The sequence below is a fragment of the Salvelinus namaycush genome, chromosome 2 (genome assembly GCF_016432855.1).
Source record: "Salvelinus namaycush isolate Seneca chromosome 2, SaNama_1.0, whole genome shotgun sequence".
In the NCBI taxonomy this organism is placed as follows: domain Eukaryota; kingdom Metazoa; phylum Chordata; class Actinopteri; order Salmoniformes; family Salmonidae; genus Salvelinus; species Salvelinus namaycush.
This window is the reverse complement of record NC_052308.1, coordinates 65,735,804-65,861,303: the sequence shown is the minus strand read 5'-3', so window position 1 is coordinate 65,861,303 and position 125,500 is coordinate 65,735,804. Positions and strand designations below refer to the sequence as shown.

At 42.7% G+C, this 125,500-nt stretch overlaps 9 protein-coding genes across 9 annotated transcripts; 3 read left to right on the top strand and 6 right to left on the bottom strand.

Moving 5' to 3' along the window:
* Positions 1-6,907: 6,907 nt before the first annotated feature.
* On the bottom strand, positions 6,908-8,792 carry LOC120022949 (rho-related GTP-binding protein RhoU-like). The gene is made up of 3 exons (XM_038966915.1): positions 8,540-8,792; positions 8,171-8,229; positions 6,908-7,405 (listed from the first exon to the last, which is right to left on the bottom strand). Exons 1-3 carry the CDS (start codon positions 8,790-8,792, stop codon positions 6,908-6,910), a joined length of 810 nt encoding a protein of 269 aa, XP_038822843.1.
* Positions 8,793-17,080: 8,288 nt separating this feature from the next.
* LOC120022933 (delta-like protein A) lies at positions 17,081-21,214 on the top strand. Its single transcript, XM_038966914.1, has 9 exons — positions 17,081-17,179; positions 17,293-17,595; positions 17,875-17,935; positions 18,049-18,306; positions 19,110-19,170; positions 19,307-19,437; positions 19,696-19,865; positions 20,029-20,245; positions 20,394-21,214. Exons 1-9 carry the CDS (start codon positions 17,126-17,128, stop codon positions 21,212-21,214), a joined length of 2,076 nt encoding a protein of 691 aa, XP_038822842.1. The 5' UTR covers positions 17,081-17,125.
* Positions 21,215-23,685: 2,471 nt separating this feature from the next.
* On the bottom strand, positions 23,686-29,342 carry LOC120022917 (zinc finger and BTB domain-containing protein 45-like). The gene is made up of 6 exons (XM_038966913.1): positions 29,250-29,342; positions 27,961-29,031; positions 26,924-27,058; positions 26,529-26,678; positions 26,161-26,419; positions 23,686-25,999 (listed from the first exon to the last, which is right to left on the bottom strand). Exons 1-6 carry the CDS (start codon positions 29,313-29,315, stop codon positions 25,593-25,595), a joined length of 2,088 nt encoding a protein of 695 aa, XP_038822841.1. The 5' UTR covers positions 29,316-29,342; the 3' UTR covers positions 23,686-25,592.
* A 1,984-nt stretch (positions 29,343-31,326) lies between these two features.
* On the bottom strand, positions 31,327-46,043 carry LOC120066359 (hexokinase-1-like). The gene is made up of 18 exons (XM_039017678.1): positions 45,714-46,043; positions 43,920-44,082; positions 41,526-41,674; positions 40,790-40,909; positions 40,310-40,405; positions 40,127-40,226; positions 39,703-39,886; positions 39,149-39,304; positions 38,742-38,975; positions 38,198-38,502; positions 37,684-37,832; positions 37,297-37,416; positions 36,662-36,757; positions 34,377-34,476; positions 33,936-34,119; positions 33,472-33,627; positions 32,909-33,142; positions 31,327-32,588 (listed from the first exon to the last, which is right to left on the bottom strand). Exons 1-18 carry the CDS (start codon positions 45,774-45,776, stop codon positions 32,426-32,428), a joined length of 2,772 nt encoding a protein of 923 aa, XP_038873606.1. The 5' UTR covers positions 45,777-46,043; the 3' UTR covers positions 31,327-32,425.
* Positions 46,044-46,466: 423 nt separating this feature from the next.
* LOC120022901 lies at positions 46,467-66,348 on the bottom strand. The gene is given in 8 exon segments (XM_038966912.1): positions 46,467-46,553; positions 52,071-52,241; positions 52,589-53,402; positions 53,547-53,679; positions 60,983-62,061; positions 62,208-62,321; positions 62,487-63,102; positions 66,312-66,348. Coding segments are annotated over 8 exon segments (3,051 nt in total).
* A 550-nt stretch (positions 66,349-66,898) lies between these two features.
* On the top strand, positions 66,899-88,693 carry LOC120022885 (myomesin-2-like). Its single transcript, XM_038966911.1, has 38 exons — positions 66,899-67,002; positions 68,258-68,353; positions 68,979-69,114; positions 69,343-69,497; positions 70,650-70,742; positions 71,967-72,055; positions 72,251-72,325; positions 72,797-72,961; positions 73,225-73,386; positions 74,040-74,181; positions 74,578-74,777; positions 74,918-74,971; positions 77,301-77,428; positions 77,680-77,863; positions 77,997-78,008; positions 78,718-78,898; positions 80,607-80,728; positions 80,951-80,968; positions 81,300-81,487; positions 81,745-81,871; positions 82,028-82,203; positions 82,445-82,559; positions 82,812-82,971; positions 83,063-83,169; positions 83,269-83,313; positions 83,437-83,573; positions 83,900-84,044; positions 84,371-84,430; positions 84,809-84,876; positions 85,162-85,275; positions 85,506-85,593; positions 85,709-85,747; positions 86,304-86,409; positions 86,682-86,845; positions 87,005-87,041; positions 87,257-87,279; positions 87,380-87,435; positions 87,648-88,693. Exons 1-38 carry the CDS (start codon positions 66,899-66,901, stop codon positions 88,137-88,139), a joined length of 4,563 nt encoding a protein of 1,520 aa, XP_038822839.1. The 3' UTR covers positions 88,140-88,693.
* Positions 88,694-96,334: 7,641 nt separating this feature from the next.
* LOC120022869 (lengsin-like) lies at positions 96,335-99,104 on the bottom strand. Its single transcript, XM_038966910.1, has 4 exons — positions 99,075-99,104; positions 98,033-98,705; positions 97,725-97,891; positions 96,335-97,561 (listed from the first exon to the last, which is right to left on the bottom strand). Exons 1-4 carry the CDS (start codon positions 99,102-99,104, stop codon positions 96,347-96,349), a joined length of 2,085 nt encoding a protein of 694 aa, XP_038822838.1. The 3' UTR covers positions 96,335-96,346.
* A 10,471-nt stretch (positions 99,105-109,575) lies between these two features.
* On the top strand, positions 109,576-113,732 carry LOC120027624 (protein tyrosine phosphatase type IVA 1-like). The gene is made up of 6 exons (XM_038972630.1): positions 109,576-109,714; positions 110,853-111,454; positions 111,666-111,758; positions 111,882-112,012; positions 112,268-112,342; positions 112,635-113,732. The coding sequence occupies exons 2-6, from the start codon at positions 111,350-111,352 to the stop codon at positions 112,750-112,752; spliced, it is 522 nt and encodes a 173-aa protein (XP_038828558.1). The 5' UTR covers positions 109,576-109,714; positions 110,853-111,349; the 3' UTR covers positions 112,753-113,732.
* A 1,751-nt stretch (positions 113,733-115,483) lies between these two features.
* Positions 115,484-122,075, bottom strand: LOC120022861 (collagen alpha-1(IX) chain-like). The gene is made up of 15 exons (XM_038966906.1): positions 122,055-122,075; positions 121,576-121,629; positions 121,309-121,362; positions 121,062-121,115; positions 120,903-120,956; positions 120,746-120,790; positions 120,590-120,643; positions 120,388-120,441; positions 119,948-120,001; positions 117,774-117,806; positions 117,230-117,376; positions 116,495-116,549; positions 116,175-116,363; positions 115,879-115,956; positions 115,484-115,689 (listed from the first exon to the last, which is right to left on the bottom strand). The coding sequence occupies exons 1-15, from the start codon at positions 122,073-122,075 to the stop codon at positions 115,484-115,486; spliced, it is 1,152 nt and encodes a 383-aa protein (XP_038822834.1).
* Positions 122,076-125,500: the final 3,425 nt, after the last annotated feature.

The following is a 125,500-nucleotide window of genomic DNA, read 5'->3' as shown; positions in this document are numbered from 1 at the left end:
GATTAATTCTCCTTGCCATTCACCTGATGATAAGACAAGACATGCAGGGGAAAAGCAAGCGTATGATAGGGGTCCCTGGTTTACCTGGGTGGGGGTTCCTGGGGAAGAATTTAAATGTTTTATTTAACTAGGCAAGTCAGTTAAGAACAAATTCTTATTTACAATGACGGCCTACCCCGCCAAACCCGGACGACGCTGGGCCGATTGTGCGCCGCCCTATGGGACTCCCAATCACGGCCCAGATGTGATACAGCCTGGATTCAAACCAGGGACTGTAGTGACGCCTCTTACACTGAGATGCAGTGCCTTAGACCGCTGCGCCACTCGGGAGCAAGGTTGAAAACCCCTGAGTTAGATGAAAGGACCAAACAATTATTGTTTTAGATATTACAGTATGTTCAAACTACTAAAAGCCATATCCAAGGGGTTGTGGCATAGAGCTGCAGAGAAATAAACTGTTAGCGGGCTAATATCCTGCATTAGCTTTATTGTATTTTGTTGCAAGTTTCAATCTAAATCTAGAATGCATTCCAGAGGATTGTTTTATTAATATTTACATTAAAGCTCTTATCAACAGTACCATGGAAATTGTTGTAAAGTTGGAGAAAGATACTGTTAAACATTGTATGACATAGTTATTGCGCTCACACCTGTATGTTTTTTCATCTTTACATCTTGGCTAGCCTCGTACAGACCATCCTGATCTCGCGAGCTCACATTCTGTTTCGCTACAAGGATACAGAATGTGAGCTCGCGAGATCAGGATGGTTCGTACGAGGCCACATCTTGGCAGCTTCGCCCTCTAATTTAGGGTTGTCTTATATTTTACAATCACAAACACTCACCGCCTCAGTATTGTAGTGGACAGAATGAAATGGCAATGTAATGTGGTAAAGAAATGCCCTTATGTGCTACATTACCAAATACGCTTTTTCGAGTATGTCACTCACCATCACCATTGTCTTTGACAGGGTTTCGTAGGTTTACTTATTTGATGGTTATTCATACTGAATTGTGATGTCAGTACCAAGTTCTGTATCTGTAATTTAAATGGAGGGCTATTTTGACAGAAATGAAGTGTTGTATTTGAAATCTTGGTTGTTGTGGGTTGTGAATAATGCTCAGTTTACATACTTTTCCTATTTTTTTTTACAATGCTTATTCATAGTGCTATTCACGCAGAATGTTTTACTCATAATGTATACTTTTACATTTCACTTTCACCAAATCATTCACTTTCACCTCTATCTTAGCGTAGGAATGGTTCCTTGAGAGAACGTTGGAATGACGTTTCCAGACCGTCTCACGGGGAACATTGTAGGACACCAGCAGTTTTTTGGAGTGTTGAAATGGGTGTGGCTTTAATTGACTAATGCGTGTGCAATCTGATGAGACTTCCCTTGTGTCTGCCAGAGGGGAGTCTTTAGTGTGTGTGATTGGTTGTGGTTGTATGGGCAGAGAGAGCTCACTGTTAAGAAGATTAGACTGGCATTATCTTACGGTCATCTTTATTCAGAGTGGTCAAAGATCCATTGCTGGTCATGTGACACTTCCCTCCTATGTCATCATGGATTGGCAAAACAACCGAGTCATTCTTTACTTGAACATTGCATTATTTATAAGAAGTTATAGGATTTAATGTCAGGTTATGACCAAGTCATGAAAACTGAAGTGGCTGCTTATATCACAGACAGGTTTGACTAGTGTCTGTGTATTCATTGTTCTCGACAACATTCCTATATGTTCATTCAAGAACCATCTCTCAGGAAGGAATAAGAGACACTAATGATTTGTCTATAGTCTTACTGTAACTACAATGTGAGGAAGTGTGATGTACTGTTTCAGGGGTTTGGAACACACTGATTCAAAACTAAACTGATTGTTTTATATAGGACATTAATTGTTTGCGCTCTCTGAACAAAGCTTTGAGTTATTTTGATGTGTGGATTTGATTTGCATAAGATATTATTTGACCAAAGTGATATGTGTATCATACCATAGTACATGTTTGTGTTTTATTTCAACAGATGTTTACATTTTTGATCACTGTATTTGTATTTGAAAACATGCACAATGATATATATTTTCATCCACTTTGAAACATTGCTGTGAATTAAAATCATATTTGCATAGTTGAGTTGTTTGCTTTTGTTTATGTTTATATGGGCATTTTAATAAACAACAACACTGTGATGTTTTTGCATGACCCCTATGACCCATAAGGACACCATTTGATAAATGAATACCAGTAATATTATACATGATTGGTTTTAATTAGATTTCACTCCTAACTTAGGATATTTAAACCTACAGCCCTTTCTACACTGCTGCTCTGAGGTCTATCTGATGTCACTGTCCAGCATTGGCACCAGGGTTAAGAGTAGAGTACAGTAATCTATGGATAGTGTCCTGCTACTGTCACGTTCCTGACCTGTTTTCTGTTGTTTTGTATGTGTTTGACGGTCAGGGCGTGAGTTTGGGTGGGTAGTCTATGTTATGTGTTTCTGTGTTGGTTTAAGGGTGACCTGATATGGCTCTCAATTAGAGGCAGGTGGTTTTCATTTCCTCTGATTGAGAGCCATATTAAGGTAGGTGTTTTCACTTTGATTGTTGTGGGTGGTTGTTTCCTGTGTCAGTGTTTGTTGCACCATACGGGACTGTATCGTGAGTTCGTTTTGTTTGTAGTCAGTACTTGTTCGTTCGTTCTTCGTTACGTGTAAGTTCGTAGTCCAGGTCTGTCTACTTCGTTTGTTGTTTTGTAATTTGTTCAAGAGTTTTCCGTCTTCGTCTGGTTCTTGTGAATAAATATTATGTCTAACTCCAACGCTGCATTTTGGTCCTCAAATCCCTACTCCTCCTCTTCGTCTGAAGAGGAGGAGGACACCCGTTACAGAACCACCCACCAAACCCGGATCAAGCAGCGGGACCACGAACAGTGGTCCACGAAAAAAGGATTGCAGGATTTCTGGAGTTGGGAGGAAATCATAGAGGGAAAAGGACCCTGGGCTAAGGTGGGAGTGAATCGCCGCTTTGAGGAGGAGAAGGAGGCAGCCACAGCCCAAAACCGCAGATATGAAGGTACGCGGCTAGCAAGGAAGCCCGAGGACACCCGTTACAGCTACTATGGATAATATATGGATAGTATCCTGCTACTATGGATAATCTATGGATAGTATCCTGCTACTATGGATAATCTATGGATAGTATCCTGCTTCTATGGATAGTCCCACCAACCTCCATCAATGTGAATAATATATAACTACTTGTTTTAGTCAAAACAAGTACTCCAATTTGCTACCATATTGATTCGTTAGTGAGGTATTGTGATACTCGGAGACACTCCTTTATGTCACTTTTCTCTTTTAGTTAAATGACATCTTGTTCGGGAAGGTCATCTGCGCTCTATGGTAACGGAAAGGTTCGGTGAAACTTTAGAATCACATACCAGATCATATTCTCCCTCTAGAATACTTCTGACGTTATCGTCCTCCATGACCCATGTGTCCCAGTGTAAGATACGGAGTACTGTATGATCCCAGTGAGGTGACCACCGCAGCGCTTACAAGGCTGTTGTATTAAGTCGTCAGCCTGACACAATGACAGACTAGACAGGACATTTCAGGTGTTATGTATGATGAGTGAATTCCGGTACATAATACATCATTAGGTTCAGACAAAGGGCCTCTTAGAATGCGGATCTCCTGACAAAGGGTTTAGCACTGGCTATAAATATCAACCTGTCACATACCCACCTCCGGCAGCTGATGGAGAGCGACAGAGTGTGTGTGTGCTCGCACATGGGTGTTTAAAATAGACAAACAAATTGTATTTGCGGGTTTTGGGAGAGCGTGATGGTTCTCTTCTGATTGTTTAAAAGAGACAAACACTTCCTTAAATCTTTATGAGTGTGGCTATCTTTTCCTGTATGTGCATGTGAGTGTCCCAAGTCAATAAAATCCAATCCCCGTTAACACAGTAATATATGAACTACAAAGTAATAGTGACAAGCAACTGCATACAGTGAGTTCTTCAATCAGAGCCAAGCACATTCTACTTGAGAATTCCACCCTCCAGACATCTTCTCGCTCTATTTAAAGCCACCTGGCATTTCAAAACGCAATAGGGCCAAAATAGGTGCCTTCAGGAACACCACCAGCCGCCTGGGACTGAAAGGGAGGGGGCTTTGTGCGTTAAATATAGCCCCCCCCCCACGTATTCCTTTGCCAGCAGAGAAGGACCCGTCCCTAATTGACAGTGTTTGAAAAACGTGTCTTGGGAAAAGGGGTGGGCTCTGGGATATTGCATGGGGGAGTGGGAGTGGTGCAGCAGTATAAAATAGCTTGAATGGTCGAAGCTGGGTAAAATATAGGGAGAATTGCTGCGTCAACAACAGTGAGTTGTGTCTGTCCATAAATGCAGTGGTTGCTTTGAGTGGAGCCGCTGAGCCGCAGGAGGGCAGAACAGAGCCAGAGCTGTGGTCTTTGACTTAGGTCTTTAATGTTAGTCAGAGCTAATATGCCAAGTTGAAGAGCACAGCTAAGAGGGGGGATGAAAATATCCCCCTTCGCCAGAGCAGCCAGGTCCTCTAAAAACAGCCTGTTGCTTCTAGGCAGAGGCACTCAATAGTACATCTAGAATACTATTAAGTCTGCTGTTTGGAGCAACTATGTAGTTGTGCTACATAGTTGAGGAATAGGTGTGTGCAGTAAATATCTATATTATATGGATTAGGCAACTGAATGATGAATTGATGTCTTGAAAATCAGATAGTATGAAGATCTGAGATACTGTGTAATGTCTTCTATAAACGCAGACCTGTAAACAGAATGAAGAGATCTCTGCCACTAATAAGATATGTGAGGTGATAGAGATGTGCTGATCTTAGTCAACTTGAGGCTTTGTGGAGCATGAGCTGCAGCTCAGCATTTGTAATGCTTTAGGGACCTCTAGTGGCAGCGAATGTCGGTCACGACAACAGAAGATGGCAGGGTTTTCTCTCCACAAACTCCCTCAAAATTGAACAGGTTTTACATTATGGACATATACGATTTTCTTATAACATAGAAAACAAAGAATATTTGATATATTTGGAACAGAGTACACGTTGGAACAGACAACTAATGGACGAGTGAATAGGAATTTGAAGCTGCCAGCTGTCCCTGCCAAATGCCTCACAAGTTAACCACACCAGCATGTCAACTTTCTCAAGTTGTTAAACTCTTGGTGACAGGATTAAGTGAGTTCATGCACCTGTCCTCTCCTCCCCTAGTAAATCAATAGGGACAGTACAAAAATAAAACATCAAGAGTACTACAGAATATTGGAGGCATTAACTATGTAAAACATTAGAAATAAACATTTAATTTATAACAAAAAAATAAGATAGCAATCACTAGGGCCAGACAAAATCAGTGTTCTTATCATTAACTTTATATCAATAATCAGTAAAACCTTTCATGTTTTCTATCATTATCATACTTTATTTTAAATCCTTTAAATTCTTTCAGCGTGCTTCAGAAATATCTCCACTTGCAGATAGTATTTGCCGATTAACAATAATAAATAACTTATCTCGCATCTTTGGAATGCATCTCTAGTGACATAAACCCCGTTCCCCAGTGATCTTTGTTCTCTTTATGGTAAAGCTCCAGCAGCAGGGGGACAGGGTCTGAGTCTTGCTTAGTCTTCCTAGGCAGACGGTCTTGGTTGACATCAGAGCAGGGCTAAGGTGTGATGGCATTCAGGGGACTGGGTCAGCCACCATATGCCCAGCTAATCCAATCCAGGTGGTCCTGTCTCGTCCTATTAGAAAGCTGCGTACGGCCTCCACCGGAGAACCACTACGATTCATCACCACGACAGACCTGACCAGGGATCAGGGGGAAAAGCCATACCAACTGATCTGCAGATTAGAGTCAGATTAGAGTCAATCTGACTGGGAAACTACAGTATCCTTTAGCTGTGTTTGGTTGGGATGTCCAGCAATGTCAACAACTGATACAGGAACAGTGGTTTGGGTTACCTGTGTTTGGTTGGGATGTCCAGCAATGTCAACAACTGATACAGGAACAGTGGTTTGGGTTACCTGTGTTTGGTTGGGATGTCCAGCAATGTCAACAACTGATACAGGAACAATGGTTTGGGTTACCTGTGTTTGGTTGGGATGTCCAGCAATGTCAACAACTGATACAGGAACAGTGGTTTGGGTTACCTGTGTTTGGTTGGGATGTCCAGCAATGTCAACAACTGATACAGGAACAGTGGTTTGGGTTACCTGTGTTTGGTTGGGATGTCCAGAAATGTCAACAACTGATACAGGAACTACTTGAACTTGAAAGAGCGATCATTGTACATGATCTGATATAGGTTAGTAAATAACATTGAGAGACTTTGTCAAAATGGCGGACACAAAGTAAGTTTATGGTTTGGCGTTACAGTTTCTACTGGCTGGTTTCTCGTAATCCTCCACAACATTCACCAATGGTGACCTTTGACCCTTGATGGGGGTTACACAGAATGACACAGAGGTCATTGTGAAGTCAGTCATTTCATTAGTAGTCTCCCCAGCTATTGGATTTGGTAATTCAAATCAATTCAGACTTGTTGTGCCCTCGTCAAGGCCTTGGAACACAAAACCTTGTCCTACCCGTAGTTAATATAAGGTATCACTAATGCTGAAACTCTGCATTTCATTCATTATCTTGCCAGCAATGATAATTCTTTCTAGTGCTTCTCCTTTTTAGATATTAAATAACTCCATGAGTCTTTGGATAATACATTTACATTCTCCAACATATTATTGATCCAGGTCTGTTTTCCTGAGTGATATTATATATGGAGTGAAAAAAACTAAAGACTAAAACACAAGCTTAGAAAAATATCAAATCCTAAACAGCTGCTTGGGGGTTCAATCAAACTCTCCTCCCACACACTCTCCTGCCACAACAACACAGCTCAGCTTCTTCCACCAAGTCTCAGAGAGACTCTTGATCTTATCCGGGGTCTTCTTCCTCAGGCTCTGCCTCTGCTGGAGCTGCTGAACGTTCTCCGCTGGCTGGATGCTGGCCAAGATGGCCTGGTCAAACACCTCCTTCAGGTTCTTCTGGGTCAGACCCGAGCACTCTACGAAGGACACGGCCCCGATATCGTTCGCCAGCTGCTGGGCCTCCTCGGTGCCCACGGGCCGCTCCTGATTCCTGGCCAGCTGGACCAGCACCTGGACATCTTCCCTCAGGTCCAGCTGGGTCCCCACCAGGACCATGGGCGCCCCGGGGCAGTGATGGCGGATCTCGGGCGCCCAGCGCTCGGTGGCGTTGCGGAAGGAGGAGGGGCGCACCACGCTGTAGCAGAGCAGGAAGACATCGGCATTGTGGTAGCATAGAGGGCGGATCCGGTCCAGCTCGTCCTATAGGAGACAGGAAGGGAAAAGTCTCAAGTTGAGGAAGTGGAAGGGTCAGAGATACCCAATCCCAAATTGATTCTTAGCCCTGACCTTACGGCATACCATGTCGATCTGATTCTGAAAAGACTACTGGATGGTTAGCAATGTGGTCCGCTAATACTTCCATTTCCCTCTCTGAGTTCAGGGCATATTGATTATTACACCTATCCAGTCCTTTCAGATCTACAAAGGTGCCTATTAAGGAGTAGGGGAAGAGTTGCTTTGGAATTGGGCATGAGTCAGGAAGAGCAAGGTCTGTGAGAGTCGTCCAAAAGGGGGCGATAAAGCACAGAGAGCCAGAGGGGACAAAAGAATGTATCGATTCTGGGGGCACGGACAGGAACCTCCTACAGGGGGCGATATAAGTCTGAGGATCAAGGGGTAGGCAACGACTATGAGAGATATTCTGCCAGGGGGTGATAACTACTGACACAGGATCAGAGAGGGGAGGGTGTGCAGGGGAATACCAAGACACGGGGTAGAATGTGGAGGCAACCTATGTTGGGATAAGTGAAGCTGTGGAATCTAAACAAACTACTGACCACTGATAGAGAACGGCTTACATTAATAGTGTCATCCTCCATCCCCCATTTCTCTCATTTTGAGCAGAGCATGAGAAGAAAGAATAATGTGTTAGCTCTACCACTACAATAGAATATCCTTGTTAATGTGTCTATAGGTTACTAACACTCATTTAGTGTTGGATTCAAAAACAAAACTTTGACTCACCTGGCCAGCCATATCACAGAGTTGCAGTCTCACAGGTTTTCCGTCCACCACAACCATAGCTGAGAAGAAGAGTGTACACAGATTTGTTATTGATGGTGACAGCATTTAGACACCTGTTCAATGCCTACCTGTCATAGCACTATGCATTGGTGACGTTTACTTTGCACCATCAAATTATATCAAATAGTAACCTATTATTGATTCAGAGAGATCTAAAATAATACACACAAAAGCAACAAACAAAAACAAGAAAACATTTATAAAATGCAACATGTGGATAAATCAATTCATGAGTAAAACCTGTGACAAAAGCGGTCAAATTAACAATAAATCACGTTATCGAGTTTTCTGATTTCTCTCACAAATTACCTGCAAAGTTATCGAAAGCTGTTGGAATGTATTCTGTCGGATATCCATTTGTGGTGTAGCTGACGATAAGACTTGTCTTCCCCACTGCTCCATCTCCGACGAGGACGCAGTTCACCTTGCGCTCAGGTACGGAGCCGGACCGCCCACGCGTTGAAAGAGGAACGTCTCTGTTCTTGCCACGCCGTGGTGGTACGGGTGGAGCCGAATCCGAGATCCGACGGGGTTTCTGCACTCTTATATCTTGAGGAAGCATTTTGCCGTCGAATAACTGGCCTAATCCACGGGGAATAACGCTTCAATAATGCCAGAGCCGTCTGGGTCTCTGCACCTTGATATCCCATATGTTGGTTCCAATCCCAAAGTTGATAGAACCAGCACGCACCTGACTGTCCGTTTCTGTCAGTAAGTCATAGAAATTTAGATAAATAATAATTCAGGTAAACTACAGCTGAACTCGTGCAGCATACTGTAAACGCAAGACTGCCGTTAAATTTCTCCACGCCGCATGGTCTATTGATTGGCATCCTCTGCATCTGTTGTGTTAATGGTTGTAAGAGGATTACTGCGCGCCACATGAGGTGCGGTGCGTGTCACAGGGCTTTCAAAGTGAAACAAACTAAGATCCTTTGAAACTCTGATCCCCTGTAGTAAATAATGTGATCCACTTTGTCATTTACACAAGTGAATATGGTGAATATCTAGACCAATGTAGGTCTACACATTTTTGTTTATCTATTTTTTAAGGATAGGGTCCACTGAATATTAATTTGTTTTATTTTTTCGTTCAATTTTAGCAACAACATAAGAAGAATTTGTAGCCCATCAAACCAAACACGTTTTTATCTCTAACAAAGTTGCATTATCCTTACATGAAGTAAATGAGAACTCCCACATCAGTTTTAACCCTGACACAGGCATACTACAACATAGTGCCTCTTGGTAGACCTTAGGCCTAGCAGAATGGCAGGGATGTGAAATCATGACTGGAGTATTAGCTGTAGAATTGAAAGAAACATTGGATTTCTATCACTAGACTATTTATATGCTATTCAAAGTTTAACATATTTCTCAATGAACAGAAAACTGCATGTAGAGCCACAGCAGAAGTGAGTGAGAGTGAGAGTATGCACAGAGCAACAGTGAAACAGAGGGTACAGTGAGGAGTGAGACCAAGTGGGAGTACAGGGAATGATATACTGCTTTACAAAATCCTGTAACGTAAGAACTATAGTAGATAGAAAATCCATTCTCAATCTATTATATTATAGTTGTAGAGGAAGCCCTTGTTATTCATTTCCACAATATATGTATATGGTGATGGGCATCTCAGGGCTTCATTGTCTATCAGTGACAGTGATATTTAAACTTTTTATTCAAAGAAGATTCCTAAAATATGCAAATCAGAGACGTGGGATCTTTAACCAGGCGATGACTTCGTTTCATTAATAGGATTAACGAAGAGTCATGGTGAAAAGACAAAAGGTAGCATCACACAATGAGGACTGAAGACCAGCCAGCACCCCAGTTCTACTAGATGGTACTATAAACCTATCCTCTGTGAACACCATCATCATACAAAGCCACTATTCCACCCGTGGACAAACAATCTTCCCAAAGACCCATAAGCTGATAGACTAGACACCTAATCAGAACCTTTAGGGAGCGCCAGGCGCCCTTTTAAGGTTTGCAGAGCTGGCAAATATATTTACTCAATTTTAGGGATTGGGATTAAGGGGCTCTGGGGCTCTTCCCCCCACCCCCCCCTCCCTCCTTCCTGCCTTCCTTCCCTATCTTTATCCCTCCCTCGTGCTCTACCCTCTCACTCTCTTTTTGATGGGATCAGCTGAACGACGCATTCTCTCCCTCTCTCCTTTTCGCTCCATCTCTCCATCTCTCTCTGTATCCCTCGGGGACCGGGAGCTCGGACTCTATAGTTATGGGCCGCGGCCATCTGTCAGCGTGAGGCATTCACGCAGCCACCAGAAGGCCACAACATGTGCTGATTTAAATGGAAAATCCAACTTTCCCAGGACAGGCCTGACCCCGGCAGCCGTAAAACCCTCTGTACCCCCCCACCAGCACCATCTCCATCCCCATCAAACCAACCTGCCCCATCTCCATCCTCAGCCAGCTATCCCAGCCCCGGCCCCACCCTCCCAAGAAATACTGTCTGCATGCGAATCAGTGAATTAAAGCCCCACCCCTCCTCCTCCCCTGTATGGTGTATGGTAATGACTGTGCAATGTGCAGAGGGGGAACCTTCTTACACACAATGATGGATTTCCACCTTAGCAGCTGATGTTCCCAGGGTCGGTCGGGTAGGGTGGGGTCCGGTGGGGTGGGCTATTAGAATGGGTGGAGGGGGGGGAGAGAAAAGGAGGAGGAGGTTGGAGGGTGTGTCTTAAAATTCCTGCTGGTGTGAGAGCTAGGGATCAGCTGATTGGTAAAATTGATTTTAAAGGAAGAGGGGGTATGGGTTTAGGATAGAGGGTAAGGTGGGGGGTTGGTTGTCTGTGCCTGTGCTGCGGGACCCTGGGGGACAATGGGGCCAGGGCGGGGGTTGGGGAGAGGGTTGGGGCGGTGAGTGTCACACGCTTTTGCTTTGTGGCTCGGTCAACAGGCGTGTGCCACGGTGTTGTACCGACTCCCGCGCCTGCTGTCCACCCAGCTCCGGGGACGGGGGAGAGGGCCATGAGAACCAGCCCTGGGTCTTTAATGAGGGGCGTGCTGTTTTTTATCAAAGATGGACAAGGCATCATTAGAATCACCATTAGAGCTCCATACAATGGGGGGACAAACTCACTGAGCTATGGATGGGAATATCATACACAAATGCCTAAATGCTTATATGAGCATGATTGGAGATCTGCTGTACTTTATATTACATTCACTTTTAGGCTATATAACCTCTAATATTGTAGTGAGGAAGACTTATGGTACACTCAATGTCATTTTATAATTTAGTGGATGCGATAAGCTTTATTACTTTTGTTTTCAGTGTTTCTTCACCAGCTGTTAGTCTCAAAGTCTCAAATCAGAGGATGCTTTTTGGGATACACACCAGCCTTCCAAAATATAGTTTTGACTGTAAGTAAATGTTCTGTGCTTTTCTCATGTGTTGTAATGGTTACTTTACAAACTTAAATGTTTTCCTTTATCATTTAACTCCATTCAATTCAATGAAAGAAATAAGACAACAGTCAATACAGCCCTAGTTCAGTACAGCTTCCAGAAACCACTGTATAGCATTGTTTTATTGATTATCTCATGATGTAATAACATCCAAATCATGACTCGTCTGTCTTTACAGACACTCCATTTTATTCACCACAGAGAGAGAATCGATATCACTAGAGGTTATTATGTCATACACCATAACCCACATGGTAGTTTGTCATCATTAACGTTTAGCCAAAAAAAACATGTTGTGGCCCTGCAGCCCTTCTAGGAGTCCCTACAAGTCCTTTATTTAATGGGCTCTACTGGCCTGGCCAGTGTGACCAGAGAGAGAAGCATTGTCATAGTGGAGACTGTGACGCTACAGAGGTGGCAGCTGGCATCCCAGCTTGCAGGCCCATCTCCTCACAAAGGAGGGCCTTCCCCCTAGGGGCAGTGATTTAGGACAGGGGTCTCTGGACAGACCCTGGAGGGAACCCCTTATGAAGAGGACACTGCTTCTAAACCGGCCCCCCTCACCATACACCCTTCTATAACCCCCCTGCTGGTTTCCGCACCACGTAGCCTAGCTTACCCTCACCCCCCTCCACCTTCCACCCAAGCTCCCCTGCTCCCTCTTGGGACAGAGGCTAATGGTCGTGGTGCAGCAGGGAAGGGGCTGGAGCATTCCTGAGGTGTAGTGCTAACGCTAGCTAGCTATCCACACACAATGGGGATGACAAGACAACAGGTGTGTTTGGATCCTCTGTCCAGTAGCAGCTGAGGGATAGGGACAGGGCTATTATCGCTATTATCTAGGGCTGCCAGTGGGCTTTCAGGCTACTTTTCCCGCTCATCCTCATAGAACAAAACCCTCCTCTGTCTTTAACCTTCTCCCGCCCTGTTCCTTGTTGTTCCCCTCAGCCTCCTCTACTGAACCACAACTAACACCTGCCTGCTGCTGCCACTGGCTTGGCCACTCCAGAATTACCCAAACTGCCACTTAGGAGATCAGCATGATAAACTAGGCTGAATACAGCTCCATTGCTTCTCTATGCTTTTCTATTCAAGTCTCTAAAACATGAGAAAATCAAACGCCTTGGTGTTACTACTTCAACTTCCAACGACAACAAGAGACTCTATATAGCCCCTTTATTACATAGCTACAAACCCCATCTCTCAAATGAACAGTCTTAGAACAGATTGCTTGGCCTGGCCACATGATATTGCTTGTGACAATGCCTCTAACAGAGCGTGTGTCCTGGGGGGATCGGGAGTATTTGGTTACCACACCCTTGGTCTATCCCATTGTGATTGATCCGGGTCCCAGAGAGGTTGAAAGGGACATGTGTGCATATGTGGGCCGACAACGCAGGTGCCTACATCTGTTCATGGCTGGGCAGATGTCGTGGAGAGAGATAGAGAGCGACGGGAGAAATAGAGAGAGAGAGAGGTGTCACTTTCCCATTCACAAGGTATCTCTATTCATAGATTGTGGCAGACAATTGCATCCAGATTGCACCGGTTCAGAAATGAGAAAGACTGAAAAAATTTCGGAGGTACTACAAATGATCATCTTTACAAAACTACAGCCATACTTTCCACATAGTTTTTTCATAAGCAATAAAGTTCATGCCTGGGGTAATTCCTATTAGAACTAAACTAGAATGATACAATAATTAATCAGCCCCTATTTCCATGCCATGGTTGGAGTTATCAACACTAAAGAGTTGGGGGGTATCAAAAACTACTTTCTACTCCATGTACTTCACTTCACTATATCTGCATTGATTATGCACTGATTCTATCACATATCACCATGAGTATTTGTTGTGTGTGGAAATGTGTCATACAAATGATCAGATGTTGAATTATCGATTTATGCATAGGGACCGCATATGCTCAGATGCGCCAACGCATGGGCGTTACCCGGGGGAACGTGGCAGATGTGTTTTTATAAACATTGGCACGCGACAGGCCACTGCTCCTTGAAAAACTTCGACGCCTTCTCCTCCTCCCCCCTCTCTCCTGTCCCACACAGTCCCACACATCTTACTCGCGCCACACACACGCGCGGGTGCGTCTTCAGGGGCCACCGCGTAATTATTGCGGCACTCTTCACCGAACTTAAGCCCAGCACCGTCCTCAGCCACAACATATGCAAATGTGACAGCAGCACGACTAGGGGGTACCCATGGATTGGCCTGTGCCCCCCTTCAAGCAGCTGGCCATAGTAATCTGATCTGGACACAAAGGCCGCGCTGCTCCTGCAGAGTCCAAGGATTTCAGCAGGTAAACAGGCGGGTCAGAAATGATGGAAATGGAGAGAACCCCGATCAGAGAAGATGAGTTGCTGGTATTAGGCCTTTCTCAGCCCTGATAAGACAAATATAAAGTTGCCCTTCAGTCGCCAATCTTCTCTGTGCTGAAGAATGACCATACAACGTTTATATTTCATGAGACAGAAGCTATAGCCTGGATGAGAGTTTGGAAAAGAAAATAGACGATTTTGGTCGAACCAATAAGTAGCCGAAGTGAATCGTGCCAACAGTCTGAATGCTCAGAAAGAATCAATAGTACGTCGATTGATCACTTGGTAACAGGCACCAATCCCCCCATTCAAGCTAATCATATTCTCCACACCACTTCATATGATCGATATCGTGTGATGCGCGCCGTGTTTACGTTCCCATGAGCTACCATGTGGTGTCTACTCTTCGGGGACGAAAACTTCTGGCTTCCCCTCGCCATATGGCCCAGCATAGCCATACCGTTACAGGTTCTTTAACATGCTTCCAGTTCAATGTAGGCAGAGCCAGCCAGTGGACACTGGCGTATAGACCCGTGCGCTTGAGGGAAGATGGGGAGGAGGGAGGGGGAAGAGGAAAAAACGACGTTTGGGTAGTGGCAGATGGCTTGTAAGGGTCTGGCCGCGTCTGAAGGCGTGTGGTGGCCCTTCACGGAGAATCCCCAAGGGCTACCCGTGCATTCAGAATCAATGAAAATTGAAGCACAGAGAATGGATGAATAGTCAGACCTCGAGGCACCCTTTTTGTTAGCAGCAGCTACTGGTGGGCAGGAGTTAAACTACAACAGCCCCCTACAGTAGCACTTTAGTTAAACAGTCACCCCCGTAGCCATCATTTTTGGAAAATAATTAAGGTAGGAAAGTAGAGAAGGGGGCATTTTGCCAAACTCAAGGCAACCGAATACAAATATGTATGCGGAGGGAAGTTCTTATGGGTGCCTATAGGGGTGGGTTTTGTGCAATGGAGAAAGCAGTTTCTCATGTATAACTACTGCGCAGTTTATTTGCCCAAAGTGTTCCATATGTAAAAATGTTGGGCAATGGTTAGACGCATCATGCTGTTTCTGGGTCATGGCCACCGAGAAGAAATGACAAACCCAAACGGAATGAACACTACTATAAAAGTTATTCAGAGACTTTAACGCAAAAACAACGCCCTTTCTACTCTGAATGATTTGCGTAATCACAGCACAGCTCATCACAAACAACACCGATGTATTCGTTCTGTCTGTAGGCTGTTTGTGTTGTCAATAGGGATAGAAAACAGGTACAACAACAACAACAACTCTGTCTGTTCGATAAAAGGGAATTTAAACCACCCCGACTTGCATATCTTAGCAGTGACGCAATGTATCTGTGTATGGTAACTATGGACCTCAGGCCATGGCTATTATCCAAAAGAAAATCACACTTATAATGAACGACCTAATTAAGAGAGACCCCTATACCCCACCCCCACTCTGCCTCCCGTTACACAAAAGTAGGCCTACTTGAATAATAGTCTGCCTTAAGTTTGGTTCAATAAAAAACACATCGTGGACACAGAAAGAGAGTATTCATTGCATATGCGAGCAAAGAGGGAAAACCCAAATATATATTTGACCTACTGTTTGAGTTTTGTTCAGGAGGGGGCTCGTTCTTCTAAATGTTGGGTACATTGTAATTGTGTGCGGATAGCGCCGCGCGCCCAAGGAAGCTCACTCACTGTATATTAAGGGGAGAGCAGGTGCTGCGGAATTACCATACAGCTGAGCGCACAGAGAGAGGGAGAGCAAACTTATTCCTTCAGCACACAATAACAAAGTGCCCTCAGGACGGCCACGCGGATGTCTCTCTCCTTCTCTCTCTCTCGCATACACACACACGTGCACGCGCGCACACACACACACACACACACACACACACACACACACACACACACACACACACCTTTTATTCACTCCACAGAATGAAAAAGGAAAAGCGGATGAAAAACTCTGTGCCCATACAAATGTTTTTTTTCTACTTTACCTCACCACACACCCTTGCCAGAGAATGTTTTCATTACTCAAGCCTTAATTCAAAGTATTCGATTTTCCCACAACTAGAAATGCCAAAATGTTTGAAGAGGGTGGAGTTATGCTGCACAATCAACCGAGTCAGGGTTTGACAAATACACTACGCATGGCACGCCACATATTTTGGCTTTTTCAGAGCTCTCCCTGAAAATGTTTCTTAACATAAATGTTGTTTTCTTTCCTAACATAAAAATATACAAGTTAACTACCTCATCTACATGTGTAAATAAGCTTAAACACCAAGTGTAGGCAGACTTGTACAATACATTACTGTGAAATACTGATATATAGTTAGAACTGAAATCTGGTTTAAACTGGAATAAATAAATTGGCCATTATGTTTTGTTATTATGTGCTACATTTTTCAATCTCTAATGTTGTGGAAAGTGAGTCATTCCAGGACAGGTTGCTGAGACAGTCCCATACAGTTTGCTGGAATACTTAGACATTCCTCCATTTTCAATTTTCTGACCCAATACTAGCTTGTGATTTGAGACGATGGGGCTTGGAGAGGTATCCATTGTGATCCCCTGAGCCAGATTGGGGGGGTAGCTCATTTGCATCTTATTACCCTAGCATGCGCCGGCCCATATAAAACTGGCGGCAGGCGGCCTTCACTCAAGACAGACGCACAATTCATGTTGAGGAAAGAAGGAAGAAGGTGTCGGGGAAGTATGTTGGATCAGTGACAACTCTTTCCTTGGGATAGATCACGTCACACAAAAGCAATTTCCTACATTTGTTGCCCTCTTTGTTTCAACAGGGAACGAACAGTGTCAATTGTTTTTTTTTAAACATTTTTGGAGTGGGATTATCGCATTGTAACGGAATTTTGAGGACAGTTCAGGGCAGTTCCAATATCTATTTTGGATTAACTTTTTGTTTCTTGGACATGAATGAAATCGGCGTGGCTGACACCAGAAACGGATGAGAAGACCTCTTAAGAGAAGAAGCGTGCTCAATGATTCATTCACAGAACATGATTTGAAAGGAGGCATATTGAGCTTAAATTGAGCTGAGTCGCTCCAAGACTTTTTCCTATTTATTTATTTGTATTTATTTAATATGGGGCGCGCTATTCTTCTGACAGTTGCGGTTATGCTCGTCTTGATATGCAAGGTAAGACAACTACATAACACAGTTACCGTACTATTCAATTGATAACCATTTCAAGATTTTACATCACATAACCTATGTTAATGATTGTGTAATAAATACAATTATTTCAACAGGGTTTTTGTTCAGGAGTTTTCGAACTGAAGTTGCAGGAGTTTTTGAACAAGAAAGGGGTTCAGGGCAACATGAACTGCTGCAAGGGAGGGTTGACGTCAGTTTATCAGCAACAGTGTGAATGTAAAACGTTTTTCAGAATCTGTCTGAAACATTATCAGCCAAACGCATCACCAGAGCCACCTTGTAACTACGGCGGCGCTATAACGCCTGTTCTTGGGTCAAACTCTTTCCAAGTTCCGGAAGCCATGTCTGACAGTTCATTCACCAATCCCATCAGAATTAACTTCGGTTTCACATGGCCGGTGAGTACTCTGCCTTGGGTTAATTCATAAACAAGTAATTCATATAAACCTCTAGTCACGAGGTCTTTAAAAATCCGTGAGTACAAGTTGGTTCATTTATATAGAGTGGTCTATTAAAGACTAAACGTATACATAAACATGTTCGTCTTGTATATGTTTGTATTATCGTCTCGAAATGTTATTTTATCTTCTAGTATAGAGAACATGTTAGATGGGCCTATCTCGTTCCCCATCTCCGTTGGCCACCTGTTTTATGATGCTATTTGTTTATGTCCTCAGGGGACGTTCTCGCTGATCATTGAAGCTCTGCACACCGACTCCAAAGACGATCTTTCAATAGGTAGGATCAATATACACTGTCCTACAGTTGTTTGGCTTTACGTGGTGTGAGGTCAAGGATAACTTACATTTACACACATTTTGATAAAGTTCCGTTCTCATTTCCATCTGTAGAAAACCCAGACCGTGTTATCAGCACAATGACCACCCAGAGACATCTGACGGTGGGAGATGACTGGTCTCAGGACCTGCATACTGGAGGAAGAACCGAGTTGAAGTACTCCTACCGCTTTGTCTGTGATGAGCACTACTATGGCGATGGCTGCTCGGTCTTCTGTCGCCCACGAGACGATGCCTTCGGCCACTTTACCTGTGGAGAGCGCGGAGAGATTGTCTGTGACGCCGGGTGGAAAGGCCATTACTGCACAGAACGTAAGTGAAACTTGATGTTCAGGTGTTTTGGGGGAAATATTTGACTAAATATGATATAACATTGTTATTCATGTTTTACATATAGGCACTTTTTCATGTCAAATAACATTATTATGGTAGCTAAATAGACGTAACTTTTTATGTTAGGTGGCGTGGCTATAGACCTTTTAAAATTGAGGCAACATGTACGAAAACACCACGCGCCCACACACTCGACCACTTTATTTATTCAAATCGGGCGGAGGAAAGTTTTCGGAATAATCTCACGCGTGCCATAAATTTACATGCTACGTCCGATTCGTTACTCTTGGAGTGGGTTGGCCGCTGATTGGTTTAGGCGGGTGAGCTATTGTTTGAAGTGGGCAGCTGCGGGGAGAGAGTAGACAATGGAGCAGCTGTCGCGCACTGGCAACATACTCACCAGCTGTCCACTCTTATCTGCCCCAATCCGAGACATTAGGGGGAGTTGTGTGCACAGAATGAATAAAAGAGTTTTGACCCACAGCGATGAAAAAGGGGCCTATACTGAAAGAGGGATAGCGAGAGAGAGAGTTTGCTGTGTGCACCCTCCCATTGTCTCTATGCACTATGTTAAACGGAATATTCTTCCACCGTGATAAGGAGATTGTGTTTTTTTTTGGTAAAAAAGCTAATGGGTTTAGTTGTCCCCCTTTTAATGAATTTGTTCAGATTTAAGCAATACGTTTTTTTTGTTGCTCAAAGCCAAACTTAACAAAGAGCATATGTGTAAGAAGTGTTTTTATTTTGCCATGGTTCTTACCCCGTGCTTGTCTCCTTTGTAGCTCTCTGCCTTCCAGGATGTGACGAGGAACACGGCTTTTGTGAGAAGCCTGGGGAGTGCAAGTAAGTTAGAGAAAAGACAACTATGATTTTCTTGTATTAAAACACTTCCTCAGTTAATATTTTCACAAATAATCTGTGAAATAAAGAGAAACTTGAGTGGGTTTCTAACCAATGTGTTGTAATTATTGTGTGACAGGTGCAGAGTGGGTTTCAAAGGGCGGTACTGTGATGAGTGCATCCGTTACCCAGGCTGCCTCCACGGGACCTGCCAGCAGCCATGGCAGTGCAACTGTCAGGAAGGGTGGGGAGGCCTCTTCTGTAACCAAGGTGAGTCCTACTGGAGAGAGAGAGAGGGAGGGGAAAGAGAGGGAGGGAGAGAGAGAGAAGGGGGGTGAGGGGGGGATTTAGAGAGATGACACAAACAGAGACAAAGAGATAGTGTTGTGAGAGAAAATGTGAAAAAGTGTAAGAAAAAAGTGTGAGAGTGGCAGAAAGACATTAGCTGGGCTGCTGCTGTTGTTGTTCTGCCATATGTTCCAATGGGACTAATGGACTAATCCACATGTGCTGCTTGTCCTCCTCCAGATCTGAACTACTGCACTCACCACAAGCCCTGTATGAATGGAGCCACTTGTAGCAACACTGGCCAGGGGAGCTACACCTGTTCCTGCAGACCGGGCTTCACTGGGGATGCTTGTGAGATTGAGGTCAACGAATGCACCCTGAACCCCTGTCGAAATGGAGGAAGCTGCACTGTAAGTACTGTACAATTACATCATTGTGTTAAAATGTACACTCAATTACAACTAGGATTAGGAAGATGTGGGCAATCATGAATAGCACTGTTGTTGTGATGGTGATCTAGTGCATTTTGGAGGAATGTATTTGTTAAGCTTATGTTTCAATATTTTCTCAAAGGATATGGAGAACACGCATGCCTGTGCTTGCCCTCCTGGTTTCTACGGCAACACCTGCGAGCTGAGCGCCATGACTTGCGCCGATGGTCCCTGCTTCAACGGAGGCCGCTGTGCCGACAACCCTGATGGCGGATACTTCTGCCAGTGCCCCACCGGCTACGCTGGCTTCAACTGCGAGAAGAAGATTGACCACTGCACCTCCAGCCCATGCTCCAATGGTAAGGGCTAATTGAACAACTTACACAGATGTGTTTTCAGATCTCAATTTATGTACTTTTTAAATTTAAACAGGTACCTTTCAGACTACAGCCTGCCCCCACATTATTGACCACCCATTAATTCCCAATCGCTCTGCTCTCACACTAGGTGCCCACTGTGTGGATCTCGTCAACTCCTACCTGTGCCAGTGTCCCGATGGCTTCACAGGCATGAACTGCGACCACACTGGCAACGAGTGCTCCATCTACCCCTGCCAAAATGGTGGTACATGCCAGGAGGGTCTTGACGGCTACACCTGCACCTGCCCCCCGGGCTACACGGGCCGCAACTGCAGTTCTCCCATAAGCCGCTGCGAGCACAACCCTTGCCACAACAGCGCCACCTGCCACGAGAGGAACAACCGCTATGTGTGTGCTTGCGTGCCTGGTTACGGTGGCCGCAACTGCCAGTTCCTGCTCCCAGACCATGCAGCTATCCGAGGCTCGGAGATCCCCTGGATGGCGGTGGGGTCTGGGACAGCTCTGGTGCTGCTTCTGCTAGCAGGGTGTGCAGTGCTGGTTGGCTGCATCCGCAACAAGGTGCTGCGTGGTAGCCAGGGCGATGCCACCGTCGGCGAAGGTGAGACCATAAACAACCTGACCAATAAATGTCACCGGAGTGATAAGGACCTGTCGGTAAGCGTCGTAGGGCTCGGGCCACAGCCAGGTGTCAAGAACATCAACAAGAAAATGGACTTCGGAAGCGATGCCGACATGGACGGACCATCGCCGTCGTGTCGGAGCAGCTACAAGAGCCGCCACCCGCCGGCGGACTATAACCTTGTGCATGAGGTGAAGTACGAGCAGGTGGCCAAAGAGTCGATGCTGAGCTTGGAGGCCTCAGCTTGCGAAGAGAAATGCCAAGCTCTGGACTCGAGTTTTGAGTATGAGGAGTGCAGAAATAAACGCAGCAAACATTTAAAAAGGTAAAGAACACTCAATAAGATAATATATGTAATCATATAACATGAAAAAATTAAATATATAATTTGAATGTCAGATGACTAATATGGATCGTTGTCTCTCTTCCAACAGTGACACATCAGAAACTTCAAGAAATGAAATTAAACTTCCAGAAATGTCTGCATTTGCAGACACCAAGTACAAATCCGTGTTTGTCATGTCGGAGGAGAAGGACGAATGTATAATTGCAACTGAGGTGAGTTTGGATACTTCTCTTCACGTTTCCTCATTTATAATTGTTTGATAAAGTCACTGCATTTGTAAACAACAAGTAATGTCCATTTTGTTTCTCTCTTGTCTACATAGGTGTAACGCAAGCCACCAATTTGCTCTATGGGAGAGTTTTTATACTCCTTTAAATGCTGCTCTAAACCTAGGTGGAGGTGTCCCGCCTTGAGACTGCTGCTGATACTGAGACGTTTAACTGATATTCAGAGTGAGCTGGTTCTCTACTGGAAAATAAGTGCAGGCCTGTGGGTTAGGAATCGGTGGGGCAAAACTTTTTTTACCTTTCAAAGCGACCTCAAGCAAAGTTTTTATAACGAGATCGAAAAATGGACAAACCGTCATGATAGAGGTGATGTACGATGTCTTCGGTTTCGGTTGTAACAGAAACGTAGGTTTGAAGTTTTTGCAACATTTGCACCCAGCCCTTTTCTTTAGCCCAACAAGCCGTTGCTGACCACATGAACTGCATCAAAAGGTGGATGTTTGGCCATACTGGCCTGTCCTTCACAAGGAGGTTAACATGGATTCTGATCCAATCTCTAGACCTGTGAGGACTGTACTACGTATACTATATCACTGTGTAAAACTGAAGTGTGTTGTTTCAAAGCCCCCCGAACCATTTATGACATTGTATTGATTGTTTTTGGAGATGAACACTTTGTGTTAAAATCTTTTTTTGCTTCGATACGGATTTTGTCCATTTGTAAAAAATAAAAATAAGTTGTATGATTAAAAAAAGACGTATGATTTAAAGTTGTATGATTTAATTTAATTTAATGATTTTGTATTATTCTTTTTTAATTATATTGTATATTTGCTATGTTTGTTATGAATATTTAAATACATTTTTAATGCTGATATTTGCAAAGGCACTTCAGGTCAAGGAATTTGTTTTAAAGAAATGTTATTTAAAGTAAGAGGGATTGTACAACATTTTATTATTGTTACTGCCTCTGCTACTGTTTTTTAATGAATAAATATAATTGAAAGTACAACTTTTTTTGTGTGTGACTGTGGTTTGTCAGCCCATGCCTAGCCGTTCTTTGGGTTCTGTGAGGAAAGTTAATCAGTAACATCTGTTGTCTTCCCCTGTCTACCCCATGGTGGGCTATTCAATGCCGATGCTGTTGGTCACTGCCAGGAGTTGAAAGTGTTTCCGTGGAGACCAACGGGGGCTATTCATAAAAAACAATGTCCCCACGCTAGATGTACTACTCCGATTTGAAAAATGTGATAAATGAAAACTAATGCTTTTTTAAAAACAGCCTTATATGAAGCAAGAAACAATGAAAACTATTGATGAATGTTCAGTTCAGAACACTGACAAACACCCAGTCAATGTAACTTATCCAAATGTTTTGTTGAATATGCTTTATAATACATCTACAATAATATTTGATGATATCTGTAGTCAAATTCTTCAAAAATCATATTTTTTTATTTCCCCATTGATGATTCTTTTAACATTTTTCTATTTTCTACACGTTTGATTCCTTAGCTGCCCAGCGAAAAAATCATATTTGTTTTAAGCCCAAAAAAGTTGGGACACAATAAAGTAACTGTAAATTGTCACCCCTAAGGTTGGCCTCTAAAGGCGGGTATACTACTATAGCCTGCCTCGTGGCATCATGGGAACAGACTTCAGCAGTAGACAATGATGGAATTGACAATGGGGCCACACAAAAGGCCACCCTTGGGAGAGCCTGTGTGTCCCTCGGCATGCTGGGAAAAAAAGAGAGTAACAGGAACAGATGTTGTTGAGTAACAGATGCCTTCTGGCCAGAGTTCCGGCACTACCAGCCAGACCTTCAAATGCTCGATCTGGAAAGAAAAAGATTATCTATAGCGTTTAAGAAAAGCAAGCATTTTATATTGTCTTTCATATAAATTGGTTAGGATCGAGGGTATGTAGACTTAACAGAAAACTGTGAAATTGGTCAACAACAAAATGTATTACTTGTTTTTAGTATGGGATAAAACCAAACCTAAAACAAAAGAAGATATTCAAAAGTATTTTGATAAGAATACATACGCTTGTTTTACCCCCCTATACCTCTTGGTCAAATAATCAACTGTAGGACAACAAGTTGGCTTGTAGCCATACTTTATTTGGAGAAATGTTTGAAATGTTTAAAATCATGTTTTAAAATTCAATAAAGCCATTGAAGTACGTACATGTAATTTTTCATAAAAAGTTATATCATGCCTTTTAGCTTTTCCATACATAAAACATGTGGTATACATTGCATGATTGGTGCGTTATAAAATTACTTATTTTCTTATGACATATTTGACTTGCAGTTATATTCAAATTTGCAAAAAAAAAAAAAAGAGACATTTATCATTCCCTTCACTCAAAGAAAGCTAAATAAAAAAAGGCAAAACACAGTACATCATTACAATAATGGTTGCGTTCTTCTGACATGGCTTTAAGCACACATAATATAGTACTGTACACAGGTCCACCTCAGACAAAATGTACTAGAAACATTTGAGTTGCTGAGGATATAAAAATCTCTGGAATAGCCTAATCACCTGTTTGTTCACAAGGGTTGGCCTGAACTATATGCAGAACAGATTTAACTGATCTATAAATCATGTCAGCTTCCTATTAACAGGGTTTTAACAGATTTCCATTATAGAGATGAGTGAATCAGCAGAACAGTGCTTAGCTCAATGAGATCATCCTGATCAAGCAGAATGTTTCTTCATTGTGGGGGACATTTTATGTAAAAGTTTATAGTGAGGACCAGAAGGGATCTTAAAGGGGTTTTGCCGGTCTCACTGGCTTAGTTGCCCTTTATGTCTAGTAGGGTCTATTTACTGCATATCTAAAATCACCTTTAAGGTGGGAAGTTGGAAACAAAAAACTAAATATTTTAAGTTCTCCATGATATACATTGGTAATCTTAGGGCAAATATATTTTTCTAAGGTCAAATATCTAGGGTAGGGCAACATATAAAGCTGAATTAAATTACACAATGTGCAAAAATGTATTGTGCATAGTAATCATTGTCAAATTGTAATAAATATTAACGTGGTAATCAAATCCACTCTGGGTGATTGTATTTCCTCATGATTTATTTCGTTACAATAAAAACATTTTAAAGTATTAAATGAAGCCGTTGGAGAACATTTTTATAGTTCTCAGCAACAAACCTTCCCATTCATTGACAAGTGCCCCAAAAGCACACATAACCCCACATACACATAGATTAAAAATCCTGATAAAAGTACAGATTTCTCATTTATCCCAAAAAGTGTCACTTATAGTTGAAAGATCCTTTTTCACTTTTTAAATCCATTGCCTTATTGTTTTCGTCATCAATAAATCACAAATGAGCGACAAATAAACTCATATCGACAATGTAAAGGAATATTATGTCAATTTTTTTTAGTAATGTTTTAAAAGGAAGGGATTTCAGGTAGCTTTAGTTCCCACTGTTTTGCTGTTTGATGTAGCTATTAAACATGTGTAGCATAATGCCTGTCTTTGGACCGCCGAGGTATTCTTTGAGGTGTGTAAAACATGCTGAAACGTTTGTCACATTTCAAAATAAAAGTTGTGTCCTTAATACATTTCCTGTCTCTTCCTGTTTAGAGGTATATGATCCTGGGTCATCCCAGTGCCTCCTGCATCTAATAGTGTTCCTATGCCGTCTTGATGTATGATGGTAACTCTCATTGATTAATTCGCTCTCTTCTTCATTGGTTCATCACCCTGCACTCTTTTTCTAGCCGTGGCTTGTTTTGCTTTCTCTCTCCCTTCCCCTTTTCTGTCTCTCTTTCTCACCCCTCCTACATTTCCTCCCTTCAATCGCCAGCAATTAGTCTCCAACAGCTTTCTGCCTCTCTTTCCCTTTTCCTCTCCTTTTCTTCCACAATCCCAAACCAATTATCTCCCCTTTTTTCCATCATTGGCAACTCCCTCTTGCATATCTGTAAGGGCTTCATAGGTGTGAGAAATATGGCACAAACTCCATCCAGCCTCCGATAGGTCTAGATGGAGCATCAACCATGTTGCTCATACCTAGCAATCCTCTCGGATCAGAAAAGGGCTCCAGGATAGGGGTGATGGATCAGTTTGAGATTGGGCCCTCCTCCCTCTCTCTCCCTCTAGGAGGGAGGCCCATGGCTGGGCATGTTGGCCATGGTGCTGCCCATCCCAGCTGGGCCGCACATGCCCGAGGGCCCTGCCAGGGCTGGAGGGCTGTGTTTGGGGGTCTGCTGGAGGCCCTGTCCCTGCCCTTGGCCCTGGGTGGCCCCGTGGTGGGCGTGTTGCAGGGCGTGGCGCTCCAGCAGGGTGCGGTGGGTGAAGGCCCGGTGGCACACGGTGCACTGGAAGGTGCGCTCGGCCCGGTGTGTGCGCATATGCACGTTGAGTGAGCTCTTCTGTGTGAAGCGCTTGCCGCACACAGAGCACTGGAAGGCGCGCACGCCCGTGTGCACCACCATGTGCTTGAGGAGGTAGTCGCGCAGAGAGAAAGAGCGCCAGCAGATGCTGCACTGATGAGGCTTTTGACCTGAGGCACACACAACAGAAAATAGGATCTGTTAGTATGACATGTGTATCAGAGAGACTATCTGTTATGTGGAGTTTTAACATGTGTATACAACAATCATGAACAGTAAATGTTTTAAAGGAAGTGATAGTAACTAGTATATATAGAAAGTGGTGGCCTACCGGAGTGTATGAACATGTGCTTGCTGTAGTTCTTCCTGGAACGTAACGATTTCCCACAGTGAGTGCAGTCGAAGGACGTCTCAGATCCCTGGGAGGAAGGGGAGGGGCCTGCCGTGCCACAGGTTGACAGAGCAGGGGTCATTGGCGCCGGAGCCTGTTGGCTGTGCTCCGTTCCTGCCATGCTATCAATCACCATCGGTCCACCCACAAAGAATGAGGCTGATGGCTGTGATTGGCTGACTGGGTACTGAAAAAGTAGCTGAAAGGGACACAGGAATTGAAATAATGGCCACCAACGACTTTCATGATTAAATTTGACAAATTGTTGCAATGACTATTTTAAAACTATGTTTACATTTGTAACTGACCTGGTTGTTGATGGACTGTGAGGAGGTAGGGGGAGACAGTAGCTTGTTTCCTCTTCCTCTGGGGTTGAAGGACATGGCCTGAGCCTGCTCGTTCTGGGGCCAGAAAGCCTCGGGGGAGAAAACTCCAGCCTCATCATAGAACACACCCTCCTGTAAGACAGAGAGACAAAATTCCCTTATGAGTATTAACTAACTTAATTAACCCTAATACATAACCTTGAAAAGTCTCTAAAACTGTGATAATGATAAAATAATGAGTATAGACACTTTTATCCAAAGCAATTTACAGATTCCGAACATGCAGCCCATACGGGTTTTGAACCCACAACCCTGGTGTTTTTTGCCAGCACCACGTTCCAACAACAAGTTTCTGTCTAGGACAAGACAAGACTCACCTGGCCAAAGGTTGCCATGGATTCCTGTGTGCCCTCCTGCCCTTCAACACGTCTTCCCTCCTCCAAGCCGAAGACACCTCCATCCGGCTCCTGCACTCCTTCATCCTTCACCACCACTTCCTCTCCTACAAGAACCTAAGAGAAGGTAAAGAAAAATATATAGTCAATTAGAGTATAGAGTCTAAAATTGGTGTTTCAAACTGTGGTGTATGGTCAGGATTGTGAAGACAGTAAAAAGACAATTATAAACCGTTTCGTTCGAACCCTGAATGCTGATTGGCTGAAAGCCGTGGTATATCAGACCGTATACCATGGGTATGACAAAAAATACTTGTTTAATGTTCTAATTATGTTGGAAACCAGTTTATAATAGCAATAAGGCACCTTGGGGGTTTGTAGTATATGGCCAATATACCACGGCTAAGGGCTGTCTGTATCCAGGCACTACGCGTTTTACATTGTGCATAAGAACAGCCCTTAGCTGTAGAATGTTGGCCATATACCACACCCCCTTATTGCTTAGATATCAATTTATCAATGGACAAATTAAGAAAAAAGGTGGTATTTAGAACCTAAAAGGGTCTGAAGAACCCTTTTGGGTTACATGTTCTACATTGAACCCAAAAGGGTTCTACCTGGAACCAAAAAAGGCTCTCCTATGTGGACAGCCGAAGAACCCTTTTGGAACCGTTTTTTCTAAGAGTATACACAATTGGCGTAGGTACAATGTAACAACAACTAAAAAGAGGTGCTAGCTGGTACTCCATCCAAGACTTAACATGTTTAATGACCCATAGAAGGGGTGTTCACTGTTTAATCAGTCCATGGAACATTAACTAGGAGGATAGCCTAATATAAGACTTCTGGACAGCAACTTCCTTTCAATTATGTTTATTGTTGACACGTTCAGATCTATAGCTTAATTCCCAGCAATGACACAATGAGGGTAATTGCCGTCTAGAAGTCCTGCTTTATTCACTTTATGATGTCTGGCTGCATATCTGCCTGCCTTACAACTGTAACCATTGGGAACTTACCTGAAGCCTGAGTGGCTGCCTCTGCTTGCGGCTGTGTCCTCCTGCCCCTCTGTCCCTGTCCAAGTCTCTCCCTCTGTGATGTCCATCCATCTCCTCCTCGCAGTATCTGTCCATCCCCACGAGCTCCTCCGAGAGGTCAGCCGTGTTGCTGCGGATACTGTCCCGGCCAATGCTGTCCACGCTGCTGACACCAGAGCTGCAGCCGACCGAGAGATTCCCTGAGCTTCCAGCATTGGCGCCGTTAGCGGTTGCCGCTAGCAGGTCTCTCAGCTTGTACCTCACATCCTGGGTGCAATTTGAGTTCTTCATGAGGACTCCGGCGGCCCCTGAGCTTAGCCCGTCAGCCCCACACAGGGCCCCGTGGATGCCCATGTCAGCTAGAGCCATCAGCCCCGCTGGGTTAGCCTGCTCCAGGGCGCCTCCTGGGCCACTCTCACTAACATTAACGCTCAAGTTTGCTCCGCCCAGGCCTGTGACCATGTTGCTCGCCCCGCAGTCCCCCAAGGTGAAGTTCGAGAAGCTCTGGTAACCCCCACCACCGCTGACTGCGCCACCACCACCAATACAACCACCACCGCTGTCCCTCCCTTTAACCCCTCCCCGCTCCTCCTGCTTGGGCAGGACCCCAGCTGTCATCCCCCCTCCTCCTCCACCGCCACTTGCTGCGGCCGCCGCAGCAGCAGCCACCTTCCTCTGGGAGATGATCTGGGTGCACTCGTCGATGACCGTCTTAATCTGCAGGATGCTGGCGGCGGTGAGGATGCAGAGGGCCTGCGACTGCACCACCACCAGCGAGCCGCTGTACATAAAATCCACCAGCTGCTTCACCGTCTCAGCGGGGACCAGCGGCGGCACCGAGATCTCAGAGTGGCCCAGCAGCAGCTTGTCCTGGAAGAAGGGGCTGCCAGCGGCCAGCACGCAGGCATGGGCACGCAGCGAGGCGTCGTGGATGCGCACCGTCACATCGCAGAAGAGGCCCTCACGCCGTTGCGTCCGTAAAGCCTCCAGAACAGACTGGCTGGAGTTGTGCAGGTGGATGTAGTGCACCGTCTCCGTGCCCGCAGCCATTGCCTAAGGATGAGGGACAGGGTGGGTTGGGAGGTGGTGCTGGCAAAGTGTCTGTCGGCTCTGAATCAGCTTGAAGGGGAGGGAAGGCAGGGAGGGAAGGGGGTACGGAGCATGGGCCACTGCGGGGCCAGGTGCCTCCCCTTAAACACTCATCGGGCTGCTTAGAGGTAATGAAGTTGTATCCACTGTGTCAGCAGGTATAATAGGATGTGTGAGGTTACCTGAGTGATGCACCTGCTTTGGTGGAGTGGGTTTCCTTGGCAGTCTTGCAGGGCACCCCTAACCATGCAGTCTGTCACCTCAAGCTCTCAGTGCAACCCTGCTGGAAGCAAAGATAAAATTGTGTTCAACAAGAGTATTGTATGTGCTGTAACATAATATAACTGATCTAGCTAAATCCTTACAATATTTTGTTTTTATCCCACAGGTACAAAATCACAATTAATAGCAAATAATTAGCAGGTGGCAGTGGCCTGTACTAAATGGGGCAGATAGCCTAGTGGTTAGAGTGTTGGCCCAGTAACCGAAAGGTTGCTAGCTCGAATCCCGAAGGTAAAAATGTGTCATTCTGCCCCTGAACAAGGCACTGTTCCAAGGCCATCATTGTAAATAAGAATTTGTTCTTAACAGACATGCCTAGTTAAATAAAGGTTACACACAAATGACCACAGGTAACATGCCTGATTGGACAAGACAAGTGATTTATAAGGGCGGGAATATGTGGGCGCGTGGAACAGACAACAGCGCATGATAATGTTTTTAAAGAATGACCTGCATAGCAAGCTAAAGCCCTTTTTGTGTGGTTGAGTGACAGTGGAAAGAGCGGTATGTGTGAATTGCAATAATGTCGATGATATGAATGTAATGCATCATGATCTTATATTTCGTAAGACATAGCTATGTCAATAGGCCTATCTCAGACAAAAATATCTATGCAACCAGACAGGCAAATAACTGTCAAATTGTCACAGTAAATGCTACCATATGCTAGCTAGCTATCAAGCGAATGTTATGTAGGTTGACATTCTCCTTTACGAATTCAGTCTCGTGAGCACACAAACATCTTCGGTGTGCATTTGCATGAACAACTACGAGCATGTGGTTTTTAGAAATTTATTGACATTACAATAAATTCTAATAACCAAAGCTGACACCTACCACGGTCCAATTAGCATGGCTAACTTGACTAGCTGGCCACTGGTTGAAAATGGCAAGCTAGCTACAAACTAACGTTAGCTAGCTAGTTAGCTTCCTGGCTAGCACAGCCTTCTTGCATTGGTCTTCGACCTATTTCGTCTATCGACAATTATTCTACCTTATTTACATATCTGCAGTGTGCAGCGATAATAATACGAGTATATTAATATGCATGCATTTATGTAAACAAATATCTAACAGTTAGAATTAGCGCTTATTCCTCCAATATTTCTGCTGCAAACACAGTGCCAGTGACTGCACAGACTTTGTGCAGAATCACACACAGATCTGTATGCATATGGATGGTTAGCTACATGTGGTGCATAATTGTAACGTTAATGCTTTAGCTCAGCGATTCTCAACTGGTTGGTCGCGACCGAGGTTTTGAATGGTTCGCGAGTGTCTAAGTAAAAAATAAATATTATAATTGTATTATTTGTAAATTAAGAATACTGCAGTCTGAACTTAAACTACTAAAACCAGGTAGAACGTGTGTAGAAATTATAATGAACCTATATGTTTTAATAATTTAACATCTGAACTATTTTTCAATCACAGTATTTTCAATATAGTTATTAACAGCGCTATTTAGAGACTTCGCTGATTTAGAGGTCTCAAATCAGTGAGCTTAACATTCTTCATCAAGAATATGGGCAACATGGAATGATTGACAATGAAAAAAGGTGGGACTGTTGTTCCCAGGTTATAATTGGTACATTTACTATCAATATAGCATTACAAATAGTTTTCCAGATTGCATTTTGGCGATGCTAGTATTGGATCGCAACTGAGACAACCTTGTTTAATTTGTGTCCCGAGGCAAAACCATTCGAGAACCACTGCTTTACCTAAACTAAGTTTTATATGGAATTTTAAATATCATGTCTACCTTTAATGAATTCTGATTTTTCTTTGGTGATAGACAACAAGGAAGAACCCTTGAGTTGAAGAATTCTGTCTATTTAGGTTTAAAATAGCCCATCCACCATTGGAGTTGTCTTTTGCCATGTCTTGAAGCTTATTGTAGAATCAGCTCCACCTGTACAGTGAAATTCTAAGAAAGAGACATCTCCACAGTATTTACTGCACAACAAAATATAATTTAATGAATTCACTTGTCACAGTTTGAAACACAAATCTATTTTGATATATAAAATAAAAGGATCCAGTACCCTCCATTTGTCTCAGAATAAGGCATGCAGTCTTCATAGAGCTTTGGACATGTAAAGCTACAGGGCATGTTACAGTAGGACTCACAGAGACATTCAGGTCATGTTACAGTAGGACTCACAGAGACATTCAGGTCATGTTACACTAGGACTCACAGAGACATTCAGCCACAAGTACACACAGAAACGCTCGGAGTAGCCACTCTTGTCTTGGGGCCCAATGAACATTTATTCTTTGTGCACACAATGCGTAAGTATAGGTGGGAATGAACACAAAACACAACACCTAAGGTATAGTAGTAATTCACATTTATGTAGCAACAAGGTAGAACACTTTAACTGGGGGTGGGTCATTCAACTCTCCAAGCTCCTCAGAAAAAGTGGTTAGGTGAAGGCGGAATTCTGTATTATGTGACTTACTTTTGACATACATTTACACAAAAAATTATTAGTAGTAGACTAGTACATTGTTTGAAAATAGTATGTAAGGGGTGTGTAAAATTATGACTTTTTACAGCCGTGACTCTTGCTTTCCACCCTATAAGCACAGAGGCCTTTTTGGAAAAGATATATAAAGAGTGTAATCACTATAAAGGAGTTGTTGTATCATTCATTGGATTAAATGTTCAATTGAGAGTTCCACCAAAATACTACTACTCTTGTAACTCGCATATCCAGTAGAAAGTACAGAGAACTTTTTGTTTGGTGCAAAATCCAACTTTTGTTATACAATACACACATTTTGCACTATATTTATCAGATACTTAAGACAACATGCTATCGAGGAAAATGTACAAACATTTAAATGATAAACCCTTCTGGTGCATTATAAATAAATAAAGGTGAAATATTGTAGTATTTTTACTTCCCTATGCATGCGGACATGTCTCCGGCTGTGAGAGTGGCCAGATGGGGCAGAGGTGGAGTCACGGCTGTCGGGGCTATGGGGAGATGGAGAGAAGAGCTGTGCGGTGGGTGGAAGAAAAGTTGGAGTAGGAGGGCGTTGTCAAGGTGACGGGAGGGGCGGCTCATTACGCTTGCTGAGCCGCTTGCTGCGCCTCTTGCGCTCTCTGGCGACAGCCCACGGCTGTGATGAGGGCTGCACCCTTGCCGCTCCCATCCTCCGACAACAGGAAGTTGACGTTACACTTGGGGGCGAGCTCCTTCACTGTCTGGTGGAAGATCCGGGAAAAGCTGGAGAGACAGAGAGACAGGCACACATAGTCAGACGAGTATAAGGATAATTGTCTCTCATAGGACATATCACTGAATTGATGAAGCGGATTCATTACAGTTGTACTCAGAGTTCTATTTCTATGATATCTAAGTAGACAAGATGTAGCAGGTGTGAAATGTCCATATCCTCTGACACTAATATCACACGTCATTATGGACATGCTTCTAATTTCCACCTTTTAACATTTTAAGGAAGCTTTGGATTTAGTTTACTATGAGCTAACACTGGCTCTCCTTTTTTCCCTCTCCTTTCATCTCTCTATCCCTCCATCACTCACTGTGGGTGCAGTTTGTAGAGTGTTCCGTCCACCCCCACAGTGACGTCTAGGTGGTCCAGCGCTCTGTTCTCACGAATCTTGTCCACCACGCCGGCCATTCCGGCTCCGCAGATCTGAGCCGCACGGCGGGACACGGTGCTGCATACCTCCTTGACGATGATACTGTCGTCACATGTGCTGTCCAGACCCAGCTGCTGTAGGATGGCCCTGACCTGCAGCAAGGCCAGGCGATCGCTGGGGAAAGAAAGGGTTAAAGGTCAATCAAGAGCCACTGGATCACTGGATACTGAATAGTTACTTGTGCATACAGGTAGGCCTAATATTGGTTACAGTCTCATAAAGGTGTCTGTATCATATTCTTATGTGTTTGTAACAATGTAGATGCCACTGTTGTGAACAATTTGTAATTGTATTAAGTGTTGGTTCTCAACAGCGTAGATCATCTCTGTACATCCCAAATTACAACAGGATAGTTATGCACACCCCCAGGCACATATCCTTAGTTAATAGGGTCAAATTTAAGTACAGCGAGAGATTTTTTAGTTTAATCACATGTTCCCTACCTCTCTATCTGGGACAGGAACTTGGTCTCAAAGATGCCTCTGGTCTTCAGCGTCTCAGAGATCTTTCCACGGAACAGGAAGCCGCGCTTGGTCAGGTCAATAAGGATGTTCCTCACAATTTCTCCCAGGTACATGCCGCTACACATCTTCTCATACCTGAGACATGGAGTGAAACATACCCAAAATTTGAGGCATATAACTTAGTTATTTAGTTAGGCCCATCTTTCCTCAGGGAGTATAGTACAGTAGACCATCGATGACTCTTAGTCTAACATACCAACAATCAAAACCAAGCACCATTTTATTATGGATAACATTAAAGTATTTTAGAGTCAATAAAGGATTCTGGTTCAAATACGATAAAGTACAGATGCATACTTAGGCCAAAAAAACAACCAAAAAACACATTTCAACCTATCCTGTGCTCAGAGAGCCATTTACTAGTTTGGCTGTTCAATTGTCACCTCTGTTTGCCCTCGTTGAGTGAGTTCTCGTCCACGGCGCAGTCGTACTGCGTCCTGATATCGTCCAGGCACCCATTGTCCCCGAAGGCACCCCACTCCATGTTGACGCACATGCGTCCCTCGTTCCCCTCCACCGTCTCTATGTTCCTCATCTCCTCCATGTAACACGCGTTACTGCCCGTCCCTGTTAGAATGCACGTGACATCCCAGGTCTTAGGTCTATAATGCACGTGACATCCCAGGTCTATAAATCTGTACAGTATTATATGTATTGCGGATATACTGCTTATTACAATGTACATTACAGTAAATTATATACAATTTGGTATAAAAGTTTTAGCCATTAGCGTTGTATCCAATTTCATCAACTTATTTTGCATTTGATAGAAAAAACAAGGTTGTACTGTAAGTGTTGATTAAATTAAGTAGTGGCCTATATACCTGCAATAAGTCCAACCTCACAGGTGGGCTCTTCATATGCACACGTCATCATTGTTCCAACAGTGTCGTTCACCACAGCTACCACATCCAGATCAAACTCCTACACATATACACAACACACAAACAACATTATGAGTTGAACAGTACATTTGAGTGAGTTGAACTATACATTTTCTGCTTCACCCAATGCTTTAAATAGTAACCTCATTCAAGTCACCTTAATTTACTGTCACAACCAGAAAACAAACCTCCATTTAGAGTCATGCATCATGTCGTAAAGCAAAAAACATGATATTATTTTCAGTGTGAGTTTGGTGTGTACAAATGGTTGTTTTTCAATGAATGAACCACTTTTCCCCCCTTGAAATGTTAGTGAATGGCTGGTTCAACTGAAAGATGATATCAGACATGGCAACCTTTCAAATAGCACTCCAAGAACAATGCAACCCACTGACCCTCCACACACTCATTATTATGCAGAAGCTCAGACAGGAGACAGACAGGCATACACACACATACACACACACAATTGACAAAGAGATATCATATTCCCATTCCCATTTGTAAAGATCCTGATTTTTTTGTTGTTTTTGCTAGAAATATAAACTCGCAATTTGGTCACAACAATGGTCACAAGAAACACTCTCAAGTTCATTTGTCTTATACTTTGCCTGTAACTATTTACAGTCATTTTTGCATTCTTGTTTATTACAATTTTCCCATGTTAATAACATGCTATTTAAACAATTTCTACACCTCTGCATTGCGGTAGTCCTGGAAATCCAACCCTAGGCAACACAGTGACTAGGGACTGGTTTCAGTAATTGACTCTTTATGTTATAGATGAACTACGTCACTACCTACAGTACGTTGATAAAAAAAAAACATTTTTTTTTATCTTGGCTCTCCAACAAATCATGAGGCAGTCATGCCAAAACGTCGCAATTCAAAACCAAAGCTTGCAGGAAAAACCTTTGCAGTGGTTTTAGTTAAAGTAGTTGATGCAAACTAGCAACTTGCGAAATACACTCATTAAAAATAACCAAAGGGATCTCCATCTTGCTAGCCAATATTTAGTATTTTCTTATTTTGCCAATATTTAGTATTTTATTCAAGCCAATAAAGTAGTGGCGTAGGTAGTTACGTACTTCCTCTATGCCAAAATAGTCCATAATTGAAACCAGGCTCTAGTCACTGTGTTGCCTAGGGACAGGTTTTCGAGACTTGCATTGCGGCTCCGTTTTACCTGTTTGTTTTTTCCCGAATCAATTTGCTCATTGACATTCAACTAATACCTACTCCATCCTCCATCTAAAAGGGTGAAATTAATAAAAAACATACTGAGAAATATGTTGGTGTGTGATTTGGGCTGAGAACCCCTCAGAACACCAAGTCCAGAATGACTGAAGCACATTGAGTATAACTGAGTTACTGCAGCACAGCTGAAAGTTGCCAATAGAGACATTGTATATGCTACTAGCATATGCTCCTAATGGTAACTTAGCATGATATGCTATTGTTTTTTTATTTTTATATATTGTGGTCTGGCATTTTGCATTGTTGAATAAATTGAAACATTGTTACTTGGGATGGTATCAGTATTTCCAACCGCATAGAGTGATTTATTGTTGATAAATGGTGTTATGAATGAGATCAACCTTTACGTGGGGCGTTAATATTGATGGTGACTGAGACAATGTAGTGGAAGTTCAGTTATGGCGCATGAGTGTAATGACAGTTCCACACAGTATTGCCAATTTAGCGATTTTGTTACTATATTTAGCGAGTTTTCAGACCCCTCCAGCAACTTTTATTGATAAAAGAGCCTAGCAACAAATTCAGCTACTTTTCAGGCTGCCTTTGGGGAGTTTTGCCACAAAGGATTTCTATGGTTTTGATAGCATTTAGCGACTTTTCCCACTCAAACTTTTCTGCCGCAAAACATGGGAGAAGCTGTCTGTGCAACAAAAGTCACTGCAATGGTGCACAGATAGGCAGAGAAGCACAGGGGGAGGGGGTGTGAGGTGGGAGAGGTGGCGAAAACGCTATGTCGGGGACCGCAGCTGTGCAGGGCAAATTGGTGCTGTGACTTCGTCATGGCAACGGCAAAACGTCACCCAGCGACTTCTAGCGACAAATCAATGAGCCAAAAGTGATTCTCACTGAAAAATTGTTGGCAACTGGTTCCACACCAGTTATTTGATTCTACTCTGTGGAGTTATATTGTGGGGAGGTGTTACATATTATCACAGTGGTGTGACATAAGGCGTGGTGTCCAACCTCACCTCTTTCCTCTTGATGCCTTCCCGGAGAAGCTCCACCACGTCTTCACCCTCACAGTCTGTGCATTTGAAGCCTTTGGTCCAGTTCACAAGGATACCCTGAAAAAAAGAAAAGGCACTTTTTGGTTACGCTACGATCACCTAGCTGGACGATATGGCCATAAATTGCGTGAATTTATGCGATAACGCTAAATAGAACGATACATTTATAACAATGTACACCACCATTTTTTTAATTACACACACACAAAAAAATATGTATTGTTGTAGCGTCAATTGTCCCATTAACAATCACCCATATTAGCAAACTTATAGAATTTCAAACTTCACATTTCTCTAGTATAGGCTACTTATCGCAATGAACGATATCAGCAAAATGCCTTCGGTGTCAATAATTTTAGGTTTATCGTCCCAGCTCTACGATCACTTAGTACATTGACTTGATTTTCAGTGCATCCACATATTTTATAGTTACATTAGACACGACTGTCACTCTGAGAACGATCAATGAAATATACTGTGAAATGTGAATGTTGATCATAATTGTCAGTGATTCCATTTTTGGAGGATCTTGCATGACAGGATATATTTTGGGTTCTCATCCAGGGTAGATGTTAGCCAGCAGATAAACTACTCACTGCATCCAGGCTCTTCTGGTGGCAGGGGAAGGAAAAGGTGAAGCCCAGAGGCAGACGGGCACTCTTCATGCCCATGTAGTCCAGGAAGTCAGAGATGCAGTGCACAATGTGGTCAAAGAGCTGGAGGAAACGGTGGAAAAAAACGTCTTTAATCATACGCTGACTGCATTCATTTAATTCTGAATTTAATGATTAATTGGCTTGATGATGTGCTGACTGTATTTATTTCAGTGCAGACAGAAATAAATTAGACTCAATTTATGGATGGAAAAATTACTAAAGGAAGTATTTGGACATTTGAAAACGGATGAATCATAGTTCATGAATTGAGACCGAATCGAATGGCTTTTGGCTAATGACATTTAGTAATTTCAGCTTTTGCTGTACCTCCTCTCCCGTGCCCTGCATGACCTCGATGGGAATGGCGTAGATTTTGTTGTGCATCTCCACTGTACGCCTTTTCCCACTACGGATCTTAACCAGCAGCACCCGGAAGTTTGTCCCTCCCAGATCCAGAGCCAGAAAATCCCCATTTTCTGTAACATAAGGGCTGGCTTATTAGCTAATGATATTGGGGGATATTGGGTGACAGTTCAGTAAAAACAAAGGGATTCTAACATGCAAAAGACCAAGGATTATACAAAAAGTACAAAATGTAGACCAATTATGAAAGCACTGAAGCTTTTAAACTTTTGCGGGGGTCAGTCCCATTTTATTCCCTAACAGTTGAACAAGGAATTCCTCTATGGAGGAGGTAATTGAATTCCTGAATCGACTACAATTCAGATGGAACTGATTCCCGCCAACTCTGAATAGTGGTGAGAAGATATATTAATTCCTCCTTTAAATCCTTCCTTCTATCCATCCATCCATCCTCCCACAACCCCCTCCTGTTGGTCACCTGTTCCGTCAGGCGTGCTGCGCACGTAGGTGGGCAGCATCTTGACAGTGGCTGAGTCGTGGGTCTTTTTCCCCAGGCCGTTCTCGATCTCTGTCCTCATCCTCTTCTTCACCTCCAGCAGTTGGGCTTTGCTCAGACGGAACTCGGCCAGTGTCTGGGCGATCTGGCGCGTCTGGTCGGCCAGACGGTACGCCACCGCCGTCACCATGGCAGCACCCTTGGCACTTCCGCTCTCGGACAGCAGGAAACGGACGTCAGAGTCGGGCACCAAACGCCGCACCGTCTTGTGGAGACGCCGGGCATATCTGCAGAGAGAGGAGAAGGGCGGATGAATGGAAGAGATTATAAGCTGTTTGGATTTTTGTATCAAAGCCTAGTACTTGTCAGAGAAATGTCAATCTTGATATGTTATTGCATCATCACTTGTGGTAGAGACAAGCATATTCTTTGACACCTGTGGCTATTTTGAAATTCCCTCCTGTTCTCTTATTGTGTTCTTGCACAGAGGAGGTCCTATCGACCTCCAGTAGGATTGAGTACTCACTGAGGGTGCATCTTGTACATCGACCCATCAATGCCCACAGTGGTGCGCAGGCGGGTGACTCCCTTGTTGTCCTTCAGCCGAGTAAGGATACCTCCCAGTGTAGCTGCGATGAGGTTCGCAGAGCGGAAGGATACGATAGTGCACACGTGTTGTACGGCAACACAGTCCTCTTGAGAAGGCTCCACCCCAAGCCTCGTTAGAATCTCTTTGCATTTGGTCAGGCCTTCCTTGCTCCTGTCATGGGGAGAGAGAGGTCAATGGCAAGAATTTATGTAGTGCATGAGCTCTACAGCTCACTTAGCCTCAAATAACTTTTCATTGTATGTAATGGAGGTCATATAGTCCACAAAAACAATGGAGTTGTGTATATTTTCCTTGGAAGAAACTGTCCATGGTTGACCTCTTACTTCTCAATGGCTGAAACGTGCTTCGTTTCGATCTTCCCTTTTGTCAGAAGCTCAGGGGTTATCCGACCCTCGAACAGCAGTCCCTCCTTGGCCATCTTGACCAGGATGAGGCGGACCAGCTCTCCCATAAACATCCCGCTGGACATCTTCTCAAACCTTCCCAGACAAAGACACAACAGAGACACTGTCAGTTTATTTTTAGGGCTTGTAAACAAATACACAGCGTTACGTTCTCTGAGGATTTATTGTTATGTGACATGACTCTTCCCAGAGATTTTGTAAATACCTGCTTGGGTTGAACAATGTCTACACTGTTTTCTGTTTTATCTTGGCGGTGAGGGTGGCAAGCCCCTGGCCTGAAGCCCTATATATTTATCACTTGTAGTGACATTTTGAAGCTTTTGAGGCTGCAAAAAGTGCCTGATTCAATGTACGTTTAACTGACATTGTACTGTAATTAGCTTTAGGGTATAACTCTGTTATAGCAACAACTATCAACACATATTCCACATAGCAGTCCTGAGTACCATGCAGGCCCTGCTGTCTTGACTTACAGCTGTTTCCCAGGGTTGAGGGAGCCTCGGTCGATCTCCCGGTCAAATTCTGTACGGAGGTCCTCCAGGGACCCGTCGTCCCCGAACGCCCCCCACTCTGTGTTGATGCACATCCTGCCCTCGTCTCCCTCCACCAGGTCAATGTGCCGCAGCTCCTCCATGTAGCAGGCATTAGTACCAGTACCTGAAATTACACCCAGCCTAGTAAATAACCTGTCTGGAGCACTACGGCAAGCCACAGGAGAATGCTGTGCCGCAAAATGGGCATCTGCTTAATTTTCACTTAATTTTAGAATTAACATGAGTCTACAATACCACATCATTCTTTGCCATTGGCAAGCTGCACAGTTCTTTTACCACCTTTTATCAATAACCCTTTTGAGTGTATGCGAACATACATGTCTTGAATGCTGTGTATTCTCACCTATGATGATGCCAACTTCACATCGTTGATCGTCGAACCCACAGGTCATCATTGTTCCGGTTGTGTCATTGACCACTGCCATGATGTCAGCTTCATAGTCCTGACAAATACAATATGTTTTCTAATTCTCTTCCAGTGGCACACGTGGTAATTCAATTATGGTTAAGAAATAAGAAAACTCACCCCTCGTTTCTTGATGGCCTTGTTCAGAAGCTTCACAACATCCATGCCTTCTACACCACTCACTTTAAACTTCTTTGTCCAAGTCACTAAGACGGCCTGTAACAGACAGCACTTTCTTTAATAAATCTGTCCTATGACCACCTAGTGTTAGTCTTAGCTAGTGTTAGCTGGTGTTGGCTAGTCTTAGCTAGTGTTAGCTAGTGTTGGCTAGAGTTGGCTAGTCTTAGCTCGTTTTAGCTGGTGTTAACTGGTGTTGGCTAGTCTTAGCTAGTGTTTGCTTTTAAAATGAGGATTTTGTCCCCCAGGCAGGTACCACCCCCGCAGTTATATACTCTACAACAGAACTGTGCAAACTCAAACCCTAAAAGTTGTCTTATACTTAAATATAATTAAAAAAATTATGCCATTTATTATGGTTTCTCAACATCTCAAATAAAGCATTAAAACATTATAAAAGCATACATTATTGGAACCTCTTACCTCGTCCAGTTTGGTTTGTGCACATGGGAAGGAGAATGTGAATCCTACAGGGAGTTTTTTATCCTTGATTTTTTGCTTCTCCATGAAGTCACCAAGGCATTCTGCGACATGGTCAAAGAGCTACAGACATAAAAATAACTTGCATTGAGGAGTTAGACTGAAGCACGTAGAAGCACGTAGTTTAATTAACAATTACACATAATAACAGTACCAGCAACCCAACCCTATTGGCTTATCAAACCCCTAATTAACAATTAAACTGGTTTGAATTGGTGAATCATGATGGTGGCCAGCAGTTCTTCAAGTCAGTCCTCTACTACGACCACTCTGTAGGCCTATAGGTTACAGTGTGGAATGTTTTTTTTGTTTCAACCACTCACAATTGATTACTCTCGTTACAGAATTGTTGTGGGTATCACGTTACTGTTGCCAACTGCCCTCTCTCGGGAGTTTCAAAAGTCAACAGATGTCAACAGTGTAGTGATGGGGGTCTTGATATCACACCCACTTCATAGGACAAACAGATCCATACAACAATATTGAGTGACTGCTTTTATACAGAGTGATCCTTATTGTTTGACCCGGTGAACCTCTGATGTGAGTGAATGAGACTATAGGCAATGGTCTGGGAGTGTTTGGGCAGTTTTGAGTTTTTTTTTTGTGTTTGAGTTTGTTTTGTTGTATTTTTGAGGGTGTTTTGGTTTGTTTTTTGGTGGTGTTTTGTGGTGTTGATGACCTGCGTCCCACTCCCATGGATAATGTCCTCAGGGGTCTCGTAGACCAGGCTTTCCATCTGAACCGGCTGCTTCTTGTCTTGTGTCACCTTCACGCGCAGGATACGGAAGTTGGAGCCACCCAGATCCAGAGCTAAGAAATCCCCCTTTTCTGTCAGATTGGAGAAAATAAAATAAAAACACAGAAGAAAATACATGAACAACATTACCTATTTTCTAGTGTCTTTCAAGCAGCGTGTTACTTTCTACAAAATTCCTTTTAGGTGAACTGAATTGATTGCCTGCCAGGTGCTATATGTCAGGATTATATGTCATTCTAGGAAGGGAGACAAAATCATACTCTGTCCTCAAAAGGTAAAGAAAGGCCTGTTTATATTGATTGTATAGATCAAGCACCAAGCTGTTTGTGTACTCCAGACACTGAGCTGATCTAATTACACTATCTGTCTGGTGTTGACCACAGAGCATTATCACAATCTGTTCCCTTGACCTGTCTGGAATGAAATGTCACTGAGCTGTATTGGATGGAGGTATGTCTGATGGCCTACAGACTAGACGATGGCTCCATTTGTAGCTGCCATTAAAGCAAAGTAGAATTATATCCTCAGGCTAACTAGGTAATGTTCTGTTATAACACTGTTATAGAGTACTGCTGTTCCATGTAGATTGTAGTTTACAATAAAGGGCCTGCAGTTAAAAGAGTTATCCACTGTTGATATTCATCTTTCCTTACACTGTAGAGAATACCACCACAGAAAATATATTTCATGTGTTGCTATCTTGTTGATCATGGCATTGATGGCTTGTGATTGGCCTGTGTAACTAAGTAAATTGTTGATAATACTTTTGCACACATCTCACATACTTGACACATATCAGTTGTCAGCTGTCACCATAGCCTCAACTTTGAACTTTGACTGAATCCCCCTTCCCGGACCCCCTCATGTCCAGTGGCTGAAAACTATGGCTATTTATAACATGCAAGATGACAGGGAACTGCTCACGGCAGGCTGGCTTTATGATACGACCCCTCTGCAAGGCTAGCCTTGTTGGGCCTGGGGATTTACTGTCCACAGGCCGCTCTGTTTACAAACAAAGATAGGCCACCCTGGTCTATGCATAGGTTGGATGTTTGGAGTAAACCTCTTGACAACGCCCTCTACTATCAGCAGTGGCCTCTACAATCAGCAGTGGGCTCTACTATCAGTGGCCTCTACTATCAGCAGTGGCCTCTACAATCAGCAAGTTCAAAAGAGCTTTCTGACATTTTATTATCAGGCAACATTTTACATATAGTATTTTCCATCCTCTTCTCCAAAGTAGTAACTTTATGCTGGGAAGATTGCCTGGAGACATTCAACATTACATTTGTTAATGTAACCCAATACTCTAGTTATTTATTAACGAGGGTTGGGCATTTTAACTGATGTTGACAGGCAATCAGCAGTAAACAAACAGTGAACTCATCTCCTCTTTTTTCATGTCTTAAACTATAAATCTTACCTGTAACTTTAAATTTCAACTACAACATTTACATTTTATATACTATAAACTGAACAAAAATAACCCCAACTGTCCCCAATAAACCCAACTACCCCAACGGTGGACCCCTGCATCATTTTGCATGAGCTCAGTGTCTCTGTATCTAGCAGTTGAATGATCAGCGTCAGCGATATTAAATGTTATCATGCACTGCTATAGCACAGCTAATCATACTGACAGCCCATAGACACTCTAGTGGCCACAGAGAGCAATACTTTGCTCCTGGGCTCACAACAATGGCGCTAGGTGGCCATATGACCTGCCAAGTTCAAATACAGGGGCCACACAGTACACACAAAAAGCCTAATGTCACAGAATGGCACTGGCCATTTAAAACACCTCAGCACATTTTTGCAGCACAGATAAGCTGGGAGTGTAGTGTGCTTTAAAGTGCTTACAGTATAAACACTATTTTCTATGTAGCGTTAAAAGTCCAATAGTGGTAGTTTGGTGCTTTTACTGTATAGAAGTAGCCTGAAAGGACATGCCAGTAGATATGCAAGCTGCAGGTCCAAATGGGATCCATGCCATTATCTTATGATTATGAATGTATAGGTTTTTTTGTTATGCAGAGAGGCAGCTAACATCATCAGTGTGGATTATTTCCAATGTATATATTGCTGTACTTTATTAAAGAGATTGAAGGCGATATTAAGCACTTTCCAATTTGTAACATATCATCCAAATTGCAGGAAAATTATTATTATTATAATTTTTTGCAGGATGTAACATATCATATGAAATGGATGACTTTGTGCACAATTTTCGGGAACACGTTTTGGCTCGTGAACCAACTGAGCCACACAGAACCACTATTGCATTGAAGTTTACTCTGTATTGACTTGACACTTTACCTGATCCATCAGGGATGGACCTGACAAAGGTGGGCAGCATCTTGACGGTCGCGGTGGTGTTGGTGTCGCGGCCCAGCCCGTTCTCCAGCTCCCGCCGGAACCGACACTTGATGTCATGCAGCGTCTCGTCAGAGAAACGCATAGAGTAAAGGTACTTGTCGATCTATAGACCACCACAGGAAAGAATGGATACAATATGTTATGATGATATGTCATCATGATACAGTATATACAAGGATTAGGGTCTTGAGTTTTACTGACCCTAACTATTATGTATCGTTATGATACTGTATATTACTCAACCAATGATGGAGTGCAGGTACTTAGCAATATGAAGACAGACAGACATTACAAGTTGTCATATTATTCCAGAGTGCAATGGAACACAATCCACAGGTAACAACTGGATAGGATCCACAGATTATTATATCATCTCTTGCAGTGGCATTAGTATTCACCAGTCGCTATGGGGCTCCAAAAAGAAGAGCTGAGCTGAACAATATTACTGCTGTAGAGCCGATAGCTGGAGAATGATTGTCCTGATATAAATAGCATTGTGCAGCCTTCACATAGAGACGAGTATGTGTGTGACGCTAGTAATTAAGTAGTAGTAGGCTACAAACGTTATGAAATGCACACTATCAGAGACCATCTGTTTTCATCACAATGGTAAGTATTAGTAAAATTTTGGGGCATCAAAAAAATGTAATGATTAAGATAATTTAATATTTTCATATGAATTGTAATATATAGTATAGTAGTAGTATAATATACTGTCATAATAATTGACATATAATATTTTGCTGAATCAGCCCTCGTACTGGTCTTCATCAGGAATGTGATGGTTAACTGAGCTTATTCCCAGGGGCCTTAACATTTTCACTGCTGTGGTGAATCACACATTAGCTAGCTACAGTACTAGGGGCACGTGCACATGCTGCACTACACGTCACGTATGACATCACAAATCCTATCCCACACTCCGTCAGAGAACGAGCCACTCTGTTTTTACTCAGTCTCTAGGGGATGTCACATAGGTCAAGTCAAAACCAATGGATTTATGAATGTATAATGTGTGTCCTGAGACAACTAGATGCTCTGATGCTTCTCTGACATCTACATGTCGTGCCTTATTTCTGTTCTGATCTGAGGTCAACATCTGTCTATCACTAACGGGCGTGTCCCCTCCTATCCACGGGAATGAACGAGGGAATTGATTTGGTTACAGGCCTAGTGTCAGGGGAGGAGGATGGCGAGGCAAGGTGGGGGTTGGCACTTTAACCGTTTCCATGACGATGGAGAGGGAGAGACCGAGAGAGGAGTCAGAGAGAGAGAGAAGAAGAGGGGGAGGGAGAGAGGAAGTGCTCACGGCTTCCTTCTAAGCAGCCTCTAGCTCAGACACCTGTCTGCTTCAGACGCCCCGGCAACAGACGCCCCGGAAACACTCCTTAGTGATGAGAGGGGGGCTAGCATGCACTGCATCACGACCACCACCAGCTAGCCCACCCAGCTGGTACATCCTAATCTCAAGGACACACAGTGTGTTTATTAAAAACTGCACACTCCTGTTCCAATACTTACTGTAGACAAGACTAACCACTCATCAAAATGAAATCAGATGTCCATCATGGCTACCCTCCCAAAGCTCCATCCTCATCACATGTCCCAGAGGCATATTGATATGCAGATAGCATCAACCATCAACCAGTGTCCATATCTGTCAGCATTGTCTTCTCATGCAAAACTGACCCATTCTAGAGGGAAGAGTACAGTAAAAGTGTTGTAGTCACTCACCTTCTTAACCTGGTCATCCTTCAGCTCAGTGAAGTAATATGCCAGAAGCTGTGCCGCTATCATCCTGCCTGCACGTATGCGAGGGCTGTCAGCGACTGACGGACGGAGGGAGGTGAGAGAAAAGGGAGGAAAGAACGCCCTATATCCAAGCTCTCTCTTGTCCTTCACTGATCCCTTGTTTATCCTAATGAGGAGGAAACGCAGGCCTGAGCTGCCCTAGTCCCCTTTGAAGAGAGTTGTGAGGTAAAAGTGCTAGTAAAACAGTGAAGAAGAAGAAGCTGTGCCTTGGTTGCACACACACAGGCACACACACAGTGTCTTGTCTGTGTCTCAGTGCTGTGGTGCTAGCTCTCCTAGCTGCTCCCTGCTAGCTGCCTGTCTGTTGGTGGATGCAGTGCTGCACTGGAATGGTGGTCAGCTATGCCCTGCCCCCACCGTACACTGATTGGCTGAGCCGGGGCTGCTGGCGGAGGGTATGGCAAGGGGAGGGGGGGCTGAGGGCTTCTCCTTCAGCTCAGGAAAGGAGGAGAGAAGAACGGGGGATAGGAAGAGAGAGAGAGGTGGGAGGGAAAGGGGGATTGCAAGAGAAATGGATAAGGGAGGAAGTGGAGGCTTGGTTGATACAGTATCCCACCCCTCTCCTCGCAGCAGCAGAGAGAGAGACATTGAAAGAGAGGGATAGAGAAAAAGAGAGGGAGAGACACCCGGCCGGCATGTCTGCACCCAGGGGAGGACGTGCAAGTAGGAGGGCAATCACATGATGATGTCATTCCTCTCCTCTTCATCACCATCCTCATGCTGGGGCATCAGCTGGATGATTGTAGGTGACTGAAGGGCATCCTGACAGCTCAAGGGACATATATAGAAATATACTTTAGGTAAGGTCTCTGAGTTGAGTGTTTGTGTTAGTGACACCTAGTCTACTTCTATTGCCCCATCAAAGTTTTATGTGATGTAGTCTGTGACCCTGTGACCTCTCTCCAAAGTGGAACCAGTGGACATCACAAGTTATTTTTCATAATTGTATTGATGAGGTCAACCTCTTGAAATTTAGGATGGGTTTGGATATTTGGTGGGGGCCTTTATAAAACAGACAATGTATCAAGTCAGAGATGATTCAGTGAAGAGTCTGGATGGAAAAATGTATCTAACGACTTGAGTGCTTGATGTACGTGGTCTTGAGGTAGAGAAGAAGTTTGAAAGCATCTCACCACTCTCACCAACTGTTGTATTGAATAGAAGCGGGCAGAAATCTGAGGAGAAGTTCTCTGTCACTGTTTTTGAGTATTATGAATGCCATCCTATCGTTTTTTGTCAAACAATTAATCAATACCGATTTACCAAAACAGCTCATCTGTAATGTGTACCATTTCATCCAGAATTATATTTCTTTCTGTTTTGAAATGTCACTAAAATGTACATTTCTCAAAATATTACAGCTGCTTATGACAGTCACCTTTTGTCTTTTGACCAAGTTTGAACCACAACAAAATGCCCCATCAATGGTATAAAACACAAGGACTGAAACACTGTATCAATTTCTGATGATCTGATGCAACAAAACTCAACATTACTATACCTGGTCTTGAAGGTGTTAAATATCCCCCTTCTCTCCTTCTCCTCTGCAGTCCCCAGTACGTCAACCTCACGCTTTACGTAAACCGAACCATCTCGGCTGACTCAATGACGCGTGACGCTTCTGACGTCTTTTTCCCTCAGCTCTATAGTGAATTAGGACCTCCCCCTCTTTTCTCCCCTCCTCCCTCCCTACTCCTTTCCCTCTATCCCCCTCGAAGAAGGGTTTTCCCTCTCTCTGTTCTGTCCTCCAAAGGAGCAGCTTGAGAGAGAGAAGAGTGTGCTTTGTGTTTGGTTGACCTGCCGCTCTCTCCTCCAAAAGGACTGCCTGGTGCCATCATGGCCGCTCCAAGGTGACCTTGTCTCTGGCTTCACTGTGAGAGGCCACAGAGACAGAATAATAAAGGGATACTATTGACACAGAACTACACTATACAGTCACCTCAAATTATTTGCAGCCTTGATAAAGATGAGCAAAAAATACTGTATATAAAAGGTTATTATAGTTTTGTGTTTTTAAATTGGTTTTTATTTTTATTGGTTTGAATATTATTTGAAATTCAGTTTATTTTCAGTTAGTTTTCAGATTCACTTTACTCGTTTTTATTTAGTTTTAGTGTTAGGGACAGAAAGTAGCCTATATGTGGGAGGCTAGGAGCCATTGATGTGTGGGTTTTTGGGATGTCACTTCTTGTCACTGGGGGCAGTAATGCATAAGGTGATGGGTCAGGTTATAGGTTAGGTTAGGTTAAAAGGTAGACTCCGTGAGATGACGCAAGATGACGTAGATGCACAAAGTTAACAGTAGTAGTGGGTCAATTTCCGCAACAATCAGAAGCGTTGAAGTGCGAGGCTATTGAACGCAAGTGTATCCTGTTCCCACACACAGTGAGGAAGATGGTTTGGGAGGCCCTTGGCCACACCAAGGGCCGAAGTTGGAAAATTACAGAACTTGGTCTCCAAATCTACAATTATTGGGGGCTCCCGAGTGGCACCGTGGTCCAAGGCACTGCATCTTAGTGCTAGATGCATCACTACAGACACTGGTTTGATTCCAGGCTGTATCACAACCGGTCGTGATTGGGAGTCCCATAGGGCGGCGCACAATTGACCCATCGTCGTCCGGGTTAGGGTAGACCGTCATTGTAAATAAGAATTTATTCTTAACTGACTTGCCTAGTTAAATAAAGGTTAAATAAAATAAAATAAAACATTTGACACCATATCCTACAATTCTATAGGTTAGTCCTATTTATAGTCACCACCCCAAAAAATGTGACACCTATTTTTTTGAGAATAAACTGTATTACTTGTTTAAAATGTATTTCTCTGAGCAATTGTATTAGTTTAAAATATGATTAGCCATTTTTTAAGGGTGCCACAAATGTTAGAGTTAACTGTAATTCTGTGCATTTGATGTCCACTCTCTCCAAATTGGAATGATAGGCACATTTCCAATATATAGATATATTGAATATCAATGTCTTGAATCTATTGAGTTGTAATAGAATCGACTCCAACCTTGTATTCAGACTGATCCAAATGTCAACCCCAGTAAGAACTGAACTGAATATAGCAGCATCCCAATGTGGAGGCCCCTGAAACTTCCCTGCTCATCATATTATTATGCTCCAATAATCTCCTTTCTTCCTCATACAAGTGCTCTGTGTGCTGGTGCCCACCAAATAGACAATGGAATCCAGTTGAGAAGGGGTCAATAATCTGACACTCACACGGACGCAGGCACGCACACGAGCACATACACACACACATTCAACAGATAACACCCCAATTCTGAGTTAACGCCATCATACATCCTAGTTCTTTGTTTATTTTATTTGTTTTTAGCCAACACCACATTCCTGTGTGCAATAGATTAAAACCAATCTCAGGGAGACAATTACAGATACGGTATTCACATTTATTTTTACAAAGTAATTGTTAAATCATGCACTTGAACTCAATATGGATATTTACACATTACTTAACTAGAAAATAATGCACTTTTATCGGCACATATCTTCTCTTCCATGAATAACACTCAATAACAGAAAGACCTCTCATGTAAGTATTCAAAAAGACACTAGAGGGCAGTACATACCTAATATAATTCAGGAGATTCAGACATGGAATTACCATGCTGAATTTACTGTGTATTAGATTTGATCAACAATATAATGCGGATGAAACTCTTTTGAAACAATCAAATTGTTACACTTCATCAACATTAGAGTACAGTGACAAGTTCTAGAATCTGGCCTAGAACAGCCACATTCAATTGGTACAACTAGTATTGTCACAGATACAGTGCCTTCAGAAAGTATTCACACCCCTTGACCTATTCCACTTTGTGTTACAGCGTGGATTCAAAATTGATGAAGTATTCTTTTTACCCATCTACACACAATAACCCATAATGACAAAGTGATTTTTTTTTAAAACAAATTATTTACACCTTTATTGAAAATTAAGTACAGAAATATCTCATTTACATAAGTATTCACACACCTGAGTCAATACTTTGTAGAACATCTTTGGTGGCGATTACAACTTTAAGTCGTCTTGGGTATGTATGCATCAGCTTTGCACATCTGGATTTGGGGATGTTGCTCATTCTTCCTTAAATATTTTTTCAAGCTCTGTTAAATTAGATGGGGAGTGACAGTGAACAGCAATCTTCAAGTCTTTCCACAGATGTTCAATGGTATTCAAGTAAGGCCTTTGTCTGGGCCACTCAAGGACTTTCATAAACTTGTTCTGAAGTCATTCCAGCATTGCTTTAGCTGTATGCTTGGGGTCATTGTCCTGTAGGAACATAAATCTTTTCCCTGGTCTACGGTCATTTGCACTCTGAAGCAGGTTCTCATCAAGGATTTTCCTGTATTTGGCTCCATTTGTTGTTCCCTCTATCCTTACCAGTCTACTTGTCCCTGCCACTGAAAAAGCATCCCCATAGCATGATTCTGCCACCACCATGCTTCACGGTAGGGATGGTGTTAGACGGGTGATGAGCTGTGCCTGGTTTTCTCCAGACGTAGCACTTTGCGTATTGGCCAAATAGTTCAATTTTTGTCTCATCAGACCACAGAATCTTTTGCCTCTTTTACATGCCTTTTTGCCAAATCTAGGGGTGCTGTCATGTGCCTTTTTCTCAGGAATGGCTTCCATCTGGCCAATGTCCCATAAAGCCCAGATTGGTAAAATGCTGTAGAGACTGTTGTCCTTCTGGCAGGTTCTCCCATCTCAGCCATAGCACTCTGTAGTTCTGTTAGAGTGGTCATTGGGTTCTTGGTCACCTCTCTGAACTAGGTCCTTCTTGCCCAGTTGCTCAGTTTGTTTGGACGGCCAGCTCTTGGCAGCGTCTGGGTAGTTCCATATTTTTTCTATTTTTTCCAATACTTGTGTAAAGGAGACTTCTGTATTTCAAACATTGAAAACATTCTAAAAACATGTTTTCACTTTGTCATTATGGGGTATTGTGTGTAGATGGGTGAGAAACAGATCTATCCATTTTTAATTATTCAGGCTGTAAATTTGGAATAAGTCAAGAAGTATGAATACTTTCTGAAGGCACTGTAGATAGGCATTTCAGATTCTACATGTTAGAGACGTGTGTTTGTTATACATACTATATTTCTATCAGAATGTTCCACAATGTTGTGCCCTGGTGAACGCAGCCCATAAAAGGTCAGTAAGAATCAAGTTGTAATTATCTTAAATGTGTCACACTCTGATCTGTTTCACCTGTCTTTGTGATTGTCTTCACCCCCCACCAGGTGTCGCTCATCTTCCCCATTATCCACGGTGTATTTATACCTGTGTTCTCTGTTTGTCTGTTGCCAGTTCGTTTTCTTTCATCAAGCCTACCAGCGTTTTTCCCTCTGTTCCTGTCTCTCAATTGTTCCTGTTTTCCCGGTGTTGACCTTTTCTGCCTGCCCTGACCCTGAGCCTGCCTGCCATCCTGTACCTTTGCCCCACCTATCTGGATTACTGACCTCTGCCTACCCTGACACTGAGCCTGTCTGCCGTCCTGTACCTTTGCCCCACCTATCTGGATTACTGACCTCTGCCTGCCCTTGACCTGTCTTTTGCCTGCCCCTGTTGGATTAATAAACTGTTGTTACTTCGACGTTGTCTGCATCTGGGTCTTACCTGAAACGTGATAAAGTGCATATTGATAAAAATGTAGTTCTCTTCAATTCATAAATCTGAGTAACTTCATATCATAATAATTATAAATATTATTAACCAATCCACAGTAATCTTAAAATCCACACAAAGAAAAACTAGGAGAAGCGATGCACAGGCTTCATTTTCTCCATTTCACATGCTAACTGCAACCGCAACACCATGCTCGTATCCAGCTGCAAAAACCTAGAGACAAAGGAAAAGCAATGAATTAACCAATAGCAATGTCAGTTTTGTGAAAGTAGGACTCAATGGAACTAGGTTTCTTGCTAATGCACGCAAATAATATTACTCAACATTGCTGTAAAGCAGGGGTGAAAAACTAATTTTCCTCCTTGGGCCACATTGAGTCTTTAACGAAGTCTGAGGGCCACATTGAAATAGTCCTATGTTTTTGGAATTTTCGATGCTCCCTGACTGTCTAGCTTTTGTTTCTGTGATAGTGAGCTGGACAGAGTGAAGAGACTGTATACATGTAGGTCCATTGTCATTACCCCGCATCTGCTTCCGGGACTTTTTGAAACCCTATATAAGTGGCAGTTTGAGGGCAAAAGCATTTAACTTATTTTTTTAACCTTTTTCTGTCTCCTTTACAGGTGGCTCCAGGAGTCCCATCTTCTCCAAAGGTGGCTCCAGAGTCTCTATCTCCCCCACGAGGTAAAAGGCTTTCTCCAGGATTCTCTGACTCCTTCTGAACCTCCAGATGCCTCGGCACAGTGAGTCATGGATCCTATGACATGAGTTGATTTCTGTGCGTGTCACGCCCTGACCGTAGATTGCTTTGTATGTTTCTATTTTTAGTTTGGTCAGGGTGTGATGTGGGTGGGTATTCTATGTTGTAGGTCTAGGTTTTCATTTTCTATGTGTTTGGCCTGGTATGGTTCTCAATCAGAGGCAGCTGTCTCTGATTGAGAGCCATACTTAGGTAGCCTGTTTTCCCATTTTGAGTTGTGGGTGATTATTTTCTGTTTAGTGTTTTTCGTCACCTTACAGGACTGTTCGTTTGTCGTTTTTTGTTGTTTTGATCAGTGTTCATTTGTGTTATTAAAAATATGAACACTTACCACGCTGCACCTTGGTCCTCCTCTCCTTCTCCCAACGACAATCGTGACAGTGCGCCACAATGCTGCTCTGGCTCGGATGAGCTGGGATCTCTTGCTGCCTTTGGCGAGGCTGACACTGTCTTTACAGATATTGATGATGTCCAGGCCAATGAATAGGGCATTTGAGGCCACGTTACATCGCCTTAATGTCTTAGATAGGGCGAGTGGAGTGCCTTGTGCCAACATCCCAATGTCAGGTAAATCTGCAGCAAGTTTTTTGCCCTCTTGGAGTCCCACCTTGCCTGCACCCATGACCACACCTTTTCCCTTTAAGGTCTCTATTGCAGAGGTATTTTTCACTATGGCATTAATGTTCTTTCCTAAACTCGCACCACCTTTTCCCATAATCACCGCAACCATTAATGCCTGCCTGTTATGCCGCACAACAGGAAGAATTCTGCTGGCCACCTTCTCCATACTCCCCCAGAGTATTTGCATGTCCTCTATGAAATGTTGAAAGACTGTATTGGCTTTCTTACTGTGGTATCTGTTAAACATGATCTCTGTGACACCGGTGGTTAGACTGTTGACACCACTGGTCACACCTATTCCAAGCCCTGCGATGGTGAGTCCCAGTGACAGCCCAGCAGTCACAGGGGCAAGACAAAGGCCTGCTATGGTCAGAGTCCCTCCTGTTGCCCCCACTGCACTGCCTGCCACACTGGAGATATCAGACCCAAACTTAATCTCTTCTAGTTTGACAGCTCTCTTTTCCAGCTCTATTAGAAAGTCCAGCATTCTGGAGTGGCGCTGACTGAACAGACCAATGAAGCGCAGGGCAGACTCCTGGAACAGGAACGTCAGTCTGAGGTGCTGGTCCATCCTAGCAGGGGGAACATATTCCACTTTTTCATGAGAGACATTGAAACATGTAGCTGGAATTGATGAATGATCAGAAATGTGTGCCCTCAGTGTTAGTAAGCTAGTATTTGCAAATGTAACATAAAACAGAACTGGAAAGGTTTACCTGATATCACTCAAATGGCACAAATGGTTAAACATGTTCTGCATGGACCTTTCATTCACGTCAGTGTCAATCATCAAGTTGTCATTCTTCTCTCTGCAAAATGTTTTTCTAATGATGATTTTGTCAGACTTCTCTCCACAAAATGATTTTCTAATGAGAAATAGATATAAAAAGTGTTGTTTATAAAATATTTATTCAGCAACAATAGAGGGAGCATACATGTAACATGGTTCAATCTCTTTCAGAGCACTTACGTTATATATATTTTTATTTTTTTTATTTCACCTTTATTTAACCAGGTAAGCTAGTTGAGAACAAGTTCTCATTTGCAACTGCGACCTGGCCAAGATAAAGCATAGCAATTCGACACATACAACAACACAGAGTTACACATGGAATAAACAAAACATACAGTCAATAATACAGTAGAAAAATATTATCTATATACAATGTGAGCAAATGAGGTGAGATAAGGGAGGTAAAGGCAAAAAAAGGCCATGGTGGCGAGGTAAATACAATATAGCAAGTAAAACACTGGAATGGTAGATTTGCAGTGGAAGAATGTGCAAAGTAGAAATAGAAATAATGGGGTACAAAGGAGCAAAATAAATAAATAAATACAGTAGGGGAAGAGGTAGTTGTTTGGGCTAAATTATACATAGGCTATGTACAGGTGCAGTAATCTGTGAGCTGCTCTGGCAGCTGGTGCTTAAGCTAGTGAGGGAGATAAGTGTTTCCAGCTTCAGAGATTTTTGCAGTTCGTTCCAGTCATTGGCAGCAGAGAACTGGAAGGAGAGGCGGCCAAAGGAGGAATTGGTTTTGGGGGTGACCAGAGAGATATACCTGCTGGAGGTGGGTGCTGCTATGGTGACCAGTCAGCTGAGATAAGGCTTAAGGCTAAGTGCCACAAACAAAGTTAACTTCCCACAAAGACAGGTGGGAAAAAGGGATACCTAAGTATGGTTCTCAATCAGAGACAACGCTAGACAGCTGTCCCTGATTGAGAACCCTACCCGGCCAAAACATAGAAATACAAATAATAGAACATAAAATACCCACCCCAAATCACACCCTGACCAAACCAAATAGAGACATAAAATGATCTCTAAGGTCAGGGCGTGACAGCACTTTAGGACTTTACAAAGTTTGACACCGGTAGTGGTGTAGAGACTTTAGGAATTTGGTATATTAAAAGACAGCTTTGTAGTACCATCATCTGATTAATTCACACAATAAGGGTGATACTTTCCTTTAGCTTTGTCTTTACTCTGATAGATTGTAAATGACTGTTTTATATTACTGTTTAATATCATTAAATCCTTAGTATGAATATATTGTTTTTATGTCCTTAGAGACTGAAAGTAGTGTTAGGTTCAAGCTCTTTGTCTATTTGAAGAGTGTAATTATTTAGTGGACTGTAGGAATGTGTACTCCCAATAACTCAAGGCCTCTCTTGACTGATGAGTGTAACGGTCGTCATATTTTCCCTCCTCCTCGGATGAGGAGAGGCGAGAAGGATTGGACCAAAATGCAGCGTAGGTGGAATACATGATGATTTTAATAATAATAACGAAGACGAAAATATACTTGAACAAACTACAAAACAATAAACGAAGTCAACAGACCTGAACAAACGAACTTACATAATAACACAAAGAACGCACGAACAGGAACAGACTACATACACGAACGAAAATGAAACAGTCCCGTGTGGTGCGACATACACAGACACGGAAGACAATCACCCACAAACAAACAGTGAGAACAGCCTACCTTAATATGGTTCTCAATCAGAGGAAACGTCAAACACCTGCCTCTAATTGAGAACCATATCAGGCAACACATTTAACCCAACATAGAAACACATAACATAGAATGCCCACCCCAACTCACGCCCTGACCAACTAAACACATACAAAAACAATGGAAAACAGGTCAGGAACGTGACAGAACCCCCCCCTCAAGGTGCGAACTCCGGGCGCACAACCAAAGTCTAGGGGAGGGTCTGGGTGGGCATCTGTCCACGGTGGCGGCTCCGGCTCCGGACGTGGTCCCCACCCCACCATAGTCAATCCCCGCTTCCGTAGCCTCCTCCCAATGGCCACCCTCCAAATTAACCCCACTGGATTAAGGGGCAGCACCGGACTAAGGGGCAACACCGGAATGAGGGGCAACACCGGAATGAGGGGCAACACCGGAATGAGGGGCAGCTCCGGACTGAGGGACAGCTCCGGACTGAGTGGCAGCTCCGGACTGAGTGGCAGCTCCGGACTGAGTGGCAGCTCCGGACTGGCTGGCGGATCCTGGCTGGCTGGCTCTGGCGGATCCTGGCTGGCTGGCTCTGGCGGATCCTGGCTGGCTGGCTCTGGCGGATCCTGGCTGGCTGGCTGGCTCTGGCGGATCCTGGCTGGCTGGCTGGCTCTGGCGGATCCTGGCTGGCTGGCTGGCTCTGGCGGATCCTGGCTGGCTGGCTGGCTCTGGCGGATCCTGGCTGGCTGGCTCTGGCGGATCCTGGCTGGCTGGCTCTGGCGGATCCTGGCTGGCTGGCTCTGGCGGATCCTGGCTGGCTGGCTCTGGCGGATCCTGGCTGGCTGGCTCTGGCGGATCCTGGCTGGCTGGCGGCTCTTGCTGCTCATGGCTGGCTGGCGGCTCTTGCTGCTCATGGCTGGCTGGCGGCTCTTGCTGCTCATGGCTGGCTGGCGGCTCTTGCTGCTCATGGCTGGCTGGCGGCTCTGGCTGCTCATGGCTGGCTGGCGGCTCTGGCTGCTCATGGCTGGCTGTCGGCTCTGGCTGCTCATGGCTGGCTGTCGGCTCTGGCTGCTCATGGCTGGCTGTCGGCTCTGGCTGCTCATGGCTGGCGGAAGGCTCTGGCTGCTCATGGCTGGCGGAAGGCTCTGGCTGCTCATGGCTGGCGGAAGGCTCTGGCTGCTCATGGCTGGCGGAAGGCTCTGGCTGCTCCTGTCTGGCGGAGGGCTCTGGCTGCTCCTGTCTGGCGGAAGGCTCTGGCTGCTCCTGTCTGGCGGAAGGCTCTGGCTGCTCCTGTCTGGCGGAAGGCTCTTCTGGCTGCTCCTGTCTGGCGGACGGCTCTAGCGGCTCCTGTCTGGCGGACGGCTCTAGCGGCTCCTGTCTGGCGGACGGCTCTAGCGGCTCCTGTCTGACGGATGGCTCTGAAGGCTCATGACAGACGGGCGGCTTTGAAGGCTCAGTACAGACGGGCGGCTTTGAAGGCTCAGTACAGACGGGCAGTTCATGCGGCGCTTGGCAGACGGACAGTTCAGACGGCGTTGGGCAGACGGGCAGTTCAGACGGCGTTGGGCAGACGGGCAGTTCAGACGGCGTTGGGCAGACGGGCAGTTCAGGCGCCGCTGGGCAGACGGCAGACTCTGGCCGGCTGAGACGCACTGTAGGCCTGGTGCGTGGTGCCGGAACTGGAGGTACCGGGCTAAGGACATGCACCTTCAGGCTAGTGCGGGGAGCAGCAACAGGACGCACAAGACTCTGGAGGCGCACAGGATGCTTGGTGCGTGGTGTAGGCACTGGTGGTAATGGGCTGGAGACACGCACCATAGGGCTAGTGCGTGGAGGAGGAACAGGGCTCTGGAGACGCACAGGAGGCTTGGTGCGTGGTGCCGGCACTGGTGGTAATGGGCTGGAGACACGCACCACAGGGCTAGTGCGTGGAGGAGGAACAGGGCTCTGGAGACGCACAGGAAGCCTGGTGCGTGGTGTAAGCACTGGTGGTACTGGGCTGGGGTGGGGAGGTGGCGCCGGATATACCGGACCATGCAGGCGTACTGGCTCCCCTGAGCACTGAGCCTGCCCAACCTTACCTGGTTGTATGCTCCCCGTAGCCCGACCAGTGCGGGGAGGTGGAATAACCCGCACTGGGCTATGTAGGCGAACCGGGGACACCATGCGTAAGGCTGGTGCCATGTATGCCGGCCCGAGGAGACGCACTGGTGGCCAGATGCGTTGGGCCGGCTTCATGACATCCGGCTCAATACTCAATCTAGCCCTGCCAGTGCGGGGAGGTGGAATAACCCGCACCGGGCTAAGCACACGTACAGGAGACACCGTGCGCTCTACCGCATAACACGGTGTCTGCCCGTACTCTCGCTCTCCACGGTAAGATCGGGAAGTTGGCGCAGGTCTCCTACCTGACTTCGCCACACTACCCTTTAGCCCCCCCCAAGAAATGTTTGGGCTTGACTAACAGGCTTCCTACCGCGTCGTCGTGCTGCCTCCATTCGCCGGTATCCCTCCTCACACTGTGCCAGAGAATCCCAGGCGGGCTCCGGCACTCTCCTTGGGTCGATCGCCCACCTGTCGATCTCCTCCCACGTAGTGTAGCCCAGATCCTTCTCCTGCTTCCGTGCTGCCTCCTCATACCGCCGCCTCTCGGCTTTATCTGCCTCCAGCTCTTCACGAGGGCGGCGATATTCTCCAGGTTGAGCCCATGGACCTTTACCGTCCAGTATTTCCTCCCATGTCCAGAAATCCTGCGATCGCTGCTGTTGCTTTTCACGCTGCTTGGTACTTGTTTGGTGGGTGATTCTGTAACGGTCGTCATATTTTCCCTCCTCCTCGGATGAGGAGAGGCGAGGATTGGACCAAAATGCAGCGTAGGTGGAATACATGATGATTTTAATAATAATAACGAAGACGAAAATATACTTGAACAAACTACAAAACAATAAACGAAGTCAACAGACCTGAACAAACGAACTTACATAATAACACGAAGAACGCACGAACAGGAACAGACTACATACACGAACGAAAACGAAACAGTCCCGTGTGGTGCGACATACACAGACACGGAAGACAATCACCCACAAACAAACAGTGAGAACAGCCTACCTTAATATGGTTCTCAATCAGAGGAAACGTCAAACACCTGCCTCTAATTGAGAACCATATCAGGCAACACATTTAACCCAACATAGAAACACATAACATAGAATGCCCACCCCAACTCACGCCCTGACCAACTAAACACATACAAAAACAATGGAAAACAGGTCAGGAACGTGACAATGAGAAGTCCTGTAATATGCACAGAGTAGCATGGAGAAATCCTGGGTGATGGAAAACTACTGATGTTTATTCAGATGAAACTCACAAAAACAATAAACAGCACACGAAACGTGCAGCAAATGCCGTGCTCACAGGCAACTAAACAAAAACAAGATCCCACAAAAACCAGTGGGGAAATGGCTGCCTAAATATGATCCCCAATCAAAGACAACGATAAACAGCTGCCTCTGATTGGGAACCATACCAGGCCAACATAGAAATACTTAACCTAGATAGGAACACCACCGTAGTCACACCCCGACCTAACCAAAAGAGAGAATAACAAGGCTCTCTATGGTCAGGGCGACACTTATCAATAACTTTAAAATGATGTTCTGGAAAAACTGTGGAAAATAATATAAAATTGGCTTTTAGGATGGGATAATATTATATTAAATCTGGACTTACTACATTTTATTGCCGTTTCTGTCGCCACTGTTGTGATTTAAAAGGGATTAAATTGTTGATTGGTTCAATAATAGGCATTAATGACATTCTCAGAAATAATCATTATTTGTCTTCTTGTCATGCAAATCTATAAGGGGAGGAAGGTTTAATACTGTACTGTAATGTAGGGCCAGTTGTTTTAGACCCAGCTCTGTAATTACACCTGTAACATACACTTACTGGCCAGTTTTTTAGATCCAGCTCTGTAATTACACCTGTAACATACACTTACTGGACAGTTTTTTAGACCCAGCTCTGTAATTACACCTGTAACATACACTTACTGGACAGTTTTTTAGACCCAGCTCTGTAATTACACCTGTAACATACACTTACTGGACAGTTTTTAGGTACACCGAGGTTCAAGAAAAAAAGATTGTGCCTACAGACAGTAACTCATGTGGCCGTGGCTTGCTATATAAAGCAGACAGACAGGCATTGAGGCATTCAGTTACTGTTTGATTGAACGTTAGAAATGGTAAAACAAGTGACCTAAGTGACTTTGAGTGTGGTATGATCGTCAGTGCCAGGCACGCCAGATCGAGTATTTCAGAAATGGCCGCCCTTCTCTGCTTTTCACGCAAGACAGTGTCTAGGGTTTACTGAGAATGGTGCGACAAACAAAAAACATCCAGTCAGCGGCAGTCCTGTGGGCGAAAGCAGCTTGAATCGTGCAAGCTAACAGGCTGGCCACAAACAGGCAAATAACGGCGCAGTGGTGTGCAGAACTGCATCTTGGGACGCACAACTCATCGATCCTTGTCACAAAGCACTTAGGCTATGAAAATGACACCATATTGAAAAGATCGATCTGGTTAATAGATTTCTGCACAAGTTAATCTGCTAAATCATAGCAGGTGTATTGCAGCTATTTTACCGTTTTCATATTATAAAGTTGTGAATCAAAATAGTTGTAGGGCTACATTAATCTTCTGTAAGCGGTGAGGGTATCACTGTTTCTGAAAATCTCTGGAGTTCTGCAGTTCAACTCTGTATGGATATTTAAACATTGCTAAAGTAGAAAATAATGCACTTTTATCTGCACATATCTTAACTGAAGTGAGTAACAATCAATAACAGCAAGACATGTCACATGAGTAAAAGACACTGAAAGACACTAGAGGGCAGTATATGCCTATACAATTCAGAAGTAGAATAACCATGTTGAAATAACTATGTAGGCCTATTAGATTTTCACAACAATGTAATGTGGATGTAACTCTTTTGAAACTATTTTTTAAATTGTTACACTACATCAATGTACAGTGTGACAAGTTCTAGAATCTGACGTAGAACAGCTACGCTCAGTTGGTACAAGTACTAATGTTGCTGAATGTTCATTATTTGACATGTCAGAGAGGCCTGTTTCTTCTATATAATACATTTAGAATATTTAGATCTGACTATTCGACAACATGAACACCGCTCAGATAAAGGGGTGGTTTGAATAAAAATGGTAATAATCATAAATACATTTAAGAAAAAAATATGTTCTCTTCTATTCTCAAGTCCAAGTAACTTTAAAACCATGCACAGTAATCATTTCAAATCTACATGTTAAGCAATTAGGTCGTACAGGAAGTGATGCACAGGAAACAATGCAGTCCAAATGGCAGGTGTCTTGGCTTCGTAATTTTCTCAATTTCTACTTATAAATGTTCTCAGCCCATACATATGCTAACAGCAACAGCAACAACACCATGCCGAAATGCCACATCCAGTCGCAAAAACCTAGAGACAGGGATTTTTAATGGAAAGGCAATTAATTAACCAATGGCAATGCCCGCTTTGTGAAATTCAAAGACTTAGAAGCTTGAGTATTTTTGCTGATACATGCACATAATATCATTCAACATCTGCTGTGTACAGTATGTGACATGTTTAAGGGCAAATAAATGTAACGACTTTTGTACCTTTTTCTATCTCCTCCATAGGCTGCCCCAGGAGTCTCGTCTCCTCCATAGGCTGCCCCAGGAGTCTCGTCTCCTCCATAGGCTTCACCAGAGTTTCTATATCATCTTCAGGCTGCTCCATTAGTCCCATCTGCACAAGCGGCTCTAGACTTTCAAACTCCTTCACAAGGTAAAAGGGTTTCTCCAGGATTCGCTGACTCTTTCTGAACCTCCAGATGCCTCGGCACAGTGAGTCATGGATCCTCTGACATGAGTCGATCTCTGTGCGCCACAGTGCTGCTCTGGCTCGGATGAGCTGGGATCTCTTGCTCTTGCTGCCTTTGGCGAGGCTGACACTGTCTTTACAGATAGTGATGATGTCCAGGCCAATGAATAGGGCATTTGAGGCCACGGCGCATCGCCTTAATGTCCTAGAGAGGGCGAGTGGAGTGCCTTGGGCCAACATCCCAATGTCAGGTAAATCTGCAGCAAATGTTTTGCCCTCTTGGAGTCCCACCTTGCCTGCACCTATAACCACGCCTTTTCCCATTAAGGCCTCTATTGCAGAGGTATTTTTTACTATGCCATTGATCTTCTTTCCTAAACTCGCACCACCTTTGCCTATATTCTTCCCAACCACTAATGCCACCACCTTCGGCTCCAAAGGGCAAATGTTGCTGGCCACCTTCTCCAGACTACCATGGAGTCTTTGCATGTCCTCCATGAAACATTGAAAGATTGTATTGGCTTTATTGTTTTGGTAGCTTTTAAACACCACCTTTGTAACACCGGTGGTTAGACTGTTGACCCCACTGGTCACACCCATTCCAATCCCTGCAATGGTGAGCCCCAGTGACAGCCCAGCAGTAACAGGGGCAAGACAAAGGCCTGCGATGGTCAGAGCCCCTCCTGTTGCCCCCACTGCACTGCCTACCACACTGGAGATATAACCCCCTTTCTTCATCTTATCTAGTTTGCCAGCTCTCCTTTCCAGCTCTTTTATAAAGTCCAGCATTCTGGAGTGGCACTGACTGAACAGACCAATGAAGCGCAGGGCAGACTCCTGGAACAGGAACGTCAGTCTGAGGTGCTGGTCCATCCTAGCAGGGGGAACATATTCCACTTTTTCATGAGAGACATTGAAACATGTAGCTGGAATCGATGAATGATCAGAAATGTGTGCCCTCAGTGTTATAGTAAGCTAGTATTTGCAAATGTAACATAAAACAGAACTGGAAAGGTTTACCTGATATCACTCAAATGCCGCAAATGGTTAAACATGTTCTGCATGGACTTTTCATTCACTTCAGGGCTGGTGTCACTCATCAAGTTGTCATTCTTCTCTCTGCAAAATGTTTTTCTAATAAGGATAATAAAAAACAATATAAAGAACTTTTCAGCTGCAGCAAAAGTTGCTATAATGTTACATAATAATATAAAGTATCTTACTGGTATGTCTGAAACCATACAGAGAGAAAAAAAGGATAGATCATTTGATTTGAATATTGTGTTAAATAATTTCAACTGATAAATGACTTACGTTTTTCCCAATCCCATTCTCTCACACAGCTGCTCAGAGATGTTCATGTAATTTTCCAAGTATACGTGCAGCACCTCCACATTGAGGAGGCATGGGGAAAAGAAGGCCGATGCGTCCCTCTTAAAGTGGATGAGGAGAGGACAGGCCATTCTAGCGGAGGTGATGACAGCTCGGACACTTGCTTGTTCCCTCCCCTGAGGCAGAGGACACAACCGGTTTTCATCAGCAAATACAAACAGAGAGGTGACCACCAGCCTCTCCACAGCATCCATGAAGCAGTCCAGCTCCTCCAGCCCATTGAGAGTGTCCTTCAGTACAGCTTCCAGCTCCTTCTCCAGCTCCTTAAGCCTACGGTTTGCAGTCACCTGGGTCAGATAGTCTTTTGTGAACTCTCCTAATGCCTTGGTCTTGTCTTCTGCATTCAAGACTCGGCTGAATTTAAGATGGATTCTGTCTGACATTTCCTTGATGTTCTTCATCTTGGATTGTTCCTCCTTTCTCTGCAGGATCCACCTTGGATGCCTGTCACAGAATTCCTTCACTGTGTAGACATAGCTGAGGGTGTCTGAGATGTATTGGCCCAATAACTCTCTCATTTCCTCTGAGAAATAAGAAGATGCAGTTTAGGAAGGCTTTCTGTCTCAAAGTACTTTACAGGTTCTCTATTAAGTACAGTAAAACTACTTTACTAATCACCTACTACACAGATCTGGTCCCAGAATATCAATGATCAACTAATATATACCTTAATGCACTGAATCTTGCAGATGGATTTCAGTCAACTTAGGCTAACCATTTAAAATGAAACAGTATAAATGAGTCTGAGATGTGTTCCGCCTTCATTCCTTTTTATATCCCTCAAGCCAATGTTTCTTACTACCAAGACTTTGTGATCTTCAGCCATTTTGATTTTGCTCCCTGCTAAGGGCTAAGGCACTGTTGCTCGGGTCAAATCTCAGCCAATAGGGATGCTGTTGAGATCAGGGGGCGAGGTGCTCAGATGCTCATAGCTACCACAAGCAATAGTAATTGTGTTATCATTGTTATTATGTTAATACAAATATTTCTAGCAGTGTAAGTTAAAGCTAGAATCCTTAGTTGCTACATACATTTTTGGACTTCTAAATTAATGATATATACCCATTGATTCTTCAAGAATACAACTTATACACTGATTATACTAAACATTAAGAACACCTGCTCTTTCCATGACATCGCCTGAACAGGTGAATCAAGGTGAAAGCTATGATCCCTTATTGATGTCACTTGTTAAATCCACTTCGATTAGTGTAGATAAAGGGGAGGAGACAGGTTAAAGAAGGATTTTTAAGCCTTGAGACAATTGAGATATGGATTGTGTATGTGTGCCATTCAGAGAGTGAAAGGGCAAGACAAAAAAATGTAAGTGCATTTGAACTGGGTATGGTAATAGTTGCTAGGCGCACCGTTTTGTGTCAAGAACTGCAACACTGATCGTTTTTTCACGCTCAACAGCTTCCCATGTATATCAAGAATGGTCCACCACCGAAAGGACATCCAGCCAACTTGACACAACTGTGGGAAGTATTGGAGTCAACTCAGTACTAGGTGTTTCTAATGTTTGGTATACTCAGTGTATATGCCTGATGAGCTTTGATTAACTGTTGTACCCCACCAGAACCCCAAATATTATCTTGTTTTATGCCAATGTTTATAAACAACATAAATGTAAACAAACACTGTACAGCCTCAAAAGATGGTTATAACTATTATTTTGATATCATGGATGGTCAGTCCTTGCATCCATAGCTCTATGAATTTGAGTGGTAACATTTCTCCAGGCCCAACCCTCAGCTTTTGCCAAAACATAGGCGAGGCAACCGCTTTGTTATTGTTACAATTAAGGATTCTAGCTTCAAATCATGACAGCCAACATTGTTCAGATAAATTCAAAGTCTCCTATGCAGGTCTCAGCTCAGGTGTCAAATAATGACATTGTATATTATAAAATGTAGCTTTTTAAGGAACATTCTGATCTACAGTTTATTGTATGGAGGTTGATTTACATCATGATCTGGGTAATTGTTCAATGTGCTGCAGACCCAGATTAAGTATATTCATTTACTAATAAAGTACTTTCAAATGAGATCTGCCTTGACAATGCTTTTTAGTCCAGGAGTAGGTTTGTCCCATAATTCACTGCACTTGCACTATAACTTTAACTCTAAAACCCATCAAAAAGTTGGCAACTCCTGGGTTAAAAAAACACTTCTGAAAATCGCACCATATTTAAAATGACTGTAGATTTTGCACATGGGCGCTTGAAAGTTTATCTGCTAAATCATATCAGGTGTAATTCCAGCTATTTTATTTTAGCATTTTCAAAATAGAAAGATGTCGATCAAAATAGTTGTAGGGCTATAGTAGTCCACTTACTGTAAACGGTGAGGGTATCACTGTTTCTGAACTTAATCTCTGGTTAAAAATAGCTGCTGGCAAGTGTTTGGTCCTGGGTGGGAGGCAATCTTGAGAACCCTAAAAAGGTCTCATAAGCGTAACAGTGTTAATATCACACAGGAAATAAATCACGTCAAATTCAACTACTGTTGCAGATAATGACAGTTAAGGGTGTCAGTTTGTAGAGAGAAAATCATTATTAGGAAATTGGTCAAACTAATTGAAGTGGGAGTGAGCAAATCTTAGTGGGAGTGAGAAAATCACCTTCAAGAGACCTCTCCATTCCACTTTTAAATTCGGTAGTCTTCTCGAAAACAAAAAATAGGCTAAAACACATTTTTATATGCCTATTACATTATTGACAAAATAAAAAATCACTAATCTTTTGCTAGGAAAAACAGTCTATCCAACAAATAACCTGTTGAAAAATCCTACAATAATATCGACGAAACTGAAGCAAATATTTGTGTTAAATATTTGACAATTTCAACAGCCACCTGCCCACGTCAACTTTGACTGAAAGTGTTGAATGGGTCAGAAAATGTTGGTAAACGCTATATATAGTCATAAGTGCATCCATACATGGGGTGGTCGTGGAAAGCCATTCCTTGAGTGAGAGTGTAATATTTTTGTTACCATCAGCAAGTGCTTCCCAAGCGGCATCAGGCTCGTCTGCTACCGCTTTGCGCTGTTTTAATCTCAAGGGGTGAGTCGCGTTTCTTTATGTTATTTTTTCATAATTACATTGAGCGGGTCGATATAAATCCGACATTTTTATTTCAGGGGTACCTTATATTTCCAGTACATTGACGTTGATAATGGTCATATATGGGGTCATACATTTAAGCTAAGTGAAAGAGTGACAGATGTACATGTCTGGAGTTGTTTTGGGGATTGATCATTTGTCTCCAGTGAGGGATAAAGGGTTGTGTTGGAATTTATCTGTAGGCTGTTATACTTTCACTGTGCACTAATTGCATGCCTTTGAATGAAGAGGTCGCTGAACCTATTTTCTTGGGTGCGTAATTTTGGTTCATAGTAGATGATGTAGGCTACCTAACTAATGATTGTGCATACCTAAGACACATCCTGGAAATCTGGATAGAGTACTGTATAGGGAGGGTACATAAAAAGTTGAGTATTGAATTTATTTAGGGGCAGTTGAATAATGAATTTATTGATTGATCAGGATGCTTATGTTAGGCCAATTTATTTTCCAATTAGTATTGTCATACATTCAGCCAAAGGTGCAGAGTACTAATTTTCTTCTGTAGCTTTTGACTATATTTCTCCAGTGCATTAGCCTTCAGACTTCTTTCAGCTATTCATAGATGAGCTGTGCTCCCTGTAAGGTGAAACATTTGAGGGGCTGACCCCTGCTGATATGGTGGTATGTGGAGGCAACATTCATGGCCGCTCTTAAACCATAAAGTTATGCCTGAACATGTCATTTGTGGGATACATATTATAGAACTAGTATGCAAGGCAGAAAATGTGAAAGATATATTCTCTAGCAAAGTATTTGGAGTTTATTGGAGAAATAATAACCATTGCATATCAGTCCTTTGACAGCCATTTTGTGAGGCCTTCAAAGAAAGCATGTGTGCCTATAAGTACGCCCACTGCAGTTAGGCTATGTTGTCATTAATTATGTGAAAAGATGATAATAAAAGGGAATATTCATGTCCTGAATTGCCTTCTACATGGATAGGACCAAGGCTTTGCAGATTCTCATCAACTGTAGACAGTTGACAACTATAGTTGACAATAGCAGCGTGAAAGCGCTCAATGGGAAGTCATTATTGTGTCTGATAATGCTAAAACATTGATGTTAATGTTGAAAACCTCATTAACATAGCAAACAATACCAGTTGCATGTGAAGTAAAAGTAAACAAATCCGTTTCCCTCCTCCCCCTCCTACCTGGTATTGTGACCAGGTTTCTATTGAAGTGTTCCAGCCATGGCTACCAAGGTCATGCATTTTAATCAGAAGAAGCATGTGAGCCACGTCAGCCATCACAGCTCTCACACTACTAAGCATGTTGTCAAGGAGCACTCTTCAAGGTAGGGGATTAGTGTTATTGCTCACATGCAGCACTATAGAAAGCAGCTTTTTTGGCAATACAGTAGCTGGAGCACAATAGTGTGGATGTACATAGTGCTGGTGTAGAGGGAATTGGAGTGGACAAGAGATGGTCTCCAGCATCAAATGTCCACCACCCCATGCTGATGCTTTGCGGCTTGCGACAATGGATGTTTCCTTGTTTTAGGGTCGTAGGGTCATAGCAGGCCACTAGATGTTGCTTTAGCGCTCCTTAGTAGCACTGCATCCTTAACCTCAGACCACCACAACCCTTTGGTGGTTGCGCCATCTGCTGTGCTTAAAACTGCAATTCCAAGGATATAGGAGTCTGTGGTGTGCTAAAGTGGGGGCGGGCAAATGGAACTGTACCCAATGAAGCCTCAAACTGCAAGCAGAAGCCAAAGTGTTGGGACCTATTGACCGGGTCATAGCAGGTCGTGACGTTGATGTTGTTATGCAACCCATGTCTAGTGTGCATGCCACTGCTTCACTGTGCCTGAAACATATGCTGAACCCTGTTCTAGAACCCAACCCACCAAGAAAAAACTATCTAGGTTCTGGACTCTTTACTAGTTATATTTGATAAGAAATTAAAGGGCAATTCTGTAACTTTTCAACCTCCTATTCATCATATCCAGCACCAAACTAGTGTCCATATATGTGAAAACAGCACATTTCTATGATCTGTGGTTAAAAAGACAAGAAGAAAGGTACAAAAAACAATGGTTCTCTGTGACACCACATGGTAGGATTCAAAGTAAAAAACAGTGATTTTCTAAACCTGCAACGAGTTTCTAGCCCAAGGGAGGGTATTTTCTTGTTCCTCACATCACCACGAGTATCATATATCATAGTGTTTTAAAATCCCTGTTTTTAAAATGTTTAACTTTGATATCATCGGATAGACATTTTTTTACTTAATATTATTTTCTACAAAACGTAGAAATGCGCCATTTTCACATATGTTAAAACTGGTATTGTGCTGGAGATATTGAAAATGAGGCTAAAAAGTGAACTTTTGTCCAATACCAATGACCTCACTATCTAGGTGAAAACCACTAAATGAATTGCTTTATTAGCTTTTATGTCCCTTTTGGTTTTTGATATGAAATATATTCCGCAATTGTTTTTACATTTTAAAACCACAGTACCACCACAACAGTGCTGGCACTAAGTGTTTGTTTATCTTCCTGTCTACCTGTTCTAATGACTCTAATGACTGCTCTCTCTCCACAGGAAATCAAGCTCCAAGTCAGTGAACCAGGTGCAGCACACCCACGCCACAGAGGCTATGGCTGAACCAGCCTATACAGTGCCTGCGTTCAGGCAGAGGTGGGTCCAATAGGACAGTGTCTCCCAGCTACATTGGCCCAGTACAGAAACAACCCCTAGCCCTTACCCCTAGACACTTGTGTAGATCTGAAAGGATTAGATAGGTGTAAGCAATTTGGCAAAATCTACACCCAACTAAGATGGAACTACTACCATACCTATTAAATTCTTTCAGGTTTACGTAAAGTGCATAGGGGAAGGGGCTAGGGGTTGTTTCTGGACAGGGCCGATATGTCATGCTGTTTTAGGTGTAAGGTAATATGAACCACAGTCAGAGCTGACTGCAGGCAAAAACTACCAGGAGCTACCATGGTGACTGAAAAACACAGCAAATATACCAAATTGTGTCCTGGTGCATGTGTTGTGTTTCATTATACAGCAGGGATCATCAACTAGATTCAGCTGCGGGACGATTTTTATACAATGAAGAAAAAAACAATGAAATAAAACAAGCCCCCAGTTGTGGAACCCTGTTATACAGGATGTGTTGGTTAGATGTTAATAACGGACCTATCTGACCTAACACTGGACAACATGTTGAAGTGTTCATCTGTATATTGTATATTCATGTATATTGTACCGGTAAATCAATTCTTATATTTCCTGCTGTGGAATATGTATGTAGGAGCGCCGATGAGATAGAGGAGTACCAGCGAGTGTCTAGTCATGTTGGGAAAGGACTTGCTTCAATTCAGAAGGAGCTCCACAGGATGAGAGTGGCCACAAAGACCCAAGTGGAGAATATTGCGATTAAGAGAGAGGTAATACACTGGATTGTGGAAGGATCATGTTATATACAGTGCTGCTGACAAAGGGTCATATATCAGATACCCTGTGGTTTGCAAATACCACAGTTAACAGATATGTAATATTTGATAGCTTTTTGCCTATAGTTTCTATTATCCTATTTCTAACTGTACTAACCTTATCACTGCTGGAGGAAAGGTTCCCCCTCATTTGCTAATGCAACCTATACTGTCTCTCCTCAGGTGCAGGAGATGATGCACAAGAAGATGACGTTGAGTACAGAGACGGACAAGGCCCCTGACTTCATGATGGCTCTGAGGCCCCACACCGTCTGGGAGAAGACTCCTGTCAAGCTGTTCTGCACCGTAGGCGGTCACCCCAGGCCTATTGTCAAATGGTTAGAAGTGCTCGCCTCTTATTGAACCACTGTTGTACTTCATTATGTATCAGTTTCCATATTGTGTATGCATCTAGTAACTACTGTGATTAGCCATATAGTCTTTGAGATGTGACATGTTTTGTCAACAGCTTAGCAACTGCTTAATTTATAGAAGGACAGTTTAGCAACATTTACCGACGATGGATTAGAATACACTTTTAATGAGCATTTACCTGCAGTTGTGGTTGTAAACTGGTTATAATTACATTTCAACCAGATTTTCCTCTGGGACAGTACTTGGCTGGCTTTCATTATGGTGTCTATTGGAGCTTTTTAGTGAGGTTTCCTCACTTTATGGCTCATTAGCACCATGTTAATAATCACATTAGCACCAATTACACCGTCCAACAGCCAGCACCTTGGTCTTGTCTAATGCTATAAATGTCTCTGCACATTTAACTTTTTATTGGAGGGACTTCACAGATATTTCGTCTATATTTTGTTTATGTTTATTGTCAACGGCCTCCCGAGTGGCGCAGTGGTCTAAGCTGTGCCATTAGAGATTCTGGGTTCGAGTCCACGCTCTGTCGCAGCCAGCCGTGACCGGGAGACCCATGTGCCGGCGCACAATTGGCCCAGCGTCGTCCAGGTTAAGGGAGGGTTTGGCCACCAGGGATGTCCTTGTCCCATCGTGCATTAGTGACTCCTGTGGCGTGCCGGGGGCAGTGCACGCTGACACGGTCACCAGGTGTACGGTGTTTCTCCGACACATTGGTGCGGCTGGCTTCCGAGTTAAGTGGGCATTGTGTCAAGAAGCAGTGCAGCTTGGTTGGGTTGTGTTTCGGAGGACGACCTTCGCCTCTCCCGAGTCCGTACGGGAGTTGCAGCGATGAGAGAAGACTGTAACTACCAATTGGATACCACGAAAACGGGGAGAAAAATAAATAAAAATGTTTCCTGTCTACACGGTCTCATTAGAAATGTTCAAAATAGTGATGTTTAACCATTGAAGTAAAGTCAAATATGCGACCATATTAGTTATGTCAATATTATGCCATATTAGTTACATGTCACATAGCAGACGTATTACAAACACGTCAGTACAGAGAATTCCATCAATACTGAGGTGTAAAAGAACCCACTTACTAACTTGATGCCTTGTATTTTCAGGTATAAGGGAGGAAAACCTGTTGACCCACTGAGTGCACCAGGAAAGTACAAGATTGAGAGCAAGTATGGAGTACACAGTCTGATTATTAGCAGGTACTGTACCTCACTCTAATTCACTGTCTCTTTTCATGTTAATTGGTTTAATTTGACCAAGGTCAAGTTCGGGTTCATTTCAACTTGATTAAGGACATTAACCGAAATTCAATTCACATACTGTAGTATTTGAAATCATTATTACACACATTAAATTGTGTTTAATTTCTTGAACTTACTGACGTCAAATGAAATTGTCACTTGCCTTGTTCTACTCTATGAAAAGGTGTTGTTTTTCCACTTGTTGTCAGGCAGTACCCATTGTCCCCCTTTGGTTGTTCCCTGTTGCCAGTGGAAGTGAATGGCAACCCAGTGAACCTGAAGGGTGGACAGGGTTGTTGCATTTCCTATTTAGTCTAAAGCCAGCTCCGCCTCTAAAGACAGCCTGCGTGTCGCTGGCCCGCCCGGCCCTCGTCTTCAAGACGCCTCAGCTGTTCACACCGAAGTGCTGACCTCCGTGTCATTCGATCCATTCATTCCTCCTCCCCCCTCTCTCTCGCTCTCTGCACTGAAGCTCTCCTACGTCGTCATTACGTTACTGGGTCAAAAAGGAGACCGCAGTTTAAGTTAGCCCTTCCCCCCTCCTCCGCCCCAACACGCTCTCTTTCATACCCCTTTCTTTTCCTCTGTTAATCAGTTAGTTGTCTTTGATAATATTTGAAGAGAAAGAGAGTAACAGTGGGAATAAAATGGCCGGAGATCCATATCACCCCAGCTGGGAAAATGGAAAACGGATCGTCTTTAAAATAGTACTTCCAGAGGGGAAGGTCACATTTCTCCTCTTCTATTCTCACCCTCGGTTTCTCCTTGGGAATGTCTGTCCTCACGATGTGCCGCCTTCTTAACGCCTTCTGCTGCTTCAGAACGTCGCCTTCTGTTCGACGGCGCTCTCAAGCCATGAGATCACTTTCCAAAATGCAATGTCTCCTTCTCACTCATGTCGTCAAACATTTGACTGGGATTAAAAGTCGTCCTTTAAAAGGCATGAAGGTGAAGGGGAGGATGTTATGAACTACATACATTTCTTGGATGTTACACAGTCCTGAAGTCATTTAACACAATGCCAATAACACCCTATGACATTAACAGTTTTTAACCAATCAGCATTCAGGATTAGACCCACCTGTTGTATAAACAGTGATAATGAACAACACAATACACATGTACCATTTATTTGAACCAATGAAATCATAATATACTAATATCTGATTTCCTTCACTTTAGGTGTGTGGTGAGTGATACTGCTGAGTACAGCGCCGTGGCAACGAACTCCCATGGCTCAACTACCAGCAAGGCCTCTGTCACTGTCAAGAGTGAGTCTCTCTCTCTCTCTCTCTCTCTCTCTCTTTGAAGTATTTGCACTGAAGGATTTGAACTGCTATTAAAAGTTCCCTCAAGTGTCACTCTCCAACACAACAAACACCCATAGCATATGAATCTGAATGAAGTTTTTCATTTTTGAATATAATGTTCCTTCCGTTTCTAAAAATGATTTGTATTCCTCTTAGGACCAGCAGGAGGAGCCTATGGGTCCTGCCAGCTTTTTGGTCAAGGTGAGAGGAAAGAGTGGATTGAGGAGGAGGGTGGGTGGTGAACCAGCCCAGTGCTGCTGGAGTGGTGCCCAGACATGGCAGGCTTTGCTTGAGATCAGAGGCCACAAATAACAGTGTCTATCTAAGTGGCCTGATAAGCACTGGAAACTATTGTGAGCGTGACTTTGTGTTGTTCTGGCCCTGAGACAGTCAGCGAATGAAAACAAGGGGTTACTTATATTCAACACATACTGAAGGACCTTACAATGTCACAATAGAACAAACATTTACTAACACATCAACCATGATAATATTGGATTGTGCTAATATGGTTTGTTTACATATCACACTGACATTTCTTCATCCACAGATACATAATATCTGTATCTATTATATACTGATATCGGTATATGTTGTTTAAGTGTTTGGTTAACACAGATCATAGTAAGTACTATAGGGCATTATTGGTATACTTGAAATTTACTAATACATTAGCATGTGTTGTCCTTGTCTTCTCCTCAGTGCCCCACCTGACTGTGATCCACCACAGTAAGCTGGAGATCACCATGCTGGATAGGTTTGGAGTGTCGTTCGGAACAGAGGGAGGTTCCATTAGTCTGGTGTGTACCATGGTGGTGGTCCCTGATCTGCCCAACGTACCACCACTGGCCCAGTGGTACAGAGACGGTGAGCGAGTGAACATTACTCAATGATACATCATCACAATACAGCACAACACAGGAGAGCCATACAGTACACTGTGTAAAAAGCACATCTTAATTCACAGCACATGTCCGTACAGCACAACCCAGCATATTACAGTATGACATAGAATGAAGGAACAGTTTTTGAAAACATTCTACAGATGCTATCCATGTTCTTACGGTCAACTCTCAACAACCACGAAGTACTAGATAAAGTGTTGTTATTCCGTCTCTGTTGTTGATCAGATAAACTGCTGAAGGCAGGGAAGTTGGCTGAGATTAATGTTGGTGGGGGCGCTGCCACTTTGACTTTGCCCCACCTGGCAAAGGATGATGAGGGTCTGTACACCCTCCGCATGTGGACGAAGGACGGCACCACCGAGCACAGCGCCTACCTCTTTGTGAAAGGTAAAGTCATATGGTCTTATAATAATTAAGTGCTAATATTATAATTTGACAATAAAGTAGCATACACTCTTAGAAAAAAATATGCTATCTAGAGCCTTAAAGGGTTCTTCGGCTGTCTCCATAGGAGAACCCTTTGAAGAGTCCTTTTTGGTTGCAGATAGAACCATTTTGGTTGTAGGTAGAACCCTTTTGGGTTCCATGTAGAGCCCTTTGTACAGAAGGTTCTACATGAAACCCAAAACGAAAATGGTTCTACCTGGAACAAAAAAAACGGTTCTCGTATGGGGAAGAACCCTTTTGGAACCCTTTTTTCTAAGAGTATAGAAACAACATATTTATATTTGAGAAATAAAATTTTATGTTATACATTAGAAAGGAAAGGATGTTTACTAGAATGCTATACATTAGAAACAATACCAGGTTTGAGGTTTATTGTTAAGAAACATTTAGTGATAAATGACAGTTCCTAGGGGCCCTTTAAACTTCAGGCCTGACTCAACACAAAGATATGCTCTAGGCATTTTACATACTGTATTCAGTTTGTAATCCCATACATATTTGCATGTGTTAACCCAAGTGACTTATACAGTATTGCTACTTTGTCTCCTTATTCTCTACATTCCCACCTCCTTATTCTCTTCCTTATTCCCCAGATGCTGCTCCCTCTGTGGCCGGAGCACCCGGTGCACCAATCAGCGTCAAGGCATTTGACATCAACTCAGACTACGTCCTGGTTGCCTGGAAACCCCCCAACACCACCAACGAGGCTGCCATCACCGGATACTTTGTGGACAAGTCAGTTTTAGTCATTTAGGACCTTACGTTAGACTCTCCCATCCAGAATCTCCAACAATAGTCAATAAAAGCAGATTTGATTGTAGTTGTTAGAAGATGTAGAAGACATAAAGGATGGCCATTGAGAGTGTAAGACAGTGGAATGATTGTGAGAAACTTCACGGTCACATGATGTTTCAGACCTAATCTGGTAGAGCAATTGATTTTGTGAAGCTATCGGATCTTACAGAGCCAAACAAAGACTTGTGACGAAGGCATGCGAATTAGATTAGTAGATAAATGACTGATGGAATTACAAACATCTGCAGTATCATTGTTGACGTCCATTCAGACCAGCACTATCACATATCAATGCATTCAATGGTTTATGATGTAATTCCTTCTCCTCCTGTACAGACGTGAGTCTGGTAGTGCTACCTGGTCCCAGTGTAACGACGCCCCAGTGCAGATCTGTAAGTACCCCGTGCACGGCCTGAACGTGGGTCACGCCTACCACTTCCGGGTCAGGGCTGTTAACAGTGCCGGGATCAGCAGACCATCCCGCGAGTCTGACAAGGTGACTGCCCTGGACCCAGCTGAGCGAGAGAGACTGCAAGGTACATAACCACACACACACTCATGATGTCTACTTGAATGCATACTCAAAGGACATATTTGTATTCATATTTTTGGGTGAAATATCAGCCAGCAGATTGTGTCATACATTACTTTTCTGTTTTTTTCTCTTTTGTAACAGTGATTAAACTGGATGGGAAACATGAAGTAGTGATTAAAGATGATGACCTGGAAGGTAGAGTATGCCAACAATAGTAACGGTCCAAAATATTGTGTGTCCTCTCATCTATTAAACAAAAACACTGGATAACAAATTAACCTTCCACACAGCATTAAAATCAACATATCCACAATATTTCCAGAACTGACCAATATCCATCAAAGCAAATACCTGTTGAATATATTGTATCGGCAAAAGCCCTTACAATATACAATACTATACACATGAATATATGGACACATAAATACTTGTGTTCTCAGTACCTTAAAGGAGAAGTTGAAGGATTTCTCCCCTTATTGTCTCATCATTATTAATCAATAAACCCTCGCGCTTCCTGCTCACCTCCTGCTTTTAGATTGGACTTTGGTATTGCCATAGTAACAACTCTAATGATAGTAGTCATATTAATATCAAAACTTCATAATAAGAATGAATAAAAACTTTTCTAAGAAACTTAATTGACAACACTGGACTAACGGTAAGATGAACACCATAATAACTAAGAAACTAACAAGCCAGCTCTTTGAACTTAGATTTAACATGGGTAGATTACATTTACAGTTGAAGTCGGAAATTTAAATACACCTTAGCCAAATACATTTAAACTCAGTTTTTCACAATTCCTGACATTTAATCCTAGTAAAAATTCCCTGTCTTAGGTCAGTTAGGATAACCGCTTTATTTTAAGAATGTGAAATGTCAGAATAATAGTAGAGAGAATGATTTATTTCAGCTTTTATTTCTTTCATCACATTCCTAGTGGGCCAGAAGTTTACTTACACTCAATCAGTATTTGGTAGCATTGTCTTTAAATTGTTTAACTTGGGTCAAACGTTTCAGGTAGCCTTCCACAAGCTTCCCACAATGAGTTGGGTGAATTTTAGCCCATTCCTCCTGACAGAGCTGGTGTAACTGAGTCAGGTTTGTAGGCCTCCTTGCTCGCATATTTTCAGTTCTGCCCACAAATTTTCAGGGTGATGGCCACGCCAATACCTTGACTTTGTTGTCCTTAAGCCATTTTTCCACAACTTCAGAAGAATGCTTTGGGTCATTGTCCATTTGGAAGACCCATTTGCGACCAAGCTTTAACTTCCTGACTGATGTCTTGAAATGTTGCTTCAATATATCCACATAATTTTCCCTCCTCATGATGCCATCTATTTTGTGAAGTGCAACTGTCCCTCCTGCAGCAAAGCACCCCCACAACATGATGCTGCCACCCCCGTGCTTAACGGTTGGGATGGTGTTCTTTGGCTTGCAAGCCTCCCCCTTTTTCCTCCTAACATAACATTTCATCAGACCATGGGACATTTCTCCAAAAAGTACGATCTTTGTCCCCATGTGCAGTTGTAAACCGTAGTCTGGCTTTTTTATGGCTGTTTTGGAGCAGTGGCTTCTTCCTTGCTGAGCGGCCTTTCAGGTTATGTCGATATAGATACTTTTGTACCTGTTTCCTCCAGCATCTTCACAAGGTCCTTTGCTGTTGTTCTGGGATTAATTTGCACTTTTCGCACCAAAGTACGTTCATCTCTAGGAGACAGAACGCATCTCCTTCCTGAGCGGTATGACGGCTGCGTGGTCCCATGGTGTTTATACTTGCGTACTATTGTTTGTACAGATGAACGTGGTACCTTCAGGCATTTGGAAATTGCTCCCAAGGATGGAGGTCTACAATTTTTTTCTGAGGTCTTGGGTGATTTCTTTTGATTTTCCCATGATGTCAAGCAAAGATGCAGTGAATTGGAAGGTAGGCCTTGAAGTACATCCACAGGTACACCTCCAATTGACTCAAATTATGACAATTCGCCTATCAGAAGCTTCTAAAGCCATGACATAATTTTCTGGAATTTTCCAAGCTGTTTAAAGGCACAGTCAACTTAGTGTATGTAATCTTTTGACCCACTGGAATTGTGATACAGTGAATTATAAGTGAAATAATCTTTCTGTAAACAATTGTTGGAAAAATGACTTGTGTCATGCACAAAATAGATGTCCTAACCGACTTGCCAAAACTATAGTTTGTTAACAGGAAATTTGTGGAGTGGTTGAAAATGAGTTTTAATGACTCCAACCTAAGTGTATGTAAACTTCTGACTTCAACTGTATTTTCCTTATAACTTATATCCTTCATTTTTCATATCCAAAAGTCATCCTTTATCTTAACCCATTATCTACCTCTTGATGCTAATATTGTAACTAAAGCGATCTAAACTAACCCCTAATGTAATTCCATAATAATTAATACTAAATGAACCTCAAATATACTTTAAAGTTGATGTAATTATTATTGATCAAATAATAAGTGTTATGAAGTATTGTTCAATGCCATTCAATCCCAATATAGGTTATGTTACATTGCCGGGGGAGCCTACAGATATGCATGCCTCAGAGATATTCAAATCATATATCGTGCTGAGCTGGAAACCCCCCAGCCCTCGTGGACGGGCACCACTGTGGTACATCATTGAGAAGGTGTGTGGCTGCTCCTTTCCCCTTCCCATCTATGTAGATTTCTCAGTACACGAACTGTAATAGATTAGACAGTCCATTAATCTTTTCACAACTTTCAATCTGTCTAAAGTGCAGAAATATTTTAGCAAAATGGCAGAAATAACAGCTGGCAGGTATGTAGCTAAAGGCATTTTACTAATGAGATTAGTGATTCAATGACGTTGTAGAAGGCTTTACCTTTCATTTGCCCTCCCGTCCCAAATATCCACTAGTCCATGTCAGGCACTGGGGCTTGGCAGAGGATCAACACAGCAGTGAAACTGCAGTCCCCTCGCTACCCCGTTTTTGATTTGGAAGCCGGGAAAAAGTACCAGTTCCGTGTGTATTCTGAGAACTTGTACGGCGCCAGCGAGGCCTCTAAGCCTACAGATCCCATCGAAAAGGTGGATGAGCATGGTAAGAGTGGGGTTTAGCACACACATACACACACACACACACACACACACAGACGGGTACACACACACAGACAGGTACACACATACACACACAAAATGTATGATACATGCATTTACAAACAGCGACAGTCAAGGAGTCCTTCCAATTCTACTTTGATAAATGAGACTCTGTTTAACATATGTTTCAGGTAGTGAGCGGCCTGTTGGTATGTACAATATAAAGCCCAACATTTATCTCTTATTTTAAACGCACTGAGATTTATGTCATGTGACTATCACATTCCTGTAATGTCACAATCACAAATCGGTCTTTCACCCCATTAGTATTTTGGAGAAACTAACTACCAATGATGGGCATGATGAAGTCACATCAAATCCTACAGTATCCTCACCCTAACATCACAATCCCAAAATACGTTTCTTCCCCACAATATTCATGATTGATAATAGTACACTCTTGTCTGACACGAACTCCCTAAATGAAAGATGCATGACATCATGTATCATCATAACTGAAAAGAATGCCTCTGTCATCCCTTGCCGAAGGTATGTTTTGTGGAATATAGTCCACAGGTTTACAGAATGGTTATTGTGTTCATTGTTCTTTATATTTCTGTATCTCCTCATAACATTGTACCAAGATATCGCGTCACATCGGGTATGTTTTGCATTATGAGAAATGCCAAATTTATCCCATCTTGAATGAAGGTGTTTATAAATGATGACGATCATTTATTTGAAGATTAAATTGAAGATGTGTGTATTTCTAACTCCTAAGCTCGTATACTCTGTTACTGTGTAGTAATGATACATCAATTCAATATATCCAGTCCCCAACATGCATGTGTTTTGCCTGTGTAGGTGTTCCCTCCGCTCCTGGTCAGGTGGTTGCCACCAGGAACACCAAGTCCTCCGTGTTTGTGCAGTGGGACCCCCCCAAACACCCCAACCACCTCATGGGGTACTACATAGATGCCTCTTTGGTGGGATCAAAGACCTGGGCCCCATGCAACCATAAGCCCTACAAGCACACCAGGTAGCCATTTAAACATATATGTTTGTCTACTAGTTATCTATTCAAACTACTGCAGTGATTTAATATCAGATATGTTATTAAAGGAGACGGGACAGTGAATGTAGTGTGACAGCCCTCTGGCTTGAGAATAATCCAGAAAAAAAATCTTTGCAAACGAGACACTGATTTGGAAAAATCCTGTCACCTACAGTGCCTTCGGAAAGTATTCAGACCCCTTGACTTTTTCCACATTTTGTTACATTACAGCCTTATTCTAAAATGTATTCAATAAAAACAAATCCTCAGCAATCTACACACAATACCCCATAATGACAAAGCAAAAACAGGTTTTTAGAAATTTTTGCAAATGCATTAACAATATAGAAACACATCTTATTTACATAAGTACTCAGACCCTTTGCTATGAGACTGGAAATTGAGCTCAGGTGCATCCTGTTTCCAATGATCATCCTTGAGATGTTTCTACAACTTGATTGGCGTTCACCTGTGGTAAATTCAATTGGGGCAACTGTCTATAAAAGGTCCCACAGTTGACAGTGCATGTCACTGCAAAAAACAAGCCATGAGGTTGAAGGATTGTCCGTAGAGCTCCGAGATAGGATTGTGTCGAGGCACAGATCTGGGGAACGGTACCAAAAATTATCTGCAGCATTGAAGGTCCCCAAGAATACAGTGCCCTCCATCATTCTTAAATGGAAGAAGTTTGGAGCCACCAAGACTCTTCCTAAAGCTGGCTGCCCGGCCAAACTGAGCAATCGGTGGAGAAGGGCCTTGGTCAGGGAGGTGACCAAGAACCAGATGGTCACTCTGACAGACCTCTAGAGTTCCTCTGTGGATATGGGAGAACCTTCCAGAAGGACAACCATCTCTGCAGCACTCCACCAATCAGGCCTTTATGGTAGAGTGGCCAAACAGAAGCCACTCCTCAGTAAAAGGCACATGACAGCCCACTTGGAGTTTGCCAAAAGGCACCTAAATACTCTCAGACCATTCTCTGGTTGGATGAAACCAAGATTGAACACTTTGGCCTGAATGCCAAGCGTCACGTCTGGAGGAAACCTGGCACCATCCCTACAGTGAAGCATGGTGGTGGCAGCATCATGCTGTGGGAATGTTTTTCAGTGGCAGGGACTGGGAGACTAGTCAGGATCGACGGAAAGATGAACGGAGCAAAGTACAGAGAGATCCTAGATGAAAACCTGCTCCAGAGCGCTCAGGACCTCAGACTGGGGCGAAGGTTCACCTTCCAACAGGACAACGACCCAAAGCACACAGCCAAGACAATGCAGGAGTGGCTTCGGGACAAGTCTCTGAATGTCCTTGAGTGTCCCAGCCAGAGCCCGGACTTGAACCCAATCAAACATGTGCAGCGACACTCCCCATCCAACCTGATAGAGCTTTGGGGGATCTGCAGAGAAGAATGTGATAAACTCCCCAAGTACAGGTGTGCCAAGCTTGTAGCGTCATACCCAAGAAGACTCAAGACTGTAATCGCTGCCAAATGTGCTTCAACAAGGTACTGGGTAAAGGGTCTGAATACTTATGCAAATGTAATATTTCAGTTTTGTACTTTTTATATATTTGCAAAATTCTAAAAACCTGTTTTTGCTTTGTCATTATGGGGTAGATTGATAAGGGGGGGAAGGAATTCATCAATTTTAGAATAAGGTTGTAACGTAGATGATCATGTTAAATTTCACTGTTTTAGGTTTGTGGTCCATGGACTGACCCCGGGGGAGACCTATGTGTTCCGTGTCCAGGCTGTCAACATCTATGGCCTCAGTGATGAGTCCCAGGAGTCTTCTCCTATTGCTGTGGAGCCCGCCCTCAGTGAGTATCAATAGAATGTTGCCATATAAGAAATGCAGGATTGCAATCAATTAATACGATTCTATTTATAAAACCCTTTATACACCAACAGTGTAAAGTGCTTCACAGTAACCTTAACTAGACCCCCAAAGAGCAAGCAGTATTGCCTTACTATCAATACTTAACTTTGACTATTTTCCTTTGTCCAATGCTAAATATGAATGATTTTATTGTTTCATCTAGAGAGGGGAGTGGAGTATGGTATGTATTAAGTTGTTCTGTTATCTAGGGGTGTTTTAATGCACAGTTTTGCTCCTGAACAGGTTCACCACCAGACTTATTCACTGTCCCTTCCCCCAACTTTTGCTGTATCTGTGCTCTGAACTCTTGTTAGAGTATCACAGTATTATCGTGTGCTTCCTTTCAAATAACCCACCATATTGTACATACAGTTTAACCACTATCACTGTATAACAAAAAAAACTCATGCAACTGTATGACAAATCCCATATAAACAAATGTCAGTTTGAAATGAAAAATTGGTCAATTTTACACGATGGAAAGGTATTCTGAATTTACCTGTGTGCCACAGCGACGCCCAGTGCACCTCATGGCATCACCATGCTGAGCTGTGACGGAGCCTCTATGATCATTGCCTGGAACAGTCCCAAGCACTGCGGTGGCTCCAAGATCAACGCCTACTACGTCGACAAGCGTGATGCAGACAGCCTGGCCTGGAAGGAGGTCAACTCTGCCCCTACCAAGACCAGGACCTACACGGTACGTCACGTAGTGTCAGAAGTGGCATCTGGTTAGGATAAATAGGTTTGGTTCTTCATACATAATGGTTTAATAACTGCAGTGTTGATAGTGTGAACAGTATGTACTCTTCCCTCTGCATCTAAATAATAGATTAGATCTATAATACAACTTTGCCATTCAAAATCAATAGCAAATATGTAGCTACTTTTAGCAACACTGTTGAAAATACTGGATATATTTGTGTCCCTGTCTCATTATTGTCCCCTTCTCTTCAGGTTGATGGGCTGACGGAGGGAACCTTCTATGAGTTTAAGGTCCAGGCTGGGAACCTGGCAGGTGTGGGCGTGCCCTCTGCTCCCAGCACACCTCTGAAGTGTGAGGCCTGGACTTCCGCAGTACCTGGTAAAGTAACCATCTTAATGAGTATTTTTTATCATTAGTATTGTGGTACTGTATAATGTCCCTGTTACTTATTTAATTTTAAATTAAGTTATTTAATTGGAAATATGTTCCAGCAGTGAGATTGTGCAAGGTTACTGTTTGACCTTTGACCTTTAGGTCCAGCCTATGACTTGGCCTTCAGAGAGGTCAGAGGTGACTCCCTGGTCATCCTGTGGAAGGCCCCTGTCTACACCGGCGCCAGTGCCGTCACTGGATACATCGTGGAGATGGCCAAGAAGGGCCATCACTACCACCCCCTGAATGAAGAGGCTATTGGCCACCGTTACCTGCAGGTAAACAAGCAGCTACAGCATGTAGACCTGCAGACATGATGATTCACATCATCTCTGCAGAGTTTGATTATTGAATCTTGTAATATGTGTGCGTCAAACTCAAAAATGTAGTTTGAATCATGTATTGATATAGAAAGGTTCATTAAACTTCATGTTGTGCTCATGTAACTCAAGTTAGGATTCGGTTTACAATGAACAATGAAATGTTTAATGGATGTAATGATTTGTTGGCGCTGTATAGGTGACTGGTCTGGAGGCAGGAGCAGAGTATACGTTCAAAGTGAAGGCTGTCAATGCTGAGGGAGTAGGAAAGGCCTCCCAGACATCTGAGCCAGTGTTTGCCAAGGCTCTGCCAGGTAATATCAGTTAAAGGACAGCTATATGACAACTGTATTTACTGTTTGACAACTTCAGTCTGATATAGCCTGTTGGATTTGTGTTTGAAAGGTTTTGTTGTAGGAACATATGACACACACACCTCCATTGGTTTTGAGCAGGGTTTTCATTAGCTTTTGGTTTGAACAGTTTTGCTGATGCATAATATGTAACATTTCCTCTCCACCACTCAGCAATAAAGGTTATTTTTTTGTCTGTTTTCATGTGTTAAGGCACCCAGGAGATCCAGTGTGGAGTGGATGAGGACACTGGTGATATTTTCCTGTCATTCGAGGCCTGTGAGATTTCTGAGACCTCCAACTTTGCTTGGTCTAAGAACTACAAAGAAATCAGTGACTCAACAAGAGTCGCCATAGAAACTAAGGGCAAACAGTAAGTGGGTTTTTTACGTCTTTATTGACCACACAACCACACTAAAGATTTTTGTCAACATAATTTGTTTCAACATTCATTTCTTTTCCAGCTCTAAGCTGACTTTCGTCAACCCAGGCGTAAGTGATTTGGGTGCCTTCTCTGTGCATGTGACTGACACTGATGGAGTTTCTGCTAGCCACACCGTGACAGAGGATGGTAGGTTTGGATACACCCCTAGACTCAGATTTAAAAATATAGATATGTTTCTTGTCAAAGTTTATACCGATATTCTTCATTCTTGAATTTATCTTGCAGCCCTGAACACCATGCTGGAACTCAGCTACAACATCAGACATCCAAGTGAGTATTATGCTTCAATATGCATCTTTGTCAGGGGTGAAGTGTCACATAGGAATCTTTTCACAGTACCACAACAAATATCCCTTGAGAATTGATCATTTCTTTGTTGGTTTCTTCATCCAGTTGTCCCACTGAAGCACCAACTGAACTATGAGGTTCTAGAGAAGGGCCACGTGCGTTTCTGGCTGCAGTGCCTCAAGATGTCACCCGCCGTCACCTATAGGTTCATTGTCAATGACAAGGAGGTCACCAGCAGTGATGTAGGTGCCAAACCGACAACCTCAAACATTGCTTATTAATCAAGGAAAATAAAGGTGTACTAGATGGCACAGTTAACAAAGCAACATATATATTTTTTTAAATGCATGTAAACATGATGCCTTTTTCTGTACTCTGAATTTCACTGATGAATTGAATTCAGTAATATTTTATTCATCCCACAAGGGGCAATTATGCAGTGTGAATATAAATAACAAATAACATGAGACATAATCATATGAAACATATAAACAGTGAAACATAAAGGTAATAGTTATTAAGAAACATGCCTGATATAATGATGATATGTGTTTTGTATGTGCCACAGAGCCACAAGATCAGCCATGACGTGAACACCGGGGTGATCCAGATGACTGTGGATCACTTCTCCAAGGCCAGCGAGGCCACCTACACCGTCCAGATCCACGACGGCAGAGCCAAGAACCAGAGCTCTCTGGTCCTGGTGGGAGATGGTGAGAGGGGATTTAATATACAGTACGTTAGACCTGGGTTCAAATACTATTTGAAATGATTTCAAATACTTTATCTGGGCTTGATCCAGTGTCCTGGCGCAATAGAACCAATAGAATAGTCAATAAAAACACAAACTCAGCCCATCTGGCAATCCAGGTAGACTAAAGCAAACACTAAAATGATTTGATAGATTTCAAATAGTGTTTGAACCAAAGTCTGATATACACATATGATAATAGTAAGCATTTTCTTTTTTACTATAAGGCTATGGTGTAAGAGGTTGGGTATTAGGTTAAGTACCGACATTGTTGTGTTCTGTTCTCAGTGTTCAAGGCTGCCTTGAAGGAGGCTGAGTTCCAGAGGTCAGAGCACATCAGGAAACAAGGTATTCTATCCTAGTACACAGATGATTGATGGCACATATTTGATCTATAGTATGAAAGTTTGTGTAATTTTTCAAGACTTTGTTGTCTTGATATCATACATTAGTAATCAGCTGGTCTGTTAGTTTGATTTTCAACATTTCAGATTGCGCTGTAGATTAAGTTTGTACTGGTCCCAGGTGGTTCAGTTGGTAGAGCATGGTGCTTGCAACGCCAGGGTTGTGGGTTCGATTCCCACAGGGGACCAGTATGAAAAATGTATGCACTCAATACTGTAAGTCACTCTGAATAAGAGCATCTGCTAAATTACGTAAATTTAAAAATGTACTGTATATTGTGATAATAGTTGAAAAAAATAAAATATTTTTTATCATGTTTAGGTCCCCACTTTGCTGAGTACCTTTCCTACCATGTGGATGACGATTGTACTGTTCTGCTCGTCTGCAAGGTAACAAACACGTTTTCTAGGACTTGTTATTGTGGTTACAGATATATATTTACTTCAGGTTGAAACTGTGTACACATTTATAATCATTGGGGCTTTGCTGTTTACCCATTCAATTGTTGGGAGCATATATAGTTTCTGGGACTTCATTTTTCTACGGTTTACTCTCTGTTAGTCAGCACCTCTACAGACATGTTTGGGTGTGCTTCAGCTCATGCTTTTTACTAGGCTTTGCAGTGATTTAAAAGTGGCAGGACAGATTGTATTCTGTATGTGTTCGTGTCTCAGGTTGCCAATGTGAAGAAAGAGACTGTGTTCCACTGGTTCAAGGATGAGGAGGAGATTGTTCTGGAGACCCCTCCTAACGTGATGTCTGGATCCGTTGCTCTCCCCATCTCCTTGGTAACTACTGCTGTGAACCTTGAAAGCAATGACCGCACAAGGAATACAACTGCTCAAGGGAACTCTTTTTTTATTTTTATTTTAGACATTTTCTTATATTAATATTGACCCTATTTTTCAATTTCCCACAGTATCGCTTTTTGTTCCAAGATCACGATACTATCTAAAATATTGCAAAATTTTTCTGAATTGATAATATAATCTCTGTAAATAGTACCTTTTTTCTTCAGTTCTCCAGAAAAGACCAGGGCCATTACAAAGCTAAACTCAGTGATGACAGAGGGAAAGACACTTCTGTCTTTGACATTTCTGGCCAAGGTACACTCCTGCTCCATGATCTATAATCTGATTATTGATACAATATCATTTCCTTTATCAGGACATATTGAAAATGAATACCTCTTTCTACAAATATTCTGTTTTTGATTTGCAGTGTTTGACGATATTATCAACGCCATTGCCCACATTGCTGGTATGTACTTTGTATCAAAACACCTGCTAGGAAAAATATTGATGTTCTCCTTTGCATTGTTGTGGTTGTGAAGGTACTTAGTGTTGATGTACTTGTGAAGGTTCTTAGTGTTGGTGTGGTTGTGAAGGTACTTAGTTTGGTGTGGTTGTGAAGGTACTTAGTGTTGGTGTGCCTGTGAAGGTACTTAGTGTTGGTGTGCTTGTGAAGGTACCTAGTGTTGGTGTCCTTGTGAAGGTACTTAGTGTTGGTGTGCTTGTGAAGGTACTTAGTGTTGGTGTGCTTGTGAAGGTACTTAGTGTTGGTGTGCTTGTGAAGGTACTTAGTGTTGGTGTGCCAGTGAAGGTACTTAGTGTTGGTGTGCTTGTGAAGGTACTTAGTGTTGGTGTGCTTGTGAAGGTACTTAGTGTTGGTGTGCTTGTGAAGGTACTTAGTGTTGGTGTGCCTGTGAAGGTACTTAGTGTTGGTGTGCCTGTGAAGGTACTTAGTGTTGGTGTGCTTGTGAAGGTACTTAATGTTGGTGTGGTTGTGAAGTCTCTGCCTCTCCTTTTCCTCTCAGGGTCTTCTGCCTCTGAGCTGGTTCTTCAGTGTACCCCAGAAGGCATCAGGCTCCAGTGCTACATGAAGTACTACACAGAGGAGATCAGGACTGCCTGGTTGCACAAGTACGCACATCTCATCCTCTACATCACACTCAGCAAGGCCGGTTACACAGTATGCAGCCATTTTGGAGATGAGATTTGAAGGCATACTTTAACATATGTCAATCAATGGATGTTTCTAGATACTATTTTTATTTATTTAAGTTTAGACTGTAGGGTAGATTTGTCTGTTGGTCTTACCTCAACTTAAAGTATCCATCCTTTAAATATAACTGTGGAAAGACAGCAATGCAGGGGTTTCATTTAGACAAATAAACCTGACCATATCCGTTTAGGGATAGCAAGATCTCGTCGTCTGAGAAGATGAGGATCGCCGGCACAGCTGAGATGGCCTGGATGCAGATCAGGGAGCCATCAGAGAAGGAGAAGGGACACTACTCTATCCAGATTATGGATGCCACCAAGTCCCACACTCGCACATTCGACCTCTCCGGACAAGGTTAGCATCGTGAGAGAAAAAATCCCAGCGGGCAAAACAATGTCACAATGTTGAAATTATGTCATTACAACCAGAAGTTTTGACCACTAGGATTGTTTAAATTGCACTTAGCTTGTCTTTGTAGATTATGTCTTATCATGTCAATTTGTCTTTTTGTAGCATATACCGATGCCTATGAGGAGTACCTGAGACTCAAGTAAGATACTTATTGCTGTGCTTTTCTTCTTATGGTTTTTCGTTCAAAGTTGTTGTTTTTTTGCAAAATGCAACACATTTAACAATCAAAGTATTAAAAGTTCAACAGGGTTTATAAGACAAGAATTTGTCCTCATCGTATACACACTGCCAAATGTTTTGGTAATACACCAAGTCCTTGATTTATAACAAAATAATGACATTGTTATCTTTCAGGGCTGCAGCCTTCGCTGAGAAGAGTGAGTAGACTATATTTACACAATACATATTATCCTAGTAACGTGTACGTGTAATCCTAGTACGTGACAACAAGTACTAATTGACTGTTCTAATCCTCAGACCGTGGTAGAGTGGTTGGTGGTCTGCCAGATGTGGTCACCATTATGGAGCAGAAGGTGGGATATACTATGCACTCTAAACAAACTTTATATCATGATGTCATATGCTTGTATAAGATTGTGACTGTATTGAAAATACATGGTCTCACGTTGAGAATTGCGTGCATATTTAAGAGATCTTTCTCTCTGACCTCTGTCTCTCTGTCTCTCTGACGTCTGACCTCTCACTCCCTGACCTCTCCTCTCCACCGTCCTCTGTCCACCTTCAGACCCTGAGCCTGACCTGCACAGTCTGGGGTGACCCCAGTCCAGAGGTCACCTGGTTCAAGAATGAAAATGAGGTAGTCTCCACTGAGCATGCCAAGATAACACTTGAGGCCAATAAGTTCGCCAGCCTCACCATCACCGCCGTCACGTCCGAGGATTCCGGCAAGTACAGCATCAACGTACGGAACAAATATGGCGGGGAGTTCGTGGAGATCACCGTGAGCGTCTACAAGCAAGGCGAGAGCCCCCCCGAGCCCAAAATGGGAGGGAGAGGAGCAACACCTGCACCCCTGGCCTCCAAGACCCCTGCCCAAACCCCTACTCCTGCCCAAACCCCCACCCCGTCCCTTAAGTCCCCCACCCCATCCCTAAGGTCCCCCACCCCAACCGCCAAATCCCCAACCCCGACTCCTAAGTCCCCAACCCCCCCTAGGCGTGTTAAGTCGCCCAGCCCTGCCAGATCTCTCAAGTCACCAACCCCCACTAGAAAGTAACCAGGGATGTTGATGCCTGAGAAGGCTTGAGGCGTTTCCTGCTACTGTTTTATAGCATGAGTTGAGTGAAACCAGAAGCTGTTACATGAAGGTATCCATTTTAGATGTCATATGTCATATAGCTTGGTCACTGAGCTTTAACAGGCAAGAAATGTTGAAAAAATAAATGAACAGAGTAGATGTTAATCATAAGTGTTAATCATAGAAAAAGCTGCACCTTCCACTATACTGTACTATATAATGGAATGTCTGAAGACCTGGGATCAGCCTGCCTAAAGTGCCAGGTGGGCGGAATTTTCCATTGCAACAGGCCAGCTCAATCAAGCACAGCTAAATTATTTGAAGTGAATTCAAATGGTATTTGAGCCCAGGTCTGAATGTCTGTGTCCATTTCTCTGTGGATGGTGAATAGATGTCAGAGAGTGCAGACGGAAGACACACAGCCAGTGCCGTCCGCACTGCAGTCACTATGCCAGAGAAGTTACGTTTGTCTGCACCGTGTTGCATTTCCCCCTTTGCTTTGTGTTAGAAATAAAACCTCACTTATCACCTCTGTTGTCTTTTCCTGTCATTCTTTCTTTTTATGTCCCTCACTTGTCTCCTCTCATCTCCTAATTGTCTTTCTTTTAAGGAGGGACCTGTTAGTCATTTACCAATAACTTTAGACGATACGGACTTCTGTATGGCACAATATCCTTTTGGTATTCTCCTCAAAGATGTATTAAGGACATGTTAAATATTATACATTAATACAAATGTACACTCCACAGAAGAGGTCACATTTGGGGAAACAACTCTACCTATAAAGAATACTACTACTGTGTTCCCTTTCACCCAAACAAGATACTACTAGCCTGACTTCTTCCAAACCTCTGAAGGGAGAGGCAGGGACTGTCATGTGATGTGTTTAGTCAAAACTGTGAATGGGGTGAAGATTGCAGTAGGTTTGATCTATTAACATTAAAAAAACTAAAATCCACAGCCATCATTGACTGCTCACTTTTTTACTTCAGTCATACGACAGCGATGCCGGTCAGGGTTGACTTGCTGGCTGTGATTCTCAATGTTCAACTTATTGGACAATTTAACACATTCAATGGGATTTTAAAAGCTGAAAGAGCTAGCTATCATTGCTGACCATGAAGTAAGTCTAGTTTGTTGACATTATGACATTCAATTGAGTGCAAGGCCTCTTTTCTTTCTCCCCTGAAATTTTCAGTAAGATTTGAAAAGATCCTTTGTGGTGTACTGTCTGTACTTGAATTTCCACACAGGTGGAGTGTATTTTCCACAAATGTACTGAATGAAGAATGTCTACAAAAATATGGTAAAATCAAACAGTTATTGGAAGTTTCACCTGTGGTAGTTTGTGAGTCAACTGTTTCACTTAAATAGCTTTGGCATTAGGTTGTGGCATTATACATAGTGAAGATGAAAATAGTACAAGTCACAATTGAATCAGTTCTGTCATAACACATAATATATTGTATATATTTTTTAAGGTAATATCCCCATTCCACATAAATCAGAGATCCTCTCGGGGAAATCGTACAATGGAATCCAAGCTCTCCTATCTGTTGTCATTCAAAGAAGACGTGATTCCAACGGAATACATCCAGCCACACTACAAGGAGTCATACCGGCTTGCCATCTACGCTCTGGTCAGTGGGGGTAGAGATGCCTACCAGGAGTACCTCAAAGCTGAACAACTCAGTAACTTTCTCTCTGAAGAGGAGGTCATCTTCATTTTGGACAATGCAGAGTTGCCAGTCCCGGAGGATGAGGATTATGAAGCAGGGAAACGTGAAAGTGAAGAAAATGTCAGAGCTCCCTCGACTTACTTCCCCACTGAGTCAGATGAGGAGGTTCCTGACCTTGACCTCGGCTGGCCAGAGGTCACCAATGAGAACGTGGAGACAAACATCAGCCTGCTTTTCCACCCTCCCAGACACAACACACCGACCATCAAAGAGATGATACGTAAACAAATCCAAGACGCAAGACAGGTAACGAGGCACAATAATATAATTTCCCATCAATCATTTGCAGTGTCTGGTATTTACTGTTATGGTTTGTACAAATACACATTCCAGGTTTGAATTGTCTTTCTCACAGAGTAGCATTTCCCACAGGTACACATGTTGAGAAAAAATTTATGTTCAGTTAAATGTCTGTGGCATATCAACCACCTAAGCCTGTCTCAACTTGAACCGGTTTCAACGTAGGCCGACTGAAATTTTAGCATCACACGTCATGACTGCTTGCCAGGCTTATTGTTTTCTGAAATGTTTCCACTCATCTTCCTTACAATTGGATATGTAATTCCAGAAGGTTATGAAAGAGTGTGTGCGGATAACAAAAGTAATTGTTACTTCTCAAAACGCACATACTGTGCTGTACAGACAGTGCACTTTTGAATACCACAATTACTCAATGTTGGGGAAGCTACTCTGAAAATATAGTTTACCAAGCTACCAATTACTTCACACTGGAAGAAGTTAAGCTACACTGAAGCAATCCTTAAGAAAAATATAGTTTACTTACCTAAAGTTACTTTGAAAAAGTAGTTCACTACCTTCACTACGATCATATATACATCTGAAATGTTGTTGACCCCAAATTGCAAGAACAGATTACTCTGGAGTCAGATGTGTAATTAAGCCTATTTAACACAAAAAGTGAGAATAAGGCACATGAAAAAAAATTCGGGAGAATTAGGCAGGGCTGATGCAGAAAAATAAATGTAATTCTTGCCTACTTCACCCATGTTTTATTTTTGAAAAAAAGTAGTGTGTAGTTCCAGTAGGTAGCTACACCACTATATTGCAAAACAAGTAATTAACTACTGAAAATATTTGAATTTAGTTAATCTACCACCAAGCTACTGAAAAATTTAATTAAATTACTAGTTGAACTACATGTAGTTCACTACTCCCCAACACAGCAATTACTACACAGAAAAAGACATGAGGCACCTTTTCAGATTTGGTGACCAAGTTCTGAGACTTCTACTTTCAATAAACCTCTGCAGTTCACAAAACTGATCATTAAGCGTGTTCTTAATCCCTTTCCATTATAGGTTATTGCTATAGCGATGGATGTCTTCACTGACGTTGATATTTTTAAGGAGATTGTCAATGCGACTACAAGGGGAGTGATGGTCTACATACTTCTTGATGACTTCCAATTCAAAAGCTTTCTGAATATGGCTAAGAGCGCAGGTGTCCAAATACAAGATCTCAAGGTAAGGAATTATATTTGAAATACTTTGCAAAATGCCTAGTGGTTAGAGAGTTAGGCCAGTAACCGAAAGGTTGCTAGAATCGAATCCCCGAGCTGACAAGGTAAAAATCTGTCGTTCTGCCCCTGAACAAGGCAGTTAACCCACTATTCCTAGGCCGTCTTTCTAAACGAGAATTTGTTCTTAACTGACTTAAAAATGAATACAAAATAACAAAAACTTCTGCTTTGTCCAATGAAATACCACAATTTTCTACACATAATGTGTGTAGAAAAAAATAGGAAGACCTTCCTAATATTGAGTTGCACACACTTTTGCATTCAGAACAGCCTCAATTAGTCAGGGCATGGCCTCTACAAGGTGTCGAAAGTGTACCAACAGGGATGTTGGCCCATGTTGACTCCAATGCTTCCCACAGTTAAAGTCAAGTTGGTTGGATGTCCTTTGGGTGGTGGACCATTCTTGATACGCATGGGAAGCGGTTGAGCTTTAAAAAAATCCAGCAGCGTTGCAGTTCTTGACACACTTAAACCAGTGCGCCTGACAACTACTACCATACCCTTTCAAAGGCACTTAAATCGTTTGTCTTGCCTATTCATCCTCTGAATGGCACAAATACACAATCAATGTCTCAATTGTCCCAAAAGCTTAAAAATCCTTCTTTAACCTGTCTCCTCCCCTTCATCTACACTGATTGAAGTGGATTTAACAAGCGGCATCAATAAGAGATCATAGCTTTAACTTGGATTCCCCTTGTCAGTCTATGTCATGGAAAGGGCAGGTGTTCCTAATGTTTTGTACACTCAGTGTATATTCACAAATGAACTGTAAGAGCTTAAAGTCCTTATTAAATTGTATTTCTTTTGTTTATTTAACCTTTATTTTATCAGGGCGTCATACTGAGACCAAGGTCTCTTTTAAATGCATAGCAGGGGTTTGTCAGGCATGACCTTTTCACTATTGACAGGAGTTTTCGCGGATTAGCAATGACATTTGCTCCACACCCTTGGTGGAAATGCAGTAGTCATTTACCGGTGTGTCTATTTCCCTTGAAGCATAATCAGTGTATTAACATGCTGGATGTCATCAGCAGGTTTATTTCATGAGGTTTATAGCACAGTGCCAGGCTTGTTCCTGTTACAAAGTGTCTTTACCCTTTGTCTCTATTGGATAGATCGAGAACTTGTTTTTGAGCAAAAACAAAGTTTCCCAATGAAAGGTGAAATGTCTTTGTTGTCTTGCTGTAACTCTTAATCATTCCAAACCAATTTTCTGGTTGGCCTCCTGTCTATGGTTTTGGGGATGGTTGTCAAGTTTGATAAGGTTAGAGTTGTAGTAGTAGTAGTAGTAGTAGTAGTAGTAGTAGTGGTGTGTGTGTGTGTGTGTGTGTGTGTGTGTGTGTGTGTGTGTGTGTGTGTGTGTGTGTGTGTGTGTGTGTGTGTGTGTGTGTGTGTGTGTGTGTGTGTGTGTGTGTGTGTGTGTGTGTGTGTGTGTGTGTGTGCGAAAAAATAAATGGTGAGAGATTTTCTCTTGTCTTGTCTTGTTCAGAACTTGCGAGTTCGGACAGTGAAAGGACAGCAGTACATGTGTCGATCTGGAGCAAAGTTCCATGGATCTTTGGAGCAGAGGTCTCTATTGGTGGACTGCAAAACAGTGTTGTACGGTACATACAGGTATGTCTAACCAACAATGTCCCCTCTATTGCATTTAAAACATAAATATGTTCCCACACTCTTCCTTATACTTGTTAAATACAGTATATTAAATATAATATTATACATTATATAGCATACTAACATTTTATAAAGTATTCATGGAGTTTTATATATAAGTAACCGAATGACTGCATTTATTTATTATAACACCTTTCTTTTGGTCTCCCTTTTCTCCAGCTTCATGTGGTCCTTTGAGAAGATCAACCTCAGCATGGTCCTGGTGGTCACAGGGCAGCTGGTGGGCTCCTACGACGAGGAGTTCAGACATCTGTTTGCCCGAACCACTCTGCCTGTCACTCTCTCTCAGACTTCCGGAAAGAGCCGGCAACAGCCACGTACAACCCTTATTCCGGTCTTCTCTTTGAGAGCAGACTCTCTCTCGACCAGATTCACATGAGATCCTGTGGGAGACAGCTTTGGCTTGATGAGTTCTACTGGTCAACAGAAGGACGATCGATACAACAATGGACAGATGGTCACAAGAAGACTGAGCTTTCAGGACAGACTGAATCAATCTCACTGCAGCGATATGGGGAAACGTGTGAGGGGACACAGCTACGCCGGAGAGCTGCCGCAGAGAGGGAATTCCACAACTCCCTTGACGAATGTAAGAGATGACGCTGGCGGCGCTCACGGTGCCCCTGAGAGAGGCAGACGCATCGAGGACACACTGTTACCAGGCAGGATTAATCATTACATGCAGAAGAAGAAGTATGGCATTGACCAACAGCATCTACTCCCTTTCAGCAGTGAGAACTCTCTTAGCAGGTGGAAGATCGACTCGTACCTCAATAACAGTGATGCGACCCTAGGGGAGCCAGTTGAGAATCTGCATCTGCCTGACAGTACGCAGAACCCAACCACATCATCCCAGATGAGAACATCAGTCCTCTTCAACAGCCGTCTGGCAGAGCAGTCTGAAACTCCTAACTATATGTCTGAGCACTCTGTGACATCTCAACAAGTCAGTCTATGGATGCTATCTCCACAGGGCAGTCTAAGAGTGACATCTCCACAGGGCAGTCTAGGAGTGACATCTCCACAGGGCAGTCTAGGAGTGACATCTCCACAGGGCAGTCTAGGAGTGACATCTCCACAGGGCAGTCTAGGTGGCCTAAGCAACTTCCAACCCCAACTGACCCCTGCTAGATTGAGGGAGAGTCAGACGAGATTGGAAGAGATCAGACGGAAAAGGCTCAGTTTACATGAGTATGAGGAACCTGTCAGCAACTTAAGGCCAGGGCAGAGCCAGGATTCTCTCAGGCTGTCTATTTTCTCTACTCTCGAAAGAGCTAAAGGAAGGTCGTCAGAGAGAGGCCTGGATAAAAGGCACAGTGCGGCAGAGCTAGCAGGCAGCTCCGAACACAGTTCTAATCAGGGACCATCCAGCCACAGAGAGGAACTCACCCCAGGAGGTCAACAGGAAGAGGGAAACAGAGTTGAATGACAAAAATATAAACTAACCAACTTCAGTGATGCACAAAGGTCTGTCTCACAATACGATATCACGACCAAGACAGAGAGGAATCCTCTTGATGACTGGCAAGAGCCTCTCTCCAGGACGATGTCGGCAGCCCAACTAGGAATACAACTAAAGGAACCTCTGCTCAAGCCCTCCAACTTCAGACCAACTGGACTTAATGTGGAGAGCTCTAAAGGGCTAACATCTTTGATTGGAATACCAGAGGAGAAGGAGGGCCCCACCAGGAAGAGCCATGAATCCACTGACCAGCTGGCCAACAGCTCTGACTTGGTGTTCTCCGCAGATTAAGAGAAAACACGCCAAAGTGTGAATCCATTGAAACCCAGAACTTCTGTGACATCAATAAAGAATATAGTGCATGCCGATGTTTCAGTGGAGAAAATGATGGAGAAAACGCCACACAAGGTAGAAGGAGCAGAACTCCAAAGGCAGAATTCATTCAGATCCACACTTCAAAGGACAGGTTCAGTGAGATCAAAGCATTTAGTGCAGGCTGACATTTCAACAGAGCAGAGAACCATCTCAGATCCTCCTGGAAAACCGTCAGCTGTGGGACTTACTACATCACCCAAGGGTCATTCTCCAAGCCCTTCCAGGTCATCACACAATGCGGCTGGCACTGAAACCGAAAAGGAACAACAACATAATTCTCCCAGCCCAGCAGGTAAATCCTCATCTCCTGGGTTAACTACTAGCTGGGTTAGAAAGAGCTTTAGAAAGAAATGTGAACCGCACCAGGACTCCCTGAGCTCCACAAACACTGTGGCGAGTCGAGCAGCAATTCATTCAGACACCAGGCGGAAACGAGCACATAGCCGGTTTGAGAGTTTTGTTTCATTTGACAACAAGCCTTCTGATAAACCGACATCAACTACTACAAACAGATATGACTCAGACAAACACAGGAGTTTGTTTGTGAGACATCCCTCTGTTAGTTCCATACACAGCTTTCAGACTGAAACTACGCCTAATGAAAATAAGCTTGGCCGATTCATACAACGGGTGGGGAATCTCATCAGCAAGAAGTGAATGTGTAAATGTTGTCTATGATCAAGGCAATAACAGCACTGTTCTATGACAGGGTTTGTATTGTAAATTAGACTGTTAAGTCTTTAGGGAATTTGCATGTATTTTTTGCACTGGTTATGAGATACATTTTATTGGAAAATAAATGTACATATTGGAATGTTCTAATATGGCAAGTGTGCGGATTCTGATAAAGCAATATAATTGTTATTCCTTACTTGTGAAATGGTCATTTAGATTGTCCCTTAGTTGTCAATCGAATACCCCAAACGTGAGTATATTACTGTCCTTTGGTTTGAGTTCAAAGTGCATACATGCATAGGACAATAATTGCTTCAATATAAGGTACCCTGTGTTCTGTGTTCAGCTATACATGTAATATAAGTTTCAATGTCAGTATTCAGTGTAAAGTGGCCAGTTTCCTTTCATACATTTTCCCATAGCACTGTAATGGGTTGAGAATGTTATTTATGTTTGTGTACCATGCTGACAGCTATCTACTGTAATGCATCATCATTCACGACCCAAACACCAGATGTTTCCTACTCTCTTTTAAATGTGATAATTCATTTTCAATTCATTTGGGCCCTACACACAGATGTTGATATTTCAATCATGTTTTTATTGTTTTCTGTCAAATATGGAAAAAAATATATATATATAATGAAAGAAAGAAAGCATTGTCTGAATTCAATCAATCCATTTGTTTAACAGGAATCTGACTGTACAATATTGAGTACTTCTATATGAAATATTCCAGACATTTGTTTCTCTCTGTATCCAATTCTTCAGTCTCAATCTCAAATTGCTTCAGAGCAATAAAATACTGCACAAATGGTTCTCCCAGCGCTCCGCGAATCACATGGTCTTCGCTCAAAGCCACCAGAGCGTCCTCCAGCTTCACAGGGATGGCAAACTGCTGTTTCCCCAGCTGGGTGTGGGTGGAGGCCCTGGTCAGACCTGTCTCAGCCGCCAGGTTGCGTTTGATACCGTCCAGTCCTGCCGCCACGGTGGCCGCCAGCACCACGTATGGGTTAGCCATGGCCGAGCCCAGCTTGTTGTCGATATGCGTCTCCCGCCCGCCGTGGCATTTTACATTGAAGGCGCTGCTGTTGTCGTTGTAGCCATAGGTGGCGTAAAGCACGTTGTGCTTGGGGTCTTTAACCTTCTTGGCGATGTGGCTGCGGCAGCCCAGCCCAGGGGAGAGCAAGCAGCTCAGGGCGGCCGAGTGGCTCAAGAGCCCCGCAAGCCACTTCCTGCCAATCTCCGACAGCTCCCCTGTGCCGTGGTCCCCGGTGTGGAAGAGACTACGGTGGCCGTTGGCGTCCCAGAGAGAGTGGGAAAGCACCCCGGCGTTGTACAGGCTGTCGTCGGTGAAGAAGCTGGCGATGTAGCTGTATTTCCTCGCCATCTCTTTGATGCCGGTACGAAACGTGAAGGCGGTGTCGGCGGCCGCGATGCCGAACTCCGGCCTCAAGTTGATCTCCATCTGACCGGGCACCATGGCTGAGGCCAAACTGTCCACGTCGGCCCCCATGCAGTACATCCCATTCACCAGCTGCTGGAAGAAGGGCAGGTCGTGGTTGCTGGCCAGGGTGGTGGCAGGGAACAGCATGGTCTTGGGGCCCACCCTGTCGGGCGCGCCCAGGACACAGCACTCGTAGGTGAAGGAGGAGTACAGGGAGAAACCCATGCTCTGGAGCTGCCCCATCAACTGCTTGGCGATGAGACGGGGTGCGGTGCGCAGGGGGCTGCCGGTTATCATGCAGGGGTCACAGATGACCCGGGCCGTCTGCTCTGCCCAGGGCAGCACCCTGAAGGTCGACAGGTCTGGGATAAGCAGCACGTCGCTACTGAAGTTGGCAGGGTTGTTGGCGTGGTCCACCTCACAGCTCTTAGGGCTCAGGGTCAGCTCTAGGTAGCTTCTTGGCATCGGCACCCCGTATACTGCTTTCTCCTGTAAAGATAAAAAAAGGTTTGCATCATGGGACTTTTCCTATAGGCAAGCATAACCATTGAGCAACCATTTAAACAAATAGCATTATAACATTGTGTGTTGTCTCAATACACTATAGCTAGTACGTTTCAGGATGTTTGTGTACTGTGTGTGAGATGATTACATGAAAGAAGCGGACTGGCACTGTCTTAGACCTGGACACCCCATGGAGATCTGTGGCCTCGAAGCGGACAAAGTTGATATTCTCCCGGGCAATCTGCTGCTTGATGTGCTCCATGGCGGAGACAAAGCTCCGAGTCCCAGACTTATCCATGTTGTCTTTACTGTTATCTATGAGAAAAAGAGCCAAAAGCAACTATCATGTCTGTAAAAAAAGATAGTCGCTTGTGATGGAACTACTTTACTAGCTACAAGTTTATACAAAATAAGAATATAAGCTTTTTGATAAATCTAATCCAAAACCAGACTAACCTCCACAGTTGGCACTGCTGCTCTCAAACGTGGACGACCGTACTTCGGATTGCCTGTTTGCTCCAGTCACATCTGACCTGTGTGAGGTTGACGAGTCCATACCGGAGCCAAGCTGGATGGAGCTGCTGTCCCTGGACCTGGTGGACACCCTCCTGGAAGCATCAGTGTGGGGCTTGAAAGTGGTGAAGGAGGACTGGGACTCCGGCCGTCCATCTCCCCTGTTGGTCCCATGCAGGTAGGTGTAAGGGGCTGGGCTCCCAGGACGCCCCCCCTCCTCCTTCCCCCGGGCACCAAGCATGGAACTATCCTTCAGGATACTCTTCAACTCATCCATGGTCTGTCTGGAGACCCCCACCTCGCCCTTTGGGCTGTAGGTGCAACCCTCTCTGGACCACTCCACCCTGGAGGGGGGGCCCTCATCCTGCCTGGGCCGAGCCCTCTCTGGAGACACAGGGGGCCTGTGGGAGTGGGGAGAGGGGCCGATAGAGATGATGGTGGGGTTGCTTTCTGAGGGTCTGGGGCTGCTCACGTAGTCGGAGTGGTGGACTATGGACGGCCCCCCTCTGTCCCAGTCCACTGGGGCCACATGTTTCCCACTCACCTTCACCCCCTTCTTCTTGCCCAGGCTCATTCCACTGCCATCTACCTGGTCTCTGAGCCTACTTGAGCCCTCCTGGAAACACCACACAAACACCAAAAATATACAGTATTTTAAAGTACTTTTCATATATTTATTATATAGTTATTAATAAACATATACATTTATTAATATATATATACATTTTAATACTTACAACAAATAGATTACAGTTAAATTAACAATGCATTTGTTACACCATATTAAAACAAAAGGGATGGAAAATGTTTTTGTTTTTTTTACCATTTTCTTTTTCAGATTATGGAATAGTGATGTCTTTTAAAGTTTCTTCAATTCAGTTACCATTCACGGGTAAAAAGAAACAACAACAACGTCGTGTCCAAATCCAAAACACCATACTGGGATTTACAGGCCTAAAAAATGTAAAAGAGCTAGAGATGTTACCTCGAGAACGAGATCCTCTGAGTCATGCATTCCTTTTATACTCATTTGTGAGTTTTGACCTGAGATTTGAGTGCCTTCATTTGAAACCAGAGCTATGCTCGCACATTTCTTTTATGGACAATTGGCACAATGGTGATGGATTGGAAAATTCTCTCAACGCACCCATGGGCACTCCTGTTGGACACTGGTATCCACTGACAACTGGTAGAGACTGAAACACTTCTGCTTTCACCCCACTGGCTATTAACATCCACGATTCAATATCCCCCGTTGTGTCAATGCAAAGGGAGGTGGAGACAAAAACACACAGCTCAGCTATTTTGTTTGTGCCTCCAATCATGACATTCAGGCAGTTTCTAGAAAGATGCATTTAGTTCAAAAGTACTGAGAAACATTAACATGTTTATCAGGCATCTACAATAGATGTTGTAACGCTAACTTTTTGCTGATATAAACTATTTTATGGTAAAGAACTAGGCTACTGTCTGTATGAAATAAAACTAGATTTGATATGGCTTTACAAAACCTTTATATCAAGACTAGGACCAAATATGCTCTCTTTTCTATAATAAATATATTTTTTCTATAGTGAGATTAATTTATATTTAGATTAACTTGTGCAACATTGGCATAGGACCTAGATTGAATTTAGTGCTCATCCAGGACACTGTAACAACTTGATAACAACTTTATTACAATATTATTAAGAACAACTATACAACTATATTATATCATAAAATACTTTTCACTGAAATACCTAATAAGATTTTTTTTTAAAAAGTAATATAGACTGCAATACAGCATAGCCTAGCTATAGCCTACTTATAAATACCTAAAAAATAGTGCATTTTACCTGCTAAGATGTGTGCATCATGATGTGTAGAATTCCGGTCACTCAACTTTTGAAAGAATAGCCTATTTGTTGCCACATATGCCTAATAGGGCCTAAACGATGTTCGTCACTAGCTTCTATGAGAAGGGTGCTATTCCAGCCCGCAAATCGGGGTGTTCCTGCATGTAGGCATTCCTGCATCTGCAGGAAACCCTCTTTATACTTCTATTCGTTAATTTTTAAGCTTTTGTCTCAGTCGGCATTCAAGTAATAATAAGGAATTCCCCTCGACCACGCCCACAAATTGGGGAAAACCAACATTATTTCCTATTGACCGCCATTTTAAAAGAGGCAACATCCCCCCCAAAAAATGCACTGTCATGTTAACAAGCAACATATCCCAAAAACAGGACATGTCAAAGTAAATTGGACAATATGGAATGGACAATCACAACTGTCATCCTGGAGTTTCAACCTATTGTCATGATCAGAGGTTTCAAGTTTCTATCCGTAAATTGTCCGGACCGGACGTCTTTTTTTGGTGTTTTACAAACGGTAGGCTTACCACATAGATGAGCATACATAAACATTTGATTTCTGGCAACACTGTAGGCTACATCTCATGTAAGCTCGGACTGATGCCGATGCCTTTTGGCCGTTTTCTTTGGTGCAGTCCTGACCGGCCTTGATTTCCACATCCACGGACATTGGTTTTTGGTCCGGTGTGGACCAAATCTGAACCAATCATAGGCGTCTATGTTTGGTTCCGATTTGGTGCGGTCGAGACCGACCTTAATTTCAATGTCTACGGACATAGATTTTTGGTCCGGTCCAGACCAAATTTGGTCCAATCATAGACGTCTATGTTTGCTTCAGATTTTGTCCAGTCTGGACCGGCCCAAGCGCCGAGTGGCACAGAGCTCTAAGGCACTGCATCTCAGTGTTTGAGGCGTCACTACGGACACCCTGGTTCGAATCCAGGCTGTATCACAACTGACAGTGATTGGGAGTCCCATAGGGCAGCGCACAAATGGGTGTAGGCCGTCATTGTAAATAAGAATTTTTCTTAACGGACTTGCCTAGTTAAATAAAGGTTAAATCAAATATAAACTAAATATTTTCAACTTTCATTCAAAACCAATATTGAGGCTGATTTCAACATCGGGAAAATACATATTTTCAATGTCTGGAAAATGTGTATTGTCAACTTTCATTCAGAACTGAAAATACGTATTTTTTCAACGTCCGCAAAAGATGCCTTTCAATGTCCCGGAAAATATGTATTTTAAATGTATAGAAAATATGTATCTTCACCTCTCATTAAGAGCCTAAATTAAACCAAACCTTAACGTCTGGAAAATACATATTTTACACGTCTTTTCAACGTAATTTTGCTTAGTTAGGACTATTCTAGTTTTTTTTGGGGGGGGGGGGTCTCTTCGTAACATATTGTACGTTTTTGCAAATTCGTAACATATCATACGAATTGTAATTCGTAACATATCATACTAAATGGATGATGGACATCCACAAATTAATACATACCATACGAAATGTAACATTTCATACTAAAAGGAGTGTCCCGGATTCATGTTCAAAGTAATAAGAAATGCTCTGAGGCCAGGTTGTAGCTACGGTAGATAGTGTCCTTCGCCCCCACTTGTGAGGCACGGGTTTCTCCGGAACACAGCAGGCGGGAGGCGGGGGCGACCGGTAGACAGTGTCTTTCACCCGCGTGTTGGGCACTGTTTAAAAAAATAATAATTAAGGGGTGGATCAGCTTAATATTGCGGAAAGATTGTTGCTTCCATCAATGTAATTGTCTGCATCATTTCCAATCCCCCATATATTTTTGGGATAAATATATATATCCATATACATACACATATGCATACATATACACATATATACATACACATACCTATATAGACATTTATACTTTTTTAAGAATATACCTTTATTATTCCCCGCAAACCCTACCACCCTTCCCCCAATTGGAGTAAACTAATAAACACTTAGGCTTCTACCTTCAGTTTATACATCTTATACACATTTTACAGACACAATCTATTTTACAATAGTTATATTTTTTGTTTTTAGTCCTTCCTCTATTTCTGATGTCCATCCAGTTTGGTTTCTATTTGTAACTGTGCTATTTCACAACATTTCTGAACCTATATACATTTTACAGACCCCGTATGTTTTACATTGGTTATCTTGATATTAGTCCCACCCTTCAGCTCCATTCAACCCTTCCCATATATCTCTCAACATCATCCATTTTGGATTTCTATTTGCCATATATTTTTCAACTGTGCTTTGATGCTTCACAAAAGTACTGAACCTTTCTATTCTCATAGCTTCTACAGATTGTAACTTAAAAATAACATTTTTTGCTAAAATAATTATTATATTATTGATTGATTGACTATGGCTTTTCAAATCACCCAGTATTGCTATCTGCAGCGTTAGTTCTAGGCAAATGTTGCAATTCTTCAGCCATTCCTGGACCTGTGACCAAAAACGAGCTACATATGGACAATACCAAAATAAATGATCTAATGACTCTGCCTCCTCACAGCAAAATCTGCAGAGCTGGGAAGATTGTATCCCCCATATATATAACATTCTATTGGTTGCAAGAAGTTTGTATAGTAATTTAAATTGAAAAATTGGACATTTTGAATCCGGCGTAGTTTTGCGTATCAATTCATAAACCATGTGCCATGGAATGGGTACATCGAAAATCTCTTCCCAACTATTTTGCAATTTATATGGCACAGCTGTCAGTTTTTTGGTCCTTAAATGAAATTCGTATATGTTTTTATTTATCACACTTTTCTTTAACCATTTATGTTCTTTAAAACCTCTTATGGCTGAGATCGGCTAAGATCCCGTTAACGGGATCGATTTGACAACAGCCAGTGAAAGTGCAGGGCGCCAAATTCAAACAACAGAAATCTCATAATTAAAATTCCTCAAACATACAAGTATTTCACACCATTTTAAAGATAAACTTGTTGTTAATCCCACCACAGTGTCCGATTTCAAAAAGGCTTTACGACAAAAGCACACCAAACGATTATGTTAGGTCAGTACCTAGTCACAGAAAAACACAGCCATTTGTCCAGCCAAAGAGAGTCACAAAAAGCAGAAATAGAGATAAAATTAATTTGATGATCTTCATTAGATGACACTCATAGGACTTCATGTTACACAATACATGTATGTTTTGTTCGATAAAGTTCATATTTATATCCAAAAATCTCAGTTTACATTGGCGTTCAGTAGTTCCAAAACATCCGGTGATTGCGCAGAGAGCCACATCAATTTACAGAAATACTCATAATAAACATTGATAAAAGATACAACTGTTATGCATGGAATTTTAGATCCACTTCTCCTTAATGCAACCGCTGTGTCAGATTTCAAAAAAACTTTACGGAAAAAGCACACCATGCAATAATCTGAGTACAGTGCTCAGACAACAAAACACACCATACAGATATCCGCCATGTTGTGGAGTCAACAGAAGTCAGAAATAACATTATAAATATTCACTTACCTTTGATGATCTTCATCAGAATGCACTCCCAGGAATCACAGTTCCACAATAAATGTTTGATTTGTTCGATAAAGTCCATCATTTATGTCCAAATACCTCCTTTTTGTTCGCGCGTTTAGTACACAATCCAAACTCACGACGCGCGGGCAAGTCCAGGCGAAGGTTCAGACGAAAAGTCATATTACAGTTCGTAGAAACATGTCAAACGAAGTATAGAATCAATCTTTAGGATGTTTTTATCATAAATCTTCAATAATGTTTCAACCGGAGAATTCCTTTGTCGGTAGAAATGCAATGGAACAGAGCTAACTCTCACGTGAGCGCGCGTGATCAGCTCATGCCACTCTGGCAGAGCCCTGACTCATTCAGCTCTCATTCCCCCATCCTTCACAGTAGAAGCATCAAACAAGGTTCTAAAGACTGTTGACATCTAGTGGAAGCCTTAGGAAGTGCAATATGACCCCATAGACACTGTATATTGGATAGGCAAACCTACAAACCTCAGATTTTCCACTTCCTGGTTGGATTTTTTCTCTGGTTTTTGCCTGCCATATGAGTTCTGTTATACTCACAGACATCATTCAAACAGTTTTAGAAACTTCAGAGTGTTTTCTATCCAAATCTACTAATTATATGCATATATTAGCAACTGGGCCTGAGTAGCAGGCAGTTTACTCTGGGCACCTTATTCATCCAAGCTACTCAATACTGCCCCCAGCCATAAGAAGTTAATACAGGACCGACATACAAGTTTCTTACTTTTTTCTCCTTCTACTTGCCTCTTCCATTTTTGCGGTAATGCTGCAATTAATTGGTTGTAATTTTGGGTAGAGCAGACATTTCCATATGTTTGTGTTAGCTGCATGTGTGACATAACTCCACCAGTCCTATTTATGATATCATTCACTAAAAGGATACCTTTTTTTCTTTTCTTCGAAAATTACGTTTTTTTGATCAATTAGTATATTTGAGTTTAACCACAATATTTGTTGTATTATTTGTTCTGTCTTTTCAGGTGGATTAAACTGAAATTGCAACCAACTTTCTAAGGCTTGTTTAAAAAATAACGATATTTTGGAAATGATTTCCTTTTAAACAACCGAAAGTGAGCAGGTGTAATCTGAATAAAGGGGAAAAGGCCATTCTTGAACATAGGATGAGACATTCCTACTAATTTACTAGAGAACCAGTTTGGATTTAAGTATAACTTTTGTATAACTGATGCCTTTAGTGAGAGGTCTAATGCTTTAATATTTATTAATTTCTGCCCTCCGAATTCATATTCGTTTAGGCCCTTTTAATTTTGTCTGGCTTGCCGTTCCAAATAAAATGGAATATCTTTTGTTCATATAATTTAAAAAGCAGGTCACTAGGTGTAGGCAAAACCATAAGCAAATAGGTAAACTGTGATATGACTAAAGAGTTAATCAGGGTGATTTTTCCACAAATAGACAGGTATTTTCCTTTCCATGGTAGCAAGATCTTATCTATTTTTGCTAACTTTCTATAAAAAAATGTATTGGAGGGAGATCATTTCTTTCTTTTGGGATTTGTATACCGAGTATGTCCACATCTCCGTCAGACCATTTAATTGGTAAACTACATAGTAATGTAAAATGTAAAATTTTTTGTGATCCAATAGTAATATCATAATTTGGTTTATATCCAGAGAGGATAGCAAAAGTATCTAGATCCTCTATGAGGCCGTGGAGAGATTCTAATTGTGGTTTTAAAAGAAAATATGAATCATCAGCGTACAATGACACCTTAGTTTTTAAGCCACGGATTTCTAATCCCTTAATATTATTTTTTGATCTAATTTTAACAGCTAACATTTCGATGGCAATAATAAATAGATATGCCGATAGTGGACAACCTTGTTTTACTCCTCTAGTTAGTTTAAAACTTTCTGAGATGTAGCCATTATTTACTATTTTACACCTAGGGTTACTATACATAACTTCAACCCATTTTATAAGAGATTTCCCAAAATTGAAATATTCTAGGCATTTATATATGAACTCCAGAAGTACTTTATCAAAAGCCTTTTCAAAATCAGCTATGAAAACCAGGCCTGGTGTCCCCGATATTTCATAGTATTCTATTGTTTCCAGTACTTGTCTTATATTATCTCCAATGTATCGTCCATGTAAAAAACCTGTCTGATTAGGATGAATAATATCTGACAATACATTTTTTATTCTATGCGTCAAGCATTTTGCTAGGATTTTTGCATCACAACACTGAAGTGTAAGAGGTCTCCATTTTTTTTTTAAATGTACTGGATCTTTATACACTGCTCCAAAAAATAAAGGGAACACTTAAACAACACAATGTAACTCCAAGTCAATCACACTTCTGTGAAATCAAACTGTCCACTTAGGAAGCAACACTGATTGACAATACATTTCACATGCTGTTGTGCAAATGGAATAGACAAAAGGTGGAAATTATAGGCAAGACACCCCCAATAAAGGAGTGGTTCTGCAGGTGGTGACCACAGACCACTTCTCAGTTCCTATGCTTCCTGGCTGATGTTTTGGTCACTTTTGAATGCTGGCGATGCTTTCACTCTAGTGGTAGCATGAGACGGTGTCTACAACCCACACAAGTGGCTCAGGTAGTGCAGCTCATCCAGGATGGCACATCAATGCGAGCTGTGGCAAGAAGGTTTGCTGTGTCTGTCAGCGTAGTGTCCAGAGCATGGAGGCGCTACCAGGAGACAGGCCAGTACATCAGGAGACATGGAGGAGGCCGTAGGAGGGCAACAACCCAGCAGCAGGACCGCTACCTCTGCCTTTGTGCAAGGAGGAGCAGGTGGAGCACTGCCAGAGCCCTGCAAAATGACCTCCAGCAGGCCACAAATGTGCATGTGGCTGCTCAAACGGTCAGAAACAGACTCCATGAGGGTGGTATGAGGGCCCGACGTCCACAGGTGGGGGTTGTGCTTACAGCCCAACACCGTGCAGGACGTTTGGCATTTGCCAGAGAACACCAAGATTGGCAAATTCGCCACTGGCGCCCTGTGCTCTTCACAGATGAAAGCAGGTTCACACTGAGCACATGAGCACATGTGACAGACGTGACAGAGTCTGGAGACGCCGTGGAGAACGTTCTGCTGCCTGCAACATTCTCCAGCATGACCGGTTTGGCGGTGGGTCAGTCATGGTGTGGGGTGGCATTTCTTTGGGGGGCCGCACAGCCCTCCATGTGCTCGCCAGAGGTAGCCTGACTGCCATTAGGTACCGAGATGAGATCCTCAGACCCCTTGTGAGACCATATGCTGGTGCGGTTGGCCCTGGGTTCCTCCTAATGCAAGACAATGCTAGACCTTATGTGGCTGGAGTGTGTCAGCAGTTCCTGCAAGAGGAAGGCATTGATGCTATGGACTGGCCCGCCCGTTCCCCAGACCTGAATCCAATTGAGCACATCTGGGACATCATGTCTCGCTCCATCCACCAACGCCACGTTGCACCACAGACTGTCCAGGAGTTGGCGGATGCTTTAGTCCAGGTCTGGGAGGAGATCCCTCAGGAGACCATCCGCCACCTCATTAGGAGCATGCCCAGGCGTTGCAGGGAGGTCATACAGGCACGTGGAGGCCACACACACTACTGAGCCTCATTTTGACTTGTTTTAAGGACATTACATCAAAGTTGGATCAGCCTGTAGTGTGGTTTTCCACTTTAATTTTGAGTGTGACTCCAAATCCAGACCTCCATGGGTTGATAAATTTGATTTCCATTGATCATTTTTGTGTGATTTTGTTGTCAGCACATTCAACTATGTAAAGAAAAAAGTATTTAATAAGAATATTTCATTCATTCAGATCTAGGATGTGTTATTTTAGTGTTCCCTTTATTTTTTTGAGCAGTGTATATATATATATAGGTGGAAATTATATTTTAGATGGGTGTCAGCATCATTAAAAAATAATAATAATAATATATATATATATATACACACTTTTGATCTAAATTGCTTATTTTATAGATGAGTACTGAATTGCATGGCCTCTATAGGCACATTTAAAAGTGTCCCATACAATAAGGGGATCTGCTGTACCTATGTTATGTCTGGAAAAAGTAAGTTATAAACTTTTCTGTCCTAGTTCTAAACAATGTATCATCTAGTAGGCTTTGATTCAATTTCCAATATCCTCGCCCACGTGGAAATTCTGTAAGAGTAATATATATGCCAATTATGTGATGATCCGACCGCATTCTGTCCCCTATCAACACTTTTTTAACTTTTAGTGCCAGATAGAATGGCATAAGAAAGTAGTCAAGACGACTAGCTTGATTAAGCCTCCGCCATGTATATCTCACTAGGTCAGGGTATTTAAGTCTCCATATATCCACTAATTCCAATATATCCATGACATTCATGATTTCCTTAAGTGCCTGAGGGTGATAGTTTGTAGTGTGATTTCCTTTCCGGTCCATAGAGGTATTTAAGACCGTATTAAAATCTCCCACCCTAATAATAGAGTCTAGTATTGCTTGTAGAGTTGATCAATTCTTTGATATATTATTTGGACCATATAGGTTAATAAGCCTTATCTGTTTATTGTCCAATAACATATTTTTAAAAATCCATCTACCTTGATGACCTGTTTGGACAATTTGCACATTTGGATCAAAATTACTGTTAATTAAAACCATCACCCCTTTTGAATTTCTTTGCCCATGGGAGAAATATTCCTTCTCTTTTAGCCAGGTAAATACTGATCGTCTTTTCTTATTATCTGCTAGGCCATTACAATTGTAACTGGCTATACTTATTTCACCACTTACCATAATGAGACACAACTTTCAATTCTATTTATCAAAATATATGTTTGTAAACGTACCATTAAAAAGTAACATGATGATTGAGTGTCTATATAGCTGTACCATGATATTTGCATTGCTAATAAGTAAACCTCCAATTGGTCCCCACTATTCCACCCGCTAAAAGCCCTCCTCGCCCCGAGTTGGGTTGTCATCCCAATGCCCGGCAGACCAACCCGATCCCCCGTATCCCATAGACCTGAAAAAGCTGGGATCCATCCTTCGAAAAGAGCACACAGTGCCATTTACAGAACAGAAGTAGATCAACTGCCAAATGCATTTCCATTGTTGGGCACTGTTTTACCGCAGTTCTGTTAATGACGGTGAGGGCAGGTGTTCGGCATTCAGGAGCGAAGATCACTCTACCGGTGTCGCCCTGCGTCCCGCTAGCTAGCAAGGAGAACTCCGGGAGGCAGGGGCGAAAAACCTTTATGACCCTTTTGACCCACATTCAGAAGGGTCACACAAGCATAAAGACAAAAGACAGTACAGTATGAAGATACCCAGAAACTGCTTCTCCAATAGACATTTTCCCTTCTCTCATTGACTTCTCAAACTCCGGCCTGGTCTGCTTCGCAAGTGTTCCCAGAAGTCTTGCGATGTTGCGCCTCTGGGTTGAGGGTGAGGGTGAGGGTTGTTCAAAACTCTGACGCAGCTGTCAAGTCAAGACATCCGTCAGTGCTGCTGTGAACCGCATCACAAGAGACATGCCAAATGGGATAATATAAATGGATATCTCCGATGCATTTCAGCATTGTTGCAATTTCAATGTTGTTGATTTGTGTATCACCAAATTTGCTTGAGATGATTTTACTGCAACACTGCTCAATTCATCCAAGTTGCTTGATATTGGCGTTTCAAAGAGTTGTCAGTCCAGGCGAGCTCATGAATATAACCCCCCCACTCAGCCTGTCTTTTCAAACTTACTGGTAGTTAGCCTTGAGATAAAAAGTACTTTTCAGAATGACTGTTCAGGACCTTACCTTATCCCTCAAATCCTTAAACTGAGACCAAGAAGCAACAAAAAAATAGCTTATTTTGACTTTGTGGCTGTGAAAGCTAGTGGAAACCCTAAATGATAAGCACTTTATAGTCAATAATCAGCAATCCTTAAGTATTCAAACAGAGGTGAATAAAACGGAATAAAGAGTTGGCTTCTTTTGCGCAGGACTACAATTTGATCCCAGAGAACATGCCCAGTTTGTAGGCTTTCTAGGGTGGGGTTTCAAGAGAGCTCGAGCTCTGAATAGTGATTGCCCGTTTGCCTTGCGTCGTACTAGTCGAGTAGACGCCGACTCCGCACGGAGGAATTGCCTAGACTGCATGGTGCAAAACCATTTAATATATTTACTTATTTTTAGGGACCGGCTGTATGATTAAGCTACAATCTTCAATGAGTAAGCATATCCCAGTAAGTGTCAATTTTCATATAACAATATTTTGTTACATTGTAGCTACTCGTGTTGTAATTCTGTATCAACTGGTCTTCAATTTTTCAAATGTTAAATCTCGGGCCTCTTCGACACATGCTTTGTTGTCTTTGTGAAATTGATACATGTGAGTTTTTCCTGTGATTAACGGTATGTTAAAGGTGTATGCGAAATTAAATAGGCTTTGCCGTTAGCTTGACATTTTATTCGAGTTCAACGAGGTGGTGGGTTGCCTTTGGAGCGCCTTTGAGAAGCATTTGACGTAGCTATTACCGTCGTATAAAATTTACGCATTTTTCTTATGAACTTATCAGCAATATCATTGACAGTTTCTATAATCATTCTTACCTTAATTAACTGTAGTTTACTTAAACGAGGCGCTAAATATCTCACTATTCAAAATTTTGTTTCTCTATCTCAATGGACATTTACAAGTGCTCGGCTATGAGGCCTCTATACCGGTGATGGCGCCGAGTCTGCCCTCACAAAGGACAGTTTTATAGAAATCCTCTTTCATCATACTTATGTAAATTTCGGTTTGTTTGGGTTTTGTCGTTGGACAGACGTCTAGGTTTGACGTCATTGTATTGTCTCTTAATTAAAGGTCCAATTTGGCTCTAATGTTCAGAACAAAACATTATTTTCCAGCCGGAAAATATCGGATTAACTATCCATACTTCAAGCTTCTTAGACAGTATTTGGAGCACCAGCCAGAGAAAAACATATACAATGCTTAGGGCTAAGGGAATTATACATGGCTTGTGTCAAAAATAGCTTTGCTGAAATTCTAACAAATCTTTCCTTCTGTCAACGAAGCATATAGTATGCCTAATATGTAGATATTACTGCTTTTTGTATGCAATTATAAAGAAAAAGAATATGTAGAGAGTTGAGCTGTGACCTACGTAGGCCTTAGTAAGCTACATCCATCCTTCATACATTGGCAGTCGTGTTAGACCCATAAAATTAGACCTATGGTTAGACCAGATCTGGACTGAAAGAGAGCAGCAGTTATGTGTTAACATAACCTTTTCTTTTTCAATTGTTTTAGCCAGTTCCCCCTTGAGTTTAGAGGCCTTATATCTTACTCCCTTCTCCTCCCCGTCTTGTCTCTTGCAGCAGTTCTGTGGTGTTCTGGGTCACACATTTATGGAGTTTCTGAAGGGCAGTGGGGACTACTGCCAGGCACAGCACGCAGCTGCCTATGCAGACGAGTGAACAGCAGAACTCACCTCCTCTCTGAATACATTGGACCCACAGGAGGAGGATCTGAAACGTTGGCAGGATCGAGGACACCTCCTAACCTACCAGCAGAACGAGCCTGGATGGGGTAACTCTACCTGCTGCACACTGCCCTCGTTGGCTTCTGCCTGGTCAGAATCAAGGGGGAACCTGTCTTGTTTCCCAAAGGAGAAGGGGTTTGATTTTGGTTGTCCACACCCTTTTTTCTGCCAAATCTGACCTCCTTTCGCCCCATAGCCTTCTTTAGCCCACTGGTCACGGTGTATTTTTATTGCGGGAATATAGTTTGACATTTTGTTGATATTCCCTCTCCCTCTAAATAAGTGTTTTTGTTAGATTGTTTTGTGGAAGATCTCGTTTTTTCGTCTGTCACCATGGCGCGTATGAACCGACCTGCCCCTGTGGAGATCACCTACAAAAACATGAGGTTCCTCATTACCCACAATCCAACCAATGCCACCTTGAATAAATTCATTGAGGTGAGCCCTCACATCATTAACACAGTGATGATATCAGAAATTAATTCTGTTATAAAACATAATGAATGTTCTGGATTCTCATAGGTAGTCCCTCTCTTCCATAGTATAAAGGGTCTGTTTAGAAAATATAAATGTTTCCCTGTGTAGTATGTCAAATGTACAATGGAATATGTTGCAGATCATATGAAAATAAAAGTACATTCTTCTACAGGAACTGAAGAAGTATGGCGTGACCACCGTTGTGAGAGTATGTGAGGCCACCTATGATTCCACCTTGGTGGGGAAAGAGGAAATACAGGTTCTGGTAAGCTTCAACATCACTGTTTACATCTCCAATGCAGAACTTATTTACTACCATGTTACTACCATCTTTGTTTTGGTTTCTGAGAAAGAGGGCAGATCAACTAATTTCCCCCTCCACCAATAGGATTGGGCTTTTGATGATGGAGCTCCTCCCTCTAACCAGATTGTTGATGATTGGTTGAACCTCCTGAAGACTAAGTTTAGGGAGGAGCCTGGTTGCTGCATTGCTGTCCACTGTGTAGCTGGCCTGGGGAGGTAAACTAGTGTTCTTATTTCCCCTCTTAGTATAGAAACATGTATAATCATGTAACAAGGATTTTAAACATGTAATAAGTATTTATATTCAGAATTGTGTTAGATTGATGATGCTAGTTCTTTGGTAAGAATGCCCAAAATCAATTAGCCATAATACACAGTATTAAAAAGTCCCATAGTACCCTAACCCTAACTGCCTTTTGTCAACTTTTCTTCTGAGTATTTACCAATGTTTTTTTTGTGTTGTACTCCTAGAGCCCCTGTCATGGTTGCCCTGGCTTTGATTGAATGTGGGATGAAGTACGAAGATGCTGTCCAGTTCATCCGGCAGTAAGTCTGATGCAAATACACCTTCATGTAGATCTTTATATACTGTAGCTGCAGCATCTTAAAATGGGGGCTAAAACGCATTGTTTTGAAATAATCGGACTGAGCTGCAATTGAGAAGTTGAAATTGCATTATGTGTACCTTAACCCTTAGTACAGTGTAAGTACATTGTAACAGTGGGTAATATTTCATTCAAAAGGGGAGGCTAGTCTATACAACCCACTGTTTTGAATTAATATCACTGACCTGCAATTTAGATGATGTGAAATGACAATGTATTTTCTCTCGTAACAGGAAGCGTCGCGGAGCGTTCAACAGCAAGCAGCTTTTCTACCTGGAGAAGTATCGTCCAAAGATGCGCCTGCGCTTCAAAGACTCCAACGGCCACCGCAACAACTGCTGCATCCAGTAGTAAAGCCAACTAACTCATAGTCCATGCCAACAATGCCCCTATAAAATACATTCATTTCTTTATCTTATCTACCTGGCAGGCTTGTTTTTTTCTTAGTAAATCCATTGTGTTGAAGTATTTCCATTGGAAATTCATTCTCAAATAATTCAAGTTTTCCCTTCTCAATTAAAAAATGTCAAGTGTCAAAAAAGAGGTTAGTTTGTGAACAAGTGACAGTGAGTGAGTGTTCTCTATGTGTGTCCTTAGAATTGGAAAGGAGCACAGCTAGTGAAGTAATTTTGTGAACCCCCAGATGTTGGTTTATACATGTTGAACACATCCCAAGGTTTTAATTGGCAAGGGTGCTTATTACTTAAAAAAAATATTTTAAAAAGTACTGTAACGATGATTTAACATGAGTAGTTAGGTATCCCTTTAAATTTTATGATTCAGTTCAATACTGAATAGAAAGATGTATGCCTTCCTCCACATGGTTAAAACTTGAAATGCCTTACAATTAAAATGGAACAAAAAGGCAATCGAGTGGGTTTGTCATCCACTACATTAGAAAAGGTGTTTCATTTTTTTTACTTGGAACAAAAGAATGTTGCCTTTGTCTTGTGCAGGACGTCTACACACTTAAGTCCTTTCAGTAACTATTTTTAATATGAAATGCTTAATTGTTGCAATATTTGTTTATTGAAAGTCTGGGACCTTTTATTTTTTTATTTTCTCTTTGTTGATTAATTACTGCCATGTCCGAAATGTGATTTGTGTTTTTCGCTTTGAAACTGGACTTCAACGTCTGCGATATTTTGTATGCCTTTTTATTTTGATGTGCGTAACTTAATACTTGGATACTTGATGATTTATGTATTTGAAAATGTGTATTATTAGGTTGGCTATTTATACTATCAATGGATGTGTGTTTTAGTACCGTGAGCGACAAATTGTAACTGTTCACCAACTTGTGAGAGTACATTAAAATGATACACTGAAAACTTGGTTTTGAATGGCATTTAATGCACTTTAATATCCTATTGTACTCCCATTAGTGAAGGCCTATAATGCCTTACTTGTTTTACATTGGCCTTGTTTAGTTTAATGGATTGTCCCAGTGGGCTTGTTCTGCCTGTAGTACCAGCATTGGCACTAACAAAGAGTCAGATCTGTCTATGGGACTGCTGACTGGTACCGTGGCAGAGAAAGAGGAAGATTACATACTGTTTCATAGAAGATCATGAGAAACCAATTCAGCTAATGAAATAATTATGCCAGAATATCCCCAAAAAACAAGCATTGCGGAGTCACGGGAGAGGTTTTCCCACAGGAAACGGCTTGAAACTGATAATGTAAGTTTAATACATTTAGTGACACATAACATGCCATAATTAAGGTATACTTAACTGCATTTGGTTTAAATGAGAAGCATGGGCTCAATTACAGGTGAGTAATTTATTGATTCAACCCTCCCCTACCCTGTTACATGTCCCTCAAGGCATACTTAATAACAAAAATATTATTCTGCATAGGAAAACTACAGTCTAATGCACAAAGACATACAGCATTTTCAGCAAATGAGAAGTCCTTTTGTGGAGATATTTTTTAAATGGCTGTTGGTTACACCCTGGATCTGGTGACAGTCAAGCTTGCTAGTGTCCCCTTGTGGCTATATTTGTACCCACAGGCCATCCAGTCTGTAGAACTCTGCATGCCTCAGAAAATGTCTCTATAAGGCCTACTGAAGATGTGTGAAATTAGCCGAAAAACATGTTGCTGGATTTTCGTTGTAGTCTTTCATACAAAACATGCAAGACTTTATCAAAATGTGTTTATTTTCTCTTTTGTACAACCTTTGAAGTCACCTCCTCTGACCTTTATAATAAATAAGAATGGCATATACAATTTCTACATATGTCTTCAAACAACACTGCCCTCCTAGTTCTCCCATCACAAAAACAGTCATCATGACAAAGAAAATCCTACATCAGGAAGACGATAAAGCATAGGGGTTGGTGAGTGGCTATGCAACAAAGATACTCGCAAACAAATGAAAGTCATTGAACCAAAAGTATACCGGTAATTTGTATGAAAGTTCGGTATTGACACAAATACATAAACATACAGAATCCTGTGAATTAAAAATGGTTGGCACATTGTCGCTTAAAGCACAGTTAGTCTGGTCTGTTTTGGTTTTAACTTGGTTCATATTTAACAAAACACAAAGCCTACAGTACCCAATAAAATCACAATTAGTTTGCCCCAAAAATGTAATGGTCTTTTTATTTTACAGTGCTAAGATGGCAAAAGCTAGAGCTGAGGTAAAAAAAAAAAAAAGCTAAACTTTGTCAGCGGGATATGGGTTGTTCCAAGAGCTAAGGAGTACTGAAATGTGTTTTAGAAGGGTATAACAAAACAATTAAACAAAATACAAACAAACAGTCAAAACACATCAAACAAAGTAATGTTTCTTCCACAGGGTTGGGGGTACATTTTCATCTCATTTCAATTTGAATTCATTCAAATCAGGAAGTTACCTGAAATTCCAATTCTATTCAATTTTCCTGCTTTTCAATGAGAAACATTTTTGAATTAGAATTTCAGTTTACTTCCTGAATTGACTGAAATGAAATGGAACTGACCCCAACACTGATCTTCCGTGGCGCGTTAGTTAGTTCCTCCATTAGTCTCTCAATAGTTTGGCCCCTGTGGCCCCTCAGTTCAGGGACCCGTTGGGTCTCCGACTCACATCTTATTCCTCATTTGGCCCTTTCATGCCGGAATCTTTTGCCGATATCGGTGACGCCACCATAGGAAGGATGCACTGTGACGACTCGCAGTAGCCGTTGAGGCCAGGACGACCAGGAGGCCCTGGAACGCCGGGAATACCGGGAACGCCGCGTGGCCCTCTCTCGCCGTCGCGGCCTTCTGTGCCATAGGCGGCTCTACCGTGATCACCTGTGGATAGAGTGGTCGGTTGAGATTTGTACATGAATGTGGAACTGCTAAATAGCTAGCTAACCATGTTATAGCAGAGCATATAGAGACTTGGGGCATATTGGGTTAGCACAGTGGTTATGGCTATAGCCTTCATTATTATGGTGTGGGCATGTAGCCTTATAATACTCTTGTGACTGGTATCTTTACCTGGTAGACCGGGTGCTCCAGGTGCTCCTTTAACCCCTCTCGCTGTGGGTCCTCTGTCTCCTCTGTCGCCTGTGTCACCTAAGCAGAACATATACATTATCATCAATTCAAGTAACGTTTAGCGATGCAGGATGGCTGTAGTGAACTTCACTTGTGATGGCACAAACAATCCTAATTATTCAAATGGAGATCACTTATACTACTGCTACCAGCCTGCTTCAGCCAACTTGTAATTGTCTTAACAAACTAGGCCATAATATTACATTTAGGATATATTTAGAGACCCAGGACCTCACCTTTGGGCCCTTTGCGACCCAGTAGCCCTGGAGGTCCTTTGAGACCTGGCAGTCCTCTGGCCCCGTCCAGTCCTGGGTAGCCGTTCTCTCCGGAGGGGCCTGCAGGACCAGGGGGGCCAGGGGGACCTGGCAGTCCAGAGATGCCTGCCTCAGGCCTCCTCAGGCTGGCTGCTAGCTGGGCTAGCTGCTCTGTGGCACAGGAAGGGAAAAGGATGGTCAGTTCAATGAAACCTATGGACATGCCTTGTCAAATGTGATGGGTTCAGTAATGGTCAATATCAAATGGATAAGAGTTTGATATGAAAATGATCATGACTTACCTTGCATTACCCTCATGCAAACTCCTGTGATGTGTGTATCGCTTGGTTTTTTCCCCTGAGAAAACAGGTGGTTGTTGAGAAAATTGTGGTGTTATCCGATAACTAATGCTATTCATAGCTAGCTACACAGGCTTTTTTTCGTGAAATGTCTTAGCACATGGAAATACTTAAAGAGATTCACTGGTAAACTCTTTCGCCAGTAGTTCTGAATGTGGCGCTCATGAGCCAAAAGTGGTCCACGAAAATTGCCTACTGTGTCACATATGTGCAGATATGTGCAACACGTCAATGATCTCTCTCTCGATCTGCTGTGTGTGCCTCTTGCTAGCTGTCACTCAAATGGCGAGGGGCTGAAGCTCATTGGCTAGAACTCGAATTGCTAGGGCCCTGGCCCACATGGGGGAATATGTAGGGAAAATGGCGCAGCACAGCTTCAAGAAAAACAGTTGCTTTCAAACGGGGGATTTCGTGACTAATTGAGGTAAGAGAGTCATTCTCATAGATGATGCATGTATAAACTACACATTGACACATACAGCCCAAAACAGGAGGTTTAAAAAATACTTAGTAGACACCAAAGTTGGGGAGCATGTCTTTAACACAGGGCAAAGTCATCATGTGAATTCTGCTGTCTCCTCCAGTCTACTCTATATGAGTGCAGTGCTAGGAAACAGCTCTTTTTGACTCCTGCTCTGTTTCAGGCCCTCAGATCTGGTTAATTGTTAAAGGGCCTACCGCTGGCCCCTGTGTCCCTGGCAGTCCTGGCACCCCTCTGTCCCCCTGCATGCCACGTGGTCCAGGTTGGCCCGGCTTGCCCTCTGGGCCTGGTATGCCCCGGCCGCCCTCCGGCCCTTTGTTTCCAGTCTCTCCTGGTCTGCCCGTCTGAAAACAGCGACAGAGCGCGACACAATGGCATTCAGCATTCATTCAAAACAAAAGGTAAAATTGGATTACACAGACTGCACCATTGGGAGGATAGACAATGCTGTCTGTCTAGGTCTAGGATCATGTGTTTCAGGCATGTAGTCCTACAGTGTGCAAGGCTTTCTTTTGGCATGGCGCAAACACTGTGAAGTGATTCAGTAATGAGAAATGATGATGCTCACTTGTACGTGACCTCTAGTATTAGACAGCTGTATAAAGTTGTGGCATCTAATCATGATGAGTCCCCCATGATTTTGGGACAAACCGGTATCACATTATGTGTACTGGACATAATTGGGCTAGTCAATGTCAACAGAGAGCTGTAGCAGTAAGCGATGCTATAAACTGGACTCACCGATCCTTTCTCTCCTGGCTCCCCTTCGTCACCCTATAGTAAATCAGAATCAGTACTCTTTTATTTAAAAAAACAAAATGTTGGGCACAGCAACGTTTTTTCTTTATGTATTTACTCACAAAGTCTCCTCTGTCTCCCGCTGTGCCCTCTGAACCTGCTTCTCCCTAAATCAATGAGTAGAAATGTCTTTGTTAGAGAAAATACATGTCTTACGGGATCGTTAACACGTATCCATCCCAAGTAGGCCTTGGTGGGGCCTTCTGTACTCTTCTGGTAGCTCCTAGTGCTTGATGCTACTCATCTGAATTCACTCCATTCATCTTCTTCCATCATTTGATGACTACATAGAATATGGTCACCTCCCTTATGTAGGAATGTACTCTTCGGTCGGTTGAGATGGTATTGATAGAACTTACTTGTTCTCCTTGAGCACCGGTCAAACCGACTGCACCCTGGAGAGATAGGAATAGGAAAATTATATTTTGCTTTTACACATGTATTTCTGCTCCTGCTTTTGTGGTACCTTTTATATTCCTTACCCTGTCTCCATTCTGTCCAACCAGGCCGGCAGGGCCAGGCAAACCAGGAAGCCCGAGATCCCCTTTACCTCCCTGTAAAAAAGAAATAAATATATATACACACACACACACTTAAAAAACTCGAACACAGTGGATTGCCTGTGCAACGCTCCAACCTCCCCCCTCGCCTTCAGCTGACTACATTTGCACCCAAAAATATTTTTAGCTGGAAAAAAACGTGTCTAAACGGGTGAGCTGGAAAAGGTATTTGGGACACACTCCATGAGTTGTTTTGGAAGTGTGGGTACTAATTGTGGCATACCCTCAGGCCGACTGGTTTAAGGAATTCCTGGGAAACAGAGGATTCTTTCAGGCCTTTTCAGCTTATTTTCCTGGCCTGAATCCTCCTCTCTGAAGAAATACCCCTGGGCCCATGGACCAGTGTAACAGGACTCCATTCATGCCCCCTCATCGGCGGATTATAGTATTACTGCAGTCTGGAGGCTTATAAAGGGCTGCCACTCTCAATATGAGAGAGCATACGGCTCCACTTGCTTGGAGTGGGTTTGCGCTTAGTCACTGGTATTCAGCTTGGTTGAGCTGAATGGTTACTATGGTAACGATGCCAATGTTAAATTGTATATGTATGGAATGATAGCAGATAATACCAATATACACTGAGCGTACAAAACATTAAGAACACCTTCCTACTATTGAGTTGCACCCCCTGTTTTGCCTTAAGTGGATTTAACAAAGGACATCAAGGGATCATAGCTTCCACTTGGATTCACCTGGTCAGTCTATGTCATGGAAAGAGAAACTGTTTCTAATGTTTTGTACACTCAGTGCATTGTTTATACTGATGTTATGTCATATATAAATAGCAAAAGACTTGGTATGGATGGGGGCGGCTTGTGTTATTTGCACAGTGGTGTCGTAGCTCCAGGAAAGGTAGGGCAGGAAAGGCATTGTATTGAAAATAGGAAAGTAAGCATAAATAATTACATATACAATTATTTCAACATCATTTTAATGGCCACCCTAGTAAATGTTGAGAGACCAGCATCGACTTTGATCTTGCCACACAGCACTTGATCCTAAAAAGGTCATTTATTTCATACTCTTTGTTTTCTTCTTCCTCCTCTTTCACACCGTCTTCATCATGTTCTTGTCTTCCTCATCACAGTAGCATCATAATCCATCACATTGCAAACCACAAAATCCTGTTCTGTATTCCGAATTGAACTGGCTTCACTCCGATATTTCCTTGTCTGCATCTTACCTTACCAATCCTTGCATTTTCTCACAACAAAGTCTGATGACTGGAGCACCACAGGGTTCTGTGCTTGGTCACTTGGTCATCACTTCCCATGGCTTTTCCCATCATTCTTGTGCAGAAGATGCTCAACTCCCTCTATTCTTCCACCTGTTTTACTACCCAGGTTACAGATTTCACCAGCATCTTAGCCTAGTTCATTTGTATGTTTCAAGTTCATTGGTCAGTTTGATAATCATGGTTGATACCGTGGTACTTGTATGGATGTTTACGAGAAATTGTCAAATGCTTTATCCATTGTGGTTCAGGATACATATAATGGGCTTGTTTTGGGGCTATGAGTATGTCAGTTATAATGGTCTGTTGGGCTGTTGACTTACCCTGGGTCCTGGTGCCCCTGCATGTCCGTCTGGGCCACGCACTCCTCTTTCACCCTACAGTGAAATAAGAGAAGAAGAATAGGAAGTTATAGAGAAGAAATTGTGGCGCAGGTGCAGATTTATTATAGTCCTGTAGTCCAAGACCTTCCCAAATGAATCACATGAAGTTCTGAGCTTGTTGAACAATGCTTATAGTACAATAGAGCAAAGGTTGTGCGTGGCAATAGAGTTCAAATGTTTTGTGCTGATCTTGTTTATTCTATTGTTCAGTTATTTAGCTCACACCTTTATCCCTAATTCCCTAACCCTAAGATCACGAGGTTCCAGATCATTTATTCAAACTGCTGAAGTTCATACGAGACCTTGAAAAGATGAATCTAACTTGATAGTGTTTTATGGCTTTCTCACAGTGAATCACATATACTATAGAACATACTCACTGGTCCACCTCTTGCTCCGACAGGTCCTACTTCTCCCTGCTCGCCACGTTCCCCCTGTCAACAAAGCAAGTCACCATGAGATCTCTCATGCTACTGGTGCAAGTACGAAAGGGATATTATGTATACTGTATCAAAGTATTTTGTTTCATCACTGTCATTTAATGTGATTTAATTTTCATCAATAGACTTTCTCTTGACTTACTGATTTCCCAGGAGACCCCATTAGTCCTACGGAACCTGGGTCGCCAGAGTTACCCTAGTAACAAAGAGAGGAAAACATAAGATTCCATATAATAGAGATTCATATACTGTATGGTCAATAACTGATTTAATTCATACATTTAAAATATTCCCCTACCATCTCGCCACTTTGTCCTTTTGGACCATAAGTGCCTGGCAAACCCTATGGCGAGAATCACATCAAAACAAATGAACAACCAAACAAACCCAAACAAATACAAATGTAGAATGGATATGATGAATCAGAGATGCTAGGGGTCAGAGGTCACACTTACAGGAAGTCCTTGGAGCCCAGCATCACCTGGACTGCCAACTTTCCCAGTAATACCCTTAAAATGATAGAGAAAAAAACAACAGCTTGTCAATCTTACTTATTCCCTGTGTGTACATCCCTATGTATATCCTCTGTCTTTGAACAGCAGTTTGAGCTGTACCTTAGATGCTGGCAATCCGGGAATTCCTTCACGTCCATCGGGCCCAGCAAGACCCTGTCCATGGGAGAAAGAACAGGGAAGTTGAGCGTTAAAAAAGAAGATTAGCTTCATGGCATGTGTATTGAGTCAGCTGTATGGAGTCCATGAACATAAGCTCATGCTGTGTGTAACGTCATAGATGTCATAGATGAGATGTTAGTCAATAATAAATCAGATTTAGTAAGGCTGTGGTGTGTACAATACTTACAGGCTCCCCTTTCCCCCCTGGAAGGCCCCTTATTCCTTGTGGCCCTCGGGCCCCCTGCAAAACAACACACAGTGAGTAAAAGTCTTTACACTGTACATTATTTGATAGATAGAGTGCACCTGTATGAGTTGGCGGTAGTTTTTTGCTTTTGAAAGTGAATGACCATGTGCTCTGTTGTTCTGCAGTGATAATATAACAGTAATAATAATAATGATGATATAACAGTGATAATATATTTGTATGATGGTGTGATGTTTTAGTACTTACTTGACCACCGTTTGGTCCAGTCTCGCCCACTACTCCTCTTTGGCCCACGTCACCCTAAAAAAGAAAAACACATTTCTTAAACCAAAATAGTAGAATATAAGTTGAGATGTTACTGTAATGTGAGGGGTGGCAAAGAGGTCATGGTGAAAAAGAGGTGAATGTCACAGTGTTAAAAATAAGACAGGCACTTACTGAGCCACCCTGAATTCCCTGGGGACCGAGATCTCCAAACGTTCCACGTGGTCCCTGTTATCAAACACATTTCAGATGTCAAATATACGTTTTTTTTAATGCATTTACTAGTGTGCTCAAACATAAGTTGTGGGATGTTGAGGTTTGGCAGTACTGAAACAGGCCAAGCTGAAGTCATTTTTACAACAATATTGCACCCGCTGAGGATGGCAGTAATATACAGTACATCGCTCATCTTGGGCATTCATCCTATCATGTCAAGCAATGTGTGACCTCATGACACTTACCTTGTCACCTTTGAGGCCCATCATGCCTGTTATTCCCCTGGGTCCCCCTTGGCCCTAAAATCACTCAGCAGAGAGAGAGAGAGAGAGAGAGAGAGAGAGAGAGAGAGAGAGAGAGAGAGAGAGAGAGAGAGAGAGAGAGAGAGAGAGAGAGAGAGAGAGAGAGAGAGAGAGAGAGAGAGAGAGAGAGAGAGAGAGAGAGAGAGAGAGAGAGAGAGAGAGAGAGAGAGAGAGAGAGAGAGAGAGAGAGAGAGAGAGAGAGAGAGAGAGAGAGAGAGAGAGAGAGAGAGAGAGAGAGAGAGAGAGAGAGAGAGAGAGAGAGAGAGAGAGAGAGAGAGAGAGAGAGAGAGAGAGAGAGAGAGAGAGAGAGAGAGAGAGAGAGAGAGAGAGAGAGAGAGAGAGACCAATTTCAATAAAAAATATATGTATCATAGCCACATTGTGAATGACACATTCATATTGATACAGATTTGTGAGAGAAATATTAAAATATTTTACTGGTAGCCCTTGAGCTCCCATCTCGCCCTCTCCTGCCTGGTCTCCTTCTTCTCCCTGTAGAAAACATCAAACAAATGTCGCAATCATTATTATTGACCTTATTGTAGTTGTTGATAATTTATCTAGGTAAAAAGAGGGAAACGTTACCTTGTGTCCTTGCTTTCCAGGCTCACCAGACTCTCCTTTTACCCCTTTGTGGCCCTAAAGAGAAACCATATAATGTTACAGCTATATGCAAGCCAGTTTCACTGACAAGATACAGCATCAACATCTATAGCATATTAGTATCAATGAGAAACCATAGTATAGTATGAGTATTTGTTATATAGTCACCTTCATGCCTGGGAGGCCAGAATATCCGTTAAGACCAGAAGGACAGGTATTGGGACACTGAAAAGCACAAGTAAAGCCTATTTGAGGTCATCTAAGAGCCCTGCCACAGGGGGGCTCTGCTGAAAAGTTCCCCATCGTCAGCATCAGGGTACACATACATAGCTGTGATGCCCTTAAAGGAAACTTGTGAACGCCTTACCAGGTCTTCCCCCTTATACACGCCAGGAAGACCCTGGGGAGAAAAAGAGAAAAACACAATTTTAATTACATTTCTGTTTTTGAAGTTATTGTCGGCGAAACGGGCTGTTTGTCATACAGGCTGGTTGTTGCAGTGCTCTTAAAAATGTACAGGATGCTGTAAATGGTCTGTCTCCCCTTTGATACTTTTCATGGCACACAGAACTATGCAGCTATTACATCACATGGTACTCACGTGGGTTGTACTACTGTACTAAGGATGACAACACTAATATGGAACTAATTCATCATGAAAATAAATATATTTACCCTGGGTCCTGCAGGCCCGAGAAGTCCCACTGGCCCCTTCCTGCCCTGTGATCCCTGTAAATAATAATAATATGTTTACAGGTGAATGAACGCAATAATTTAACAAGTAGAAGTCAATATCTCCGTATTAACTGCAATATAATAAGATATTGGAACAGTTGGAAGCCCTGTGTACCTAGCCATCATTTTCTAAATGTTAAAAAGGCAGTACTCACCGGGGTTCCGACTTTGCCAAGCTCGCCCACCAACCCTTGTGCACCAGCTGCTCCCTGTCAGTGAAACAAAAAGGACATGACACAGTGCTAATGTACTGAATTCTCTTGTATTTAAATACATTATTCCTTATTCAGGTGTGGGGAAAATGGTAAAGTACTCACATCAGTCCCATCAAGTCCCTCGCCCTGTGGTAGACAAAAGAGAATTCAAATCAAATCAAATTTTGCGCCGAATACAACAGGTGTAAACCTTAGAGTGAAATGCTTACTTACAAGCACTTGACCAACAATGCAGTTTTAAGAAAAAAATTATAAAATAAAAATATAACAAATAATGAAGGAGCAACAATAAAATAACAGTAGCGAGGCTATATACAGGGGGTTCCAGTACAGAGTCAATGTGCGGGGGCACCGGTTAGTTGAGGTAATTGAGGTAATATGTACATGTAGATAGAGGTAAAGTGACTATACATAGATATTAAACAGAGAGTAGCAGCAACGTAAAAATGGGGGGTGGGATGGGGACAGTGCAAATAGTCCGGGTAGCCATTTGATTAGCTGTTCAAGAGTCTTATGGCTTGGGGGTAGAAGCTGTTAAGAAGCCTTTTTGACCTAGACTTGGAGCTCCGGTACCGCTTGCTGTGTTGTAGCAGAGGAAGCGATACCGGAGCGCCAAGTCTAGGTCAAAAAGTCTTCTTAACAGCTTCTACCCCCATTCATGGAGAGGCTTGAAGGTGTAAAATGTAGGTAAAGTTGCATTTTTCTGTATAAACAAGTTAATCAATGCAGTAACAAGGGTACAGTAATTAAATGTACAATTTTACAGTCCTTACAGTATGTCATACCCTTAAATAGATATTGTATCCTTATAAGTGTCATATCCTAGGTGGGCGTATTTATGTCATATATGATTTCAGGTCAACCAATGGGTGTCTGTGTACAATACTTAGAAAGGTGTGTTATGCCGAGTTCACAACATCTCATAATTCCGTAAATACCAGCATATAACTGTGAAAAATCCACTGGTAATTACTAGTGGGAAACTCATCTATCATCCCCGTGCTCCGAGTTTGTCACTTGCACCTCTCTGCTGTCATTTGTCAAGAAAAAAGACAGTAAGCATGGTGGCATCTTCAGCAGTTGTTGTTTATGGTAAGAGAAAATGCAAATTGTTGATAGAAAATGTATTCTGTTCATCTTCCTTTTAATTTAGAAAGTGAACGCAGCTCTTGATATACTTGTTATGGGCAAGAAAGAGCAAAACAATCACAAGCCTTCTAATGAGCCCCATGTTTGATGGTATTTCCCAAAACGTGAATGCACCCAACTCGTATTTATAAATCCACAACTGGTAATTACCACCTTCCCACTTGATTATGAACGAAGCATTAGACAATTTTATGGGTGTGTCCTTTCGTTACATGGTCCTTGAAAGGGAGTAGCCTATTCCAGATTTCCAGTCATTTCAGTGGATGGGTAAGACAAGTCCTTGGAGGGGATGGTCCCATCCTTATGTTAATGTAATAATCCATTGAAACAAGTGAGGACGATCCCTTTCCAGATGATGTTTGGTCATTTCTGCATGATTGCCATAGGCTATGTCATAACGGACAATACCCCTACTACATCCCTATTATACGTACATTATATTAATACATTTAGATAACCATGCTTACTTACAATCTCCCCGACTTCCCCAGCCTCTCCGGATTCACCCTGATAGAGAAGCACACAAGATGGTTGGTGATGACAATAACATGGCAGCGAAACAATCTCAACCTTTCATTGCTTTGGAGCATACTGATATTTTCTCATTCATACTCTTCAGACCAGCCTCCACACACTGAGTACTTGTCACGTTCCTGACCTGTTTTCCTTTGTCTTGTATTTATTTAG

What these genes read in the sequence shown, in the direction of transcription:
- LOC120022949 (XM_038966915.1), bottom strand. Translation starts at nt 8,792, where the DNA reads ATGCTTCCTCAAGATATAAGAGTGCAGAAACCCCGTCGGATCTCGGAT. An exon ending in AGCTTTCGATAACTTTGCAG is followed by an intron (nt 8,230 to 8,539) that starts GTAATTTGTGAG and finishes TCTTCTTCTCAG; the next exon opens with CTATGGTTGTGGTGGACGGA. An exon ending in TCTGTGATATGGCTGGCCAG is followed by an intron (nt 7,406 to 8,170) that starts GTGAGTCAAAGT and finishes TGTCTCCTATAG; the next exon opens with GACGAGCTGGACCGGATCCG.
- LOC120022933 (XM_038966914.1), top strand. Translation starts at nt 17,126, where the DNA reads ATGGGGCGCGCTATTCTTCTGACAGTTGCGGTTATGCTCGTCTTGATA. An exon ending in CAAAGACGATCTTTCAATAG is followed by an intron (nt 17,936 to 18,048) that starts GTAGGATCAATA and finishes TTCCATCTGTAG; the next exon opens with AAAACCCAGACCGTGTTATC. An exon ending in AGGCCTCTTCTGTAACCAAG is followed by an intron (nt 19,438 to 19,695) that starts GTGAGTCCTACT and finishes GTCCTCCTCCAG; the next exon opens with ATCTGAACTACTGCACTCAC.
- LOC120022917 (XM_038966913.1), bottom strand. Translation starts at nt 29,315, where the DNA reads ATGGTTAGGGGTGCCCTGCAAGACTGCCAAGGAAACCCACTCCACCAA. An exon ending in CACAGTCCATCAACAACCAG is followed by an intron (nt 26,420 to 26,528) that starts GTCAGTTACAAA and finishes TGTCCCTTTCAG; the next exon opens with CTACTTTTTCAGTACCCAGT. An exon ending in GCACATGTTCATACACTCCG is followed by an intron (nt 26,000 to 26,160) that starts GTAGGCCACCAC and finishes TGTGTGCCTCAG; the next exon opens with GTCAAAAGCCTCATCAGTGC.
- LOC120066359 (XM_039017678.1), bottom strand. Translation starts at nt 45,776, where the DNA reads ATGATAGCGGCACAGCTTCTGGCATATTACTTCACTGAGCTGAAGGAT. An exon ending in ACCAGAAGAGCCTGGATGCA is followed by an intron (nt 36,758 to 37,296) that starts GTGAGTAGTTTA and finishes TCTTTTTTTCAG; the next exon opens with GGTATCCTTGTGAACTGGAC. An exon ending in TTCCTGTCCCAGATAGAGAG is followed by an intron (nt 33,143 to 33,471) that starts GTAGGGAACATG and finishes TTCTTTCCCCAG; the next exon opens with CGATCGCCTGGCCTTGCTGC.
- LOC120022885 (XM_038966911.1), top strand. Translation starts at nt 66,899, where the DNA reads ATGGCTACCAAGGTCATGCATTTTAATCAGAAGAAGCATGTGAGCCAC. An exon ending in TGAGCGAGAGAGACTGCAAG is followed by an intron (nt 74,778 to 74,917) that starts GTACATAACCAC and finishes CTTTTGTAACAG; the next exon opens with TGATTAAACTGGATGGGAAA. An exon ending in TTGGCCACCGTTACCTGCAG is followed by an intron (nt 82,204 to 82,444) that starts GTAAACAAGCAG and finishes GGCGCTGTATAG; the next exon opens with GTGACTGGTCTGGAGGCAGG.
- LOC120022869 (XM_038966910.1), bottom strand. Translation starts at nt 99,104, where the DNA reads ATGCATGACTCAGAGGATCTCGTTCTCGAG. An exon ending in CAGAGGATCTCGTTCTCGAG is followed by an intron (nt 98,706 to 99,074) that starts GTAACATCTCTA and finishes TGGTGTTTCCAG; the next exon opens with GAGGGCTCAAGTAGGCTCAG. An exon ending in TGCCAGTCCGCTTCTTTCAT is followed by an intron (nt 97,562 to 97,724) that starts GTAATCATCTCA and finishes TTATCTTTACAG; the next exon opens with GAGAAAGCAGTATACGGGGT.
- LOC120027624 (XM_038972630.1), top strand. Translation starts at nt 111,350, where the DNA reads ATGGCGCGTATGAACCGACCTGCCCCTGTGGAGATCACCTACAAAAAC. An exon ending in AAGAGGAAATACAGGTTCTG is followed by an intron (nt 111,759 to 111,881) that starts GTAAGCTTCAAC and finishes CTCCACCAATAG; the next exon opens with GATTGGGCTTTTGATGATGG. An exon ending in TGTGTAGCTGGCCTGGGGAG is followed by an intron (nt 112,013 to 112,267) that starts GTAAACTAGTGT and finishes TTGTACTCCTAG; the next exon opens with AGCCCCTGTCATGGTTGCCC.
- LOC120022861 (XM_038966906.1), bottom strand. Translation starts at nt 122,075, where the DNA reads ATGGGCCTCAAAGGTGACAAG. An exon ending in TCGGAGCAAGAGGTGGACCA is followed by an intron (nt 120,002 to 120,387) that starts GTGAGTATGTTC and finishes ATTTCACTGTAG; the next exon opens with GGTGAAAGAGGAGTGCGTGG. An exon ending in AGCCAGGAGAGAAAGGATCG is followed by an intron (nt 117,377 to 117,773) that starts GTGAGTCCAGTT and finishes CGCTGTTTTCAG; the next exon opens with ACGGGCAGACCAGGAGAGAC.